Source organism: Hibiscus syriacus, unplaced genomic scaffold, assembly GCF_006381635.1.
Source record: "Hibiscus syriacus cultivar Baekdansim isolate YM2019G1 unplaced genomic scaffold, ASM638163v2 tig00110213_pilon, whole genome shotgun sequence".
Taxonomy (NCBI): Eukaryota; Viridiplantae; Streptophyta; class Magnoliopsida; order Malvales; family Malvaceae; genus Hibiscus; species Hibiscus syriacus.
The window spans coordinates 877,370-1,008,836 of NW_024062630.1; the positions used below are offsets into that span (position 1 = coordinate 877,370).

The 131,467-nt window shown below is 34.9% G+C and overlaps 10 protein-coding genes, 1 long non-coding RNA gene and 3 pseudogenes across 12 annotated transcripts; 7 read left to right on the top strand and 7 right to left on the bottom strand.

Annotated features, from left to right (window-relative positions):
- The first annotated feature begins 12,991 nt into the window (after nt 1–12,991).
- Nucleotides 12,992–15,432, top strand: LOC120113642 (annotated as a pseudogene).
- A 4,654-nt stretch (nt 15,433–20,086) lies between these two features.
- On the bottom strand, nt 20,087–20,971 carry LOC120113675 (the record flags this gene model as incomplete). The annotated part of the gene is made up of 3 exons (XM_039134747.1): nt 20,087–20,253; nt 20,430–20,756; nt 20,848–20,971. Coding segments are annotated over 3 exons (618 nt in total), but the record flags the coding sequence as incomplete, so codon positions are not given.
- Nucleotides 20,972–26,427: 5,456 nt separating this feature from the next.
- Nucleotides 26,428–28,079, top strand: LOC120113821 (BAHD acyltransferase DCR-like). The gene has a single exon (XM_039134868.1). The coding sequence runs from the start codon at nt 26,471–26,473 to the stop codon at nt 27,842–27,844; it is 1,374 nt and encodes a 457-aa protein (XP_038990799.1). The 5' UTR covers nt 26,428–26,470; the 3' UTR covers nt 27,845–28,079.
- Nucleotides 28,080–28,238: 159 nt separating this feature from the next.
- LOC120113957 lies at nt 28,239–36,266 on the bottom strand. The gene is made up of 6 exons (XM_039135009.1): nt 35,831–36,266; nt 35,542–35,658; nt 35,391–35,472; nt 34,830–34,916; nt 28,820–28,882; nt 28,239–28,391 (listed from the first exon to the last, which is right to left on the bottom strand). The coding sequence occupies exons 1-6, from the start codon at nt 35,884–35,886 to the stop codon at nt 28,317–28,319; spliced, it is 480 nt and encodes a 159-aa protein (XP_038990940.1). The 5' UTR covers nt 35,887–36,266; the 3' UTR covers nt 28,239–28,316.
- A 2,742-nt stretch (nt 36,267–39,008) lies between these two features.
- On the bottom strand, nt 39,009–40,380 carry LOC120113823 (probable 2-oxoglutarate-dependent dioxygenase ANS). The gene is made up of 2 exons (XM_039134872.1): nt 39,828–40,380; nt 39,009–39,745 (listed from the first exon to the last, which is right to left on the bottom strand). The coding sequence occupies exons 1-2, from the start codon at nt 40,316–40,318 to the stop codon at nt 39,088–39,090; spliced, it is 1,149 nt and encodes a 382-aa protein (XP_038990803.1). The 5' UTR covers nt 40,319–40,380; the 3' UTR covers nt 39,009–39,087.
- A 10,630-nt stretch (nt 40,381–51,010) lies between these two features.
- On the top strand, nt 51,011–53,087 carry LOC120113824 (annotated as a pseudogene).
- Nucleotides 53,088–64,790: 11,703 nt separating this feature from the next.
- LOC120113676 (protein trichome birefringence-like 3) lies at nt 64,791–68,900 on the top strand. Its single transcript, XM_039134748.1, has 7 exons — nt 64,791–64,859; nt 67,157–67,370; nt 67,440–67,680; nt 67,764–67,935; nt 68,007–68,203; nt 68,298–68,456; nt 68,531–68,900. The coding sequence occupies exons 1-7, from the start codon at nt 64,791–64,793 to the stop codon at nt 68,859–68,861; spliced, it is 1,383 nt and encodes a 460-aa protein (XP_038990679.1). The 3' UTR covers nt 68,862–68,900.
- A 1,265-nt stretch (nt 68,901–70,165) lies between these two features.
- LOC120113822 (ammonium transporter 2-like) lies at nt 70,166–72,220 on the bottom strand. Its single transcript, XM_039134869.1, has 2 exons — nt 71,185–72,220; nt 70,166–70,726 (listed from the first exon to the last, which is right to left on the bottom strand). Exons 1-2 carry the CDS (start codon nt 72,190–72,192, stop codon nt 70,301–70,303), a joined length of 1,434 nt encoding a protein of 477 aa, XP_038990800.1. The 5' UTR covers nt 72,193–72,220; the 3' UTR covers nt 70,166–70,300.
- A 4,177-nt stretch (nt 72,221–76,397) lies between these two features.
- Nucleotides 76,398–77,255, bottom strand: LOC120113825 (succinate dehydrogenase cytochrome b560 subunit-like). Its single transcript, XM_039134873.1, has 2 exons — nt 77,049–77,255; nt 76,398–76,926 (listed from the first exon to the last, which is right to left on the bottom strand). Exons 1-2 carry the CDS (start codon nt 77,182–77,184, stop codon nt 76,412–76,414), a joined length of 651 nt encoding a protein of 216 aa, XP_038990804.1. The 5' UTR covers nt 77,185–77,255; the 3' UTR covers nt 76,398–76,411.
- Nucleotides 77,256–81,032: 3,777 nt separating this feature from the next.
- LOC120113625 lies at nt 81,033–82,628 on the top strand. The gene is made up of 3 exons (XR_005515329.1): nt 81,033–81,155; nt 81,453–81,538; nt 82,576–82,628. It is a non-coding gene; the product is annotated as an uncharacterized LOC120113625 (long non-coding RNA).
- Nucleotides 82,629–83,868: 1,240 nt separating this feature from the next.
- Nucleotides 83,869–88,094, bottom strand: LOC120113826 (annotated as a pseudogene).
- Nucleotides 88,095–99,399: 11,305 nt separating this feature from the next.
- LOC120113827 (phosphatidylinositol 4-kinase gamma 1-like) lies at nt 99,400–101,984 on the bottom strand. 2 transcript variants are annotated; one of them, XM_039134874.1, is made up of 2 exons: nt 101,903–101,984; nt 99,400–101,436 (listed from the first exon to the last, which is right to left on the bottom strand). In XM_039134874.1, the coding sequence occupies exon 2, from the start codon at nt 101,334–101,336 to the stop codon at nt 99,726–99,728; it is 1,611 nt and encodes a 536-aa protein (XP_038990805.1). In that variant the 5' UTR covers nt 101,337–101,436; nt 101,903–101,984; the 3' UTR covers nt 99,400–99,725. The 2 variants fall into 2 exon arrangements, with proteins under 2 accessions (XP_038990805.1, XP_038990806.1); XM_039134875.1 differs by lacking the exon at nt 101,903–101,984 and adding an exon at nt 101,543–101,564.
- Nucleotides 101,985–106,115: 4,131 nt separating this feature from the next.
- LOC120113828 (bZIP transcription factor 17-like) lies at nt 106,116–109,213 on the top strand. The gene is made up of 2 exons (XM_039134876.1): nt 106,116–107,845; nt 108,605–109,213. Exons 1-2 carry the CDS (start codon nt 106,285–106,287, stop codon nt 109,036–109,038), a joined length of 1,995 nt encoding a protein of 664 aa, XP_038990807.1. The 5' UTR covers nt 106,116–106,284; the 3' UTR covers nt 109,039–109,213.
- Nucleotides 109,214–111,429: 2,216 nt separating this feature from the next.
- On the top strand, nt 111,430–117,531 carry LOC120113830 (protein kinase and PP2C-like domain-containing protein). The gene is made up of 11 exons (XM_039134877.1): nt 111,430–111,650; nt 111,730–112,014; nt 112,568–112,635; nt 112,773–112,996; nt 114,030–114,081; nt 115,431–115,980; nt 116,335–116,404; nt 116,490–116,709; nt 116,792–116,896; nt 117,072–117,167; nt 117,289–117,531. The coding sequence occupies exons 1-11, from the start codon at nt 111,536–111,538 to the stop codon at nt 117,481–117,483; spliced, it is 1,980 nt and encodes a 659-aa protein (XP_038990808.1). The 5' UTR covers nt 111,430–111,535; the 3' UTR covers nt 117,484–117,531.
- Nucleotides 117,532–131,467: the final 13,936 nt, after the last annotated feature.

Consider the following 131,467-nt stretch of genomic DNA (forward strand, 5'->3'; position numbering starts at 1 on the left):
GTCCATAAGACCACATAGAATCCCTTAAGAATCATATACATATACTAAGGATCAAGCATGTCTTTCAAGACTTCACACATGTTCCAAAGAATATACATATGTCCCGAAGGACCGCGTAGACCCTCTACCCTTGGCATGCCAACTATACCTATAGTTCTCATCTACATAACATGGGCTTTTACATTTCACGTAGTCTATATCGCGTAGACATGTAATTTCTTACCTTTTCACATAGCTCATAACTTTTCCCACATTCATGTCATAATGCATTTTATGAACTCATGTCATGTCTCATAATACAGAATAGCTCATGTACCAAGATATAAAATCTAGACTTATCACAAGTCTAGAATGAAGTAAATTTCTATAATCATGCTATGCATATGCACTCACCTATACTTCTTTGCCTTTCCTCGATCGATCCTACTTGTAGATTGTTCCCGAACTCGTGTAGGCTCGGTATCTACATAAACATAATTTCAAGATGATCATCAGATGTCTATGTCTTGAAATTAAGCTTTAATAGCTTACTAATTTAAGAAATTAATAGCTTAGTCTTTCTTTTTTCTCTCTTTTTTTTTTTTATGGGGAATCGATTCCCCCCCCTGGGGGTATCGATTCCCCTCTAGCATTCTGGAAATTCATATTCGTTGAGGGGGTATCGGTTCCCCTTGAATGGGTACCGATTCCCCTAGCCCAAAAATCCTATTTTGAGCTCGAAAATCCTATCCTTTCAGCTCAAATATACATATTTCACTCCCTTTAATACTCTTAGCTTTCATACACTTACTTAAACTAATTATTATCCATTCAATACCTCTAAAACTAAGAAAACTACTCATCCATATAGAATTGAAGAATCTTACTCAATTCCAACTTGTTCTAATTCAATTCTATTACTTCATACTTCTTAATTAACTTATGACAAGTCAAAAATCTTATTCAAACATCAAAAACTCATCCATATCAAAATTTCATCTAAAAACTCATTTTCCAAATCTATCTCTAAAACACTTATCTTGTTGTCTTAATGTCATATAAGCTTTCCTTTAGCTTATATAACATCCAAACTTTCATTTCCAATCTTAAAAATCAAAGAAACTACCAAGGTTCAGATTCTTACCTTTACTTGCAAGCTTCACGTTTGGAGAAGGAAAAGAAGAAGATAAGAAAAAAGGAAGAAGAAATGAGAGAATTCTGGAAACCTAATGCCCCACGTGGGTTCTAATATATCCCCATAACATTTTTTTTAATTATAATTTTTCCTTACAAATGACCATTGGTCCTTACATCTATTTCATATTTACTACCATTCTTTTTAAACTATATAATTATTCTACTTTAATCACCAAATGTTGAAACTTTGCAAATTAATCACTAAACCGACATGGAGGATGTTACAAATCTCTCCCCTTAAGAAAATTCGTCCGGAATTTCATTGCACGAACAAATGAGGGTATTGATGTCACATATCTTCTTCACGCTCCCATGTTGCTTCTCTACTTTGTGATTTCTCCACAACACTTGACCCAAGGAATAGTCTTGTTCCTCAATTGCTTAACTTCATGTGCTAAAATTTGAATCGGTTCTTCCTCATAAGTCAAGTCAGGTCGAACCTCAATCTCTTCTGGTGTCACGATATGAGAGGGATCAGATCTATATCTTTGAAGCATTGAAACGTGAAAGACATCATGTATCTTTTCCATTTCAGGTGGTAAAGCTAGCTGATATGCTACAGGTCCTACTCTCTTTACAATCTCATATGGTCCAATAACCGATGACTCAATTTCCTTTTCGACCAAATCTCAACACCTTCTTCCATGGAGACACTTTTAAAACACTTTATCTCCAACTTGAAATTCAATTTCTTTCCTTTTTAGATCTGCATATGATTTGTCTGCCTGCTGCAGCTTTGAGATTACTCTGAATTATCTGGACCTTTTCTCTACTTCCTGAATCAACTCAGGACCAAGCACTTCTTTATCTTTGAGCTCATACCAGTTCAAAGGCGTACGATATTTCCTTCCATAAAGAGCTTCATAGGGAGCCATTTTAATACTCGACTGATAGCTATTGTTGTAAGCGAACTCTGCCAGCGGTAAATACTTTTCCCATGATCCTTTAAATTCCATTACGCATGCTCTCAACATATCTTCTAATCTGAATAGTTCTCTCTGATTGCCCATCAGTCTGAGGATGAAAAGCCGTACTAAAGTTTAAACGGTCCCCGCTCCATGCAAAGATTTCCAGAATCTAGAAGTGAATCGAGGGTCCGATCAGACTATGGAAACAGGTACTCCATGCAATCTAATAACTTCTTAATATATAGCTCTGCATACTTTCATAGAGAAAATTCGTTCTAACCGGAAGAAAATGCGCTGACTTAGTTAATCGATCATCAATTACCCAGATTGATTCTCTTTTGTTCGGGGTCAGGGTAACTTCTCTAATATATAGCTCTGCATACTTTTCCATAGAGAAATTCGTTCTAACCGGAAGAAAATGCGCTGACTTAGTTAATCGATCATCAATTACCCAGATTGATTCTCTTTTGTTCGGGGTCAAGGGTAACCCCGAAACAAAATCCATCGTAACATTTTCCCATTTCCATTGAGGAATAAAAAGCGGTTGCAATAATCCTGATGGAACTTGATGCTCGGCTTTGACTTGTTGACATATCAAACACTTAGACACAAATTCGGTGATGCTTCGTTTCATCCCTGACCACCAAAATCGATCCTTCAAATCCATATACATCTTGGTTCCACCCGGGTGCATCGTTAACGGACTGCAATGAGCCTCTGATAAAATTTCTTTCTTCAAGTCGTCATTGTCGGGTATTACAATTCTTCCTTTACAATATAGATTTCCATCTGACTTAATCGCAAAGTTTTTAATCTTTTTGTTCTTTACTTGTTCAATTCTTTTCAAACACATTTCATCTTTACTTTGCAATTCTCCTATCCGTTCCAACCATACTGGTTTAAGGGTTAATTCTGCACAAAGACCACCGTCTCTCGTTAAAGATAATCTTGCATCTATAGCTCGTAAAGCTGCAAACGTCTTTCTACTCAAGCATCTGCTACCACATTAGCATTTCCGGGATGATAGTCAATTATCACATCATAATCCTTTAAAAAACTCTACCCATCTACGTTGCCTCAATCAATTCTTTTGAGTCATCAGGTACTTCAGGCTCTTATGATCCGTATATAAGTAACAACGCTCCCCATAAAGATAATGACGCCAAATCCTGAGAGCGAATACTACAGCAGCCATTTCTAAATCATGAGTGGGGTAATTCCTTCATGTGGTTTCAACTGTCTCGATGCATACGCTACCACCTTTCCTTCTGCATTAATACATACCCAACCCGTTATGGGATGTCACTTTATACTACAATTCTTGCCAGATTCCGGTTGAACCAATATCGGAGTTTCCGTCAGAATTCTCTTTAAAGCTTCGAAGCTTTCTTGACATTCAGAAGTCTAAACAAATGGTACGTTCTTTCTCATTAGCTTTGTTAGAGGCAGCACAATCATCGAAAAATTCTTAACGAATCTTCGATAGTAACCGGCAAGTCCCAGAAAACTCCGAACTTCAGACACAGTCTTAGGAACTTCCCAATCCATTATAGCTTTAACCTTATGAGGGTCTACTCTAATCCCAAATGCCGAGATCACATGCCCTAAGAAAATTACTTCGTCTAGCCAAAATTCACATTTAGACAATTTCGCATAGAGATTTTTATCCCTGAGAATTTGCAAAACTAGCCTCAAATGTGTGCTGTGCTCTTCAATGGACTTCGAGTAAACCAATATGTCATCAATAATAAAACAATAAAACTGGTCCAGATAGGGCTGAAAAATCCTGTTCATGAGATCCATGAAAGCAGCAGGTGCATTCGTTACTCCGAATGGCATTACGATGAATTCATAATGACCATATCTCGTTCTGAAAGCTGTCTTCGGAATATCTTTCTCCTGGATCTTCAATTGATGATAACTCGAACGTAGATCGATCTTCGAAAATACGAAGCCTTTTAGTTGATCAAACAAGTCATCAATGCGCGGAAGGGGATACTTGTTCTTAATGGTTACTTATAAGCTGTCGATAATCAATACAGAGACGCATTGATCCATCCCTTTAACAAATAACACCGGAGCTCCCCAAGGTGACACACTTGGTCGAATAAATCTTTTTTCTAACAAATCTCGCAATTGATTCTTTAAATCTTGCAATTCCTTCGGAGCCATCCGATAAGGTGCCATTGCAATTGGAGCGGTTCCTGGCATTACTTCGATTTGAAATTCTACCTCTCTATCCGAAGGTAATCCTGGCAATTCAGCAGGAAAAACATCAGGGAACTCTTGAACTATTAGAATCTCCTCTAACCTTTTCTCTTGAGCTCTTGAATCAATCACATTTGCAAGAAAACCCTGACATCCTTGTAGCAATAATTTTCTTGGCAGACATCACTGATATTACATTTGCTAAAGGATTACACATTTCACTGATCACATTAACTTCTATTCCTTCTGGACTCTTCAGGGTTACTTTTTCAATCTACAGTCGACATTCCCTTACTTGTAATATAAGAATAATTAGAACCCGGATCAATCAACACCAATACTAATTTATCATACAACTGAAAAGTACTGCTATATATCACGGTCTGAGTACTATGCCCTAACGGATTAGTTACTATCATCACATTACTCGTAGCTTCTATAGGAATCCTCAATTCCTTTACTAACTTACTTGTAATATAAGAATAATTAGAACCCGGATCAATCAACACCAATACTAATTTATCATACAACTGAAAAGTACCTGCTATAATATCACGGTCATCCGGTCTTCGCTTGTCTTTAGATTGTATACTCGCAGTGGATCGAACTTCAGGTTGAGCAGAGAATTCAGACGGGTTCCTTCCTCTGCCTCTTCCTCGTCCTCTTTGTGAGGAAGAACCAACTCTTCCAGATGGTGCAGGCTCACCACAATAAAAGGCAATCCCGAATAAAATGTACGGCATCTCCGCATCGAAAACAAGTCCCAGCAGCCATACGACAAGCTCCATAATGGTTTTTCCCACAGTGCTGACACTGTCTCCCTTGACTCGGAGTAGATCTCCCAGCACCAGATTCCACTGACTGCGTCTGTCTAGGTCTTGCCTGACTTGCTCCCCTAGCAGACGATGCAACTGATTCTGATCTAGTTTGATCGAATCCCGAGTCTCTTCCCCTTTTTGTGGTTGACTAGAGAGAAGTAGTAGTCCTCTTGGATGTCTGAACTCTTGAGTCCCCAAATCTTTCATTTTGAGCCCTTTCAAGAGCTTTTGCACGATTGATCACCTCCTGGAACGGACAAGTTTAATACTATCAATATTTCTGAAGTCTAGGGCGCAAGCCCTCCACGAACCACTCGCAAGCATCTTTTTCAGTAGGCACAAGCTCAGCTGCAAACCTGCTCAGCTTATTAAACTCACATCGTACTCATACACAGAGCGGCTCATCTGCTTCAAATTCATAAACTCCTGCTTCATTTGTCGGATAAACTGATCTCCAATATACTGTTTTTAAATTCTTCTAAAAATAAAGACCAAGTCAACTGGTCGGTTGACATCTCATGGTGACGTTCGTCCACCATATCCTCGCCTGACCCCTCAATAAAGATACAGCTCCATCTAATTTCTCCACTTCGGAACAGTGGAGACCATCTAAACATGATTTCAAATCATTCAACCAAAGATCCGCTGACACTGGACCTTCCTCGCTTCTCCCTAAATTCGGAAGCTCCTAAACCTCTAAACTCTTTGCTACATTATTCTTTGAGTTAGTGGAGCAGGCACTCCTTGAGATGCCTGTTCTTCACCTTGCCTGGCCAGGGCAGGTGAATTACTGCTTTCAGCATGCCTATCTTCTCCTGCTTCACTTCGGAAGCTATTATGTCCGGACATCTAATAAGAATAAACACATTGTTCTATTAGCAAAACAACATACTCATACTATACCAGATCAGAAGTTCTCACTATTTGTTGGCATGTATTCCATTTAAAGACTCTATAGACTCTGGTTTATGCCTAGAATCGGCTAAACCATAGCTCTGATACCATTAAATGTAACACCCCCAACCCGTACCCGACCCGGATACGAGTCAGAGATACTACATTGACTTTAAAATTCAACTTTTGACAAATAATAGCAAAATATTTGAACTTATATTAAGAAAATACAATAATATACATATTGTAATATAAGTTTATCAAAATGTTCAGAGCATACACAACTTAACCCTTTAATTACATGCCAACTGCCATTTACATAACAAAATGACCTACTGATTAAGTTGCTTCTGATCTGGTGGTTACAGGAGTAATGTTGTCAAGCTGCTTCACTTGTCTCGTCTATTTTCTCGGATCCTACGTGTGAAACACTCACACGCTAAGTCATCGACTTAGTGAGGCAATAATAATAACAAGGCACTGTAATGAAAATGTCATGATCATATGAGATGATATGCAAACATGTACTTAATCAATGTAGTATACATCATCAATATCCATACCTGTAAGCGTATGACTGTAACATTCATGAATCTGTATTAATAAGTTTATGGCCCATGATAGCATATTGAGAACCTAAGGTATCTGAGTAATGTGAGGTGTGCACTATGCTGTCACCACAGCTCGTATAAATGCACCGAAGTGCCGCGTAGAATTGCACCGTAGTGCCATATAATGATGTCCATAAGGACCACATATAATTCCTTAAGAATCATATACATATACTAGGGATCAAGTATGTGTCTTTCCAAGACTTCACACATGTTCCACAGAATATATATATATCCTGAAGGACCGCGTAGAATTGCACCGTAGTGCCATATAATGATGTCCATAAGGACCACATAGAATTCCTTAAGAATCATATACATATACTAAGGATCAAGCATGTGTCTTTCAAGACTTCACACATGTTCCAAAGAATATACATATGTCCCGAAGGACCGCGTAGACCCTCTACCCTTGGCATGCCAACTATACCTATAGTTCTCATCTACATAACATGGGCTTTACATTTCACGTAGTCTATATCGCGTAGACATGTAATTTCTTACCTTTTCACATAGCTCATAACTTTTCCCACATATTCATGTCATATAATGCATTTTATATGAACTCATGTCATGTCTCATAATACAGAATATGCTCATGTACCAAGATATAAAATCTAGACTTATCACAAGTCTAGAATGAAGTAAATTTCTATAATCATGCTATGCATATGCACTCACCTATACTTCTTGCCTTTTCCTCGATCGATCCTACTGTAGATTGTTCCCGAACTCGTGTAGGCTCGGTATCTACATAAACATAATTTTCAAGATGATCATCAGATGTCTATGTCTTGAAATTAAGCTTTAATAGCTTACTAATTTAAGAAATTAATAGCTTAGTCTTTCTTTCCTTTCTTCTTTTTTTTTTCTTATGGGGGAATCGGTTCCCCCCCTGGGGGTATCGATTCCCCTCTAGCATTCTGGAAATTCATATTCGTTGAGGGGGTATCGGTTCCCCTTGAATGGGTACCGATTCCCCTAGCCCAAAAATCCTATTTTGAGCTCGAAAATCCTATCTTTTCAGCTCAAATATACATATTTCACTCCCTTTAATACTCTTAGCTTTCATACACTTACTTAAACTAATTATTATCCATTCAATACCTCTAAAACTAAGAAAACTACTCATCCATATAGAATTGAAGAATCTTACTCCAATTCCAACTTGTTCTAATTTCAATTCTATTACTTCATACTTCTTAATTAACTTATTGACAAGTCAAAAATCTTATTCAAACATCAAAAACTCATCCATATCAAAATTTCATCTAAAAACTCATTTTCCAAATCTATCTCTAAAACACTTATCTTGTTGTCTTAATGTCATATAAGCTTTCCTTTAGCTTATATAACATCCAAACTTTCATTTCCAATCTTAAAAATCAAAGAAACTACCAAGGTTCAGATTCTTACCTTTACTTGCAAGCTTCACGTTTGGAGAAGGAAAAGAAGAAGATAAGAAAAAAGGAAGAAGAAATGAGAGAATTCTGGAAACCTAATACTCCACGTGGGTTCTAATATATCCCCATAACATTTTTTTAATTATAATTTTTCCTTACAAATGACCATTTGGTCCTTACATCTATTTCATATTTACTAACCATTCTTTTTAAACTATATAATTATTCTACTTTAATCACCAAATGTTGAAACTTTGCAAATTAATCACTAACCCGACATGGAGGATGTTACAATGCAGGGGAAAACTCTCAAGTCGATAGCTTATATGTCAAGGGTAATCGAGACCGTGGACGAAAGCCAGAGAAGGCAGGGTCTGGCAAGCCGAATTCCATATCCAAATTCTAGGGATAAGAAGACAATTCACTGTTACAAGTGCAAGGAGGTGGGACATATGAAGCGAGACTGTCCGAAGTTGAAAAAGTAAACTGATGAGAAGCGTGATGTTTCATCCAAGTCTGTGAACGTGGTCGAGGGTGACAATTCTGATTGCAGTGAGGGTGATATGCTTTCTATTTCAACGACTCAATTGACGGATGCGTGGATTCTTGATTCTGGATGTTCTTATCACATCACGCCAAATAGGGAATGGTTTTCGACATACAGGTCGGTTAATTCTGGTTCTGTTTATTTGGGTGATGATCGATGTTGCAATATTGTTGGTATTGATGATGTCAGAATTAAGATGTATGATGGCTCTGTTCGGACGTTGAGTGGTGTTCGACATATCCCAGATTTAAAGAAGAATTTGATTTCTTTGGGCACTTTGCACAAGAATGGTTTTATCCCTAAGGCTGATGAGGATAGGGAAACCATTCGGATTGTTAAAGGTGCTTTGACTGTGATGAAAGGAAAGATGACTGCAGGAAATATTTATAGATTGTTAGGGAGTACCGTTGCAGGTGGAGTTCATTTTGTTGAGTCCTGTGATGATACTAAAAAACTGTGGCATATGCGTCTTGCTCATCTTAGTGAAAGTGGTATGACAGAATTACACAAAAAAAATTTGTTGCATGGTGTCAAAAGCTGTAAGCTCGATTTTTGCAAGTATTGTGTTCTTGGTAAACAGACTAAAGTCCGTTTCAAGACTGCGAGGCACAAACTCAAGATTTGATTATGCATTCTGATGTATGGGGGCCTTCCACGACATCGTCTTTGGTGGATCTAGGTATGTTACTTTATTGATGATTTTTCACGGAAAGTTTGGGTGTATTTTTGAAACAGAAATCTGAAGTTTTGAGAAGTTCAAGCTGTGGAAAGCTGAGGTAGAAAACCAAACAAGACGAAAAATCAAGTGTTTGCGGTCTGAAAATGGTACGGAGTACACAGATTCACAGTTCTTACACTTCTGTAAGGAGCACGGGATTAAGAGACATTTTACAATGCGCAAGACACCACAACAGAATGGTATTGCGGAACGGATGAACAAGTCGTTGAATGAAAGAGCTAGATGTTTGCGGTTGAATGCGGGGCTTCCCAAACACTTCTGGGCCGAGGCTATTAACATGGCGTGTTATCTTATCAACAGATCGCCAAGGGCATCATTGGCTGGGAAAGTTGCAGAAGAGGTATGGACTGGTCATGATGTTAGTTTTGATAACTTACAGATTTTTGGTTGTCTGCTTATGCATGTACCTGCTGATGAGAGATCCAAACTTGATGCAAAATCGAAGGAGTGCATTTTTCTGGGTTACAAGAAAGGTGTCAAAGGATTCAAGTTCTGGGATCCAGTTGCGAAGAAAATTGTGATCAGTAGAGATGTTGTTTTTGATGAACAATCCATGTTGCAACAGAAGAAAGACACGACAATGGTGGATTTCGAGCAGTTTCCAGTTGAGAAACCAGAAACTTCTAAACCGACTTCTGGTGGTTCCACTACGGATGATTTGCAGGATTATAGTCTCGCCAGAGATAGGGTGAGACAGACGAATATAAAGCCTCCGAGTAGATTAGGTTTTGAAGACTTGGTCTCTTTTGCACTTATTGTTAGCAGTGATGATCCGGTTAATTTTCATGGTGCTGTTTACTAGTCAGGAAAACGACAAGTGGATGGCAGCCATGGTTGAGGAGATGGAGTCTTTGAATCACAATCGTACATGGGAGTTGGTTCGCCTTCTTGAGGGTAAAAAGTCGATTGGTTGCAAATGGGTGTATAAGAAGAAACCAGCAGTAACAGAAAAAGAGGGGGAGAAGTTCAAGTTCAAGGCTCGTTTGGTAGCAAAGGGTTTTTCACAGCAGAAAGGAGTTGATTATGATGAAATTTTTTCTCCTGTGGTCAGGCACACTTCAATTCGAGCAGTACTTGCATTGGTTGCCAGTTGGGATTTGCATTTAGAGCAGATGGATGTTAAAACTGCTTTTTTGCATGGTGATTTAGAGGAGCAGATCTACATACGGCAACCTGAAGGTTTCACTCAACCTAGAAACGAGCATTTAGGTTACAGATTGAAGAAATCTTTGTACGGGTTGAAACAGTCTCCGAGACAGTGGTATAAACGATTTGACTTCTATATGATTAAGATTGGCTACAACCGATGTGAGTATGATTGTTGTGTCTATGTTAAGAGCCTTGATGATGGTTCTTTTATTTTTCTATTACTGTATGTTGATGATATGTTGATTGCTGCGAAGAACATGGATGATGTTATCGGTTTGAAAACTTTATTGAGTCAGGAATTTAATATGAAAGATTTAGGTGCTGCAAAGAAAATTCTTGGAATGGAAATTTGCAGGGACAGAGACTCAAGGAGACTGTGGCTATCTCAACGGGGTTATGTTGAAAAAATGCTAGAAAGGTTTGCGATGAGCAGCGCAAAACCAGTTAGCACTCCATTGGCGAACCACTTTAAGCTCTCATCAGAACAGTGCCCTAAGACAGATAAGGAAGCTGAAGATATGGCAAAGGTTCCGTATTCTAATGTTGTTGGCTGCTGCTTGATGTATGCGATGGTATGTACTCATCCTGATTTAGCTCATGCTGTTAGTCAAGTTTGTAAGTACATGTCTAAACCTGGTAAGCAACATTGGGAAGCAGTCAAGTGGATCTTTCGGTACTTAAAGGGTACTGCGGGACATGGAATTGTTTTTGGGAGTCAGCGGGATAATCCTTTGGTTGTAGGATATGTGGATTCAGACTATGCAGGTGACTTGGATAATAGAAGATCTACGACAGGGTATGTTTTTATTCTTGGTGGAGGACCTATTTGTTGGAAGTCTACTGTTCAATCTGTAGTGGCACTATCTACAACTGAAGCTGAGTACATGGCAGCGGTTGAAGCTGCAAAAGAAGCTTTATGGCTCACTGGTTTAGTGAAGGAGTTGGGTATTCAGCAAGGTGGAGTTCAGCTGCTTTACGACAATCAAAGTGCTATTCACTTAGCTAAGAATCAGGTATATCGTGCTAGAACTAAGCACATTGATGTACGTTTTCACAAGATCAGAGAGTTGGTTGCGTCTGAAGAGATTTTGTTTCAGAAGGTACACACTGATGAGAATGCCGCTGATATGTTCACCAAGCCAGTTACGACAGACAAGTTCAAGCATTGCTTGGACTTGTTGAATGTTTCAAGTTGTTAAAGAACTAAGGTAACCCAAACCACATTGAATGTTTTCTATTATAAATAGAGATGTAACCTAAACCTATGAGAATATAATAAAATTTTGTAGCACCGCATAGGCACCGAGGACGTAAGCACATTGCCGAACCTCGTTAAAATTCTTGTGTTCTTTCGTTTACTTTACCCGATTTATCAACAGTAATTAAGTTTAAAAACGAATTGATTACTTAGCAGTCTAGTGATGGGGAGAATGTTGCTCCGGCAATGCTAATTACTCTATGGTTATATCGTAATTAATTATTGTTGACTATGTTTTGATTAGAGTTCAAGCGAATTGGGTAACTCTACCTCTCAAAGATATCTCCATTTGTCATGTAATTTCAACCATAAGGTGTCTTGTTAAAAGAACCAACAATATTCATTGTCATACGGTAGTAGGTTTCGTGCCAGAATATTTTGATTCAATGTCAGGGCGGCACCAGGGTTTTTTTATTTATTTATAAGAATTCAATTTAATTTTTATAGAAGTTAGAAAATTTCAAATTAATATAATTGAAAATTGACATTTTGAACTTTCAAAACTTTATAATTTAATTTCACTCTGGCAGAAAATTTATAAAAATAATTATTCGATACATTAACAATGAAGTTTTCTTTTACAAGAAACTTTAATCCATTGTCACTTATTCCTAACTATTTATTTAACTATTATTTAAGGATATGATGATAGGTTAAGGTTGTTTGTAATGAAATAAAACCTCGTCTATTATCTCCAAACCCCATTTTTATTAATTGGTCAACGCCGATAACTAAGTGCCCAATGGATGAGGCTTCGGGACTTGGACATGTAACAGTTTCTGAAGATGACTCATTAGGGCAATTCTATATCATTAGACTCACTAAAAGAATATAACATACATATAACCTCCGGCGTTTATTTATAAAGCCATGTACATCATGACTATTCAACACTATGTTATCCAACCCCAACACGCTTGCAATTTTGCACAATAGGATATTGAGCTATTTACAAAATATTAATCTAATCTAGGGGCAGTTGTTTACATCGCTTTCTCCAGTTATATATTGCCAAAATCCATTATTTTTGAGATTGCACTGTTAATCCATTGATTAATGTACATTGAAATACATTATTTTTTTTGCTTCACCAACCGAAATTCTATCATAATAAATGCGTCAAATTTCTAAAAGCATAAAATAGTTAGCTAGTTTTGTTACGCAATTGGTTTGCCAAAGCTCAGTCCTTTTTATTTATTATTTTGGATGTAGTTTACATATATATTGAGAGAGAAGACTCGTTTTTCCTATCGTTCTCCAGCTCTCCTCCTCTTTCTTTCCTCACCCATTAAGATGGGGCGCCATGTTTTCTTGTTTGCCTGCACTTTGCTTCTTTTTGCTGCTTCCGCTGCTTCAGCTACGGGAATAGTGGAGCACACATTCTACGTAATCTCTTTACATAATTTAACCCATGTTTTTTTAAGCAAAAATGAGTGTGTAAATGGCACGTTAATATGCTTTTTACGGTGACCCTAACATTAGTTATTACTTTAAATTTGTTGGCAGGTGAAAAATATGACTATTAGTAGGCTATGCAAAAGGCAGGTGATTACTGCAGTAAATGGTAGCTATCCTGGTCCAACAATTCGAGTTCAAGAGGGGGATACCCTAATTGTTCATGTCATTAATCTTTCACCTTACAACATGACTATTCACTGGTAAATTAATTTCTTATGAACAAAGTATTAGACGTTTATTTTGGGTGTATTTTATTCAACGCGGTCCATTTTAGTTTGATTGTTAGAATATAAATGATTGCACAACTCCCCAGCTGCTACTGATGTGTAACAATTAATTTTATAGTTCATTATTTTGTTTAGTTATTTGTATAATATTCATAGTCATTTTCTTAGGTTTTCAATACAACTGCTAATACACAAAATAATTATATTATATCTTGGTGATTATTGCTTGAACAGGCATGGAGTGTTTCAGATTCTAAGCAACTGGGCAGATGGACCTAGCATGATCACTCAATGTCCGATCCAACCAGGAAGCAAATACACATATAAATTCACAGTGACTAAACAAGAGGGAACCCTTTGGTGGCATGCTCACGTCTCGTTTCTCCGGGCCACCGTCTACGGTGCACTCATCATCCGCCCCCGAGACGGCCACTCCTATCCGTTCCCTAAGCCCTACAGGGAAGTTCCCCATCCTTTTAGGTGAGTTGTGGAACGCTAATGTCGTTGATGTGCAGAGACTGGCGGCTGCTACGGGCGCTTCCCCTAACCTTTCTGACGCTTTTACCATAAATGGATGGCCTGGCGATCTCTATCCATGCTCTAAACATCGTAAGTCAACGATGATTATATATAGTTGCTTTTAGTAAAGGTGTTCTTATTTTAGTATGATTTAATCATTGTTTTTCGATCAGAAATGTACGAGCTTACGGCGTTACCAGGGAAGACCTATCTATTACGAATTATCAATGCTGCAGTCAATAGCCAGCTCTTCTACAAGGTAGCCAATCATAAGCTGACGGTCGTTGCCATTGACTCCAGCTACACTGAGCCTTACATAACTGATGTTGTGGTAGCCGCCCCCGGCCAGACGGTCGATGTTCTGTTAACCGCAGATCAGCCGGTCGGTTCGTATTACATGGCTGCTAGACCATATGCAAATGCACTTGTAGCCGGTGCACTTGTAACATTTGCTAATACCACCACAAGGGGTGTCCTCGTCTATGACGGCAGTCCGTCACAAGCGACACCCTTGATGCCGGCCCTCCCGGCATTCAACAACACACCCATGGCGAACAAGTTTTACACCGGCCTTAAAGCGTTAGTCGGTGCGCCTTTCTGGGAGCCGGTCCCTCTTAAGGTGGATCACAAAATGTTCGTCACCATCGGGTTGGCGCTCGAGCCCTGCCCCGCGAACACAAGTTGCAATGGTCCAAAACTCTCGGCCAGCATGAACAATGAATCCTTCGTGGAACCTACTAGCATTTCCTTGTTGCAAGCCTTCTACCACAACGTCAAAGGCGTTTACACCGCTGATTTCCCCGTTAAGCCCCCCATCAAATTCGACTACACCAACGACACCGTTAACAACAACCTTCCGATGCAGTTCGCTACGAAAAGTACCAAGGTCACCAAGCTTAAGTTCAACTCCACCGTGGAGATAATATTTCAAAACACGAATATCCTTGGACCGGAGAATCATCCCATGCACCTCCATGGCTTTGATTTCCATATATTGGCTCAAGGATTCGGAAACTACAACCCTATTACTGATCGAAAGAAACTCAATTTGATTAACCCACAGATACGCAACACACAGTTTCTGTGCCAGTAGGAGGATGGGCCGTCATCAGATTCGTTGCTAATAATCCAGGTTAGTTTCGCAATCATTTACTTAATTTCTTAACTTAGATTAGTCGACTCTAATTGTTAATTAATTGTAGGGTAACAGTGGAGATGAAAATGAATGTTCGACCAATCCTCTTTTTTTTTTTAAATAATTAGTTAATATTTACATGTCATCTAAAAAGGATTATATCTCAAATATTAATACAGTGGAAGGTTTCTAATACGTGATCTCAAACTGTGCAGGTGTATGGATACTGCATTGCCACTTAGACGCGCACTTGCCGGTGGGCCTTGCCACTGCGTTCCTGGTTGAGAATGGACCGACGCCGGAAACAATCTTGCCTCCACCGCCGGCGGATCTACCACAATGCTAGAGATAATTAATTAATTGACAACGAAAATCTTTGTTGGAAATGCTATTTTTTATGACAATACATTTTTTTTGTTTCATTTAATTTGGATTTTTTAATTAAAAATTATTTTGGTTTAGGTTTGAAGACAAGATAAGTTATTGTGGATGTAATAATATAAACATTATTCATTAATCTGTTGCCAAACGTCAAAACCTGTATTGTTTATGCTGTAATGTTTGGTAATAAAATTGGTCCGCAATCATGTTGTAATGTTTTCCCCTATTTGCGTGTCTCGGGTTTTTATTTATTTATAAAAGTGATAGTTGATTGATATTGTACTATAGGAGTAAAACTGTTTCGTTTATCCTTGAGAAATGTAAGCAATAGTAGCATGATACTCGTTCCTGTGTTTTTTTAGTCTCAATCAATTAGAAAGACGATTACATTTTATTCTCATTATTACTTTATAAGATAACGATTGAGTATTAAGTCCCTATCATGGGAAACTTCAATAATTTGACAACTTCTCTAAATACAATTTAATTATATAATATTTTGTTAATAATTTCATTATAATTAATGTTAATATTAGTTTTATAGAGATATGAATATTAGTTTCACATACGAAAATAACATAAAAATCTTGTAGTTTAAAGACAATAACATTATATATTTTATCTAATATATTTTTTGGAAAAAACAATAATATGGTGATAAGTAATATCAAAACGATTTGATTATCTGATTCCATCCCAAACATCCTCTCAGAACCGCCTTTCGGTTGGACCCCGGATTTGGATTTCGACTTGAATTAAATGAGTTTGAGTCACCACCGATCATTTATTTTAAAACAAATGGGTTATTCGGATACCCTATTTCTTACCCGATCTGCGTCTTTCCAAAGATGTGTCGGATTCGAGAGTTGGTTACAGTCAAAGAAGGGTTAGCACCCTTGAACTGCCCTTTCGGTACTATGCAATTTCCAGTTGTCTTAAATTAAGAAAATCGTAATTTAAAATTAAAAGGTAAAAATATGATCTCAATTACTTACCTTAGATAATTTTAAAGGTGTACCCTTAAGAGAGCCAAAAAAATGTGTTACATAAAAAGGTAAGAAAGAAATAAATTAAATTAAAATGAAGAAAAAACAAATTAAATAAAAGATAAGATAAGATAAAGAAAGTAAAGATAAAATAGTAAGTAATATAAAAAATATAAAAAAAAAGAAAAAGAAGAAAAAATATATAAATAAAATAGATAAATAAAATAATAATAAAAAAAAACAAAAATAATATATATATATCTATATAAAATAAAAACATAAAAATATATATATATATATATATATATATAAATTAATAAAACGGATAATAAAAAATAACATAAATATATATATGTAATCTAAAAATATAAAAAAAATATAAAAAAGAATGCATAAAATGTAAAAAATATTACATGAAAAAAAAGAAAAGAAAAATAACAAAACAATTAAATAAAATGAGTAATAAGGAAAATGCGTGTATAAATAAAGTTAAATAAATAAAATAATAATAATTAAAACGTAAATGTAAGAGACCGAATCAAAAGGAAAAACAAATTGATGGGCAAATTTTGAAGAAGAAAAAAAATTGATTTAGGGGGGAGAATTGAATATTTAAAAATAAGAACACGCCTCGGGGGTAGATCTAGGTTCGAAACCATGCACATGCGAGAAATGAACGAATCAAGGTAAAAAAGATGCTACATTTTATTTCCTTTTCGAATCGTTTACAATAGCTTTGCCTTTGTATTTTTTCGTGTTGTCCTTTGTATTTTGCATGTAAATCGTGTCTTACAAATAGGGAGGATTACATGTATTTATAGTGAAAAAACTAACTATTTTTAGAATCCTAATGCAACTAGACTCCTTGCTCGGTTGTTGCACGTTTGTTGGTGTGGTTGTTGCTTTAAAAGATATGGTGGTGGAAGAGTCCTCCTAGGAGAGAAACTCTTGCTAGTTCTATCTTTTAACAAAATGGGTGTCTACAGCTACCCCTCTTTGTCCTTTTTCGTGGAACAAAAAATAGGACAAAGATAAAAAGACACAAATTTTCGTTTAGTGGAGTTGAAGAATAACTACTTGTCGAATTGAATTGCGAATGGCTCCTCCGTCGCGAAGTCGAGTCCATCTTGAAATGATTTGAATCAGAATGTGGCTTCTCGTTGTAGTCCACTTTGATCTTCTTCTCAGTTTAAAGACATTAGCTAAAAATTCGACTGGAAAGTAATATCTTGACTCCACAATGTGGTTGATATGTCCTCGAGCTGAATGAAACCGAACTCGAAAAGTCTTTGCTGACATATAGCTTTTCTCGACTTAAGTCATTCTGACGGAAAAAGCTTCTTGCTACTAAGGCACGACTAACCCAAACCTTCTTCTCGGCTTGAAAAACCTCGATTGCAGCCGTACAATAGTGTGATTGAGGTGTCATCGAGCTGAATGGATTCGAACTCGACAATTTTATTGACAGATAGCCCTTCTTACCTTGAGTTATGCTGTAAATGATGTGCCTAAGAGCTGAGCATAGTCGAACTCGAAGGTCTTTTGGTGACAGATAACCCTTCTAGCCTTGAGTTATGATGTAAATGATATGCCCTCGAAGCTGAGTGTAATCAAACTCGAGGGTTTGGTGTTTCAAGAGAAACATTTTCAAAGGTTTTTTGTTTGTGTGTTTCAAGAGAAACAATTTCGAGGGTTTTTTTTGTGTTTCAAGAGAAACTGTCTCAAGAGGAACAAAATTTGTTTCAAAAGAAACTGTCTCAAGAGAGACAAAACTTAGTTCTAAAAGAAAATGTCTCAAGGGAGACGAAATTTGTTTCAAGGAAAAGATATTCAAAGATTTTGTTTCAAGGGAAACTGTCTCAAGAGAGACAAAATTTTGTTTCAAGGGAAACTGTCTCAAGAGAGACAAAATTTTGTTTCAAGGGAAACTGTCTCAAAACTCGTTTTAAGGAGAACTGATTTAAATATTTTGTGTTTCAAGGGAAACATTTTCAAGGTTTATATTTCAAGAGAAACTATCTCAAGAGAGACAAAATTTTGTTTCAAGGGAAACTATCTCAAGAGAGACAAAATTAATTTCAAAGGAAATGTTTTCAATGTTTATGTTTCAAGAGAAACTGTCTCAAAGGAGACAAAATTTGTTTCAAGGGAAACTACCCCAAGCGAGATAAAATTTATTTCAAGGGAAATGTTTTCAATGTTTATGTTTCAAGGGAGACAAAATTTCGTTTCAAGGGAAACTATCTCAATCGAGATAAAATTCATTTCAAGGGAAATGTTTTCAATATTTATGTTTCAAGAGAAACTGTCTCAAGGGAGACAAAATTTAGTTCCAAAAGAAAATGTCTCAAGGGAGACATAATTAGTTTCAATGAAAACAGATTCAAATATTTTGTTTCAAGGGAAACTTGGAAATTGTCTCAAGAGAGACAATGGTGAGCACGATTCCCTTCGTCGTGAAGTTGAAACCGTGGATGACCCCTTCGTAGTGAAGTTGAGCCTTGGAATTGGATATCTTTCGTCGTGAAGTTGAAATCCAAGTAAGTTGTATTGTTCGGAGTCCAATATCCTCCGCCTTGAAGTTAAAATTTGCTCTGGAACTAAGAATTGTTTGTTGACAGCCAACCGCCCATTCGCTGTGAAGTTGAGCTTGTGCTGTCTCGAGTCCAATGTCCTTCGCTGTGAAGTTGAAATTGGCTCCAAAATTGAGAAATTGTTTGTTGACAACCAGTCGTCCATTCGTTGTGAAGTTATTCATAAAAATACGCATAATCATATTTAAGTGTAGGACGAAACTAAAATCATACTTGTAAAAAAGTATGCAATAAAATGAAAGATGGGAGAATTGGATGTTGTTGGGCTCTTTATTAAGAGAGAATAGTTGTTTTATTTATAATGAATGGAACGGAAGACATGAAAATGTGTATGTTGTCTAAAAAATCTATCTGGAAAACAATACGCAACAGCCCTGTGATCAAACTCCACTCCTATAAACAAACCCCGAATTCTCTCTTTTCTCTACAGTTATTCCTAAATCAATTTACATCCCCAACCAATGTAATTATGATAAAACTGATTATTAAATGATAACAAAAAACAACAAATGATTTTGATCATTCCATGGAATCTGGAGCTGGGGCTGGAGCTGAAGCTAAAGCATTACCCTCGTAGTGAAGTTGAGCCTTGGAATTGGATATCCTTCGTCGTGAAGTTGAAATCCAAGTAAGTTGTATTGTTCGGAGTCCAATATCTTCCGCCGTGAAGTTAAAATTGGCTCTGGAACTAAGAAATTGTTTGTTGACAGCCAACCGCCCCTTCGTTGTGAAGTTGAGCTTGTGCTGTCTCGAGTTCAATATCCTTCGCTGTGAAGTTGAAATTGGCTCCAAAATTGGGAAATTGTTTGTTGAAAAAAGCATGCAATTAAAGATGGGAATTGGATGTTGTTGGGCTTTATTAAGAGACGGAAGACATGAAAATGTGTATGTTGTCTAAAAAATCTATCTGGAAAACAATACGCAGCAGCCCTGTGATCAAACTCCACTCCTATAAACAAACCCCGAATTCTCTCTTTTCTCTACAGTTATTCCTAAATCAATTTACATCTCCAACCAATGTAATTTTGATAAAATTGATTATTAAATGATAACAAAAAACAACAAATGATTTTGATCATTCCATGGAATCTGGAGCTGGAGCTGAAGCTAAAGCATTATCTTCCAATAACTCTGCTTCAATGGGACCAGGGCCAGCGGCAGCCCCGGAGCTTGACATGAACTCCGCCATGGACCGCCGGGGGTTGATGCGAACAACCTCACACAGATCTGGCAAAAACACTCCTGCAACCAACCATTGGGATATACCATTCATTTCTATTCCATTGACTGAATACAACATAGCTCCCACTGTATTCGATTTTAATAGAAAGCGTAGGGACTAAATCTCATATTAAAGCATAGCAGAGGGACCTAAACCAAAATTTGACCTATAAAGAAAAGCTTGGCAAATGCAATACCTTCACCGGCGGCCAAATTGAAAAAAAGATCGACAATGTTGGGGCAGTTGTAGGAGCAGGCAGGGGCACAAAGCTTGTTGGTGAATTGTGGCTCCAGAAGGGAATCAGATGAAATGCCAATGGCGTTTCTATCAACCCCACAAGCACGCACACATTGGTCGCTCTCGATATGCTCCGCCATTCGCTCCACCACCACCTCCGACGTCCGGCATTGGTACACTACCTTAACATCTTCATCCACCGCCGTTTCCAACAAACATCTCTTCCCCGAAGACGATATCGAAAACGCACAGTTATCGTGGGGCAAATCTCCGCAAACAATCTCAGCTGCAGGAATTCACAACATGAATATGATATAAAAAACGCTCATTACATGAACATATATGTAAAAGTGATGTTTCCGTTTACAATTACGTACCCAGAGAAACATGGAGGAAGAGAGATGAAAGGAAGAGAAAGAAAGGAAATTTGAAAGAAGGCAAAGTTAAATTAGAGAAGAAGTAAGTTTGTAGGTTAATTTTCTTTGGGATTTGAGTATGGAGATAGTTGAGAATGTTTTGGTTGAGGGAATGTCAAATGTATTGTATGAATACAAGAGGGAATGTTACAGTTTCTATATATAGAGGAAAGTAAAAACACAGGCTTTGTTTAGGCCCCTAGTTTGCCTTTGAACACACGTTTGGCCTTTTATCGGTCTCATGGTTTGTTCGCTTCTTTCGTTTAGTTTAAGAGTCCATTTGTTTGATACACGTGTTCCTTCGTTTTTGCATGGCTAAGTAATTCCCCAGTTTCAACCACTAGAAGCTTCTAGTTTTCCATTAATCTAGAATATTTTATTTGTATTTGAACAAGTAGGCTCAAGGTACAAAGCTACTCGGCTTTCTCCATGGCTGATATCGGGACATTTTGATTTTGACATAAATGGAAAGGCATAAGACAAGGTAAAGTTTGGTTTTTTAATGGTGTTAGAGAATGGGATTTGGCATTTGCAGCTGGAGTTATGGAGTTGATCGAGCCGGGAAGATGCAGCAGCTGGTTTGTGATTGAAGTTTGATTTTGATGGGTCAACTTCTTTTAACTAAGCTCTAAGTCACCTATTAGCTGTTGGTTCTCTTGTTCACATCGACAGCCTCCCTGCGGGCTCTGCGTCTCTCATCTTTGAACTCTCATGTTGACACTGAACCTGAAAGGTTCATTAAAAAACAAAAGCTCTACTAATAAATAATATTATAAGAAGAAGGAAACCAAATTATGTAAAATTAAAATATATGGATTAAATCCGAAATTAAACCGAAAAAGCCTTCATGGAACTAGGCCTGTGTTGCAGGCTAAAAGAAGCTTGGTTTTTTTTTTTTCCTTTCAATTTTGGAGTCTTTTCACGCGAACATATGACAAGCTTTTGAACCTTTCAAAGAAATTCTTCGAATAATTAATGTTGGATTGCTAAATGGTTTTCATTTTGATTTTTCAGAAAATCCAATACTACGAAAAATAAAGTGGCATATATTTCATCGTAGAAGTTGCAGGTAATATCTAATGTAAACAGCTGTTACGAGTTACAACATCACTGCCTCTGAAATTAGCTTACAATAAAGGCAGTTGAAAGAACAATTGCATAGCAAAGAAGAGCACAAACTGTTATAATACAAGAATTATTCTGTCCATCGGTTCTGAAAACTTAAGATTCTAATCTTCCTTGGGTTTTTTTATATTTTCATGTCACAATTATGCTTAAAATATAATGCAAAAATGTCACTCTTAATTAGTTGATGAAACAATCTCCTTCAAGTTGGAAAATGAATATGCCTAGTTACAACTACAACTTCAACCATTCCACTATTCCAGGCAAGGACACAAGCCCCAACAAAACCTCCTTCAAGTACACTTCCCGGCTTAATCCAACGATGTAAAAGCCGAAAGATTTACGATGATGAGACATGTCACAGGTGACATCAGAAGAGAACGAGTTGAGGAAGAAAGATTCGGCAAAGAATGCCGGAGTGTACCTACGCGTTGCTCAATTGAATCCCTTTGGCCCTACGGAAATTCTCGTTCAGAACCGATGCTGCTCCACTTCTTATGCTTACTTTTCGAGTTATAAGTGTCTTCCTAACAATAAAAAGGGTCATTCCATAATCAAAGATGCTCCAAGCACATACCAGTCTAAACATGAAGATGGAAGAGTTTTGTATGTTGTGTCATATAGCATCTGATTTTGCCTATAATTGCCCATTGGGTCCACTGCAACACTCGGGAGCAAAGAGAAAAGGTTAAATTGTGTTCTAGGTTCAAACTTAGTTGATTTTCATTAGAAATGTAACGTATTGTATCACCGTACGAACCAAACAATTGATGGTTAACTACTAAAATTATAAAAATAAAGAAATAATGTCATGTTAAATTAAAGTTTTAACATAATAAAGGGATCAAAACTCAAATGTAACCGAAGAAAAACCATTTCTGGGGTGAACACAGATCATTGGGTCAGGCTTGGCCTAAAAATGGGTACTCAAAAGGCCCAATGGTGAAAAGCCTATAATAATAAACATTTTTGCTCCATTCTAGGAAGCGAATGGCATACATTTACAAGGCGAAAGTGAAGAAGAACAGGTCTCATTATCGTTGTATTTGGGGAAAAGTAACAAGGCCTCATGGCAACAGTGGCGTTGTTCGTGCCAAGTTCAAGTCTGACCTCCCTCCTAAATCCATGGTAATTATACCAGTTTCAATCAACTTCACTCTTTTTTTTTATAACAATTTTGATTGGTTTTGGTGATTTGAGTTTCTTTGGTTGAATAGGGTGATAAAGTGAGAGTTTTCATGTATCCCAGCAACAGTTGAGGTAATTCTCACACTTCATGGAGTGCTGTAACACTGGAGGCCTTAGTAGGATGGAAACCAATGTCATTTTTGGGTCTTCTTTTTACATAAATTTTGCTGTTCTGTATTTGAGAGCTGTAACAACTGATGTTTATTCAACTTCGATTATTTCTTATGATAATGGGTATGGTTTATTTGTAGCAACGGTGTTTTTGATATTGGTCTAATTGTTGCTTCAAGAGGGTTTCGAGTGTGTTTCTCTTGTCAAGTATGCATACATAAATGTAATTTATTAGAAAAGTTTGAACAGTGATAGCAACGAGATAGATGGCAAACAATTATCAATATGGTAATTATCAATTGAACGGCTGTGGGCTGGGCTGGATGAAATTGAAATTTTATTATTTTTTGATAAATCACCCTATAGTCTTCCCTATTACACGAATGGATCTCTCACAAAGAATATTTAAAAGTTTCCTTCAATTTCAGAGATTAAAGATGTGCCAGCAATTCAATATGACATAAGTTAATTGATAATTAGCAAATGATAATCTCAAAAAAGGCTAATGATTGTACCATACCCTGATGGAATTAAAAAGGAAGATTAAAAATATGAGTCAACTCATTAGAATTTAAGGTGACAAAGATATATGTAAATAGAATATCAAACAAAATTAAAACAATGTCATGTAATCGTTGTCCATAATATCAGATGCAATGTACAAGAGATTATATGAATTATTCGCTTACGGGTTGATGTGACGTCTTAATTACTTATTTAACACATAATCTATATTGAATTGGAAAGTTAATTAAACGACAAATGGGTAATTATTTTAATTAAATTTTATCTATATACGCTGACAACCGAAGAGTGACAACAAATTTTAAATAGGTGATTGAAGTAATGGTAATATCTAAATGTGTGGGTCAAGATTTTGTCCAAAGTAAATTATAGACCCATCATAAATTTCATAATTGTATCAAGCAGTATGTCTTTTGATCAAAAGCTATCTTAGTGTCGGTCTATGTTTGGAATGGACTCATCCATTTCCTTAATTGCTTATATTTATCTTATCATGATTATATAAAACTCAACCCATTAATAGAGATTAGTCCACTAACCACGCTTGTATCCATAAATATAAGTAGGGATCGACTAGAATAATCTCCCCCAATAATCTCGTTGTTGATGATTCGAGCCTATATACCTGAAGAGTTGAGCCCTATCACGACCGTCCTTAGAAATGAGAATTTCGTAAAAATAACACATGGGACAAATGTGTTCTCTTATTCTACCTTTGGTGCAGAGACGAAGATGATTCTTTGAACTTTGTTATATGACTTAAAGGTGAATCCATCAAATAAAGATTTATTATTTTAATTTGGTATGAGTATTTAAAAGGTGCAGCACCCACCAGATTCATGAGCAGTTAAAAAAACATCATTGGGTACATGAACCACAAATCAAATTATCAGCAATGATTAGGTCTCCAATAATTAAGTTGTTACTGCCTGAACGATGGTGGAGTGAGAGTTAGCATCAACCAAGCACAGTGTCTTTTTCCCTTTCTTTGCATTTTCTGGCCAAGAAAATGGGGTACAATAACAAATATATGCAGAAATAAAAAAAAGTAAAACAGAGATTTTATTCAATAATCGTGTGAAGATTTCTTGAAGAGGTAGAGGTAGAGATTACTTGTACTGAGAAGAGTGGTAGAGATGATGGACAAATATTCAATGCAAAATGGCTTGCTGGTGATTAACAAGTAAATTTGTTGTCAACGCCTGATTTGACATTTGTTTCTCAAATGCATGAATGTGCTGACCCATTTCATGCCGTAATAAAATATCAATTTTTTTAATTATTTACATCACATATACATATCGTAAACGAGGTTATTTATATTTAGGAATTTCAAGAAAAACGTTCGCACCCTTGATTAATTCAGATCGATTTATGTTGCGTATATGATTTTAGTGTATGAGCCTCTCTGTAAATGTTTTTTATATATATATAAAACCTCAAATTCAAAATATACTTATTTTTTTTTTGTTTATATTAACATATAAATTTATATTTTAAGCATTTTGATAACATAACATTTTAAAAGTGCGTCGTATGACATAAAATTAAAATGTTTTATCATTAACATAATTTGAAATAAAAAATTATCAATTTTAAGATTAATATTGACCAAAATAATTTTAAAGATTAAATCAAAGTATCATATTTACCCTTGACAAAATACCGATAGCATATAGAAAAGAAAATAAACACACAAATGATATAAATATTCACCTCTTTGTTTAGGAAAGAGATTTCGGGTTTGAATATCATATATGTTAGGGGTGTTCAATATCAAATGGTTGAAAGTTATATTTAAACATAAACTACATTGTACTTATCCTAAAATAATAATAATAAAATGATTTGAGCTAAATAAAATTTGATTTAATTAAATATTATTTTTTTAATTTTAAATTAGTGATTCAAATTTTAAATTTGAGTCAAAATTATATTTTAAAAATTCAAATGATAAAAAAATTGAATATTAAAACTACATTGTTTATAGACTTTCGTAGCTAAATAATTTAATTATTATATAATTTGATCTCTAGTTTATTGCTTCTTTGATTCGTTCTTTGTTTGAAAGTTATTTTTATTAAATTTGAACTACATGCACCTCAATAATAGAATATACATAAATTTCAAAATATCTTTTTGTTAATATTTTTTAATTTAATCTTTCAAATTTATATTTTATTCAATTTGATCATCTAACAACAACTATTTTATATTCACATCAATACTTCATCCTAAAAATATTTTATTTTAAAAAATAATATTATAAATATATAATATAATTTAAATGGTATTTAGTTTATTAATGGCATTATAAATCTTACACATGTCATATATATATATGATTAAAAAATTCATTTAAATTGAAACCAATTAGAACATAACATTATAAATGATTATAATTAAATTTAAATACAAATATATACTATTTGTCTCTACTCAAATTTTAAAATATTGATTATCATCAATTTTTTTTCATTCAGCCTTACTCGATCAAATTAATTCAACTGTAACTTTTTTAACTGAATTTAAGTCGACCGGATGAAGCCACTGACTTGTATATAAACACTTACCCTTTGCCTCCATCTTGAGAGTCCAACAAAGCAATCAAAGGAAGGAAATTGAAAGCTTCAGCATGCCTTCTTCTTCAACTACTCTTGTTTCTAAGTGCACCATTTTCCCAGACCGAAAATCCGACATCAATACCTTAAAGCTCTCAGTTTCAGACATCCCCATGCTCTCCTGTCACTATATCCAAAAAGGGGTCCTCTTTAATTCCCCTCCTTTCTCCTTCCACGACCTCCTAATTTTCCTCAAGCAATCTCTTTCCGCCACCCTCTCCTACTTCCCTCCGTTATCCGGTCGTCTTACCACCGACTCCGACGGTCACGTCCACATCGCCTGCAACGATGCCGGCATAGACTTTCTGGAGGCCAAAGCTCCTCAACTTTCCATCAAACACATTTTGCCTCCCGGAGAAGATGTCCCCGATTTTGTCAAGGAGTTCTTCACCTACGACAACACGATTAGTTACTTGGGTCATTCCATGCCGTTGGCGGCGGTTCAGGTGACGGAGTTAATGGACGGGGTTTTTATTGGGTGCACGGTGAACCATGCCGTGACTGACGGGACTTCGTTGTGGCACTTTTTCAACACCTTCGCTGAGATTACTAAAGGAGCTTCAAAAATATCAAAATCCCCCGATTTCTGCCGGAACACTGTGTTTAATTCTCAAGCCGTGTTGAAATTCCCTCCCGGCGGACCCACGGTTACTTTCGCCACCGACGAGCCGTTGAGGGAAAGGATTATCCATTTTAGCAGAGAAGCCATTTTAAAACTTAAATACAGAGCTAATTATGGTTGCTTATTAACTAAACAAACCAATAATAATACCCAGGTTTTAGGGAACCTCGGTAACAACAAGGTGAATAACAGTAACTCAGAGATTTCGTCTTTCCAGTCGCTTTGTGCTCAGCTATGGAGGTCGGTGACGCGCGCCAGGAAATTGGAGCCGACCAAGACGACGACGTTCAGGATGGCGGTGAACTGTCGACACAGGCTGGACCCAAAGTTGGAGCCGTTCTACTTCGGGAATGCGATTCAGAGTATCCCGACATATGCTGAAGCCGGTGAGCTCCTGGCTAAGGACTTGAGCTGGGGCGCCCATCTGCTACACAAAAACGTGATAGCGCACGACGACGGCACGGTGCGTAGAGGAGTAGCGGATTGGGAGGAGCAACCACGGCTGTTTCCTTTGGGTAACTTGGACGGTGCGTCGATCACGATGGGAAGTTCTCCTAGGTTTCCAATGTACAATAATGATTTTGGGTGGGGGCAGCCTTTGGCGGTGAGGAGTGGTAGGGCCAACAAGTTCGACGGCAAGATTTCGGCGTTTCCGGGGAGAGAAGGGAATGGGAGCGTTGACTTGGAGGTTGTTTTGGCGCCGGAAACAATGGCGGGGCTTGAGAATGACGTCGAGATTATGCAGTACGTATCCGAGGTCGAGTGAGTGCGTACGGTGTATTTGAAGAGGGAAACAAATTGTCTCCTAGCCTGGGTGGCCGTATGATTACATATCTTGGGGTGATCTTTGGACAGTTTTGATTTCATTTACCACGTGAAAAAAAAATCACATTTCAGTTTATATTTCTTTTTTCAGTCACGTCAATTTAGTTAAATATCTTTTGTTAATTTCATCTTTAATTGTTTCATGGATTAAATTACCATGACCATGTTTTCCGAAAGCTTATTTCAAGTTTATTTTCTCTTCTCCTATGGATTTTCAATAGGATGAAATTGTGATCTTAATTATTTTCATATGTTCATGTGTAAAACCCAATAAGAACTTAATCAAACTATTTAGTAATAATATCCATTCTGAAACAAACAGGCCAAATTTGTGCATGTGATCCAGCAGTGTTTATGCTCATCATCATCACCATGAATGAGCAAAGATATCGAGACATGTCACCCAGTCTTTACTATGGATCTGATGTCTGAATCCCGTGACGCTTGAACAACTCTCTAAATCCATAACCACTGAGATCATAATTGAACTGGATACAATAGATGTAACAACAGAAATAGATGAGAATTTCATATGATAACAATAATAAACACACGCGAATAAATAACACTGCTTCCGAAAAACATAGTCAACTTCATTTTTACCAACAATTAAATACAACCATGGTTATGAAATTCTACATCTTTCATTTTCCAGAAATAACACCCATATTGCTATGAATCCATCCGACTGATAAATGAAGTGAACGATGATCCTATATAAGCAGCATGAAACTACTACAACATATGGATCTTTGCTTGCAGTATCTATAGGTATACATAAGCAGCATGAATATTTGGAAGTTATCAAAACTAAAATTGCAGAGGGAAGCATATTGAGCAGAGCAAAAAATTCAAGAGCAGGTGAAGGCACTGATGATGCTAATGAATTATAGGGGAAAAGGGCTCCAAAACTCACAGGTACAACTTTTACGGAATATCTTGCGACATTTAGATCAGCAACCTTTCCTTTGGTTGCTGCCTGCAATAGAATTTCTTATTAAATAATAACACAGAAAATTGGCCATTAAATAACAAGATTTTTCAACATCAATATCTCCATGAGTTGAACAATATACAACATCCGCAAACTTTCATGCATAAACACTAATGTTATTACAAATAATATACTCCAACATATACTGCAATAAAAGCTATGGCCTAAAACATATTCTATGCATTGTAGATTAACTTATGGTATAACAACGTTAAGACAGAGAAATATATAGGAACTACTTTTTCCGTTCACTTGGAAAACAGGAACAGTACTTGTTTATCTAATTCTTTCCCTTGATTTTTTTTTCTTCTATATTTTATTTCACCCGATAAGTTATTTGTGTCGATCATGATTTGCAAGGCTGCGAAGCTGGCAAATTTTCATGCAAAACCTTCATAAGCAATGATCTTTGGAGGAGCAAACCAAAATGATTTGACTATGTGCTCTGATTCTAAAAGAGCCTACAGTTTAAGAAATCATAACTGAATCAAAAGTAGCAAGAAGCAAACATTCTTCAGGTGTTCACAGTTTTAGCAACTGTTAGGTTATACACGCTATACAAAAAACATGCCATCCTTGAACAACTCCAAACTAGTCAAACATTAACTTCTGTATGGCAGTGTATGCTTTAACCGTTTAATGGCAAATGTTTACTGTTGCGGAAGACGGCTATCGGATAGAGCAAAATCGCAACTGATAATTTGAGAAAATAAAAATGAAGATAAAGAAGACACAAAATTTACGTGGAAAACCCCTAAATAATATAGGGTAAAAAACCACGGGCAACGGTAGAAGAATTTCACTATGAGAAAATAGGAATTACAACTTCTCTCGATCGACCAAGGAGAAAACAATGACAATTCTCTCTTGATAAAAAGGAGAAAACAACTATCAATAAACTCTCTAAATTTTCTATAGTATTGGAAGAAAGCTATAATACTTTGGGATGATTTTGAAGCTAAATGAGCTAGGGTATTTATAGTAGAAACTTAAGGACTAATCTTATAAATACCATAAAGTCTAGGGACTAAAAGATTTTATCATTTTTGTTTTCAACAAAAACTGCCATAATAATTTTGTTTGACAATTGCACCATAATTTTTCAACAATTTGGCAGCAAACTTTGAATCAAATTCAGCCGCCCCATGCGGCCCCATTTAATGCTTTGACTTTTCAACAATCTCTCACTTGAAGATTTGATTTGAACAATCATATCTTCACACCATTCTTTCTACCTTGTACCTTCATGTTGCTTACGTTTCTGACAGGCCACATGAGGATCGACACCACATAAATTTATCAGCGTTGATCGCTTTCGTCATGAAATCTGCTATGTTGTCTTTGGTATGGATCTTCTGCATATCTACTGTCCCTTCTTCCACCTTTTCACGAATGAAGTGGTACTGAACTCGTATGTGCTTTGTCCTTGAATGAAATGCTGGATTCCTTGCTAGATGCATGGCGCTTTGACTGTCACAAAACAGAGAGACATACTCTTGATTGTGCCCAAGCTCCTCCAATAGCATCTTCAACCAAATTGCTTCTTTACTGGCTTGTGTAGCTGCTACATATTCTGCTTATGTTGTGGATGTAACTACAACTGACTGCAATTTTGAAACCCAGCTTACAGCTCCACCAGCAACTTTGAACACATATCATGTAGTAGATTTGCTTTTATCCAAATCCCCTGCATAGTCAGAATCAACATACCCATTGATAAGTAAGTTTGATCCTCCGTAACATAATACAACATTTGAGGTCCCTTTGATGTATCTCATGATCCTCTTTATTATATTCCAATGCTCTTTTCTTGGATTCTCCATGTACCGACTAACCACTCTCACTGCTTGTGTAATGTCTGGTCTTGTGCATATCATAGCGAACATTAAACTTCCCACTGCTAATGCATACGGTACTCGAGACATCTCCATCCTCTCTTCTTCACTGCTAGGACTCATACTGGAGGATAATTTGAAGTTAATAGGAAGAGGGGTAGAAATTGGCTTACAATCTTGCATGTTGAATCGTGATAATATCTTCTTCAAGTAATTCTTTTGTGAAAGCCAAATCTTCCTATTCCTTCTGTCTCGGTGAATTTGCATCCCTAGAATCTTGTTTGCTGATCCCAAGTCCTTCATTTCAAATTCCCTAGCCAGTTGTGCCTTCAATTCTTCAATATGATCTTTGTTGGGTCCTGCAACCAACATGTCATCCACACACAACATCAATATAACAAAATCGTTATCACCAGACCTCTTGAAATAAGCACAAGGGTCTGCATTAAGTCTGTTGTATCCAATGCACATAATGAAGGAATCAAATCTCTTATACCAACACCTCGGTGCCTGCTTTAGACCGTACAGAGATTTGTTCAACCTGCAAACCAAGTTCTTCTTTTCTTTTTCTTCAAAACCTTCAGGCTGGAGCATATAAATCTCTTCTTCAAGATTTCCATGAAGAAAAGTTGTTTTAACATCTAGTTGCTCTAGATGTAAGTTCAATGTAGCACACATTGCCAAAACTACTCGAACTGTTGTTAGTCGAACCACAGGAGAAAAAATTTCATTAAAATCAATACCTTATTTTTGAGCATATCCTTTGACCACCAGTCTTGCACGATACCTCTCAACTTGATCATCACCATTTTACTTGATTTTGAAGACCCATTTGTTACCAATTGGCTTCCTTCCTTGTGGTAGTGGCACAAGGTCCCATGTATTATTTTTATAAAGGGCTTCGATTTCTTCTTGCATCGCCATCATTCACAGTGAAGCATCTGAGCTGTTTATTGCCTCCTGGTATGTTGATGGATCACCGTCCTCTGTTAAAAGGCAGTATGCAATATTACCTTCTATAACATAATCTGAGTGCCAATTGGGATGCCTTCTCACACGATCTGATTGACGAGTTGTTGGAGCTTCAGAACTCTCTGGTTCTTGTTCATCATGTGCTGGTTCTGCTTCAGAAGAATCTCCTTGTTTAACCTCATTTTCCACATATATCTGTGTAGTCTCTGACTTTTCAGTGCTATCATTGTCTTCTTTTTTTTGTAGTTTATCTTCTACAAATATATCATCCCTGTTGATGATCACTTTGCGGGCAGTGGGATCCCACAAACGATACCCCTTGACTCCATCAGCATACCCTAAGAATTTGCATTTCCTGGATTTTGGATCCAGCTTTGAGATTTCTTGGGAGTTGTACATCACGTACACAATACTTCCAAATACATAGAGGTTTGAATAATCAGCTGGTTTACCAGTCCACGTCTCCATTGTTGTCTTCAACTCTATTGCAGTTGATGGAGCTCGATTCACCAAATAACAAGTGGTATTGACTGCTTCTACCCAGAATAATTTTTCTAGGTCTGTATCCTTCAACATTGCTCTTGTTCTTTCTAACAAGGTTTTGTTCATCCGCTCTGCCACTCCATTTTGTTGAGGAGTGTTCGCCACTGTGAACTGTCTTTTGATGCCTTCTTTCCTGCAAAAGTCATCAAATTATTCGCTTGTGTATTCTCCTCCATTATCTGTTCTGAAACACTTGATCTTATTTTCAGAATCAAGTTCCACCCGCGCTTTGAAGTTTTTGAAAGTGGAAAACACATCTGACTTCTTCTTAATAGGATACATCAAACATCTCCTGGAGTAGTCATCAATAAATGAGACAAAGTATTTTGCTCCGCCTAGGGATGTAACTGGTGCTTGCCATACGTCAGAGTGAACCAATTCTAGAACACTTTTGCCTCTAGAATTTGATGTGTTGAATTTCAACGTGTGCTGCTTACTTGTTATGCAATGCTCACACAAAGGAAGTGATACCTTTGTTAAGCTTGGAAGTAGCTTTTGCTCCACAAGGACTTTCATTCCTTGTTCTGACATTTGTCCAAGTTTCTGATGCCATAGCATTGTCGAATCTGAACTACATGAGGCAACAGAGGTTTCTGCTTCTACCAAAGTCTCTCTCTTCAGCATGTACAAGTTTGCAGCTATTTTTTGCCTTTCAGCACCACAAGCGCTCCACGGAACACCTTCATGATTCATTTCCGTGTTTCAATCTTGCTTGCATTATTATCCAACAATCCGTAGGATAATAAATTTTTCTTCAGGCATTTCACGTGCCGCACATCTCGAACAACTTTAATTGTTCTGTCATACATCTTTAATTTGATGGTTCCCACGCCAACGATCTCTAAGGCATGATCATTGCAACTATAAACAGATCCTCCTGAGACAGGTTCATAATGATGGAACCATTCTCTTCTTGAGGTCATGTGATATGTTGCTCCCGAATCAATGAGCTATATATATGCAAATCGTTTTCTTCCTTTCACGGTGGTTGACGCTTCACAGCATAGAGCATCTCCATCATCTGAAGTGTTTGCGGCATTGCCTTGTGGATTGGAGTTTTTATTTAGACTCCAACAATCATTCTTCAAGTGACCCTTCTTTCCACAGTTGTAACACTTTAAATTCTTCTTGCTCCTCAACTTCGATCTACCATGTTTGTGATTGCTGCTTTGGCCACGTTTCGTTGATCTCCCTCTCATCGTTGTCATCGTTGTCAATGCTTCTGCTTGTTGCAGATTTACTTGTCTGTCTTCCTTGTTCTTGCACCGATTTTCTTCTTGTAGAACAACAGCTGCAACGTCATCGAAGACTATACTGGTGACATTACTATTTGTCAAGTTGATGATGAGTTGATCATACGAATCCGGTAGACTTTGAAGTAAAAGTTCAGCACGTTCTTGTTCTCCTATTTTACAGCTTAAGGATGTAAGTTTAGAAAATAAAGTGTTCAGCGTGTTTAAGTGCTCTGTCACTGAAGTAGATTCTGGCATCTGGAGAGTGTACAATTTCCTCTTAAGGAAAATTTTATTGTGCAGCGATGTGGCCTCATACAATTTGGTGAGATGATCCCATATCTCCTTAGCTGTCTTCTTCTCCTCGATGCTTGACAATACTTCATCTGCTAATATTAGATGAAAGTTTGCCATAGCATTCCCGTCCATTTCGATCCATTTGTTGTCATATGTGAAATCCACCGTCCTTTCACTGATAGCTGCTAGACAACCGTCTTTCCTCAGGATGGCCTTCATCTTCAATTTCCACAATGAGAAATTTCTCCCTTTGAATTTTTCAATATCAAATTTCGTTGTCATAGCTTCTTTTACGGATAGCTCCCACTATTTCACTATCGTGAATAGTTCTTTGGAACCTTCAAAGAATGAGTAATAACTTCTTATTTTCTTATGTTGGAGGATCCACCTTTTGGTGGCAACCACAAAGACAATAAGCAGATATTACACACTCTAATCTAGCTCTAATACCAATTGTTGTGGAAGACGGCTATTGGATAGAGCAAAATCGCAACTGATAATTTGAGAAAATAAAAATGAAGATAAAGAAGACACAAAATTTACGTGGAAAACCCCTAAATAATATAGGGTAAAAAACCACGGGCAACGGTAGAAGAATTTCACTATGAAAAAATAGGAATTACAACTTCTCTCGATCGACCAAGGAGAAAACAATGATAATTCTCTCTTGATAAAAAAGAGAAAACAACTCTCAAGAAACTCTCTAAATTCTCTCTAGTATTACAAGAAAGCTAGAATGCTTTGGGATGATTTTGAAGCTAAATGAGCTAGGGTATTTATAGTTGAAACTTAAGGACTAATCTTATAAATACCCTAAAGTCTAGGGACTAAAGTTTGTGATTTTATCATTTTTGTTTTCAACAAAAACTGCCGTAATAATTTTGTTTCACAATTGCACCATAATTTTTCAACAATTTGACAGCAAACTTTGAATCAAATTGAACCGCCCCATGCCGCCCCATTTAATGCTTTGACTTTTCAACATTTACAACACAATAAAGCAAGCAAATAGCAAGGCAAAGGAGAAAAAGGAAATAAAGAGGAGTAGCATACTTGCTCTGAACTATGAAATATTTCAATGAATGGGTATTCATTTGTCTGCCGTGTTATACAAAATCCTGGATATTTTGGGCACTCAACCTGGAAGAGAATAACACAAGAAATTAGGATGTGAGTGTAAGAAAAGAACAAAGAAACTAAGCTTATAGTAAGTTAGCACAAATACGATCACCATATCAGAGACACCACTACACAAATTAGGGCTGTCCTATGGTGCAATGGTAGTTTGCATAAAAGCTTTATAGGTATGGGAACGATAAGGCGACATAAGAACCTCCCATGTCATCATCCCATCCCCTGTTCCCCAAGGTTGAGATTCAAGGGCTAAAATTTGAAAGTAGCAGGATATCCGCATTGGTCAGACAAGTGTTCAGCCACTTTTAAAACTAGAAATGCTGAAAGAATAGAAGCGTATACTCTCTCATACTAGAAAAAATCCACTCTACAACTATGCTATGTTGAGACTGTAAAATGTAATGAGTAATGACCCTTTTTGTTTAGACATTATCAGAAGAAGAAGAAGAAGAAGAAGAAGAAGAAGAAGAAGAAAATTACTCGCATAAATTTAACATTTTGATAGAACTCTACAGCAGCTTCCTCTAGTACTTTGTCAAGATGCTTTGTGTAGTTTCCCCTGCATTGTCAAAATAAAGACATAAAGGGTGAGCTAGAATAAGAGGAGTATACATATAAGGGAAGTATAAATATAGTGAATGCAACAACAACTGGATGACCTTGATGAAGCAGCTGCACGAATTCACGCTCGGATGTGAAATGAATAACCCGTGATGGCCCAAGATCTTTGGGATAACCATTATAATACCTTCAAGTTTAACATATAAAAAAGATAAACACAAATGCTTTAACAGGCAACATTCATATCAATACAAAAATATTTGATAGAAAAGAAAGGAAAAAGAGGAAGTGTTATTTGAAGAAATGTAAAATTTAATTAGAATTTGCAAGAACAAAAGATGAACGAAAAATGATCTTACTTGCAAGTTGAACGGAGATGACTGATCAGTCTATAAAAAAAAGATTGCTCCTCCATTTTTGAACACAGCAGGGTGAATCTGAATCAATAAACCAAGTATTAAAATGCTAGAAATGAGGGTTTCAGATAGCAGGGCGTAGCAGTGTATCGGCCGCTATTTCACGGTAATGGTGCCATCCATTGCCTCTAAAGATCTCAATAGAAGTGTGAACAAATTTCACATCAATAGCAGTGGATCTTGGATGTAGGTAGCAGTGTAACAAAAAATAGCAGTGATAATGGTGTTGCTATTTCCGCTAACAGATAGCTTTGGGAAAAAATGGATGAGTCAGAGTAACAAGCAATAGAATCGAAAACAGCAAAAAAAAAATATAACAGAGTGATGCAGAGGTGGAGAGCAGATAACTCAATATCTCTCTCATGACTCAAGTAGACACATTCAAGTTAAATGCAGGGATTAAAAAAATACCGTATGTAATTATCATCATCCTGCAGCCGCATGCAAAAGATGTATCAATGTCCCAAGTTCTAAATAAAAACAATTTTTGACTGGAAACCTCTTGAGTTTATGTAATAGGAACGACATGGACTTTTGAAATATACAGCATCTCAGGCACTTCTATAAGCCGTAATCTATCAAACAAGGGTATCTTTATTACCTAACAGATACTCGAGAATATCTTCGTCTTGATATTTTGGATATAGTAGTTATTTGGTAGGAGTCTTTCAACAATTGAACCCCAATCATTTTGAAAATGGAGAGGCTTTTTAGCTTCAACTTCCTTTTTTACAAGTGTTGATGCTTTGCTTTGTTTATAGTGAAATAGTTTAGTTTATTCAACTTTTGAATAATAAAATGTTGGTAAGAGAATGCTGCTATTAAAGCTAAAGTGACGAGTTATTGAGAGATACATGGCTTATCTGTTCTTTTATCTTGGTTTAAGCACTCATTTCTTTGCATCCTACTGTAATTTTCAATTGTCAATTGGACTCTATGTTACTCGGGCTTGGATGTGAGTGTCAGGTATGGTATGAATCCGACATGGCATGATTAGATTTTTCCTAGGTTCTTTATGTATTTGGAGGATTCTTGAAGGTCTTATCCCTATATTCAGGTGTCCAATACGAATGTCATACATGGATATAAAATGTAAAATGAAAAGTCCGAGCAGCATAGATTGGATAGCATATATTAAGATGTTGACCTGTCCGCGTATGTTATACTTTGATGCTGTATTGCCATATTCTTTTGTTTTAATTTTCAAGAAGGTTCCCAGGTAGTTAATTGATAATGATGTTACTGCATTTTGCATAAGTTATATTACCACAACATGACATGTGAATCTTATGTTCAGTTCCCTAAAGTTTTTACCTTGATTATCCCACAATAGTATATTTCATTCCTTTTATGCCTCTTATACATTTTAAACACCAGTAGAGTTAATCTGTTACTATGTGTGGCGATTGAATTTCAAGCTTGAGCTATCTTTTGAAGCATTGATTGAACTCAGTGTGGAAAATTTTGATAGTCTTTGCAGGAATCCTGTGGTGATGCAAAAGCATTGCAATGGCAGCAATGATATGTGCAAAAGATGATCCAAGTCAAATCCAGTCCTTCCATGCAGTGGGGATGTAGTTTTATATGCCTAAACTGTTCACCATCTGAATGTTTCATAATCTACAGTTGGAACTTTTAAGATTGCTCTGCATTCTGCAACCATGGTAAGTGTAATATTTCATTGATCAGTCTCTTCTCAAACTTCACCTGCATTTTCAGGTGGAATATATTGGTCTTATGCTTTCAAGTGCCTTTTGTGGGGTTCACTTCATCTTTTGCATTTTGAATATATTGCTTCTCCACCTCTTGTACACAGCAATCGCATACTCAATGCATAGGTGGTTTCAATCACATTAAATTATTGGCATATATACTTTCATTAAGAAATTAAAAAATTTTACAAAGTAATATTATTTCACTAAAACTAATTCGTTTATTCTACCGATTCAAGAATTTGATATTTTTATTGATGCCTTCATGTCAGAAATTTATACTCTAATAAAAATAATTAAGCTATACGTAAGATTATTAATATTAATTTAACAGTTAAAATAAAAACATCTATTTAATTGGTTAAAAAGTAATATTAATGAATATGGTTAGACGAAAAGTATTATCAAATTTGTAATGGATCGAATTTGGAAAACTGGAAGAGTAAACACCAATATCCCTTTTCTAAATATACTTTAGGATAAATTATATAAATGATTACTAAAGTATGAGTAAATTTTTGTTTTCAACACTAAAGTTTCAAAAGTAATAAAACTGTCACTAACATTATCTTTTTGTAACAAATTAGTCTCTTAGTCTTTAATAGTCGTTATCATAGTTACAAAAGTTTGTTGTGACACGTTTAGACGTCAGCGTTGGCACAATTAGACTACGTTGGCACCTTTTGACCATCTCTTCTGATAATTACTTGAAAATCACAAATCCCTTAAGAAAAAAGAAAAGTTAGATAAGTCACGGACGAGGAGGATGATAGCTAGAGAAGTGATAGTCAGGGATGTCAGAGAAAAGGTGCTTCAAAAGTGTCGGAGGATGGTCAAAAGGTGTCAACATGGTCAGATAGTGCCAACTCAACAACTCAAACATGCCACAACATATTTTTCTGAATGCAGTGACCGCTATTAATAATCGAATGATCGATTTTTTATAAAACAATAACGTTAGTGATTGTTTTATTACATTTAAAATTTTGATATTGAAAATATATACTTACTATACGTTAATGACCATTTATATAGTTTACCCTATACTTTAAGATAACTTAAGGGGCTAAACACAAACATGCCCTTCACATGACCCTTCGGTCCTGTCATTGTTACGTAAGTACCATCAAGAGTTGTATTGTCTGGGTATATCAAATAAAGCTATATTCATATAGTGCCCAAATAACAGACTAAATAACGTCGAGGAACACGTGAAACTCGCTTGTACTTAAATGTTTCACCTAAATTCAACTACTGTCTATTTCATTAGCGGTTGCATTTTTACTTCGAAGATAACAAGTAGAAGAAGAAAAAAACATAGAGGCAATTTCAATTAACAAGAGCAACCCATACATATATCGATCTGCTGGTTTATTTATTTTTCACATAAATATATAACATTTAGAACATCAAATAAGCTGATCAAAAGCATCTGGGACCGGAGAGAATGATTAATTATTTAAATGCAAGTGTTTAATCTCACACTTACTATGGGGTATTGAATTTCAAGGACTCGAGGCGTTTTTTGCCACAAGGACCCTTCATCCTCATATGAACCCTGTAGTGATCAAATGTCATGGCTTCATACAGCGCCGGTCGCTCCTCACTCACCAGCTCCTCCGCTGCTTCTATCACTAAATCACTCTTGGGATTAAAGAACATGGCCAGGGAGACCCCATCTTTTGCCGAGTTCACCGTCACACGGTGATCCACGCTCTTGTATATTGCATTGCTCATCACCTGTATTAAATATACATGTATACAATGAATTGAATACCAATAGTTATAGAAAGAAAAAGAAACAACTAGAGGAACCTGGATCTGATCTCCAATGATGACAATCAAAGAATCAGGAACAGGATTCACGGTGATCCAATCACCATCGTTGAGCACTTGGAGTCGAGCAACGTCGCGATCGGGTAGGAGAATGGTGATGCCGCCGGGGTCGGAGTGTGAAGAAAGACCTAGAGTAAGCTCCGGCTGAGGACACTTTGGATAGAAATTCGCTCTAAAACAAGCCCCCATGTTATCTCCACCAAACGCATTCTCTATATACTCTTCCTTGAGTCCGAGATCTGTCGACATTGCTTTCAGAAGCGTTTTGCATAGTTTCACAACTTGACAACCATATTCCGCCACCACTTCCCTGAATCAAGATTCAACGGCTAAATTAATTCCATTCATTATAAGACATGGACCGTATGAAACATGTTGAACAAATAAAACACCTGCAACATGACGGCTGGTCGGGCCACTTGCTCTGGTTCCTCAAAGAAATCGGCAAGTAATGTAGGAAAAAGTAATCGCTCCAGTCGAGAACCGCTCCTTTCTCGACTCCCAGTCGACTACCGTACCCTTCGTAGGTGGTCGGCGCGTTGGCGTACTCTTGCTTCGCTTCGAGCGGCAAATTAAAGAAATCACGCCAGACCTGGCGCGCTCGACTCATCAGCTCGTGGCTAACACCGTGGTTCACCGCCTGGAAGAAACCCCAGTCTCGGCACGCGGCGGAGATACGATTCAGGGTGTCGAGGTGGAGGACTGGGTCTTTGCCGAACAGGTTGTGGAGATCAATGAGGGGAATATCGACATGTCGGTGAAACTGAGAACGTAGTTTTAAGACAGGCCTCTCGGTCAGAGGTTTAATATATTGGTTTGGAATTGCATGTATGCCACTTTCTGACAGAGACTGAACTCTAACCACTTGCTCGGGCCAACTCATCACTGCCGAAACAAAATGTCGAGGAAGACAGATTAATCCAGGATTAGATGCACGGCTAAATAGAGTTTGAGTGACAGGATTATATAGAGCAACTTAGGAGGGGAGCAATTTCCGCGCACATTAAAATTAATAATATGCAACAGTCAAACTACTTTAATGATCAAAAGAATTATTATTATTTTTTAAAATTTTAAATTAGAGTATCAAAAATTATAAGATTGTTAATTTTTTATTGTCAAATAATTAAAATTTTTAGAACATATAATATCTTGTAATCATCTTATATTAATAAAAAATTAATAATATGACATAAATTATAAAAATAAATAAATATATTTTAAAAATAAATTTTAAAATACAATACAAAAACAAAAATACTCATTCCATTTTACTAAACGTGTCTCTTTTAATTTTTAAATTATTTCATTCAAAATATATTTTTAGAAAAACTAACAAACAACAAAGTTTATATTTCCTTTTTTATTATCGTATGTCGTATTCTTTTATATTTTTCAAGATAAATCAATCAATCAATTTTCAAAGATAATTTTATCATTTATCTTAGTCAAATATATATATAATTTAATATATCTTTTAAAATTATGTATATAATTAATATAAGAGAAGTATAATCTAAAAGAGAAATAGTTGATTAAGGAAAGTTCTATAGTGCGACACCCTTAATATACAGTTTAAAAAAGGTGTTACCAGTTTTATTATTATTTAAATAATAAAATTAATAAAAAATTACTTAAAATATTTTTATTTATATCTAAAACATCAATATTTTTTAACCTAAAACACCTAATAATAACTAAACCGATAAAATAATAACAAAATTAATAACAATTTTTTAATCTTATATTAATTCTGCAGTGTGATTATTTCCCGTTTATTAAACTTTAGAGAAAGACGACAATTTTGGGGCGACAACTTTATCTGACGGCGTTGGCTAACTAATATATTGATTGGACAGCTATTGTACAAGTTTTTGTTCAATTTGTTTTGTCCCGCAGTTTCTTTGCATTATTTGATTTGATTGATTATACACAAATTCATGAATTGTATGTGCAAAGAGTTTATGCGTATCGGTTTGGATAGCTATGCCGACATCAGCCTCTAATATTTCACATTTTTGTGTGGCAAATTCCACGTTCTCAATGTCACATGCAACACTTTATTGTCCATTCCAACTGACATTTTTATAGGATAATTTATAAGTTTAGTCTCTTTTGTTTCAACTTTATCAAGTTTTAATTATATTTTTATAAATTAAATTTTAGTCACTTATATTATTAATTTATTATATTTTATTTATTTATTCATTAACTCTCGCTACTTTAATGATGTGATGCGTTAAAAATTATTTATTTTTAATTTAACTTATAAACTTTAAATAAAATTTAATTTAACCTTTAATTTTAGATAAAATATCAATTTAATTCAAAAGCCGACCATAGTCTTCCATACCTACCACCTCTTACCATCACAAATCTATTTATAACGAGATTTAATTTGTATTGAACCCATAATCTAAGAGAGTAAAAAATATATCGATTGAGAGTTTTTAACTACTTGTTATAGAGATATTTTTTTAATTTAACTAAATAGACAAGTTATTTAAATATTTTTATATTTAATATTTTTTTAATAATATAAGGTGATTGCAATATGGTATCTAATCGAACACACACCATATAGATGTAGTTGTTCGAACCCAAAACTTTTAGGGAATAACACTCCCTCTAACTACCAAGACGAGTATATATATTATAACATCACACATGAGAAAATATTAAATCAAAATCAAATTATTATAAATAATTATATAAAATATTAATTAAATTAAAATAAAACACACAAATATTTCTGAAAAAAACAGAGCACAGTTTACAACAAAAAAATAATATAAACACATTACAACTATACATATATGTCATACATACAAAAAAATTATATTAATTTTAAAAAGAAATATTATTAAAAAAACAAAAAAATAAACTAAAACATGTTTTTCCTTTATTTTTTTCTTTCACATATCTTTTTCTCCACTTTATTTCCAAAATTAACATTTAAACTTTAAATCATGAAAACAATATGAAATCAAACCTAAATATTTCTTTTAATTATTTTTTCATGCTTCAAAGTCGGGGTTGGTATTCCGGTCGTGATAATTCATGAGCTTATCAAGTTTAAAAATAAATGTTGGGAGGGAAATTGAAAAGTGGGGACTAAATCACAAAGATACAGAAGTTTGAGATCAAAAGTGAAAATTTTAAGAAGTTGATGCTAAAATGAAAACACCAATAAGGTTTGATGGCTTGCTAGGAGATTTAACCATGGTTTGATTGGAAATCGGTTATGTACCCTACTCGAGCCTCCCCCGGGGGCACCCCAGCTCTCCATCTGCCTTCTGGTCGACATGGAGCCGTGCACGCCTTTGCCGGAAATACATAGAACTTGTCCCCAAATAATAATTACTATTATTTCAAAAGATTGTCCATAATAATACTATTTAGATATCAATATTTATTTTTGTTATAACTTCAAGCGACTTCAAAATTGATCGATCTCGGTGAGTGCCTGTTAGGGGTTAGGGAGGTTTATGGCTTGGGTCTTGAGGTTTTGCAGTGGTTTTAAGAGGAGTTAAAGTAGATTTTGTTTTGGGGATTTCCAGCATGATTTGTGCATCTTTCATCCGATGGTTTTAGGTTGACGTTACATGCTTACTTAAGGGTTCTTAGATACATCTCCATAATTTATCAACCTTTGTTGTGCACGTATTTTATATTTAATTATGTTTGACGGTGGAAAGGTTCAATTGTGTATTAACACTAAATGTAAGCTTTCTGGGTTAATAAATGATGAATCATTTTTAAAATCACACCAAATAATTTATATAATATTGATATTTAATCGTGTTATCCAAACATGTCATAATCTTTATTCATTGGTATATAAAACAAAAGAAAGGTCAGCGCTGCAGTCCAAATGATTGGGGTTTCATGGTAATGAAATTCACGAGGGAATTGGCCACCTGTTGCCGCAAACAAACACCAATGGGTGTGATGTAGATTTAGGCCGACATGAACTACGTCCTAATTAACAACTAATGATTTTCCATTTATTGGACTGCTCATCTTTCATCAATTAAATTAATAACACAGTTTTTAGAATCCATTTGACGCTCAAACCAATCAGATTAGGAATCGTGTTCGGATAATCTATTCGCTAGTAAAAGTTGAATGTCATGTTTCAAGTTGTATCTTCACGTTTTGATCTCAAAATTAGTGCAGGAAGAAACTTCTGTGTATTTTGATTTTGATTTTTCTTCTGATAAATAATTAATGACACAATATTTTTTATATTAGTGTTTGAATTACTATCGTCTAGAAATTCTGAATTTATATGTCCCTTATCTTTGATCTAAAAGATTGAAATTACCACATCGTTAAGTTAAAAAGTGGATTTTTATTTGATTTGTTATGATAAATTTTAGATTTGATTATCGTAATGAAAATATTTGCACATCTTAGTTTTAACTTGTTTTTTATGTATAAGAAATTAGATTTTTAAAAATAAAAAAGGTAATATACGTAAAAAATAATATAACTACAACATAAAAATTCAAATCTTCTCTTAAATAGATGTTTCATATTATTAAAAAAATATAGTAATTAGTTATAATTCACTATCTCTATTTAAAATTAGATGCAATTTTGATGTAGACGTGTAGATTGTTTCGAAAATGATTCAGGGTACATCGACAAACTGTAGTAAAAATAGATCTAATTATAAGATACTGTCGATCTGCCATGAGGTGTTTGTTTTATCTTTTCAAAACCCATCAAATGGTTATGTTGTCCTACATAAGACTTAATCTGCCATGAGGTGTTTGTTTCTTCTTTTCAATCAACCCTTGATGCCCAAATATACCACGTACACCCTTCTTTGCAAACAACTTGCACGCTAACATTGTCATTTCTTTTGAATATGATATCAACCCTATTCTTAATCCAATACTGTCTGACAGCCTCTTTGAACTTCAACTGATCAGCAAAAATCATTCCAACTTTAAAATGTGGGTTTTCCATATCAGTTTCATGGTTAAACTCAGGGCATCTATGTTTTCCTCGATCATCAGAGTCAGACTCAGAATCAGATTCAGATTTATTTTCAGTATGCAATGACTCTACTCCATCAGTTTCATTTTCATCATTCAAAGATGCATCAATATTTCTCTCATCTCTATTGTTTAACCCATTAAAACCTCTTTCAAAATCTACTCCCACATGTACCTCATGTACAAACCCCTCTTCCTCACTCACATCGTTTCCACTGTATTCAAAACCACTAACAGAAGAATCGGTGTCATCAACAACATATTATGTATCTTCTTCAGAGTTTAACTCAGTCCTGAATGTTTCATGAGTTTCATGCATTTCAGTTATAACAATTTAATGAGTTTCAGGTGCATTCTGATATATGGTTTCAGTGGTTTCGTTCGAAAAGTTTGCTTCATTTTCTTCTAAGTACAAATGAATGTGCCTATTTATGGGCTTATCTTCTAACATGATAATGATATCACAATCTGTTCTTAATGACTTAACAGTAAATTTTGGCCTAGATTGTTTCCAAAATAAATGCCACAAACCAGAATAACATAACTCTTCCACAATATCATACATTTCAAGCATTGACATATTGTCCACATGGCACATATCAATAAAAATTGCATCCTTTCTAGTGTATTTAAAACCAAATGAATTTACCATAAAGCCATCATGGTGCATAACAATTAATCATACAAGAAGCAAATTTGATGCAACAACCACCGACCATAAAAAGGTTTAAAAATAGTCAACATCTATCAATATACATTTATATGGATAAACTATTAATTCAATACAGTCATATGCAACAACTTTACATTCATGTGGGAAAACAACAACAATCATATTTAGATCGTATAAAACGCTAAAAACCCAACAAAAAACCCGGAATACCAAAAATCATCCCAACAAAAAAACCCCATAATTATCATATTTTATTACAAACCTATAAGAAAACCTAAGAAAGAAAACCCTATTTAAGTTACATAATTAACGAAGAAAACAAAAAAATACTTAGAGATAGAGTGTTTTCATAAAAAAAACCTAAAATTATTTCGAAAAAAATCTTAAAAAAACATTTGCTTTTCAAACACCATTACCATATTTCATGCTCGCCATTCCTTTAGATCGCATGAATCGTTTCTCCATTTTGCTTTTGCAGTGAAAGATGAAATGAATGAAATATTTTTCAGTGATAGAAAATTTTTAGACTCTTTTAACTTTTGGTTCCTTCATTTGATGGGTGGTATTTGGGAAACCATTTCAACGTTTTAATTAAAGTTTTGAAATACTAAAGAATTGTTTAATAGGTTTCGGGAATAATAAAATTATAAACTATAAAACTACACCGTTTTAGGAATATAAATAGTCATTTAAAAAACTACGTCGTTTTAATAAAAACCGTCAATGTCATCACCGTCACGACATTGAAATGTCATGTCATCGTCCCGTTAATGGATTAACAGCAGAGTGGAAAAATTGGAGTTAAACATAAACAACGTCAATAACATTTTTGAGCCCAAACTTAAATATGAATGATATTTGCCGTAATTTACCCTTATTATTATTGTCCGAAAGGTGTTAACCAATTTTTTAAGTAAAGTGACCCAGTTCATGAATTAACAATTTAATAAAAATACACACAGTTTGTTTCATTCTATCACAGTTTGCGATATTTCCAAGAGAATTTAACGTGACGTCTCGAGTGACGTATTAAGTTCCTGACGTCACTTTTATTTTGAAATTTCATTATTGTTGTTATTATTATTTCTGGAAGGGTCTTTCGTGTGCAAGTTAAAGACGCACACAAGACAAGGCCAATGCTCTGTTTGAGTCGAGTTGATGCAGAAAACAGAGACTTAATTTGTACATGTGGATATGAAGCTCTTTGCTCGACATTGTCACGCAAGAATTAATGCATTGCCTTGCTTCATAAAGACCATCTCTCTCCAACTGTGCAATTATTGTACAACAAAGCCTCATAACTTAAAAATGCTGTAATAGCGACACTTGTTTTTTTTTTCATGTCTCAATTTTCCTTCCATTTCCCTTATTTTAAATTCAGTAGTTCATAAGAAGAAGAATAACAGTTAAACTTGCCCCAGACAGCAACAAGAAGAGTAAGTCCTCTGTCTCTCACGCTATGCAAGAAGAGTAAACTTACCCAGGCTTATGCAACAATGGGCTAAAATCCCTCCTTCCAAACAATTATTGGGCTGGAAACACAAAATATTAGATAGATATCTTATTTCTTTGTACAAGAGTATACTCAAAATTCAGCCACTTTGTCGACTAGAAACAATAATCAAACGGTTCATTGTGGTAAGAGGGGAGAGTAGGGCTGTAAATGAGACGAAACAGATCGCGAGCTACTCGAGATCGACTCGATCAAGACTCGACAAATACTCGGATCGAATGGACTCGAGCCCGACTCGAGTTCTTAACGAGCCGAAACGAGCTACTCGATATTCGACTCGAAAAGCTCGTGAGCATATCGAAAATATAATATATTAAGATTTTATTTTTTAAAAATAAATTATTGATAATATTTATATTTATATATTGTTTTTTTTTTAAATACAGTAAGATTTCATGTATTTAAGGTTCATGTATTTAAGGTTTATGTTTGAGTTTGAGGCTTCAATTGAGTTAAGTTTAATATTTTTTTTTCATTTCGAGCCTTTTCGAGCTACTCACGAGCTTCAGTTCAGGATTTTGAGTTCGAGTCGAGCTTAAAAATTTTAAACTCGCGAGTTTTCAAGTCGAGCTCCATTTCAGAGTTTTCGAGTCGAGTGGAGCTCAACAATAGTCGAGCTCCACTCGGCTCGTTTACACCCCTAGGAGAGAGAATCGCAATTACTAACTATGTGTTGGAAATGAGGGATATATACATATATCCATTATTTTCCGACACTAATGTCCTATAGAGCTCCACGTCGGAATGAGGCCCCTAGAGATACAATTATCCTTTAAGAGAGGAATTGGGGTATCAGATGATAAGCAGAACCGGCGTTCAGAGCATATGCCGCTAAAATGTCGTATCTCCTTAGCGAGCATACATTCAATTAAATCACGATAAAAATCTTCTCCAGACCACGTTTAGAGCAAAGCTTCGGCAGCTCCCCTATTTTCTCGGAAAGATGGGACTTGGTCGGCGTAGGCACCACCACCACAAGTCCTTTTAACTTTTGGAGGAAACTTGATGTTCCATAGCTGGTGCTAAGGTCCATCAAGAAACAATGCTGACAAATTCAAATTTAGGGAGTGTCGGTCCATATCTTAATTTAATTGTATATCTTCTTTCATTGTTAAAGTCCCGCAACAAACAATGAGGCTGTTAATAAAAATGAATTGGGATACCCAAAAATCTTGAAGCATCGCTAAGAGTTGACACTCCTTGTGAGAAAGCTGCCATGGTGAAAAGAGAGGATGGGATTGAGTTTAGATTATATGGATAAAAGATACTGAGAATGAAAACACACTCAGAATAGTATTGAGAATGATTATAAGAACGGTTCTCAACCCATTACAATCAGTGAGTTTATATGCTCACATTACTAACTGAAATAGAAACGGCCCAATAAACTTAGTCTTACCTAACTAACAACTAATTTATTTTTAACATTATCCATGCTTCTTCAATTTCTTGATCATCTTGAAAAAAAAAGGATAAATTATGCATTTAGTACCTAAACTATTAGTTTTGGTCCATCCGTTTTAGTATCTAAACTTTTAATTTTTTTTCAAAATTATACATAATGTTATGCTTTTGTACTCTGCCGTTAAAAAATTAAGGAGACAGCGGACTTGATTTTTTTTTATTTTTTAAATCATTGTTTATATTATTATTTAATTAGTTTTAGTCAACTAATAAGGTGATAACAACAAAACCAAGAAAAATGTACCCAAGAGATATCTTCGCTTGGATTCAAACCCAGCTCACTTGAACAAAAGTCAAGTGCTAAATCTCCTAAGCTAGACAAATTATTGGTCTTACATTTAACCACTAAATTAGATTAAGAATTAATTTAATACATACTAAAATTATTATTTAACTTATATAAATATTAAATTAAAATTAAATAATTTCTCATTTTATTTATAATTAAGAAAATAATTATTTATATTTATTTAATTAATTAAAAAATTAGTTAACAATTTCAAATTAATATTAATATTCTATAATTATTGAAATAATTTTTAATATAAAATTTTATTTATTTTCATAAATAATTATAAATTATAAATGTATATTTAAATTTTAATAATTAAATATATATAAATAATTTTAAATTATATTTTTTTAAATTTAAAATAATTACAAATAATCATAAATAAATATAAAAAATTTAAAAATATTTATTTAAAATTTGAATAATTAAATAAATATAATATAAACCTACTTAAAACTATAAGGTATATATAGACTTTGGCAAATAAAATTAAATGATTTGCCTAACTCAGATGATTGAGCGTCTTATCTTCTTCCTAGGAGAACAAGGTTCGAGTCCGTGAAGGCCTTTCTTGAGGCGAATTTGCCTTTGTGTTATTACTAACTCTGTGTAGACACGTGTCATCACTCTATTAACCGAATAATATCAATCAAATAACAATATAAACAGTAATTTAAGAATAAAATAATAAAAAAAATTACCACGTCAGTTGTGTCATTATTTATTTATGACAGGGTATTAAAATAAAATCAAAACGTAATGTTAGATATAATTTTAAAAAAATTAAAAGTTTAAGTGCTAAATACGTAGTTTACCCAAAAAAATATTGTGATCCAGCAAAAGGAAAATGTTTTCTTCCTTCTTTCACACTACAACACTTCTTGCAAGTATTTCATGACATTTCTTTCATCTTTACCGTCATCAATTTATTTCATAACTCGGCCATCAATCGAATACAAGTCTTTCGCCTTTATTTCTTCAAATACCAATTACGTGGTTGTATCGTTGAAAAACTTATTATAACCACGTAACCAAGGGTTGATGCAAATAACAAACGCCAACTCGTTAACACACTCAACAAAACAAAATTAATAATACAAAAATATTAAACTCATTCTTATTTTAGCTCTTACATTAACTATAAACAATAATTAATTTTATTTCAGTAGTTTAAATGCACCCATATTCCTCCATTTGTCTATGTTTGAGTCTTTTTATTGTAATATTTGTTTTCATTTTTCCTGTCATTACCTATAATATGAGATATAAAATATATATTATAATTTTTTAATAAAATATCGCTGTTGGCTCAGTGGTAAAGATTCACCAAACCTTTTTTCAAGGTGCAAGTTTGATTCATCACAACTCCTTCATTTTCTAAATTGCTTTAAATTGTTGTAAGAAAAAGTATTAAATTAAATATGATTAAAATTAAGAAAATATTCTTCACTTATGTCTTGCACGTGTCATGACACATATCACCATTTTATTATTGAATTAATTTAAAATTATGAATAATTTTGTAAAATATGTAAATAATGAGAACTAAGTGTATAATTATACCAATTTTATTAATTGTTAAAATAGTTACTTCGTTAAATGTTATCAATGGTGATTTGATTGACATTATTTAAATAATTATATGGCTTGATTAATAAAACAAAAAAATGTTCAAATTAAAATTTTCTAATAGTTATGTGGCCATGGGTATAATTTATCCAAATTCTTAATATATGTATTTTTATTAATGTAGAGTGGTTAAAAATAATATTATTTATTTTAAACTCTCGACATGTTATCTTTAATGCTCGAACTTAGTATTTATAAGAATAAAAATACATTTGAATAACCATAAATTATAAATATTTGAAAGATAAAAACAACCGCCATCCCCTAGATAAATAGGGACAATTTTTTAATATTGTAGGTAATTGTTATTAATTAATTAATTAGGGTTGATCCCATTCACACATGGTGCCATCACTTGGATCGTTACTTGCTTTACCAAACAAGCTGTCCGTGCGTGCAATATCCATCTTCTTCAAATGTCAAAGAAGACCCATCAATCCAACAGCATTAACTGACGTTTCCATTCCATCTCTATCTTCTTTCACTTTTCAGGACCCAACACCCTAAACTTACGTGCCAACTCTATCCCTTTCCTTCTTCATTTTGTTTCTATCACAAATATCTCTCGTTTCTTCTCAGAAAAAAATCTCACTTGATTACCATGGCACTTCACTCCAACTTTCAAGGTTTGTTTTTTTTCTCTACCAGTTAAGCTTCTTTTTCTATTTCTTTTATGCTGTTTGATCTTAAATTTTCTTATGTTGTTTAAGCTTTTGGTCAAATAAATTTGATATCTCCACAGATGGAACTGACAAAAATGACAAGCCTTCTTATTTCAACTCACCTCCTTTGGATGTCTCCGTTGCATTCCCTCAAGCAACTCCGGCTTCTGTTTTCCCTCCCTCTGGTATTAATTTCCCATTCATTATTTTCTGTTTTTAGCTCTTCTGCGTACAACAAGCTTTTCAACACATGATAAATTATAGAATCACTAGAGATATTTGAGAAAGAGTTTTCAACATATGATAAATTATAGAACTCTAGAGATATTTGAGAAAGAGATGGAAGATCTCCTATAATGGCGGAGGTATAGATCACAGCTGAGTTCACTGATTTTTAGGGCTAATTGTTTTTTATCTTCTTTTACTTGTTTACCAACAAATCAACTGATTTGATCAATCTCCTCAGTACTGGGAGAAGGCTGAGTTTCCATTCGAAATTGTTCCAAAACTTGCTCATCTTGGAATTGCTGGATATAATACCAAGGTTGGCCCTATTCTATTTTTTTGGTTCTTTAACTTATTACCCTCATTATTGAAATGCAAATCAAGTGAGCATGATGTTTGGTTATTTGTAACATGCAGGGTCCTGGATGTCCTGGTCTCTCTCACTACTAGTGCTATTGCAAATGCAGAGGTTGCTAGAGTTGATGCAAGTGTCTCTACCTTTTTATTGGTGCATTCTGTATTCATGCTTACCATTGGTGCATAAATTGCCTGAACGTCACGAATAGCATTATTCGGGTCGGAGGAACAGCTGCAGAAATATTTACTTCCTTTGGCACAGTTAAAGACAATAGCTTGTTGTGTACGTATTTCTTTCTGGCATTAACATTTTTGAGTTTAGGGTTTCGTATCATTCTTCGGCTTTAACTCTAAATCTTTTACCATTTTCTATTTAGGCTTTGACTGAGCCTGATTATGGAAGTGATGTTAGTCATGTGAATACTACAGCAAGAATGGTCTGCCCCTGACCTTGTTTGTTGGTTTTCGCTCGTCATTTTAGTATATCAGATTATAATCACTGTGAAACATTCTTAATTTTCTGATATATCATGTATCATGTTTGTTGTTGTATCGAAACTTCAGGTAGGGGGAGGTTGGATACTTGATGGACAAAAACGCTGGATAGGAAACAATACTTTTGCAGATGTACTGGTCGTTTTTGCCAGGAATACCACAACTAATCAGATAAACGGGTAAGTGAAATAACACTTGACGTGGAAAATAATTTAGCATTTGCACACAAGAGTCATCTAATGGAAAGCTTGCAAGTCACTGCATGCTCTTTTTCCTTCAAATTGGATGCTTCTGCATTCTGTTTCAGATATATTGTTAAGAAGGATTCCCCTGGACTGACAGCTACCAAAATAGCAAACAAGATCGGAGTGCGAATGGTTCAAAATGGTGATATTCTCTTAAAGAATGTCTTTGTTCCCGATGAGGATAGATTACCTGGTCTGAACTCATTTCTAGATACAAGCAAGGTTCGTCCAAATAACCTCTGAGATGATGGTAATCTCTCATCTAATCTTTCTGCTTGCCAGTCAGTGGATTACATGCATTATTCATGCAAATTATATGATCCGCCTCCCTGCACAAGCAGGTACTGGATGTTTCATGAGTAATGGTTGCGTGGCAGCCTATCGGCATATCGATGGGTGTCTATGACATGTGTCTGAGGTATTGCAATGGTGCTGTCATCCGCAATTGAAGCAGTGATGTGTTGAGCTTATGAGATGACATTATTCATTTCGTATGATGTAGGTATCTGAAGGAGAGGAATCAGTTTGGAGCACCATTGGCAGCATTTCAAATCAACCAGCAGAAACTTGCTCAAATGCTAGGTAAAATTCAAGCGATGACCCTTGTTGGTTGGCGCCTTTGCAAATTGTATGACAAGGGTACAATGACTCCCGGTCATGCCAGCTTGGGAAAGGTATAAACATTTAAGATTTAGAAACCTGCAATTTCATACGAGGCTTCAATCTGAATTGCTTAGCCATGACAAGAATCTTATGGTCTTCAGTCATGGATCACATTGAGGGCAAGAGAGACGGTCGCTCTTGGTCTGGAATTGCTCGGTGGCAGTGGAATGCTGGCTGATTTTCTTGTTGCAAAGGTTCTCATTCTATGCTCTCAAAACAAAAACACTTTTGTCAATTCCTTCAAGAAACATATTTGAGTTTTCCTTTTCTGGTGTCATGCATTCTGTGATTTGGAACCCATTTATACATGAAGGCACGTATGACATCAACTCCCTGGTAACTGGTAGGGAAATCACTGGTATTGCCAGCTTTAAGGCATCCGCAACAAGCAAGCAAAGCCAACTGTGATCATCGGCTCTCTTCTCTATTGGGTAGACTGTATATTTGGGATTTGTATGAATTTTATGTAGGTTGTAAAATTGTAATAAGCTTCGTTAGATATTAGCGAAGGCTTGTGTTGAGTGTAATGGAAATTTGAAGCATTAATTGATAAGTTTAATTTACTTATAGTTATTAGTTCAAGTGAGGCTAGTAATAACTCTCACTGCTATCAATGGCAATGGCAACTTGGTGGATTGGTGAGAATTGAAGCATGCTCTTTGACTTCCCATTCAGGTTAGTCGCTGTCTAATTGATTATTCATTTAAAATCAGTTTTGAAACATCGAGAAAGAGAATACAAAGATGAGTTTTCTATCGGGGAGAGTATAAAAAGAACAATCTACCAAGAGAAAAGGAGGTGGAAACTTCAAAGTAGACAGATCATTGATTATATGTATATTAGATGTGTACATAAATATACTTTTATCATGTTTATATACAAATGAAAAATTTAAAATTATTCAAAATTTAATGATTATATATTTTTTTATGTAACTAAAAAAATAAAATGTTTAGACAAATAATATATTAAAATTTTGTATCAAGTTTAGATCTTAAACAAATCAAATGTATTAATTTTTTTTATTAAAGATAAATTTAAATTATTTAATATCGGTTAAAGATAACAATAGTTACATATATATGGCTGCAAAAGCATGATTTAGAAGTTGGATCTCCAAAGACAATGTAAGATTGATTTTTTATGGGTAAACTATGCGAATATTCTCCTATGTTTTCCGCCTAATCAATTTTGCTCACTAATTTAAAAATTAATAGAAAATGGTCCCTAATGTTATTGATCCGTTCGAATTTAGTCTCTAATTTTATCAATCTGTTTGATTTTAGTCTCTCAGTCGTTAATTCCCATTCAATTTTAGTCCCTCAACTATATTAGGGACTTAAACAAAAGAGACTTAAACAAAAGGGGTCAACAAAAGTTAATAGCAGAGGGACTTAAATCAGACGAACCAATAATGTGAGGAACTATTTACCCTTAATTTTTAAATTAGTGGTCGAAGTATGTCAGACCCTAAACAAAAGGGACTATTCACATAGTTTACCCTTTTTTTCTCTATCTTTTTGCTCTAAATGGTAATAGAGTGATTTTGGGCTTGACTTGGATTCAGAACTTGGCTCAACTCAGCTGGCTTAGATACAAAGTATCAATTCCTTAAATAAATAAATAAATAAATAAATAAATAAATGGTTAAATACATATTTGTCCCTCAAGATTACCAACTCTAATCAGTTCTATACTTAATTTTGTTCATGAGGCGTTTAAAATTTTTGTAAAAAATCAATGTGGTTCTTATAATATTTTTTTACACCCAATTAAGTTCTTAATTTAAAAGAATTAATTAATACGATCCTTTAAATGATAAAATCGTCATTAACCATTACAATGATGATGTAGTGGTTCACAGTGCTAAAAGTGGTGGTCCACTGTGAATAATGAAATGACAAACGAACTTAATTGATTCTTTTAAAAAAATTGAGGACTAAATTAATCTTTTTAGAAAGTTTGAAAGCATATTTATACCTTATGCATATGCGAACCAAAAAATCATCTGTATTGATTGGTGAAAATTTTATCGAGACATGTGATAAATGATTCCCCCATCTGTGCATATATTTGCATACAAAAATATTGAGGTTAGAGACTCAATATATATATTCATGCCTAGACCCTTAGTTACAGGCCAGGGAAAGCATGATACTTATATCTTTGTGCTTATTGTCATATATGCTAGCATACCTACATTTATGGGATTTATGTTATTTCTTTAGATTAACAATATACTACTGAGCTTTTTACAGCTCAACATTCAGAGTATTGTACTATTACTTGTCTAAGGAGTACCATTTTTCAATAGCTTCCTTCAGAGCATTGTACTATTACTTTTAGTGGATAAATTTATTCATACTACCCTTATTATTATGTTAAAATTTGTAAATTTTGAGATTGTATAATTTTTTATTTAAACTATGAGTCATGAAACTTCACTTTATAAACATATTTTTACAATTATTATGAATGTCTATTTTGATAAACATATAGTTTTTTTAAATATATGAAAAAAGTTTTAAATTTTAGCTATTGCTTAGATAATACAATGTAATACTTTAGGCTCATACGAACGTATAATATTAGATAAATGTTTTTCAGATAATAATAACAATAAGTGCTTGCAACCAAAAGAAATCACTAAAATATTATGCTTAGCAGGACTATGGGGGGCGTGATCCGTGGGGCAAATTGCAGCACCACGGCATCATTGCCTTCCAACTATTTGAGCAAATTGCGACATTTCCTTAACAACGTTAATTATTTCCTTTAACAACTCACGAACACACCAACCTTGGTTTTCAAACAAATGATTAAAAATGGAATGGTGATCGAGAAAATATCAGCCTCCCACACATAGCATCTTTTTTCTTTCTTTCTAGGACTGCTGTCTCTCGTGATTTGATATAATTATGTGACACAATTGACCTAAATTGGTTTATTATTTCATTTTCAAGCCACACGAAATGACCCAATGGTGATTATTTTTATTTTCGGTACAAGGACCTTCCATCTGTGCAAATATATATATATATATATATATTTTGCATTTGGATTGACGATCTTGCTTTGTTTTTCATTTCGCGTAGGTTCTTGTTTCGAAATCAACTATTGGGGCCTCCTGAGTTTGAAAATGGTAGCATTTGAAGATGCATCGGTAGCTATCAAGATGGGCAAATTTGTGTAATGTTTCCTACGATACCATTGCCTTTTCCAAATTGTTAAGCATTTTTACCAGCTCATGAACTCTGCATGTGGGTTAGTGGATTACAATTAATGATAGCTAGGGACATGGGATTTGTTGTTGGACCAATATTAATTGTATAAATTAGTAGTGGGAGAGCTTATAAAGTATCAGCTTTGTGTTGTGGAATTCGGGTTAATTTCCACCAATAATAACAAATTGACCTTGAAAATTATTATCTAGGTGACTAGTGTGAAAACGATTGTACTAAAAATCACCCCAAGGTAGATTCTCAGGAAAGAGTGGAGGGGTCACAATGGTCCCTCTTAAAACCCACTCTCCTTAGACATAACTACCAAGACAAGTAGTTTTAATAGGACAATAATTAACAACAACTATACCCGACAATAGATATTAAATAGATATAAAAGAGAATACCAAAATTTAACGAGGTTAGGCCAAAATTATGCATACGTCCTCGAACACTACTAAAATAATATTTCACTAGTAGAGGAAATATTACAAAGATAGAGAAAGAGTACAAATAGCCTTTATTATAGAAGAAGACTTATATTTGTGGGATGTTAAACTAAGGAGGACGAGGACTTTATTTATAACAAAAGAATTTCCCATCCTCCTTATACAAAACCAATGTGGGATTCAAAATTTGCCAAAAAACCAACAAATCTCCACCTTGGCAAATTCCACACACATCTCTAAAAATGCAATCTTTAGTACTGTCTGCAAATTCATCTTTCAATTTGTAACAATATTGATCAAGTCTAAACAATGTTTAAACTTGACTGCAATTACCACTTTTATCAACATATCAGCAGGATTCTCAGTGGTCCGAATCTTCTGGATTATGACTCCACCTTCTTCTAGAATCTCTTGTACAAAGTGATATCGAACATCGATTTGCTTCATCCTTGCATGGTTAACCTAGTTCTTTGCTAAATGAATAGCACTCTGACTGTCACAGTGCACTTTGATGTGCTTCTGTTCCATTCTCAATTCACCAAGCAACCCTTGAAGCCAAATTTCCTCCTTCACAGCCTCTGTAACTGCCATATACTCTGCCTCTGTAGTAGACAAAGCCACTTTTGACTGTAAGGTAGACTTCCAACTGACTGGTGCTTTTGCAAATGTAAACACATAACCAGTAGTTAATCGACGCTTGTCCAAATCACCTGCATAGTCTGAATCACAATACCCAACTACACACTGACTGTAACATCCTCAATATCGGGTTAGTGACCAAATTGTAAAGTTTTAGAAATTGGTGATTAAAGTAGGATAGTTGAATAGTTCAATGATTTATTAGAAATATGATGAAAGTTATTTAGTAATTATTGAATGAATTAAAGGGTAAAATGGTCAATTGACAAGTAAGATTTTTATATTCCTTTTATAAGATAAGGAACCACGTGGGAAAAAAGAGAATTATCCAGAGTTTTCTTTCTTCTTCTTCCTCCTCCCGTATCTACAAGCTCAAAGGTGAGTTTCTTTGTTTATGGATTAATTGTTGATTTTAAGGTTGAGTTTTAATTATTAGATGATAACTAAGCTTAAGGAAAGCTTAAGTTATCTTAAAATCAAAGTATGATGGAGTTAGGAGGGATTAAAGATTTGAGGTTCTTGGATTAAATCTTGAAATAGAATTCATAACTAGAGTTAAAAGTTAAATTTGACTTGTCAAGGTCTAATTAAGAAGTTAGAAGCCATATAATTGGAATTAAAACATATTGTAAAGTTGGTTTAATTCTTGAGTTACATATGAGGAATAGAATTTTGAAGTTAAAGATGGTTTATATGGATATAAATTGGTTTAAGCATGTGTATATGAGTTGAGAACATGAAAGGGGATGAAAGATGAAGCATTTGAGTTGATTTGAGTGGATTTTCTGGCTTAAAAATGAATTTTAGGCTATGTGCATCGATGCATCAAGGGTAAATTTCCATAAATTGTTCAGTGTGTATCGATGCACCCCTTAAAAATGGAAACATCGAATGCAATTAATGCATCGATGCATAAGGAGTGCATCGATGCATAAGGAGTGCATCGATGCACATGTTAAGGGATGCATCGATGCACTTCAAGGGGAAATTGAAATATACATTTCTTTTGGTCTAATAAATGATAGATTAGAGTATATCAATTAAATACTGATATGTATCAATGTATGATTATGTAGATATCGAACATGAACAAGTTCCAGAACGATTAACAAGTTAAGATTCGATCGAAAGAGAGGAAATCATAAAAGTGGATTAGAACTTAGTGAGGCCAAGGTGAGTGCATATTGTTAGATTGTGCATATTATTATATGAAAATTAGACTTGTGATAAGTCTGTTTCCAATATTTTATGTTTGCATGAATAGAAGCATGATTAAGTTTGTATTATGTGTATATGCTTTGTTCATATTATATGTTATGAGATGTGAATTTATATGATATGGGTTATATGGGAACAAAATATGTAACTATATGTGAACCTTATGAGCTGTATGAATATGTGAAATAAGTTATAAGGGCACGATCATGTATAATAGTAAATGTTGTATGTGATAACCATAAAAAGAAAATAAGTTAAGTAATCATGAACATGTAAATATATGTTTAGATGAAGATATAATAGCAAAACATAAATTACATGAGTCAAGTTTATGGAAACTATTATAATTTACTTATAGTATTAAATGAAAAGTGAGATAAACTAACTAGCATTGATTTATAGGACAATATGAAAATAGAATATCAATTAGGAGATCTGTACATAAATAATGATAATCATATGAGAGATAAGTTGTATGAGAAAGATTGATGTGCTTAGATGAGCTATGATATAGAAATTACATGGTAAAGATCTATAAAGTCATAGGAAAATGTTATAAGAGTAATGTAAACTTGAATTAAGAGAATATAAGAAATTTATATATAAATGAATTTATATAAGTGATATATGTTAGTATGCTACAATATATGTTATAGGATCTATGTAAGCATAAGAGAACAAAATATGAGCTAGGGCTTATGAATATAAATAATGATATGATTATGTACAATAAATTAGGAAATTATGATCTAGGTGTTTATATGTTTATAAAAAGATATAAGAACAATATATAAGCTACGAAATAGGAACCGTGGGATTTTAATGCTATCTAACATTATCTATGTGATTAAGTACAAATGTGATATCCATATATGACAATGATTTGTGAAATTGTATGAAAATGTGATATGATCTACGAGATAATAAATCATGTGAATTATATGGAAGTGATTTATGTGTACATGTGTGATATGTCTTACATGATATGTATGATTTCACAAGAAATGACATGAGCTATGTGATTATATGATTATAAGATATCAGACATGCAATAAGAGATAAGTGTGATGAATGTGTGAATATGAAATGACATAGATAATAATGCCCATATTATGTGTCATGAGAGCTAGGGGTATAGTTGGCATGCCAAGAGTCGAGGGTCTACGCGGTCCTTCGGGACATATATGTATTCCTTGGAACATGTGTGATGTCTTTTGAGACACATACTTGATCATTTGTATATGTATATGATTCTTAAGGAATTTTCTATGTGGTCCTTAGGGACATTTGATATGGCACTTCGGTGCAATTCTACGCGGCACTTCGGTGCAATTATACATGGCACTTAGGTGCATTTATACGAGCTGTGGTGATAGTATTTGTGTACAACCTCTATAGACTCACATATCTATAGTTCTCACATGTGTACATGGGCTAATAAAGAAATAACAACAAACATATTACATGTGACTTGTATGCTTTTATGCTATGAATTGTATTATATAATTTATACGATTAAATATGGATTGTATGATTAAATGAGTAAAATATTGGTTAAAATGCTAGGTATAAGAGGATATGTACGAAGTGAGATAAATAATAATTATATTGATAATGAAATGAGGCTAATGATGGAAATAATGAGTATATATGTGTGTATATGTTCTTACATGTAATGATATATTGCATATATGTTATAGGGATTTGTTACATGAATAAGGGTATGAGTGATAGCAGTAATAGTTCATGCATGATTACAAGTTATAGTTTACATTATATGTTTAATTTCCTCACTAAGTAATAGACTTAGCGTGTGATTGTTTCACACGTAGGTTATAGAAGTGAGAAGAAAAGTGAAGAAGAACAAAATAGGCCAGCATCTCCCTTACAAAGATTTCAGATCAGAAAATAGATGATTAAATGTGTTTGGTTAATTTGAATATAGTTGACATGTACTAATTGATTGAGTTGAATATGCTCTGATCGATTTTGGTTATTTTGGTCAATTTATGTAAATAAACCGCTTTTATTTTAATGAAAATTTTAAATTTTCTTTGAATTTTGTCCATAGTCAAAGTTTGAAAAGACAATGTGACACCTCAGACTCGTATTCGGGTCGGGTACGGGTTGGGGGTGTTACACTGACCATCTTGTTTGTCCTGCTGAAAGACCAAACCAACATCTACGGTGTTCAGAATATACCGCAAAATCCATTTTACAGCTTGCCAATGCTCTTTTTCAGGATCATGCATATACATGCTCACAACCCCAACTGCCAGTGAAATATCGGGTCTCGTACACACCATTGCATACATCAAGCTACCAACATCACTTGCATATGGAACCTTTGACATGTATTCCCGTTCTGCATCATCCTTAGGTGACATGGATGCACCGAGCTTGAAATGAGGAACAAGAGGTGTACTAACTGGTTTTGACTTCTCATTCATGCCAAAACGTTTTAGTACATTCCTCATATATTCTTTCTGAGACAAACAAAGCCTCCCCAATTTCTTATCCCTTAATATCTCCATGCCTAGAATCTTCTTCGCTTCACCAAGATCCTTCATCTCAAACTCCTTGTTTAATTGAGTTTTTAGTTTCGTAATTTCTGTCTGACTCTTGGAAACTATCAACATATCATCAACATAAAGAAGAAGATATATATATGATCCGTCTTATAACTTGTGTAAATACATACAATGATCATATTTGCTTCTTGTGTACTTCTGCCCTATCATAAACTTATCAAATCGCTTGTACCACTGTCTTGGAGATTGCTTCAATCCGTACAACGATTTTTCTAATTTGCACACCATCTCTTCTTTTTTAGCAACTTTGAATTCATCTAGCTGAGTCATGTAGATTTCCTCATCCAAGTCTCCATGTAAAAATACAGTTTTTATATCACTCTGAACTAGTTCCAAATCCAACTGCGCTACCAAAGCCAACAAAATTCTGATGGAGGAATGTTTTACAACTGAAGAAAATAGTTCATTGTAATCAACTCCCTCCGTTTGAGCGTATCCTTTAGCCACCAATCTTGCTTTGTAGCGGATGTTATTCTTGTCAGGAAATCCATCTTTCTTTGCATATACCCACTTGCACCCAATTGCCTTCTTTCCCTTCGGAAGACTAGTTAGTTTCCACGTCTGATTATTTTGAAGGGATTGCGTTTCTTCATTCATGGCGATCCTCGACTTTTTATGTTATGAACTTTGGGATGATTCATTAAAAGTGGCAGGAACGTCATCAATTGTAATTGGTGATGCAAAAGAGACCATATCGGTATAACGAACATGTTGTCTAATGGTCCTCTTTCCCTTTATGAGTGTAATTAATTCATGTTGTTGTGGAGGTTCTTGGGTCTGAACCTCTTCTTCATATAACTCTTCTTCTACCATATGAGAGTCAACATCAGTTTCTTTACCGGCTGGGACAATTCTGCTTCCTTCAAACTCCACCTGTTTGGGAGTTCCATCTGTCTGCTCCAATTTTTCTGAAGTCACCTTTCTCAACATGGTAGTTTCATCAAAGGTAACATCCCTACTGAAGATTATTTTCTTTGTTTCTAGACACCAAAGACGATAGCCTTTCACACCAGAGGTGATCCCCATAAAGATCACCTTCTTTGCTTTTGGATCCAGCTTTGACTCCTTAACATGGTAGTATATAGTGGAGCCAAACACATGTAAGGAATCATAATCTGTAGCAGGTTCTCCAAACCATTTCTCTAATGGTGTTTTACCACCAATAACAATCGATGGTAAGCGGTTGATAAGGTGACAAGCATAGACCAAAGCCTCAGCTCAGAATTCTTTGCCTAACCCAACATTAGACAACATACACCGAACCTTCTCCACTAATGTCCGGTTCATACGTTCTGCCGCCACATTCTGTTGTGGTGTATATCTGATAGTGAAGTGCCTGACAATACCTTCTTCTTCACAGACTTTCAGAAATTGATCATTTTTGTACTCTCCACCATTGTTTGTACGGAGACGTTTGATTTTTCTGCCTGTTTGAGTCTCCACCATCTTTTTCCATTTAAGGAAAAATCATAGCACCTCATCCTTTGTCTTCATTGTATACACCCAAACTCTTCGAGAAAAATCATCAACAAATGTGACATAATAGTGTGTTCATCCTAAAGAAGTCTTGGAAGGCCCCCATACATCTGAATGAACATAATCCAAAATACCTTTAGTATCATGGATAGTTGTTCCAAATTTCACCCTCGTCTTCTTCCCTTAGATGCAATGCTTACAAAAAGCTAATTTGCAAGCCCGAGCACACTTCAATAATTCTTGATCTATCAGCAATTTCAAGGATTTTTCACCAACATGCCCCAAGCGCATATGCCATAACCTGGTTGCTTCTGATTTCTGTTCATCAGTAGAAGTTGACACTGCTGCTGTCCCAACAATTATACTACCCAGAAAGTAATACACATTGTTTCTTTTCCGGATTCCCTTCATTATCACCAGTGCACCAGAGATAATCCTTATAATCCCATCTTTTGCCCTCATTTCTAAACCTTTTGACTCTAAGGTTCCCACATAGATGAGATTTCTCATTAAATCTGGTACATAATGGACACATGTTAAGGTTCTGATTGATCCATCCTGATTCCTCAAGCGAATTGAACCAATCCCAAGTGTGTCAAGAGGGGAATTATTTGTTGTGTAGACAATTCCACCTTTTAGTTCTTTAAAATCAAAGAACCATTCTCTATTAGGGGTCATATGGTGGCTACAAGCTGAATCTAACAGTCATGAACTGGAACAGCTGGTTGATGGCGTAGCAGCGAATGCGAAATCTGAATCTGCATCATTATACTCGTCCACATTTGACTATGAGACAACCTTTCCCCTTTCAGGTTTGCCTTTATTCTTTAGCCTGTGACATTCTTTCTTCCAATGCCCTTTTTCTCGACAAAAGACACATTCATCTATGCTCAATCTGGACTTTGACTTCGATCTCCCTCTCATTCCTTTATTATGACTCTTCGAATGACCTCTAATAATAAGAGCATCTGCTTCGACACTTGTATTTTCTTGTTTCTCTTTCTTTCTCAATTCATAACTATACAAGGCAGCAGTTACTTCACTGAGAGATACATCAACCTTCCCATGAAGTAGAGTAGTTTCAAGATACTCAAACTCATCAGGAAGTGATCCCATCAACATCAGAGCCAGATCTTCGTCTTCAAAAATCATGTCAATATTCATCATATCAGTCACCAGCTGATTAAAGCTAGTAATGTGATCATTCATAGTGGTACTTGGTACATAGTTGAAGTGGAACAATCCCTTTTTCATGTAGAGCTTGTTCTGTCCGCTTTTCTTCAAAAATTTCTCCTCCAATGTCTTCCACAATTTACTTGCAGAAGTTTCCTTAGAAAATGCATACTTATGCTCTCTAGAAAGACGCGATCGAATAGTACCACATGTCAATCTATTGATCATCTTCCATCTTTCTCCTCAACATCATCTGGTTTCTCTCCCTCAATAGCAATGTCTAGACCCTGCTGAAATAAGGCATCTAGAACCTCACTTTGCCACATGCCGAAATGACCAGTGCCATCAAAAATCTCCACAGCAAATCTAACATTTGTCACAACATTTCTTGCCAAAATTGAAGATGAAGAAGCTGTTGACGATGATGTGGTTGTTTTTATGTCGTCTATCATTTGTGCTACAAATTCTATTTAACAGCTGTGCGGAATGTCAATTAGCCAAATGAAATTTTTTTCTGATGTGGAAGATCAGCCTAAGCCGCAACCACAGAGCATACAAAAATAAACCAAGAGCTCTGATATCAATTGTTGTGGAATTCGGGTTAATTTCCACCAATAATAACAAATTCACCTTGAAAACTATTATCTATGTGACTATTGTGAAAACAATTGTACTAAAAATCACCACAATGTAGATTCCCAGGAAAGTGTGGAAGGGTCACAATGATCCCTCTTAAAACCCACTCTCCTTAGACAGAACTACCAAGACATGTAATTTTAATAGGATAATAATTAACAACAACTATACCCGACAATAGATATTAAATAGATATAAAAGAGAACACCAAAATTTAACGAGGTTAGGCCAAATCAGCAATTTCAAGGATTTTTCACCAACATGCCCCAAGCGCATATGCCATAACCTGGTTGCTTCTGATTTCTGTTCATCAGTAGAAGCTGACACTGCTGCTGTCCCAACAATTATACTACCCAGAAAGTAATACACATTGTTTCTTTTCCGGATTCCCTTCATTATCACCAGTGCACCAGAGATAATCCTTATAATCCCATCTTTTGCCCTCATTTCTAAACCTTTTGACTCTAAGGTTCCCACATAGATGAGATTTCTCATTAAATCTGGTACATAATGGACACATGTTAAGGTTCTGATTGATCCATCCTGATTCCTCAAGCGAATTGAACCAATCCCAAGTGTGTCAAGAGGGGAATTATTTGTTGTGTAGACAATTCCACCTTTTAGTTCTTTAAAATCAAAGAACCATTCTCTATTAGGGGTCATATGGTGGCTACAAGCTGAATCTAACAGTCATGAACTGGAACAGCTGGTTGATGGCGTAGCAGCGAATGCGAAATCTGAATCTGCATCATTATACTCGTCCACATTTGACTATGAGACAACCTTTCCCCTTTCAGGTTTGCCTTTATTCTTTAGCCTGTGACATTCTTTCTTCCAATGCCCTTTTTCTCGACAAAAGACACATTCATCTATGCTCAATCTGGACTTTGACTTCGATCTCCCTCTCATTCCTTTATTATGACTCTTCGAATGACCTCTAATAATAAGAGCATCTGCTTCGACACTTGTATTTTCTTGTTTCTCTTTCTTTCTCAATTCATAACTATACAAGGCAGCAGTTACTTCACTGAGAGATACATCAACCTTCCCATGAAGTAGAGTAGTTTCAAGATACTCAAACTCATCAGGAAGTGATCCCATCAACATCAGAGCCAGATCTTCGTCTTCAAAAATCATGTCAATATTCATCATATCAGTCACCAGCTGATTAAAGCTAGTAATGTGATCATTCATAGTGGTACTTGGTACATAGTTGAAGTGGAACAATCCCTTTTTCATGTAGAGCTTGTTCTGTCCGCTTTTCTTCAAAAATTTCTCCTCCAATGTCTTCCACAATTTACTTGCAGAAGTTTCCTTAGAAAATGCATACTTATGCTCTCTAGAAAGACGCGATCGAATAGTACCACATGTCAATCTATTGATCATCTTCCATCTTTCTCCTCAACATCATCTGGTTTCTCTCCCTCAATAGCAATGTCTAGACCCTGCTGAAATAAGGCATCTAGAACCTCACTTTGCCACATGCCGAAATGACCAGTGCCATCAAAAATCTCCACAGCAAATCTAACATTTGTCACAACATTTCTTGCCAAAATTGAAGATGAAGAAGCTGTTGACGATGATGTGGTTGTTTTTATGTCGTCTATCATTTGTGCTACAAATTCTATTTAACAGCTGTGCGGAATGTCAATTAGCCAAATGAAATTTTTTTCTGATGTGGAAGATCAGCCTAAGCCGCAACCACAAAGCATACAAAAATAAACCAAGAGCTCTGATATCAATTGTTGTGGAATTCGGGTTAATTTCCACCAATAATAACAAATTCACCTTGAAAACTATTATCTATGTGACTATTGTGAAAACAATTGTACTAAAAATCACCACAATGTAGATTCCCAGGAAAGTGTGGAAGGGTCACAATGATCCCTCTTAAAACCCACTCTCCTTAGACAGAACTACCAAGACATGTAATTTTAATAGGATAATAATTAACAACAACTATACCCGACAATAGATATTAAATAGATATAAAAGAGAACACCAAAATTTAACGAGGTTAGGCCAAAATTATGTCTACGTCCTCGAACACTACTAAAATAATGTCACTAATAGAGGAAATATTACAAAGAGAGAGAAAGAGTACAAATAGCCTTTAATATAGAAGAAGACTTATATTTGTGGGATGCTAAACTAAGGAGGAGGAGGACTCTATCTATAACAAAAGAATTTCCCCTCCTCCTTATACAAAACCGATGTTGAATTCAAAATTTGCCAAAAAAACCAACACTTTGGACCATAAGTTAATGTATACCCAATTTGGTCAGTATGAACTTACCAAAGCGATTGCTTTAGTAGCTATCAACAGGTATAGTAATACAAAGCGAATTACAAAAGAAAAAGAAGAAATGAGGTGGGGAAATGGGAGCGAGATTGAGATGTTTTCTCTCTAAAAAAATAAAAAACGAGGATATCATGCCAAAATTCTACAATGGATTGTCGAGTTATTATATTATGAACTTGACACTGTACCTTCACACCACGTCATTTCCAACTGTTGGGATTTTCTCCTCTCAGCTTCATTATGTAACAGCTTGATATTATGATATATATATATCGGTACATGTGTATATATATAATATTTTGGGACCTTGAAAGATACACTGAGCTGACATGTGAAACTATACCATATCAAACTTTCACCTGCTCAAAACTGATACATTCATCATTGATGTGCATAGGAATATAGGCACAACATAAGATAGTGAATATTAAAAAAACCCAACACCAACGTTCCTAGAAATAACATTCTAGCAACAATTTTCATTTATAATTCCCTACCCGTACAATCTGTAGCTCATACATAATGAAAATACACTAAACTTGATGCAACTCCACGGAATTAGTTAATATAATGGATATTGAGATGATGTAGATTCCGGCAAAGATGTTAGCCTTTGAGCTTACTCTCTAACCACCCACTATTTTTTTTTTTAAAAAGGATGTCAAAGCCCCCCCAACCCCAACCATACTTGCCTCTAGCTTTAGCTTTACTCCTACTCAACACACCTTGTAAAATTTATAAAATAAAATAAATACCACCTCATCATACACCGTTGAGTTCAATTCCTCTAAGCTTAATTTCCCTCCAAACCTGAGCATTACGGCTTCTCCTTCAACCATCATGATGAAAGCTTACAGAGGAAAGCTACCTCTTTCTGTTATCACAGTTATAGTCTGCGCTTTTGCATTCCTTGCTCTTTTATTCACTGAAAGACTAACTTTTCTTTCTTCCAATCCGATTCTCAAATCCAAGCCCTGTGCTAGAAGAGCTGCTGTTGTAAAACCTAGTAAGTAAATTCAACAGGGCTTTGTTTATTGTACTGAACTTGTAATATTGAACTGTCTTTGTCCCACAGGTTATCATAAAACTGCAGAGGAGAACCTACAAAACACCGAAATCGACGACAGGTTCGAGTTCGACCCTGAAGAGTGTGATATTACTCGAGGCAAGTGGGTGTTCAACAGCTCTATCAAGACACTGTACAATGATAGTAGTTGTCCGTACCTGGACAGGCAATACGCTTGCGTCAAAAATGGTCGCCTTGATTTCGACTACCATCACTGGGAGTGGCAGCCCCACGACTGCAACTCGCCTAGGTAACAAAGTTTTTACTTAAAAAATCGTCGACTTGATTCTTGCATGGAATTGAAACCAGTTCTTTTGTGTTTTTTCCGTTTAGATTTGATCCAGAACGTACACTTAAAAAGCTTCGAGGCAAAAGGCTTCTCTTTGCAGGTGATTCTTTGCAAAGAAATCAATGGGAATCTTTCGTTTGCATGGTTGAGTGGACTATACCTCCAGGAAAGAAGTCTATGAAACTAGGCAATGTTCGTTCAGTCTTCAAAGCTAAGGTATTGAATTTTATTGATAGGCCTTGTAAGCACTTGAAAACAAAGCTAACGTTTTTTTTTACCTATTTCAGGAATATAATGCAACTATCGAATTTTATTGGGCCCCGTTTCTTGTTGAATCGAATTCGGATATCGACGTTTTGGATCCGAAGAAGAGAATACTGAAAGTTGATTCAGTCGCCAAGCACTCCAAACACTGGGAAGGAGCTGATATCCTTGCGTTTAATTCTTACGTTTGGTGGATGATTGGTCTTAGACTTAAAACACTGTAAGTTGTCTGTCGAAAACCCTTTTTATCTGCTTCAACGAAGCGGTTCCTTGTGAGTTAAGGTACTAATTTCGTACCTATGGGGTAAGAACAGATGGGGTTCATTCGCAAACGGTGAAGAAGGTTATTCGGAGCTGGATACACCGGTTGCCTACCGAATAGGTTTGAAAACATGGGCCAACTGGATCGATTCGACCATAAATCCCAACAAGACTCGCGTTTTTTTCACAACTATATCCCCTGTACATACAAGGTTAGCATCTGAACAGAAAACAAGATGAATTTCCACTCGAATTTGCTAAAAGGAATAATCTGTTGTGTCCGCAGAAGCCAGGATTGGGGCAAGAATAATGGGCTGAAATGTTTCAACGAAACGAAGCCGGTGATGAAGAAGATGTGGGGAAGTGGTTTGGACAAGACGATGATGGGCGTGGTGGCGGATGTGGTGAAGAAAATGAAAGTTGCGGTAACGATTGTTAATATAACGCAGCTGTCGGAGTACCGGGTAGATGCACATTCGTCGATTTATACGGAGACTGGAGGAAGACTGTTAACCGATGAGGAAAAAGCCGACCCCAGACGCCATGCAGATTGCATACATTGGTGCCTGCCTGGAGTTCCAGATACTTGGAATCAAATATTTTCAGCACTTTTGTAAAAAGTTTCGCCTGTTGCAAATTGTCAAGTCATTTCATAATTTGTTTCAATGAAATGGCGGTTAATTTGTTATTAAAACTCAAAGGAATCAAATGTTGAACCAACATTTAAGAATGGGATAATATCAAAACCTTAAATTTTATTTCAGGAAAACAAAATATTAAATTACAATAAATTTTAGTTTTTTTAATTAAAAAACAGATTTTTTAAAATTATACAATCTTTTAAAGTTGGTCTAGTGGGATGAGCTATTAAATCTCTAGGTTGAGAGAGTTGTCGTTGCTTTTACACTAACCGATCTAGATTAGTTGATCAATAGACCGGATACCAGTGATTATAAAAAAATGGAAGTTTTATTAGTTTATATTATTACCGAATACAAAAGTCCAATTTAGGAAGCAATTTATAAGTTTAGAAGTAACTTGTAAGTTTTATTAAAAATGATACTATAATTTGCTTAACAAGTAAATTTATCTTTAAAAAACAAATAAATTTAAAGTTTTCATATTTAAGAGATATTATTTCAATATTTTAATATATTTTCAGAGCTCTCTTCGGTGGTTTTGGTCATAATTCAAATTCTTTGTTCTAATATTCTAATAGTAGTTTCAGTTTTTTATGTTATGTTATTCTACCTCAGATGATAATACGTTATGAATGGCAGGCTGGCTGAACATTTTTTCCCCAGAAACCTACAGCTAATTTCTAGTGGTTTCCGTCTTGTTTCATCCTGGAGTAATGTCTGCATAGTTCAATATAGTTTTAAATTTGATTTAATTTCGTTGCTGTGTATATATAACAACTTGATTATTCTAGTAACTATTAATATTCTGCTAAAAGGACTTGATTATAAAAGGAAGCTGGATCTTAAGACTTAAAAAAAAGAAATACTTTTGGTATGAAAAGAAAAGCAAATTTGAATAATATAATACAGCTTTTGCTTTAAAGCTTAAGCGCAATCAAAATTAAGGTAGTGACTACCTTATCGGTTATTGTTCTGTCTTGCATTTGGTTGCCTAGACCGGTCTTAATCTCATCGGATGCTGCAACGAGCTTAACAGTGGATAAGCGACAAACGGATACGCCAGGGCTCGTGGCATTGCTGCTTGCGTTGTCACATTTACAGTTGGGGGTTCAGCGGTTTGAACGCCATTGCCGGTGCTTATAGTGACAACATGCTTCTTATCTGCATTGTCCAATGACTATGGAACTAGCAGTATGGATGCAAAGGCTTTTCTTTCTTTTTTGGGTAGCGAGACAAGCTTCAAAAGCATGAGAGTAAACTAGTAAGCCTAATATATAATTTGTATTCTACAGGCGATAAATAAAATTTTGGTTCAACATTTGGCACGATAAAAGTAGTTGAACTAATTAATCACATAATACAAAACGGTATAGCGGAAACTCGAAACCAATGCATATGTATATATGCGCAGCTAATTACAAGTTGATGGTTACTCCTCTTGCACCATTGACGTAAGGTGAAGGTGAAGTCATCTCCGACGCATGCCAACCATGCTTTCTTTGGTCATATTGTTCTCCGTCACCCCAAAGGGCATACGCTTCTTCTCCGTGGACGGCATCATCTCCGATCTCGAGCTGGTTATCCGGCATTCTCAATGGTATAAATAGCCTTATTACTAGTAGAATCAAAGTCGTGGACATTACATTCCAAGCAATAACAAACAAGGCCGCTACTATTTGCTTAGCGAATTGAACCCCTCCATTCCCTCCATAAAATGCACCCCTCGTGTTACTCGAAAGTATCAGCTTGCAGAGGTTTGGCTCCGCTAATAGCCCCGTGACGAGACCGCCCATCAGACCGGCCACCGCGTGCGTGTGAAACACACCCAGAGCATCATCTACCTGTGGCCATAAGTGTGAAAATATCACAATCAAATAACTATGATGGCTTCAACAGTAGTGTGCTCAATAATGGTTAACAATTAACTGCTATGCTAATGATATGGTATAAATAAAAGTGCTCACAATTCCACCACCGAAAGAGACTGGAAAGTTAATTAAGGTAGGGCGAAGCTGATGATTTGCGAGTTGAGGTGATGATTTAACATTTATGGCATTTGGTCCTTGTGGTGGGATCAAAAATCAAATGTGAACCTTTGGGTTGGGACCAGGACTCCCCTAAATTCAATGGCCTTGGACAATTCTCAGTTCCCACTTGTTGTCAAAGTCAAAACAGGCTACCTAATTTTAATCTTTCTAGTTTCTAGACATTAATGTAAATACATTTCAATGTGGAAAAAGAAGATGAAACCAACAGCTGGTCAAACTAGATGAGTAGGAATATTGTACGGTCGACATACCTTTTGTAACCAGCTGCTTTTTTTGTGAATAATCATCATGGATACCCATGGAACACTGCCGGCGAGCATTCCCATGACTATAGCAGCCCATGATTGCACCAAGCCTGCTCCCGGTGTGATGCAGGCGAGCCCTGTTATCATTCCTTGAACGGCGCCGATAACGGAAGGTTTCCCGAAGAATATGACGTCGAGACATGTCCAGACGAGAATGCTAGTTGCTGCGGAAACATTTGTGTTGAGTACTGCTATTGAAGAGTCGATGTTAGCGGCATACGGGGCTCCTCCGTTGAACCCAGACCATCCCATCCATAGCAACCCGGCACCCGCGAGCATCAGCAGAACGTTGTTGGGAGGAAACCGATCTCTGTCGCTTTTGATCCTGGGGCCTACCCAGTATGCAGCTGTGAGACCGGAGATCCCGGAGGAGAGGTGAATCACGTATCCGCCGGAGTAATCGATGGCACCCCATCGATAGAGAAAGCCTCCACCCCAGAGGCTATAAGCTCCGACGGTATACGAGAATATAAGCCAAAGTGGCACAAACGCCATCCACGCTCTGATATCCATGCGACCAAGAACCGAACCAGCGAGCAGAATAAGAGTAATAGCAGCAAAAGTGAATTGGAAATACACAAGCGTTGCCATGGGATACAAAGGCTCCGTGGCGACCCTCTCGGGAACTTTGGCTCGGCCAACGAGATAGCCTTGGCTAAGAGCCGGTGCTCCCTTCCCCCAAAAAGGGAGGAGCTCGTCACCAAAGGCCATACGGTAACATAAAAGGACCCAGCAAATCAGAACCGCCGCAAAGGCATAAAGTGCCATAAAAGCCGAGTTTACTGCCCATTTTTTCTTCACAATACTCGCATAGAGGATAACAAGTCCAGGCATACTCTGAATTCCCACCAGAGTCGATGCCGTCATTTGCCATGCGTTGTCTCCTTTGTTTAGCCACAGGGGCACCGCCGGAGCGATTTCTTGTCCTGTGTAGGCTATCTGACCGGCGGCCATGGCAGCTGCAAAGGGTTGACAAAGAATCACTCTCTGGGACAAAATATTGTGTCATATGTGGTGCTCAACAAGTCCTATGTCATATATATATAATATTATAATTTAGGTGGGTTGTTGATAGAAGAAAGAATGCATTGTTGACTAATATTCGTTTACTTGCTTCCACACGATACTAATAATTCCTGGTAAATTCTTCGGAAGGTTCGTATAAATAATGAGATTTTGTTTTATGTGATCATTCTCTTAATTAAATTAGAGTTTCCAAGTTGAAAATATTGATTTGGTACATGGGCTCTGTCTTTTGACCCACATGGAACCGTTGCCAACTTGCTAAGCAAAGAGATGGGTCAATGGCTCAATGCATGTGATATTAGAAAACACCGCTTGTTCGAAAATCTTTAAACCTCGTATGATTGCAACTGCAATCTAATCAGACGGATGAAATTAGGTCTACGTGGTCTATATATATTTCAAGCTCTAGACACTGCTAAACATTTTTTTTGTTAATAATGTTAATTTCATTTCATATGTTAATGGCATCGAGAAGTATATTTTTTTTTGATACAATCTGATTTGTCGAAATAAAATAAATACAGTTGGTTCATGACAAATCCCAATGAGCAAGGGTTATGTGAACCTATTCAACATCATATTCATCCTTGCATCTGCATCCTTTCACAAGATTCAAAAGGGGACTTTCTCTAACTTATTCTTTTTCTATATTATGTTTATGATCATTATATTCATAATATATGATTCATATTTCATTTGCTATGACATGGATATATTTATTTATATATTTTACATTTATAGTTGTAATAATAATATTTATTCATTATCATATGATGCAGAAATTATTATTATAACCTATAATCCACATCTTTATATTATATATATTGATACTTTATATTAGTTCATATACTTAACTTAAACTCTATCTCTTTGATGAAGGTACATACAACTACACCTATGGGAGTTGAATTGAGCTAAAGGATGAAGTCTAAGGCAAGGAAACTTACATAGGAGCACTCAGGAGAGCATAAGGATCAAGTGGTGAAAAGTTGTCCGGTGACAAGTGAGCTCATAGCTGGATTGAGCTGAAGATTTGAGCTAGAAAAAGACTTAAATTCGGCTAGGGAGCTGCACCAACATCATCTATTACCAAAAGACATCATATTTGTGAAAAATTACTTTTTCTCAATTCATACCTTTTTGCGAATAGGTGCTTTTTTCGGGTTATACCTTTTCATGAGGAGCTGCCAAATGAATCAACACATTAAGGAACATCAACGATTAGCTCATCATCATCTCACTCACCTTGCAACCTGCCTATTCATGAAGAGGTTTCATCCATACGTCATGACCATTCATAAAGGTGCTGCCATGGAAGGATGTCATTGAAGAGAGGTGTGCATTGGTGAAGTCAATTCGATCAAAAGATTCTTAAAATGAGAAGAGACATGAAGAAGCCAAGGGAGAAGTTTGGCGCCAAAGTGAAAGAGCACAAGTCTATTCGGCCAAACAAGATGTAACCACTCTTAGTCGAATCATCATGCCTCCTTTTGAAGAGTTAGTCGAACCATCTCCATGTCAAAGGATTTATTCAATCATTTAAAGCATTATGTACATTTATTTAAACACATTCATTGGCCGAAACATTACATGCCTATTCGGTCATGGCCTTTCTTTCCTATAAATAGGAAGGCGTTTCATTTGTAAAAGATATCTCATTTTTTAATCAAATCTCTCTATCAAGTTCTTTAAGAACTATATCGATTAAGCAAATATATTTTTAGACTTGTGGTGTCGTTCTATTCAATTTGATTCTTATAATTCATAGATTCAATATCTAGTGGGTTTAAAACACTTCTACCATCCCTCAAGCAAGTTTACAAAGAACGGGGCTTTGCTTCTTAGCATTGTTTCCTCTTCGGCAAGTTTGAGATACTTTCTTCACCATAGCCGTCCATCTTTATCACTACATCAACCATCTTCATCAACACCATTAAAGGCCACAATCATCATCACATATCTTCCGCTACCAACTCTTTCATTACTTTATTTTCTATTTCATTTTACTTAAGTTTATTTCATTTCAATTTCTAATATTTTCCTTTAACTTTCCTTTATTGCAGCCATACTTAAAATTTAAGGGCATCATTTGATGTCTCTCCTAGATCGGGAACACAATAAGACTCTCTATTCCCTTCTTCTTGAAGAGTGTAGATTCACCTTACATCAAAGGGAGTGTACAACTCTATTGGCCTCCCGATTAACATAATACACTTTAATGTTCAAGTAGTGTTTAACGACGTCACGAGCCTTGTTAAGCATCAATTCGATCACTAAAATGTCTTCTTAGTTGTTTGCTAATCGATTCACAATAATTATGGCATCACCTTCAATAATTGCTTCATTCCATCCATTTTCGAGTGCAAATTTTATGCCCTATGTAAAAGCTTCAGCTTCGACTGATTTTGGGATGCGACAGCCTTGCAATCTACGTGCAACCCCACCTATGATCATTCCATGATGGTCCCTTGCAACCACTCCAATGGCTGCAGCTCCGGAGCTGGGCAACCATGCACCGTCCACATTAATTTTAACACCTCTCTCTGCTGGCTTGATCCAAACATGCTTGGTTCTGCTAAACATATCTTCACTTTAGAAGTAAAGGGCATGCTTGGTTCTGCCGGCCAACCAAGGTTCTTTTTATTTATCTAAATGGTGATTTGGTCGATTATTTAGAAAATCAATAATTGCATTTTTCTTTGTATTTATTGTTTTCCTTAACATAATCTAGTCTCAGCTCACTTACAAATAAAATAGAATCTATATATCTTTTTATACATGAAACGTACATACAATTCTACTAACAGCACTTATTATATCTTTAATACATTATTTGTGAATTATGAGCTATGTTTCAGTTTCTTTCTTATATCATTTGCAAATCCTTTTAAAAAAAAAGTTTAAAAACACTTCATAAGGATTAAATTAATGCATTTCAATTATTAAAGCAACTTACGGGTAAAGAAAACTAGTTTAATCTGTTAATTTACGCTTGGAATATAAGAAAGAAACAAATCGAAGCCATGCAATTATTATTCTGCATGATACACCACAAAGCCCCGACTAAGCTTTTTGGAAAATGGTATTAATTTTCTGCCAAGGCGATTGCTACTTGACCTTCAAAAAACAATGCAGTTTGTGATAGAACAAGAAAATAAGACTGTTATTAATACCTGGAGTATCTTGGACATTTACCACCTAATGTCCGAGTAGTGATCCCTCCTCTTGTATATCGGTTCGAATTTAGAAAATCATGCAAGATTGAGAGAGAAAAAAAGATATTATGAGGGAGCAGGAGAAGATCAGTCCCAGCTAAAGAAAGCCACCTTCACAATAGCTATATACAAACCTGATAACAATTAACATTTACCACAATTCAGAATTCAAGACAAATGAACCAGCTAGGCTCTTGAGAATTCAAGACAAATCCTAACTTTGGTGAATCAAATTTCAAAGACTATGAGCCATAATGTTTCATCTCCAATTAAATTAAAACTAATTCAGAGGAAAAATTAAAGAGGTTAAGTTCTGTTAAACTATCTCATGTTGGCATCATCGAGTGTCATAAATACAGAGCTCTTCTAAGCAATTTCACATATATTATGGGAAAGGATTACTGAAGACTTTCAGGGAAGAAAATCATGAACACAATTCAGAGGATATGAAGAATCGAAGTCTTCAAAGATCTGACAAGTCAGAGAAGATAAGGAATGTGTTATTTGACTCCAAATTTCAAATCCAATGCACTAGTTTAAAAAGTAGTGAATTTTCTTCTACCTTTATCCAGAGTATCAAGTGATAGGGGAAATAAATCTAGTAACCTTAAAGCTTTGAATCAAAGCTCTCAATACATTCCTACCATGTATCAAACAATCTAACATATGAGTTATGACTAGATCAACTAATTACTGGTCGAAGCTAGAAAATGCCTAAATGCCTTACCGATAGCAATCGTCCATCCTTTTATTTAGGACCCATTTTGATATGATCAGAAAAGATCTAAAGTGAAAAACAAAACTGTATAATATAAGAAGATATGGATTCGAGACATACTCGGTTGCTGTACACAGTACATAGCAATTCATAAACCGTGTCTGTCTGCAATAAAAACAGAGTTAACAAAAGGAAATGTCATGAAAAGAAAACCTCAAAACTTACAAAAGATAAACAGAATGCTAAAAACCATGTTCATTGAGATCACTAAATTAACAAGTTCAAAGAAGCTTTTAGCATTAACAGGCGAACACACATAATACGTATGATAGGACAGGGCTAAGGCAGAAACTGAGGCTGAAACTAAGAAAAGCTTTGCTGAATAAAAGAAGAATTGGTAGAAACTCGAATAGGTTAAGCAAACAGAACCCATTTTTAGAGAAAGAGGATAAGAAAACAAAAATACAGTGGTTAGGAAAGCCCCGGAGATTCTATTGGTGATTGAAAGTGTTGAATTAAGCTGTGGCTCGTAAATAGGAAGATGAGGAGATAACGGGCGAAGGATAATTTTTTGCTCGCCGGTTCCCCTCTTATTTGATTCTTTGACTTCGCCTTTCGCAATCGTTGCCATACCACGGGAAGTAGAGAAAAATGGGTTCTTCATTAACTGATCTCTCGTGTTCACGACTTGGCTCGGGCTCCTTGTTGGAGAGAGAGGATCAAACACGTCTGCAACACGAAAAATGGAAGAGCCAAAATAAGCATCAATTTTAGATAATCAGAAGAAAGAAAGGGAAAAAACGAAAGAACTCTCGATGAGAAACAGATCCGTGGACGACTGAAACCGTTACCCTCGCGCATGGCGTTTGTGCCGGAGACTCTGGAGATGGACGGAGCGGTGACAATTGAGCGGACCATGCGGAAGGAGCTTGGGAGGATGTTCGATGACGATGAGACGAGCCTCTTGAGAGCTAGAGAAGAAGCCATAGCTGCTGATAGCTAGACAGAAAGTTCCCAAAATTTGGTTGGAGGTTTTGCCTATTAAGGATGGGTAAAATAATATACATGATAGGAAGCGGGTATTAATGGGCCGAATTTAGTCCCCATTTATATGCATTACATTAATTCTATAAAATCTCTTGTTTTGAAGTATGAATTTTAAATCTTATTTATTTATTTAAATAATGAATTTTAAATCTTATTTATTTAAATAACTAATTTCAATTTATTTTTATTGATCTAAATTAGTTCCATTCTATATTAGTTCAAAGAAGCTTTTAGCTTTAACGTGGTTTTGAAGGTTCAACGGCAACACACATTCGTTTATTCAATAAGAAAAAAAAAAGCATTAACAGGCGAAACACAAAGAATATTTTTAAAATAAATAAAAATAAATTCGTATACTCTAATTTGTGTTTTTGGCATCTCAAGGAAGCAAAAAAAAAAATTATTTAGTAGTTGATTGAGTTTACATTCTTTAGTGTGATTATTCAAACTCTTATAAGATAATTATATTGTGCATATATCATTTAAGTCAAGATTAAAAATTTAAAACTCAAAGAATATAAAGATTGAAATTAATTAAATTAAAGCTAATCACAAATTAAATAGCATTGTCCTATTTCTTTCCGTTCTTATACCTAGTTTAAAGATTATATCATTAGTCCAAACATAATCGTAGGGGATTATTGTAGGTTTAAAATTTATATGTGCAAAATAGATGTTGGTGCAATTAGGATTTCCTACTGTGTTCAGTTATAGGTTTTAGTGAGAAATGGAGACAATTGATTCATTCATCACCACTGTTTGGTACCAAGTAATTATGAATGGCAGTCCTTTTGAATCCTTTATGTCCAAGCATGGGTTACATCATTGTATTTCTTTCTAATGTGTCAGAATGTGCTTCTGTTCATGATACTCAAAGCTGGAAGGGAACAATCAATGCAAGCTGTTGGTGTTGCCCGTAAGAATCCACCGCTTTCTCATTTGCTATTCGCAGATCAAACAGCTCCTGACCATAGTTACAGGAAGCTGCATATGTGTAATTGGACGAAACTGTGTGAGCCTGTCGATAAAAGTGGTTTAGGCACTAAGAAGAAGCACGGAGGCTGCTCGGCGCTCGCAGCCCCTGAAAATTGAACTTAACCCACTTTGCATTCTAAATACTGCAACAAAAGTGAGATGATTCTTGGATCCGGAAAGGTATATTGATCTGCAAATAAGGAATGGATATCCTGGTTGGGGTTGGTCCAACATGTCAGAAATCAACTGGCTGAACATTGGCTTCAGGAGCTGCAATCCAGAGGGTTCTCCTTCTCCACTACTGGTGGTAAGGATAGATTGATTTGGAAACTCAATCCTAATGGTAAATTTTCAGTTAAATCTGCAGGATGAAGGATGACAGTGATTAACTGGAAGGCTCTTTGGAGGTTCAAAATCCTTCACAATTATCAGACTCCATATGAATATCACTGTGCATGAAGGGATCCTGCAGGCAAGTTGCTGGCAAGATTGTCATACATTGGGAACTGGAACCTGTTATGGTTGATATTCATCAACTTCAATCCAGTTGTGCGTTAGGTTTCGGTAGCTTCATCGTTATATTTCTTTTTCTTTTTCAATTTCATTATTTTAACCAATTCTTTGATTCTTTCGTTATGTTGACCGATTTACCTTCCTAAATGTATAATTTCAAATAGGTTTCGGAGATAATCATTTATTCCCATGACAACTCTGGCCTTTATCTTCTTATTTTTCCTCTATAGCTTTTAGAATACGATAAATTACGTGTTTAGTAATTATACTATTAGTTTTGGTCGTTTTAGTATTTAAAATTTCAATTTTTTCAAAATCATACCTAACATTTAGTTTTTATTTCATTTTAGTACCCGTTATTAAAAACTTAACGTGTTTGCTACCTAAATGATCAGTTTGGGTCTGCTTTAGTACTTAAACTTTCGTTTTTTTTTTCAAAACTTAAGTATGGTTTAGGTACTAAATGATTTTGGTATCTAAACTTTCAATTTTTTCAATACTTAAGTTTTGGTACTAAAAATGAAACAAAACTAAACTTTAGGTATGATTTTGAAAAATTTAAAAGTTTAAGTACTAAAATTAATCAAAATTAATAGTTTAGATACTAAATGTATAATTTTCTCTTTAAAATATTATTTTACCCATTTTTTAAGGTGAAAACTGATAATTTTATCCTAAAAATATATGAACAACTCGCCTTATAGTAAGGCGAAAGCACGTCACATAAGAATTAAGAAGTCCTTTCGAAGGTGTGTCATACAAAACACGTCTTCTGTGTACGTGGCGACGATTTAGGTCCAAATGAAAAAAAAAGTAAAAAACATTAAAAAAAGTTTTAAAGTAGAACATCTATAAATTAATTCTCGATAAATTAATAATCTCTAAAATAATATTTTTTTTTTGGTCCCAACTTGAACCTAAGGTCTAAATTAATAATTTTGATAAATTAATAAGATAATAATTTTTTTAAAGACCCTTATATAAATTTATGATTATTCAAAATTATAAATTAATAACTCTATAAAATTACAAATATAACTATGATAACTTAGTGAAATATGATTTTATTGTTGTTTGATTCTTCTTAAAATTCAAATCTAATTGTATTTCATATTTAGTTTTCCTTACTGCATTCAAAAGTTTCGGTGTTGTTTTCTCATACTGCAACAAAAATTGTGAAGAGTTGTTGTTATGAGTACTTCTTTCCATGTAATTGGTTGCAAAGGCATTGTATCATCTTCAATTTCATCCTTAATAGGATGTTCAATAACACTAACTACGATTTCTTCTAAACTTTGGTTGCAAACGCATTGTATCATCTTCAGTTGTTACCGAAAGGGATTCATATGATCGCTTGAGTGTGTTTAATATTGAACCTTGAGTAACTTTTAAATGAAAATTTTCATCAATCCATTGTTGAAAATCTTTTTGAGTCCATGTAGGATGATCTCTCTTATACTCACATAGTGCTTTACGTATTTGATCTGTCATGGTTTTTTTTGGACTTTTTTAGATGTGAAGCCATGGTTTGTTGGTTTTGATTTATATTGACTAATTAGGAATAATTAACTATATAAAGGACCATCTAGCTCAGTTGATAGAGCACAAGATTCTTAACCTTGAGGTCGTGGGATCGAGTCCCATGGAGGGCATTTTATAATTTGGAGGTCTCCTACGGAAGCTGCTCTCAACCTAGTGTTGGGGGCATCCTACTATCTTACCTCCCCCCTTACCCCATTATATATGGGAACAATGGACAACCATTTATATAGTTATTGATTTTATTACCATACATCATATATGAACTTACATTAAGTTTTAATTAGTACTACGTACTACAATGAACTTTATTTTTGTAGGAATGTGTATTATATTTAAATAGTCACATTGTATATGAACATTATTCAATTTGTCAGTACAATGTAGATGTTTTATTCAGGAAGAATAATATAGAATCATTAGTCAATACATTGTAGTTCCTTTTCTCAACTGCCTTTATTTTTTCTCTTTCATTTTATACTCTGAAAGTATTATTCTTAAGGGTTATCGTGAGTGTCGATAAACCCATGCCAATCCCTTTTTCTCCTCTTGTTTACTCTTTTTCATTTTGAAATATTTTCTTCTCTATTTTTTGTTTAGATAAATTTGTAATTATATTTTCGTTTTCTTGAAGGAAGTTACTTATCTCGACATCTGTTCAACCCTTCTCGAAGATTCGTTTACGTTGAGGGATATAATACTCTTTACGTCGGTAAGATTTAAAAGGGGTCAAAAGTATGATATGCGATTGTTTTCTTTTCCCCTTTTCCCATCGAGTCATTCGCTAGACTAATTTCTCTTGTTCATTTTTATTTTGCAGGTTCAAAGGCTCTTCTCCTCAGTTAATAATACATCGACTTCTCTCGAATGATCTGGTGACTCTGGTAAATCCTTATTCGATTTCTTAAAACAATATTTTTTAGATTTTGTAATTTCTCATCGGAGTCGTCGTTGAAGATTTTGACGTGATTTTTATTATCACTCGGTGACTAGTTCATAACATTTTATTGATATTTTTTGATGTATACGGTGTTGTTTCTTAATTAGCATGAAGGTTTTAAACAAATCTGATATCTTTTTTGGGGGAAAATTATCTTCCATAAATTAAATTGATTTTAAGTTTATTTTTTTAGTTCTCTTTAATTAATGATCTTACTATGATTAAATCTTATTCCTTACAGATGAAAAAATCTCTTTTGATCTTGGAGCTCTCTCAAAAAAAGGAACTACTACCTAAAGGACTAAGAAAAAACAAGATGATCTTGCGGTAACTTTTGTCTTTACTTTGAATGTGTTTTCTTTATAAATATATTGTTTATGTCTAATTTTTCAGAAATGTTAAAATATAATTAAAAAATAATTAAAATTAGTTGTAACTGAAAATCTTATTAAGATTGTAACTTTTTAAATTAAATAGAATAATATTTTTATAATAAAAAATATTATTCTATTTAATTTTATTTTCAATTATAAACCCTAAATCAAATTAGACATAATTTTTAGTTAGATATGTGCAGTAAGGTTGTGTTGATTTTTTTTGGGGGGTTACAAAGGTTGTATTGTTTTTAGTTATTCTATTGATGACGTATCGACCCCAAATTGTGTTGTGGGACCATAATCTGATTTTTCTGATATTTGTGTGTAGTGAATATTATTTTCATGATACAAAATTAAGTCAAGATAGAGTAATTAAAGAAAAGGTTAATGGTGGTTTCTATGTTCAAAATAACATAAATGTGAATATATTGAGTAATATTACAATGATGGTTATATTAAATAATAGTTTACGTTTTTATTTGAATAACAATAATAATGAAATTTAATTTCAAAAAGCAAGAAAACAAATTGATTAAAACAAGACGTCTGTAAAAGGAAAAAAATAATAAATAAAAAAAGGAAAGTTGAAATTGTGTGGAAATAAATAAATTATGTGGGCAAAAAGGAAAAAGGGAATAAAAAAGAATACAAGGCAAGGGGTGAAGAACCTTGGAACACACAACACTCCTTCATATTTCCAAAACCGGCAACTTGCAAAAATGCATGTTCCGTTTCTGATCTCTCTCTCTCTCATCCCATTCATTCACTGAACCCAACCCCTTCTTCTCTCCTTTTTTTCATTCGGTATATATCGTTGTTTTTGAATTGAGTTTTGCTTCTTACCTACAAAGCAACATAAATTGTGAGATACAAAACAGAAAGATGATGGATTGCTGACATAACCCAAATCCCTTCCTTTTTTTCACTTTTCGTAATACCATCCTTATCTTCCGTACTCATTTTGTTTAAAATTTGTTGCTGCTGTAGAGATTGAGATCAGATACACCCTCTTTGTTTGCTCCTTTCTGCTGTTTAAGGTGCGCCTGTGTTCTCTCATCTTTTCCGTTGAATGTAGATGAATGAAAAAAATCCCATCTTTTCTTCTTCTTGTTGTTGATTCTCTCCAAGTAGCTAGATCTTATTTCTGGATACTTGTTTTCTTTTCTGGATCTCATTTCTTTGTTTTTGTTTTTGCCCAAATTACGGGACCCCGATGTAATAGTTGTTTCTAATTCACTTAAATTGTTCATTTTTATTTACTTAATTCGGATCAAGATGATTTGTAGAATGGTTCAATTACCTTAACGATGTTCATCACGTCATTCCCATAGCTTCTGTTTGAATTTTGACTGGTGCATTGTCTTGAATCGCATTGTGCGATAAAGCATCCTACCCAGTGGTTTAAAAGTTGGATTTTCGCCGCTACTTTTTGTCATTTCCGATTCTACATCGAGATCTTGTATATAATTGGGTTTCAAAGAGGGAACATTACAATATTTGGGGATTGCGTGCAGGTGTCTGAAATGAAAACGAGAGCAGCGGGGAAAGTTCCAGTGACGGTGGTTGAGAGAAGAAAGGGTGAATATGATGGTGGGAGAAAATCAATACAGGAGAGATACTTCGGGTTGGAATCACTGCTGCTGCTGATATGTCTAACAGCATCTTTGCTCATCCTTCCCTTGATACTGCCGCCGTTGCCTCCTCCACCTTTCATGCTCTTACTGCTTCCCATTGCCATTCTAACCGTCTTAATGCTACTGGCTTTCATGCCTTCCAACGTCAGGGATATAACTCTGTAAATCCTCCTTTTTATCTTATAATTTTCTTCTTTTATTTTTAGAAGTTCTCAATAAAATTTAGAAAATATGAGAGAATTCTCACTTGCCTAGTTACATTCTTGTGAGACCAAGTCCAACTACTTCACTTCTTACATCATAATGCTCATTGCCCCACACCACTGTCAATAATGAAACATGGTTTAAATTATATTTTGATTTTGACAACGGAATTGGACACTTTAAAAATATAACTTACAATTTACTCCGGTTTTTGTACAAGTTAAAGCCATACCAAATGGAATTAGGCAAGAAATATTTTATTTAGAAAATAATATTTGAAGAAATTAAATCAAATGGAGTGGATAATAAAGTGTGAATTTGCTTTGTGTTCAAATCTGGATTTATAATAATATAAAAATATCTTATAGAAATATTTTCCTAAAAATAATAAAAGGGAAAAGTGAAAATTTTCCTAGAATTACAGAAAATATATGTATATATATCGAAAATGGGTCTTACATTATAGATGAACAACATACAGCCCCACGAGATTATGATATGGGTGCCATAGAAGAAGCGCAGCTGGGCAACTTCGTACATTAAACCAAATCACACGATGTATGGAAATTTGACAAACTCATAAACTTTGTGACGTACCAATTGCTAAAACAGTAATTATTAGATGCACGTGGCACAGGGATGGATGCTATAGGGTAAAGATCTAGCAGATAAAATTTACTTGTAGCTAACCCACACTGGCAGCACGAACCAAAAATGAAGGGAGGTGATGCTCCAAAATACCTAAAAGCTCTCTGCATTGATTTACCTCTTCTGATGCACCACCTTCGAGTATTCGAACAGCTTCAACAAGCTGCCCCCTCAGTCTTTGTGATAACAGACGACCTCAATACACTCCCTGTACAGTGGCATGTATGCAATTCCCACCCTCAAAGGGCCTGGTAGATCCCTTAAGCATATTGGAGATTCCCCCCTCTTCAAAATCAGCATTAGCTTCGTATAATGTTTTTGCCCTTGCTTTAATCCATCAAAGAAAGCTGCCTCTGACCAGTGCTCCTGAACAAATGCCCTCAGATCGGGAGCAACAGCCTCATCATCGGACTTAGCAATGCTGTCTGCAACAGCGTAAGTAGCAGCAGGATCACCTAAGAAGTCAGATTGGAGAAGAAATGCAACACCATCAAGAGACCCACCACTTCTTTCACCCGCTGCCTTGAGAATTTCGATGCTCAGTGCCGTTAGGACATGCTTAGGAACATGGGGGAGGAGATATGCAGCTACACCAACTTGGCTGCTGGAAGTAGCAGCAGTAAGGGCCAGACATAGCTCCATGTCTCGACAACCTCTTTTAACAAACCACTGGACAACCTGCATGCAGCCTCTTTCAGCTGCTCTCATTAAAGGTCCCAAAAACGCCATGGCATTACCCTCTTCCACTAGACACTCCATTGTTCCAATCTTGCAGTAATGTGAAGCAAAACCCAAGGCAAGATCAACATCAACATCCAAGCTATTCAGTTGGGCGATCTAGGCCAGACAAATACCACATAGCCCAACAAAGATAATTAAGGAACTGTTAGTGTACAGTACAATAATAATAACAATAATAATATTTCTCCTCTTAAAAAAGAAAAAACAAAAAAGCCCCTTTCTTATAGCAAAAGAAGTGAAAACACACGCGACTTTCCATGGTTACAAGAAAAGGTAAAAATCAGATTAGGGTGTGATTCTAGCTTTGGTTTCTCAATTTGAGTTTTCCACGCAATCTGTCAGCCTTACTCATGTCTAAACAGGAAAAGTCAATACATTTTAACACAGGAGCATTCCCATTCACTTGCATGTTTTTTCAATCTAAATGCTTGGGATTCCCTCACCACATTTAGCAGGAAGAGAGAAAAAATAGCAAACCTTACACAGTTTAACAATAAAAAGGAACGCTATGACATAACTAGATCAGACTATATTTAAGGGATTTAGACTACCATTTCATTACCCTGATATCTCCCAAATGAAATTACCTTACATGCAAGAACCCTGAATAATTCTATAACTACATGTAACTAGGGTTGTAAATGAGACGAGAGAGATCGTGAGCTACTTGAGCTTGACTTGATCAAAGTTAGATAAATACTCGACTCGAATAGACTCAACTCAAGCTCGTACTCAACTCAAGTTCTTAACGAGCCTAAACGAACTACTTGATATTTGACTCAAAAAGCTCATGAGCAATTCAAAAAAATTAATATATTAATTTTTTTTTTTAAATTAAATTATTAATAATATTAACATTTGTGTTGATTTTTTTTAAATGCAGTATTAGATTTTTATGTACTTAAGGTCCAAGTTTGAGTTCGAATTTGAGCTTCAACCGAGTTAAGTTTAAAAAATTTCATTGATTTCAAGCTTTTTTGAGCTTCAATTCGTGGTTGAGTTTGAGTCGAACTCGAAAATTTTAGGCTTGCAAGCTTTCGAGCCGAATCGAGCTCCATTTTAAATTTTTTGAGTCGAGTCGAGCTCAACAGTACTCCTTTACAGCCCTACATGTAACCATATCTAAAGTGTGTAGAGTGATATTTTCTTCAAAAAGAAGCAAGAAACTTGTACTTTATAATGGATAAGATAAATTGTGAAAATCAAACACCAAGTAGAATGAGATTTTATTCACTTCAAAGACTGGAGGACAAATTTCCCAACATATCAATGCTATGTGTACAGCATGCACTATTTTTTTCACCCAACCTCTCACATAACAGCACCTTGGTAAATGTCAATGCATTTTCAACAAATAATGAAGAAATTGCACATAAGTATCTTGAAAATGTTGGCAGTAAATGAGTAAAAGTACAAATTCAACTCCAAAGAAATAATACCCACCTGCAATAAAATGCGGACAAGTTCTGTACTGCCAAACCGAGAGGCTTCAAGGAAACACTGGTTAACATTGTCCGCACCCCCCTCCACCAACATATCCAACAATCCTTGGATAACTGTGGCTGAGATCCCAGAAGCCCAACCAGCATCAAATGAGCTAGAGAACAGAGTAAGAGGAAAGCAAGCTGCATCAAATGCTTCTGTAAAATCCTTTCCTGTAAGTTGGTTACCAGCAAGATCTAGGAATGTCTTAAATGCAGTTAACTGAAGTTGGATTTCAATAGCTGAGCAATGATTCACTCTATCGTTGTTCCCCTGAAGCCGGGAATGGGAACCTATACATTTCAAAGCCCATTCAGTGAACTTTTGGACCTTGGCACCAGCTTCTGCCTTCAAGATCTCATCCCCATGGCATTCTTGGAGTCTCTCATGCAACCTAATGAGAACCAAAACAAAAAATTAGCACATACACAAGAATAACCAGTTAGGCAAGGTCTTCTACAAAAATGTGGAAAAAGCAACAGTAAACTCCATTTTTGACATGTCCCATGCATTTCTTACAGAAGGCACTCACAAAGTGTGTCATATGGCATGAGGAAATAATTCAAGCAGTAACTTTTACAAATTTCACTTCTTTCCAGAAATTGCGAAATCAATGACAAGGAATGATAGCCTGACACCAACAGGGTTTTTCCTCGTGACAACGCTGTGTTTCAAGATGAATTAAAAGAAGCAATTATTATCCATCCACAAATCAAAAGAAACAGCTTGTTTACCTCTGAGCCATCACAGTTACAGTGTCTGCAAGACTCATCATGCGACTCTGGCAAGCTGAGACACAAGAAGCAAGAAATGAAGTCCGGAGAGCGGCTCTAGTAAAGTCATAAGCACCATTAGCAATGATCTTCTTAATCAACTCGGTAATCCCATACAACTCCTGCTGGGTGCCCAAAAACCAGATAGCATCCAATGTGACACACAATGCATCATTTAGAGTCTGTGGATCTGTTGACAAGATTAAACTCTCAGCAAACTCCCAATCATGGGAACTCACGGCTCCCTGAAATAATTGACCCAACTCAATCCTGTATTGTCGGCTGACTTTCTTGTCATGCACGGATTTCTCCTTCTGACAGAACTCTGTGTCTTTTGTAGCTACCCTAGATTTGTTTTTCTTCAGACTACAACTACAACTACCAGACGTTGATGGCTCTTTACTTACAAGGGGTGTCTCGGCTGAGAAAACCACACTACTTGCCTCGCCTTTTTCCAGTCGAAAGCCTTGAATTCCACTGTTTGATTGTCCCGTTTCAGTTTCCTCAGTATCCATTCCAGTAAACCAAGGGTCCTCTAAGTGCACGTTTCCACTCCCCACAACAATTTCTCTCCTTTTTTCCATTATATACACTATCAGTTCAGCAAATCCTCATCAACAAAAAAAAGTCAGAAATGAAGCTAATGCTTAAGTTTCAACCCTCAAGACAAAAGAAAGGGATCCGTCCTCAAAAGGCATCAAACTGTCAGAAAAAAGTTGAAGAGAATGTATCCTCAAAAACCTAGATGAGTGCCTCTTGCAGCAAAATAAATTGAAATTTCGTATGCATAATGACAATAATTTTGTAGTGGCCAGTCCCTTAATCCGATGGAAAAAGCAAGCTCAAATACCAGAATTATTCAAAGATCAAACCCCAATTCCCAAAACACTAAAAAGGAAAAAAAGGAAACCCATAAGACATAAAAGGGAGAGAATGCCCAAAGCAACAGCAACACTTCCCAAAAAGATCAAAAGGATTCAATATCAAAAGAAAGGAACAGAAAAAAAAAATCATAAAAGTAGCAACATATACGGGGAAGACCAAATCTAGCGCAGAGGAGTATCAAAAATCATAAAATGGGTGCACGTGTTCCAGCCGTAGAAAACCCTAAAAACCTTGTTCGTCTCAAACTATCCCAGCGAAATATGAGAGATCCAAGGCCAAGCCTAGAACAAGAAAATCCAAATTCGATAAATATAATCCGATCTAATCAGAGAAAGAAGAAGAAGGATCACGATGAAAAGGAAATTCAGATAATTTAAGCATACAAAAGGATGAGTTTGATCGGTAGGGAAAAAAAACTAGAAATGAAAGAAAAAAGAAAAAGAAAATAAGAAAGGGAACCTGAGTTATAGAATGAGAGACGGAGAGAACCCTCTCCGGCGCTGGAGGTGTATGGTTTGGAAGATTATTATTAGATATCAAAAATGGAAGAAATTAAAATTAAGATTGGTGAGTGAGTAAATATAGAACTTAAAGACGGACAAGCCCCCCGCTCCGCCGCTGTTATATGGCTTTCAGAATCTTAGATACCAACTTCAATTTGCTGCCTCTGCTTGTCCTCTCTCTCTCTCTCTCTCTCTCTTTCTCTCTCTCGTATTCTCTTCAGCTACCACGTATAAAAGGAAAAAGGTAATTATTTTTTAAATAAAGTTTAAGTAATAACATACTAACAATACCGGCGTTTTTTTGAAAAATTATTTTTTTAATTTAATATTTTTGATCAGGTACCGATAAGGTTATGTTTTTTGATCTAACACCCTTTGCAGTAAGGAGTGCTCCTACATGGCGCTATACGCTGATTTGGTATAAAAGGAAAAATGTAATTATTTTTTAAATAAAGTTTAAGTAATAATAGACTAATAATATCGACGTTTTTTCGAAAAATTATTTTTTTAATTTAATATTTTTGATCAGGTACCGGTAATATTATATTTCTTGATCTAACACCCTTTGCAGTAAGGCGTACCCCTACATGGCGCTATACGCTGATTTGACACTACGTGGGGTAAGACGCGTCCTCTGAGGCGTGTCTTATGCTGACATGAATACACGTGTGTATGACGCAGGGCAGGGGCCGCGCTATTCAATTATCTCAATTATCAAACATACATAATGCAAGGCGCGATGGCGCGGTGCAAGGACCGCGCCTTTCATTATTTTTCCAAACTTCTCGGCTTTAAGGCATCCTCTCTCGACTATAAATAGTCGTTTCCCGTAAACTCTCTCACCAATAATCATTTGAATCAGTAAATAAAATCCAAAAATCATCTTATATTTGATTCAGAAGTTTGCTCGATCTTTCGTTATAAGGTAATTTGGTTATAATATTTATTTTATAATTATATATGATTATTTGAAAAAATATTACACTAATTGTTTTCAATTAATTTCTGTGTTTGTAGAATTATAAAGTAGGAGAATACATCGACATATTTTTGCGGTGCAGGTAATAATATAAAATTATATTATTTAAATTATTTACGTTTATGTGTAAAAAAAAATTATTCTATTATATTTTTTTGGCATATATTATTTATTTAATTAGGTTTTTTTCAGTTGTTGTTTTTTTTTGCATTGTTGCACTTTTAAACTCTAAGAATGACGCGACTTTCAGCTATTGTTTATTATGATGGAGAAATTCGAGAAGATGAAACTGACGTTGTTTTCGTATCAAATGAGCGTGTTAAAATATCATTCAAGAGAAACATAACTCTTGAGGAGCTGATAACAAAGATTTCGAGGAAGGTTCATGTTGAAAGTAGTAGAAGAATGTCGTCGTTACAGTACAGATTTCCAACATCATTGTTGTCATTAATTTATACAACGTTCAAACTATCGAACAATGATGATGTTGAAATGATGGATGATTCTCAAAGTAATTATTCAGACGGCGATATTGAGATGTATGCAAAGTTTGTTCAAGTGCGTGTTGTTCGGGGTCAGCCATTAAGCTCACACTATGGGCTGGCTGAACAAGTTGATCAAGTTGACAGCCCGACTATAGTAATGTGTAATGATTTTAATGTCATAATGGGAAATCCACATCATGGTGTCGGCACATCAACTTCAATGGGGAGACATTAATCCGCAACTCTTTACGATATGTACCGAGATGGGTCCACGAATAATCCGTATGGCAATATCGCGTCCAGTTCAAGGGGAATGCATTCATCTGCAAATTTCTTTGACCTTAATATGGAGATGCCATCGACGCAACAATCTGTGCAGTTTCCATTTGACACGATGACTTCAAGCTCCAGGGGAGGTATTCGTCTGTGAGCTTTTTCAATCTCAATCCAGATATGCCTTCTAGTTCAAGGGGAAAGCGTGCCAGTAGTAGGTTCTTCGATCTAAATGTGGAGAGCATGGAGGAACTATCATCTCCACCAGAAGAACCGCTTCGTGAGCCTGGTGCGGATGGTGCTGAGACTGGACTATTCATTCACCCATAATCACTGTAATTCAACTCCGATGGTGATGATGATGTAGATGAAGTTCCAGCAAATGTGGCATAAACTGACCCTCCAGCACACATGTATGAAGCTGATTATGATGCAATGTATGGGGCCAGAATTTGCGGATATGTCTCATCTCGGTGACTATGGATATTATTCATCAATAAATAATGGTGAGTTATCTTTCGGTATGGAGTTTTCAAGCAAGGAAGAAGCGATGATGGATATAAAAAATAACAATATCCGTAATTCTGTTCAGTCCAAAGTCGACCGCTCCACGACCGAAAAATATGTATACTATTGTGCCCGACGCGAAAACGGATGCAATTGGATGGTTCGCGTATCGAAGAGGAAGAGGAAAAACAACATATGGGAACTAACAGTATATAACGGTCCTCACACATGTTGTGCTGGAGGGGTCAACCAACCCAAGATCATCCCAACTTGGATTCTAATTGATATGCCAAGCCATCATGCCCATAGTAAAAGCAAGCTCTCATATAGCTGTTGCAGTGTTGATTTTAGCTATACAATCGCAGTATGGGTACAATGTCTCATATAAAAAAGCTTGGTTGGCAAAACAAAATGCCATTGTTAAACTTCATGGCAAATGGGATGCATCTTACAGCGAACTTCCATGTTGGTTTAGGCTGGTGCGGACATTGAATCCTAGGACAATTGTGGACTTCGAAACCTCCTATGCATACCATAATGATCGAGTTCTACGCAATCGATGCCAATTCTATCGGGTTTTTTGGACTTACCCACAGTGCGTTAGTGCTATCAAATACTGCAAGCATGTGGTCCAGATCGACGAGACTTTCTTATCAACGGGACTTTCTTGTATGGAAAATACAAGAAAGTTTTATTATTGGCAGTTGTCCAAGATGGCAATCGCAACATTCTTCCAGTTGCTTTTGCTCTTGTCGAAGGAGAAGATACAGATTCTTGGGCTTTTTTCCTCCGAAACTTACGTGCACATGTTATCACAAGGGAGAAAATCTGTGTCATTTCAGATCACGGAGCTGGGATCAAAGCATCAATGGAGTCTTTGGGTCCAATGTGGCAACCACCCTTTGTCCAACATATGTATTATCTCCGACACATTGTTGCGAACTACCATGGAAGGTACAAGAAGAATGATGAGTGTCAATTAATTGTGCGCATGGTAAGTGAAAGCAAGTTAGTAAGTTATACATTTTTTATCATTTTAATTTTGCAAAGAAATCAAGTTATTAAGTTATACATTTTTGATCAGGTTACGAACTACTTCCTCGAACGTTTGAATCAATGCTTTAAGATTTGCAGGCGAAGAACGAGGAAGGATACGATTACATCAGCCTCATCGATAAAGAAATGTGGATGAAAGCATATGATGGTGGATATCGATATGGACACATAACGACCAACTTGGCTGAGGCAATCAATTCAACCTTAAAGGGTGCACGCCACTTACCTGTAGCGGATTTTGTAAAAATTATATATTTTCGTTTGGGGATGCTTTTTGCAAAGCTCGGGTGGCAAGCTGAAACTTGGATGCAATACGGTCATGTCTATCACCCTAGATTAGTTGCAGATATACAGAAAAAATTACTACATCAAATGGAATGTCTGTAACAAGCTTCTCTAGAAGTCATGAAATGTTTCGTGTCACATAGTTGTCGCAACCTCTTCAAGGGATTGAAGCTGTGTCATTAAGAGAAAATATAAGGGACAGAACGTGCGACTGCAGGTTTTTTCAAGCTCTGAAGTATACATGCTCTCATGTGATAGCAGCTTGCTCGCATACACGTCAAGACTATAACCGTTTTGTGGATCCCGTATACCTACTATATGAAGTTTTTAAGGTATACGAATTTGAGTTTCCCCCATAGGTAATGACAAAGACCCTGATGAGGTTCAAGATTGGCTTCCGATTGTACCAAATATGAGTTTATTGAGGGAGCGTGGTCATTCAAAATCCAATTGAATTCATTGCGATATGGATATTCGAGAAAGATCTAGACAAGACAGAAGATGTGGGCATTGTAGAAACCTAGGACACACTAGAAAAACATGTCCACTTCTGTTGTCATCAAGTAACAATTGATGAGGAAATAATGTAGTTGTTTATCAAATAATAATTCTTGTACTTTACTTTGCATTTACTTCAAGTTAATGTTATTCGATAATCGCTGATGAAGATTAAAAAAACGATACAATTATACGAGATTAGACGTTGGCGTTATATTAATGAATAATTGATATTAACGATAAAATAAGTATTAAATGATAAATGATAACCAAATCACAATAACTTATATTAAATGATAAATTAACAAAGTAAGTATTAAATGATAAATAAAAAAATTACAATAAAAAAGTCCAATAAACAACTACAATAAAAAAGTACTAAATACAAGTATAAAAAAATAAAATCTATTGATGTCTGTGACGCGAATGTGTTCCGCAGGGCGGTGGCTGTCGGTCTCGAGGAGGATTTCTTCGTATCACTGGTTGTGACTCCTCGCTTTCATCATCATCACCATCATCGTCTCCGTCATCGTCGTCCTTAGCAGCTACATTTTGTTGATGAGGAGCTGATAACGATGAAGCACCTCCATAGAATAAGGACCCTCGAGGTGTATGACTGACTATCTGACCGGCCTGCGAAAACTGGGAAAACTCATAAAACCCAGACATCGCTAAGTGTGAAAACTGTACAGGAGGTGTCTGTGCTGCGGCCATTGGTGATGAGGCTGAACCCGCCAATGTGAGCATATAAACCCTAAGTTAGATCTGCAAACATAGACCCATAATAGCCTCTAGGATGGGTCATATAACTCTGTGACGGTGGCGACGACGGGGTCATAAAACCAGGTGAAGGCGGCGGTGGCAACATCTGGTAATGGAAAGGCGGTGGAGGCATCATATATAGCTGCGGTATGTAAGCTGGTGGATATGGTAGATGTTGTGAATGTCATGCTGGTGCAGTTGAGGATGAACCGGAAGTATCTGCTCTCCGTCCACGAGTCGGGGGACGATGGTGCTGTGTCGGTGAACGTCTCTGTCGACGTCGCAGAAAGGTCTGCCATCGTGCATCCACGGGAAGTAGAAACAATTTCCCGTTACTGTTGAACCACTCGTAATAACCATCAGCAACCATCAAGAGGTCAAGTAAAATGGGCTATCTACGGGGAAGGCGCCGATGTCGATCCTCCCACAACACGACCCACGCATGATACCTCACCAGCCAATCTGTATCTGTCTTGCTGCGTCTATCTGTGCTATACAACTCGTCCATATTGCGAGGTGCTTCCAGAATTGGTTGAAAACAACCAAATTGCCAGAGCACACTATCAGTGGAGTGTCACTCGACGGTCGCATAACATATCAAAGGGACTATCGCCATCCAAGCATCTGATGGTCCCCTCAACTCAGGTGGGATCACCGCCCTCACATCATCAGTAGAATATGACACTCATTCAAACTAAAACAAATATATATAATTTTTATCAAAATAATAATCTAATTATATAACTATAATCTAAAATTGATTTTTAAACATTAAAATTCATACTTGTGTGCCAGCCTTCTGATCGATTAACACCCTAATTTTTTTCTAAATCATCATGTGGCTCCTGATGATTTTTCCTATCAGTAGACCACCCATTAAAGAAAAATAATTTCTTATTCACTTTATAAAATTATTAATATACAAAATCAGTTTTATAATTACCTTAGGAGTAGCGGAAATACGAATGGGTTCTTGACAACGGGACATAAAAAGGGCAATCGATACCATGCTCAAGACTGCAGCAGCAGGAGACATCCGCCGATAGCATTACGCCTGTAATCAATGGCTCGACACATCTCCCTGTACAGGCAAGCCAAAACTGCCAAGCCCCAACTGAGTGATCCGACAAGATGAAAGTCGCCAAGATATTGCAACCACATACAGTGAACTTGGTTACGCGATTTGTCCGGCATCAGTAACCCTCCTATCATCTGCAGTATGCATACTCGTGTATACTGTTTAACTTCATCGTCAGACGCGTCCTCGCTCAACTCCCGGAAATTGGCATATAACCAATTTAACGGTATCCGTCCACCGTTAAAATTTTTCGGGACACGTCCTAGACTAACCCTACACAAAGTAGTCCAAGAACCGGAAGCTATCACTGATATCACACCTCCATCCACCGGAAGCCCCAGATGCATAGAAATATCCTCAAGCGTGATCGTGCACTCTCCACACAGAAGATGGAATGTGTAGGTCTCCGGCCTCCACCGCTCTACTAAGACAGAAATAAGGTCTGGTTCTATCTTACAATGACCCTGATATCTACCTAGGTGATCAAATCCAGCCTATATTAAATACGGCATTACACGAGTAGGTATAACTAACTTAAGATTCCTAATAAAAGGATATAATATACGGTCTCTCTCCTAAAATATAAATAATTGCACAAATTAATTTTTAAACTAATAATCATGCATTAAATTAATTAATTAATTAAATTAAAACATTAAAATGTTACCGTATCAGCAAAGTGTCGAGATATATGATTTCCATCCAACCAAAGTAGACCACCTTCCATTTTATATCTGCAAAAAAAAATTAATTAAATAAAATATTAAACAATTAAAATAATTAAATAAATTACTAAAAAATACTAAATATAATAAAATATACCTTAATAAGAGAATATAAGAGTATTTGAGAGAAGTTGAGAGGATTTGGTGTGATGAAAGTAATTGAGAATGGGGGTATTTATAGGGAGGGATGGGTGTGAACAGGCGGAGGTAGGTTGGTAATTAAGGGTATAGCGCGGGACAGGGGCTGCGCCTTTCTGACGCGTGTCAGAATCACAGGTAAGGCGCGACCCCTTACTGCAAAAGGTGTTAGATCGAAAAATATACTCTGACCGGTGCCTGATCAGGAATATTAAATTAAAAAGATGATTTTTCGGAAAAAACGCCAACAATACATATATATCTTTATTTTTTTTAATTCTGAGATAAGAAAATTCAATTATTTTTATTCTTTATAAAATTAAATTATATTTTAATTTATGTAAATTAAAAATATTTTTATTTAATTCAATTATTATTTACTTTGAGATTAAGTATTTAATTTTTTTTTGTTAAAAATTAAGTAATTTTAAAAAGATTTTGTTAATAAAAGTATAATAGCAAATAAAAATACAACATTATTAATGAGAGTCTTTGCAACAAAAAAAAATATTTTATATATTTTTTCTTGTTTTTTAATTTTTAAAAACTATACATTTATACCACGTTTTCCTCTGTCTTTTATGACATGTTTTCTATGTCTTTTGGCATAACTGATCAAGATGGTGCTCATTGTTATGATGTTGAATATTATATGCTTTGGATCTTCGAATTGGATTTAGATACATGATTTGTGATCGTAGATAGTTTTCTCACATCACTTGATTCTGATTTGCGATTTTTCGATTATCTTTCAATAACTTGATTCCCTCTTGTGGTTTATTTGTCGATACAATCAGATTTGATCGTATCTACCTTTTATTCGAGTCTATTTGATTAGGTTTTTAACCTTTTCCTCATATAGTTCTTGTGATAGTTTCTTGTGTTCATAGTTATAAGAAAATGTTCTTATTATGTGTTTTAGTTTACGATTACGATTGTAAACTTTCATTGTAATTTGAATATTTTTCTAATTTTAATGAAACAAGTGGCTTCTATCTTATAAGAAAACTTGTATGCTAGTGTAAGTCATAGATCCGATAACTCTTTAAGAAATACATTTAAAATTTGTAATATCCAAACCATCGATTTGATTAAAGAAGTAATTTTATTAAATTAATAAAAATACATAAAAATTAATTATTGAATGTATCATTATATCAATTTTATTAATTGTCACGTTAATTCTTTACCAAATATTAAATATAAACGACTTAATTGATATTATTAAAATAACTAAGTACTTTGATTGACAAAATTAAAATATGAATAGTCATATTAAAATCACCCATAATTAAATGAGCATAGGTATAATTTACCCGTAAAAATTATAACTAGCTATTTTGAGAATGACACCTTTTCTTGAAAAGGTAAAACTATGAAAAATTAATTATTGTTCTACTTTAAATTTTATTATATGTGAAATATATTTAGGTTTATTTCAATTTAAGTCCGAAGACATTCTTTATAAGTGGTTGTTATAATTCTGTTTTTTTAAATGATATAAAATAAAATTTTAATAAATTTTAAAGAATGAAATGAAAACTTGAATTGAATTCTGGCCAAAAGATTATTACTTTGGAAAACCAAACAACTTGCGAAACCACCCTATAGTACTTCCCTACAGGCATATACTAAAACAGCAAATATTGTTCTCTGTAAAGGTGAAAACGTAGGAGTTGTTGGAGGATCGAATAAAAATCCATGTCAATTGAAACTTTTGATATTAAAACATGTCATTCCACCCACTTTCACCCATAGTTTAGTATACATATAAGAAAACAACATTTGCACTCTGATCTATTCACGAAATTATCTAGCCATTTTATTAGAAGCGTCCATTATGTAAGTGGTATAAAAATGAGCAGAATGACTTCTTTCACAATTGGGAATCATCACTACAAGTCATTCAACACATTATATTTATTGCTTATAGCAAGAACCTGGCTCTAAGGGGGCAGCTTGGCCGCTTCCGGCTAAGGGAGCAGCAGCAACTCCTCTTTTATTCAGTAAACACCTGAAGTGTGCCAAGCTTCCAGTTACGTCTCTTGGATTCTTAGCCAGCTTGTCATAAGGTGTCCATAGTCGCTCTGCAATTCAGATCGAGACGAGAAGGAGAAAGAAGAATGTGGTCGCTAATGGGATGAAAACTCAAAATCAAGAAAATACTTCAGTTTTTAATTTAGGTCACCATATCATTTAGATCAACGTAGGTTCATGCTTATGCTTCTGTCTATATTTAGCTTAATATCAGCAGCACTTAAGTTAAAGCCAGATCAAAATGGCATATCAAAGATTTTGCTGCTCGGGTTATCTTTCATACTAAGAGCCAAGGATGACAGTTACTGTTAAATATTAGGCATCAATTAACAATTCCTTCTAAACTGGAAGCTAATAATGCCATCAGTGAGGATGAAACACAGTTAGATATTCATGCAAACCTTAATGTTATCTGGTAAACTTCATAACCTGTTTCTGGACCAACAAAAATAGCATGTTGAAGGTGTTTCATGATTTTACTTTCTATAACGAGACACTCATGATACTTTGCATCATATATGGCATAACATGCATGTAATCTAATATTAATATACTATATTTCTGCCCTTTCTAAGATAAAACACAGAAATGCACAAAATCAATGCACTTTGAATTGTAAGAATTATAAAAAAAATGACGGTTTTTATCCCATTAAACAATTGTTTCAAGAAGGAAAATTGGACATGATTTCTAAAAGACCCTTCGAGCTTAGAAACAAGCAGCCAACACAGTACTTAAAATTGAAAGTATAAAAATGATCAGCACCTTATTGTCTTCATACACCACTGTAGCTGGGATTTCTTTGTTCATGATTTTGTCGAATCTGAAATAAGAAAGAAAAATTGGAAGAGGAAGATGGGAAGGAGAATTAGAAGGGGAAAAGTAAGGTTGGACTGACATGGTAGGAGAATCAGAGAGAGCAGCGGCGAGCGCTGTTTCTTTCTCAAAAGCCACGAGTGAAAATCCCGGAGTCAAATGAGAACTCAATACTAACAGTCGGCTCTTCTTTATATCATCACTCATTTATTAATACAATCTCTAACTCTAGTCTCTTCCATTTTTGGGCATATGCCGTTCTCTTTTTTTTCCCTCGCGCTTTCTCCTCATCATTCTTGCATTTTTAGGTTAACTGCATATTTAACCCCCAAAGTTACTCATTCTCTCGTTTTGATATTGATTAGAGAACGTTGGTAGGTGCTTTACTAAAAAAAAAAGAGAGAGAACATGGCATACAATAAAGCTTAAAAGACCTAAAACAAAATAATTTAACCTATTAAAAATAAAATTAAAAATAAAACCTTTTTCTTCGTCGTAGATAAGCTTAATAAAAAAATTCCCTTTAAATTACTTTGATATCTTTTTATTGATTAAAAGATTATTATATATCAAGACTTTTTTTTATGAAAAATGATGAAGTGGTTTTCAGTCATGGAAAGAGTTAAGCTTTTCGTGATTATTAAATGCATCTGCTATCGAAAGTTGTTAGTTCCAGCACTGTATTAGGAGTGCCATCCATCTAGGATCGATCTGTGTAATTTTATAGTCATTTCATCGTTATCATATAAGTCATTCCACTTACCCCTCTCACTCTGAACCAAAATCAACACACAACAAAGTTTTGAGTTAATATCTTTAATAATCAACCTCTTTTTTAGTACTCTTCGCTTGTGTATGTAATTTAGTGAAAATTAATCTTGAGTTATTTTTTAATATCATCTTCTTTGAGGAGGGGACAAGCAATGGTGAAGGAATAGAGTGTGGGGGAGAATATTAAATGTTTCAAGAGTGAATTAGTAGGTAATGAGTCTGTCTAGATATACTACAAGATTGATTTATAAGTTTTTTAGCATAAAAAATACGCCTCGTCTATAAAAGGTGTGCGCTTTCACTTTATGTCTTAGGCCTAGACTTCAAGAACCCTTTGTATCTCAGTACTTCTTACGCCTTTTAAAATTAAGATATTTGCAACATTCGGCTTGATAAAAGCATGCCTTTTTACTGTCCTTTAACTAGTTTCCTTTAAGACTTGGTCATTTGGTTAATGCCTTCTTTCCAAACTTCTTAAGTTGAGAGAAGAAAGCGTTTATAAGTGAACAAAAATAATAAAATAAATGCAAGAAATAGAAAATGTTTTGCGTCTGCATTGCAACACAACAAGGGTCTGTTCAAGGGAAATTGACCCTCTACAAATTATGTACAGTGCGAAAGGGGGAGAAAATAACAAGGCAAATAAATTAAAGTTTAAAGGACGGCTGTCTGCCAATCACTTTGTTTTACGATCCATATGTACCCTAATTAACTATATGTAACACACGTACAAATGCAAGGTGTAGTTATATTCCTACACTACGACTCATTTATAAGAGCAAATATCAATTTAATGTACAATAATTTGTTCATATTAGTTAGTAGGATACTCTTTCGTACTACCTTTCAGACATCGTTCAGAAATTGCAAGAAGTTCCCAATTTTAGTTTGTTGGAGTCCTCAAATGCTTGAGGCAAGAGCTTCTCAAAACACTTCAGGAACATCTCCCATTCAGCTTCACTCATATCCCCCAAATACGTACCTCCATTTTCATGGTTATTCTTTTGCACTACGAAACTCATGCTGTCATTGTAGCTATAAGTGTTTCCTGCAGAGTATTCTGTATTAAATCTGCTGTTGTAATTGTCATTTAACGAAGCCACACCACGCAATGCTGGCATCGATCTTGTGGTCAAAAGTTCCAAAGGTTTTGGTGACTTAGCCAAATTCAAAGGGCGTCGGAAGAGCTTGGGAAGATCGGCGACTTCATTGAAGATGTCTTCGATTTCGTTGTCGAATAGAAAAATTCCAGTGTCAACCTCAAATTTATCATAGCTGTTGTCTATATCATCCTCAACTTCCGAAGTTTTAATGAATACATTTGTCTTAGCTTTTGTGCAAATTGCCTCTATCATACTTGGTCTTTCTTCACCACCCCGAATCTCCCGAGTCACCATTGCACCTATGTCCGCAAGACAAAGGCCAGCACTAGCAGCTTGCTTCAAGAAAACGGTGCAAAGGATCATGACTCGTATGGAGGACTCCCTCAACGATGGAAGCTCCGTCCGCAAAAGTTCTGCATCTTTATTTGGATTGAGATTCAGAATGTACTTGGTCTCTGAATCCGAAAAAGGAACCAATGCTTGAGGCCAATGCAACCATTCAAAGTATGGATCATCGAGGAACTCTGGTAGGCAAAGACCGTGATCTATGGGCACAAGCTCAGCTGCCCCGGCAGCATAATTTTTACGTTGGTCCTTTTTCTTGACAAGAATATTTCCTGCATGCCGGTCTAGATTCAGGATTCTTAAGTCAAATATCCCAATTCTATGAACTGAAGCCACTGAGAAACCAGCAGGCCCCAACTCTCCTGCATCAAAGTCATGAGAGACGAAATTTTGTATGGAGGCAATCTTATAAGGTGTGGCAGAGATAGCGGTTGCTTCATTGACATGAAATGCAACATGAGAGATTTTCACAAGAGCTGTTGCAGGAACACCAGCAAACTCATCATGGTCGAGGAGATAAGCTGCCAACTCACGAATGCCAGTTTCATCTACACGTATTGTACGTTGTGTACCTGGCTGTCCCAACATCGATCCCGCACAACCATTCAGGTTATTGGAACCCAAGGGTTCTTCATCAATGGGCTTTACAACAGCTATAGTTTCACCACTACGATTATGTAAGAAGTAGGCACCACCGAGCCCGTTGGAGGCAGGTATAGGTACTTCCCCAGAGGCCATGGCCATGGCCACCTCAACAACAAGGGCACTGATCCTCGGGGCTCTTTGGCCCCTTATAATCTCAACCCTGGGATGATGGGTGTCAAACTCTTCCTTCACATTAGTAGCAAAGGAAAGGCAAGGCGTGGAGAAACTACGATGGAGAAACTTCAAAGAGTGAGCAAGGTCTTTGTGGCCATGTTCAAGAATGTTGTACTCAAGTTGGGTGAAGGATTGGAGTTTGCATCTTTGAGACCTACTGAACGGTTTGAATCCATGATGTCGATCAACGACTACCGCCATTCTGAAGAAACTGGTACACGGCAGTTAATCATACCAAGGTCAGAGCTAGCTATTCCCAGAAAGGATTATTAGTCTTTCCTATGAGACCGGTCATCATGATCTGCAAATTCAAAGTTTTTTTTGTTAGTATATAAACATGAATTTTGATATCGGAAGTGAAATATCAAAATGGAATTTAGACTTGATTAGATTATATTGCATCCGACCAACAAGGGGCGGCTTCATTTGGACTAGCTGCCACAACTGTTGCAACTTCATTTTTAACCATAGTTCGCTTTGTTCTAAAATTCATTCAAAACAATTTCCACAAACGTTTATAATTAACCCATTCTTAAACCTTAAAACTGTAGGCATAAACTAAAGTGTCCTTCGGTCTAGACATATTGGATCATAACAACAAAAAAAAATATGATTATTATATATATACACATGTTACATAGAAGAAAAAATATTTTATTCATATTTTTAAATTTCATAGATAAGATTAAAAAATTCTTAATCCGGTTTTTTTAATGTAACCAATGTATAGAAGACGAACACTAAAAAGAATTTATAACAATACACGCTCCCTAATCAAATTCATGTGGTGTATGATTCATTTGCATACTACCGCAGAAACCAGATTCGCATTTATATTCATATTTCTTGTTTACCGTAATGACTTAAAAACAATGATCCAGTAAAATCAAACTTGAAATTGAGAGTAAAAAAAGGCGGCAAGTCAGGAATCGAAACATAGAATCAGACCTGTAAATCAGCCCCTCGCTCCTCCACTCATAAATCGCCGCAACGCTCTGTACAAATTTAGAGAGAGAAAAAGGATCACAGATAATCCCTCCGTAAAAAGAGTCGAAAACTTTTGGATTAAAATCATTTAATTCAATGAAATGAACAAAAAAGGAGAGAAAGAGAGACCCCGAACACTGATTAAGGCATTCAGGGAAGAATAGCAGCAGGAGCGGGAGAGAACCTAACAGTCACCGGGAAATAGTATTTCCTGAAGACCTCACTGCCACTCCCCTCTTTGTTTGTTTCTTGATTTTTTCCTTCTTGATCTGATGCGTCCTGTGTGTATATATACATATAAGTTACAACAATTGTTTGACCATTGCTTTGTTTTCTTAACTTGATTTTCCCTCCTATTTTGTTGCCAACTTCCTCCATTATGAGTTGCCTTCAGGTTATTTTTAATGCATTGGGCTTAAGATCCGGTCTTAATTTCCCCAATATTATTATTATTATTATTATTATTATTATTATTATTATATGAAGATTTCCCCAATATTATTATAACTGTTGTTTGGATCACAAACTAATTATTGTGATGTTATAATAAATATTAAAAATGTGGTAAATTTAATAATTATTTTATAACGATTCAAAATTTTAATAACAATTTTATAATAGTTTAATAAATTTAATGATTGTTTTATATGGCTAAAATAATAATTTGAACATATTTCAATGACCTTTAGTGTTTTTATCCTTATTTTTAGGAGAAACTACATATTTAGTCATCTAATTATCATACCTAAAATTATATTTTGATTTCCTTTTGATCACCTATCGTTAAAAAACTAACAGTGATGTTAATGTATCAATATAAGGTAATGTCACATCATCATTAAAAAAATAAAAAATATCACGTCAATATTTTTTTTAATGATGGATGATTAAAACATAACATTATGTATGCTTTTTGATAAAAAAAAATATATAATTGAATTACCAAAACATAACTAAAGTGATACTTAAATGACTAAATAATTTACCTTATTTTTTAATTCATGATGTTCCATGGTCACAACTTGTGAATGCATGTATTTAATTAAATGTTGTATAAGGGTACGTTTGTTTTATTGTAATTGAAATTCTTAAAAAATATTTTCATTATTTTTTGGTGTTTGATTGTGGAAAACAAATAGTTATTGTAATTCATTTTTCTGATCAACTAATTTACTTTGCATTTCCTAGAAAAAGAAAAAAAATCACTTCAAAGCATAAATGATCAAAATAATATTATTTTATGTAATATTAATATACTATTTTAGTACTATTTTAATAAAAATATTAATTTTTAGAATATATTTTTGTAATAATTTTAATAATATAATTTTCATTTCCATAATAATAAATATAATTTTTACCTAAAAATAATATATTTAATAATATTACATTCTTATATTCTTATTTTAATAATGTATAATAAATTATATTATTTATTGTAGAAATAATATTTAATAATATTATTAACATAAATAATATTAAATGTCATTCTAATATTTTAAAAATAATAATATTAATTTTTTAATAAATAGTATTATTTATTATATTCCCTATTTAGAATAAATAACTTTTTAAAAATTTACTAATTAGTAGAAAATGATTTACACAAAATCACCAAAATATCGTAAAATAATTTTTATAAATTTTTCTTTAAGAAATGTAATTCATTTTACATCGATTATTTTTTGGAATCTATTTTTCATAAAACAAACCAACTCTAAATGTGTTTTAAATTGCCTGTGTGATGAAATGATGGTTACTGCATGTTGGTATGATTAACTGTTATTCTAATTGTATCCTCGTTGGATTGGATTTTGGAAAGGAATTGTTTTACAGAGTGCTTTAAAAGTATGTTAAAGTCAGTTATAAACCCGCTTCTAGTGATTGAATGATTTTGCAGACTGTTTGATTTATCGTTTTCTATTTTCTTCTATGCTCGATGGCACAGATTGTTAACTCCCCTACTTTTATGGGTGTGCAAAATTATCCGACCTAGTTGATTCAACCCGTTGACCCGTCGATCTGGACCTAAAAAATATGGTAAATTTCTAAAAAAATTGTCCGGCAGGATCTGGTATCCGACCCGACATTTCCCGAGTTAGGCCCGGTCACAAAATTAAAGTTTTCTAGGTACCCGGTTACCCGAGTATCGGGTTAGTTTTTATATATAATATAATGGATTAATTATATTATGAATTATTAGATTTTGTATTTCGAACTTTTAAATTTTATGTTCGGATGTTGGAGTATGTAATTCGAAGTTTCAAACATTTAAATTTGTGTATATATATTTTTTAAATTAATAATTTGAAAATGGAAAAAACTGGATACCCGACAACATCCAAGTCGGGACTCGGGCCGAGAAATCACTAATCAGGATGTTGCAGGTACTCGGATTTGCACACCCCTGCTCATAAGGGCTTACTTAGGAATTAATGGAATTAGTTGTGAATCTAAAAATATTTTTTAAGATGAGCATAATATGCATTATTAATATAAAAACATTTATATATAATAAAATAAATAATAACTTAAAATAATGTTTAAATTTCATGGTAGACACTTGTACATCTGCATTAAGACGATCATTTTTAATTAAAGAGATAAATCTTTTAAAAATTACGAGCATTTTCATATTGAAGAGATAAATAATTACCAACATCTTCATTCACAATTTTGTATTTTAATTTTTCTTCTTCTATTTTTGTTGTTGTTGATGTTTATATGGGGCTTTGCTCTTGTTTATGCTTTGATGGAATAAGGTTTTGTTGCTAAAAAAAAACCGAAAATTAGTTTATAAGGTGTTTACTCCTTCGGTTATTTCTATGAGATGTTTCTATTTAACTTTGTTAAATTGTTATTGACATATTTTGTTTATATTAAATTAAATTATTTGTTTTTGGAGGATCTATTTTTTAACGATTATTATATAGCGAGCGAAATAATGAATTTTATTCGTAATAAGAATTAAACTCATAACTTAAAGCAGATAATATATGTGAACCGAAAGTTTTTAACCATATATTATAGAGATTATTGATTGAAAGAATTTATTTTTATCTTAGATATAAATAAAAAATAAAAAGAAAATGATTTAATTGAAGTTCTCATCTAATTAATAACCAAAAGATAAAACACGAGATTCATCTTTTTAGTGTTTGGATTGCATAAGAATTCTTCATAGTTTCGATTTATATTAGATTTGGGTTGCTAAAATTTATCTCATGAATTTTGATTAAATTAATATTTATCTTATGTTAATAATTCAAAATATATTTAAATTTTTTTATTGAATTTCACTTGATATATTCTTTCGAGAGTTTCACTTGATTTAAATTTCATCCTAGCACCCGAATGAATGAAATCTTTTATAATATTCTCTTTGAATTTTTAAAATTATCTTATGACAATAATTATAAATAAAAAATTGATCAAGACAAATTATATTCTTAATTTCTCTAGATTACCGTTCACTATAAATATTAGTCTAAGTTGAATTGAATTATTTATGATGTACTTTTAAGTGAAATTATTTTACATTTATTTGTTTATTTTTAAAAAGTAATTTTTTAGTGAATGAGATATTTGTATTTATTACTACTTCATAAGCGTTGTAATAAAATATTAAGACGTTATAATAATAACAATTTAAAAGTATTAATACCAATACATATTCAGATCTAGATAATCCTTAATATTATACTATTAATAATAATAATTAAATTAAGATTTACTTTATAAATTTTTACAGATATTATGAACGTAAAAAATGTTGATTAAAAAAATATGTATTTGGTAAGTTGAATATCGGATCTTTAGATATATTAAACAACACGCATGTAGTGTGCATGATCCAAAATGTACGACATCTCAGATACATAAGATTCTCCTTAATCATTTCAACCCCCCTCTAATGGTTGATAAGACCCGATTAGCTAAACACGAACAACAAAAGTAACTAGAAAAGACGGAAAAAGGTTACCAACGCCCACGCGGCAAAGCCCAAACGTAGAAGGAAAGTCCGGGGACATCTCCAGAAAGAAGACCAAAAGCTCTTGTTTTCCCAATTCTACCCACGACTTGGTCCGAAGTCTTGGTATTTTCTCGTTCATTCACGTTATAAAACTTTCTTAATTGGTCCGTCTCCCCAAAACCAAAACTCATGGCGGAACTGCCGATAGAACCCCATCTGAGCTTCGAATTGGAATCGCTGGCCATTCCCCCGATGGATCCCTTGTATCTCTCATCAGATCTAGGGTTTCCTCTGGACGACAATGATGATTTCCAGCTTACCTTCGACGAATTCGACGAATTGTACTTTCCCGACGTGATCGTACCCGATTCGTCCGGAGCAACACCCGAATCTTATGTGGGAGGGTACCTGAATTCGTCCTCCCCGGAATTTGACAGTTTATGCGGCCAGGCCGGTAATTCTCACTCTCCTATCTCCCCTTTAGGATCCGGAAATTGCGGTTCGGCCGTTTGCGTGGACGCGAATGTTACCTCGACGGATTCCGGAACCGACGTTGATCAGAAGATTGATGTTAAAGAATTCGGTAAAAGGCGAGCGTCTAAAAGGAAGATAGACCAGGAAGAGACTGATTCCGTCAAGTGTATAAAATCATCGCTGCTGACTGTGAACAATTCTAAATCCAGTTCTGATAATAAGTCAAATGCTCTGAGCGAAGAGGACGAGAAAAGGAGAGCGAGGCTTATGAGGAACAGAGATAGTGCGCAGCTGTCAAGGCAGCGGAAGAAGCATTACGTGGAAGAGCTGGAGGATAAGGTTAGGACAATGCATTCCACGATTGCTGATTTGAATAATAAGATAGCTTATTTTTTGGCTGAGAATTCTACCTTGAGACAGCAATTAAGTACCGGTGGTGGAGGTGCTGGAATGTGCCCTCCACAGCCAATGCCTATGCCAATGTATCCACCAACGGCATACCCTTGGATGCCATGTGCTCCGCCGTATATGATGAAGCCTCAAGGGTCTCAGGTGCCACTAGTACCTATCCCTAGGCTGAAACCACAGAAGCAATCGAAACCGGCTTCCAAAGCTAAAAAGAATGAGAGCAAAACTAAGAAGGTTGCTAGTGTTAGTTTACTGGGAATGTTGTTTTTCATATTATTGTTCAGTGGTTTGGTCCCAATTGTGAATATAAGATATGATAATACGCCTGTTGGATCTGGTTTCGTTGGAGATGGGTTTTACAAGGTGCATGGTGGGACAGTTTTGAGAGTTGATAGCCATTTAAATGGGTCTAATCATGCTAGGGATGCAGCAATTTCATATGGGAATTTTGAGGTTGGCAATAGAGTTATTCGTAGAGGCTCCGAGTCCAGTGTTGAGAAAAAAGAGACTGGAGTGCAAAATGCCAGTGAGCCTCTCACTGCTTCCCTCTATGTACCGAGAAACGATAAGCTTGTGAAAATTGATGGCAACCTGATAATTCATTCCGTTTTGGCCAGTGAGAAAACTATGGCCTCTCATAAGGCTTCTGAAAGAAAGAATAAAGAGACAGGTTTGGCCATCCTAAAGAATTTCCCTCAGGCACTTGCCATTCCTGATGAGCATGGAGGAAAGCATTCACATGAATATAGAAACCATGCAGAAAGACACATGGCTCTTTCTTCAGGTTCTGCCGATGCTTTGAAGGACCATTTCAAGTCAACTGCTGCTGATGGGAAGATGCAGCAGTGGTTCCGGGAAGGAGTGGCAGGTAATTATCTCGCCCTTACATTTTCTTAATATGTAAATTGGGTGCTTTTCTGGATGTCAATGCTCTAGAACTGGATTTAACTTGTCGGTTTTCGGGATTTCAGGTTAAGGTTAGGTAGGTTTACTGCAAGCACTAGTATGGATTGGTATCGTTATATAGTTGTGGCACAAAATTTGTCTATACTATCTTTTTCTGTGAATTTGACAGTTTGGGGCTGCTGAGTAGATTCTTTTGAATTCAAACATTCTTTTAGCCTTAACTATTTACTATATCTGATATATAATTTAGTATTTAAATCATAGAAAGTAATGTTTAATTTTGTTTTCAATTGAACCTTTCGATTCATTTCGTTTGATTGATGATTACAACTTAGAAGTCTCGCTGATTTGACCTTCGGTCTGGTTTAGTGCTCATTGGTTCTCACAGCATGGATTTGAAAGTTAGTTTACCATGTCATTTTAAGGGTGTCATTATTCTTTTAGCTTTCTTGCCTTAAACTTGAAGTAAAATAAATTGCACAAAGATGCAATGGATGGAGTATGTTATTGGGCTACAACTCATGATTGTGTAAGCTGTAAGGTTCATCAGAATATTGTATCTAGTCCACACTTAATGAGACACTCTGAATATTATTCTTCATCATGGTTAAAATATTGCAGGATTATAACAAAATCAATCGTAGGCATAATACCCACAACTCTATTCTTGGCGCATGCTTCATATACTAATTTGATTGTTTCTTGCCCTTCTTTATTGTAGGACCAATGTTGAGTTCAGGCATGTGCACAGAAGTGTTCCAGTTTGACATCTCTGCCCCAGGAGCCATTGTTCCAGCTTCCTCGGTTACCAAGGAATCTGCCAAACGTCAGAATGCTACCCAGCTTAACAAGGGAAGAAACAGAAGGATTCTCCATGCTCATCCTGTTCCTCTCGCTAGTTCTGATCTGAACATAACCCAACAGCATGTTGGAAGAAATTCAGGAAAGCAAGATTTTCAAGGTAACAGAACTAATTCTTCTGTGGTAGTTTCTGTGCTTATTGATCCCAGAGAGGCTGGTGATGGGGATATGGATGACATGATTGTATCGAAATCTCTTTCTCGGATCTTTGTTGTTGTTCTTTTAGATAGTGTCAAGTATGTTACGTATTCTTGCGGACTTCCAAGATCTGGTCCGCATCTTGTGACCGCTTAAGGGATAAACGAATGGTTGCGACTTTGGCTTCTAGTTTATATATTTATGTATATACTCACAATAACATAGTAACTATTAGGTGTCACGGCTAGTTGAAACTTCTATAACATTTTAACCTCTCTATGTACTTTGGATTTGCCTTCTAAAATAACCTTGGCTTTTTGGCTTTACTGCACACGGTGCTAATATGGTAATATTTTCTGTGCTTTTTATATCATGTTTGTAGCTGAACTTTTCTATCATGTACCGGCAAGTGATGCTTTTAGTTGAAGCTAAAGGCTTTGTTTGGTAGGTAGAAGGAATTATGAAAGGTTGAAAAACAAGAAACATAAATAATTATCTCATTAGTCAGAGTCGCGAATCATCTTGCATACCCTTATGGAGGCATCATGGTTATCTCATTACTCTCGATATATAAATGTTTGTAGTGTTGTGTAGTCAATTATCAAACTTAGAATAATAATAATAAATAATAAAATTAAACAATAATAGAGGTTATAACATGCAACGAAGCCGTCTAATATTTTTGATGAAACAGATTCACAGCGGAAGAAACACAAAAGACTCCTTTTTATGTATTGAACATTCGGACCGACTAAAGTTATTCGAAGTGTTTAATTTTTTAATAATTTATAAATAACCTTTTTACAATTTATAATTTAACATTCTATAATTTGTGATATTTTTAAAATTTTATGTAATTTTAATAGTATTTTTAAATTCTAAATAATTTCTTACTTTTTTTCTTAAAAGAATTAATAAATCTTAAAAAAGATAAAAAATTTAGTATACTCTGAAACTTTCTAAAAGAATCAATTAAGTTTATTTGTCACATTATCATCTATAATTGATTATTATAGTAATATCGTATATTGTCATGTCAGTAAAGTGAACTATCATACCAATACTTTAAATTATCACATCAATATCTTAATAATTATCATCAATTTTTATTAGGTAAAAATCCACATTAATATTTCTTATTTGAATGAAAATAAATTCATAGACTCCATTACTCTTTTTAAATAAAAGGAAATGACTTTAAAAAGGAACTTAAAAGTCATTGGACAAATTATTTTTCTAAAAAGTTGATAAACAAATTATTTTTCCCACCACACAACTACCGTTGATACTTTTCTTCAATTTCTGACCCTGAATCACTCCACCTCCAAATGAGTCGTATATTATCGAACCTAACACAATCCTTCTGAATCCCACAACTCGTGACTGCAATTCCTGTAAGAGGACGTCGATACGAAGGGTCATGATTTTCGATTTATCGATTGCTTCCATTTGGAGGGTATGCGTCGGTGCACAACTTGGAATCAAACTGGTCGCATCACATCCATGTTGAGTTACTTATTGCACCATTTTTGTTGGACTCCAGCCGAGGGAGTCAAGGTTGAGGAAATTGACATGCTTGAAAAATCCTGGACTGATTACTTATACGCGGACTCCACTGCAGGCTATTACTACTCCTAGACTGCCTTCTCATATTACACTTCGAATATCTAAATTTTCTCCTTAATTCCTCTTTCTTCTTGCGATTGTCCTTTACATTTTGAACTCTTTTTACAAGCTTTGTTGTATTATCAATTATGTCTTATGTGATTTGTGATCCACCTCGTGTCAGAGATCCAAATGAAAAAAATGTAAAAATATAATGAATTATACTGTGAATTTTCTTTCGGCAGACTTCTTTTATTACTTGTACACAGTTTAATGGAAGTTAACACATTTTTCTTCTTAGTTGTATAAATGTTTTCTTTTATTTAAATCTAATTGGATATCTAACAACTTTACCCTTTTAATTATCCCCTTTTTATCTGAAAAAACTACTATAAATCTTTTATCTTACATTATGTTTGAATTAAAAGTAGTAAAAGAACAGAGAATAAAAGAAAAGAAAGTAAACAATTATATATTATCCTATTTTGATAAAACTATGACATTTTAGTAAATTACTTATAAAAAAGTTACAAAAAATATAAACTAAGTGATTGAAATTATTTAGAACAGATACTACCATTTGTAATCATCTTAAATTAATAAAAAATTACAAAAAGAGTTTAAAAAGAAAAAAAAACTCAATTTCTCTTGTTTTCTCTCTCATAGGGGAAAATATGACCTGACATATTTCATCGTTATTATTATTAAGTTATTAACTACATTTGTATGAGTTTGATCAAAATTTTAAAATTGAAATTTTAACTTTTAAAATTATAAGATTATGTATATTAAATTAAATCTATAAATTTTAAAAGTTGACCTAGTATTTTATGTTAAACGTTAAAACAATAGGATCTAATTAAAAAAGTGACGGCAGAAGCTCTCCCCGTGCAAACAGCAGCAAGAAAAGACAAACAGAGAAGTGTCTGACAATTAAGGTGTTGCCACACAGATTTGGGAAATTTCCATAGAAGCCTGTTGCCGGGAAACTTCCCAAATCACATCCCTCTTATTGGGGGTTGCCCGCTGGAAAATTAGTGGACGGAAAATGGGGTTAGACATAGTGGAGCCAAACACTTGCGTTAGAGGTTGCTGCTCCAGCAACTCCATCCCTCTTCACCTTCCTCCTTCTTCCTTCACTCTTCTTTCCCCTATTGCCAGGGGTAACTTCCTCTTCTCTTGTCTTCCTTGCCCTTCCTTTCTACCCAGAATTTGCTCATCCGTTGTGTTTTTGGGTGATAGGGGCTGAAAGCGTTGTTTACGAAGCAATTTTGGATGGAAAGAGAGTTGCTGCAAGGAAGCCAACCCTGTCTACCTCGGAGGAGTTGGATAAATTTCACAAGGAATTGCAGCTCCTTTGCCAGCTAGACCATCCTAGCGTTGCTACCCTCATTGCCGCGCATGCCAAGCCTCCCAATTATATGTTCTTCTTCGAATTCTATGAACAAACCAATCTGGCTCACAAGTTACATGTGCAAGAATGGATTCCCGGTCTTGATCAGGCGCTCTCGATCATGCTCCAATTAGGTATATCTTCATTCTCCATTATTAAAAAAAACTTGATAATAACGCTTGCTGCTTCTACTGTTGAACTTTGAATTCAATTATCAATTCAGCTGAGTCCTGATCATAAGCTTGGACATATTAAGATTATGTTTGCATAGCTTGTACAGTAGTGAATAGCTTTAGGTGCTAGGATGTGTCATTGAAATGGGCGGTAAATGAAAGTTTGTGTTGTTTCATGCTTTTAGTTTTACCTTAAACTTTGGTTTTTCTGTGTAGTTTTTGTGGGGTGTTCAGGGGCCTATTAAAAGTATTTTTGTCAGTTAATAGGGAGAAATGGCTATTTGGCTTTCGATCTGAAACAATGCTAGAAATATAAATGTTTGGCTTAAGAAAACATAAATTAAATTTTTTAGGTGGTGACAGTTTCTTCAAACAATCTCATAATAACAGTTGATGCTTTAAGTTTTATCTTGCATATCCCCCTTTTTTTGCCCTTAATTGGGCCAAAATTTACTAAAATTTCCTTTTTAATGATGTTACATCTTGTGCTCTTTCTGTTGTTTTCTTATTCCAGGGAAGGCTTTGCAATATCTGCATAACAAAGGAATCATACATAGAGATGTGAAGCCAGCAAATGTTCTTGTAATTTTCTTTTTATAATCTTATGATCTCTTTAGTTGTCCTTATTATCTGGTTGGTGATAGATACTTTTAGAAAAATGGTTTTAATTGAGTGGCTTTTGAGCTTAAAGTTATATTACACCGCTAATGCATATGCAGCTTGACAGAAACTTTTCTGCACACCTAGCTGACTTTGGTTTGGCGGAGTATAAGAAGGATCTCAGAAGAGTCTCTATTGAGAATTGGAGATCATCAGGTAAGCCAACAGGTGGTTTTCACAAAAAAAATATGGTTGGAACTCTTATTTACATGGCCCCTGAGATATTGACGAAGGAGATACATACTGAAAAATCAGATGTCTACAGCTTTGGAGTGTCCATCAAGTAAGAATAAGGGTTCTTGAAGCTTCTGTTAACAATGTATTGTTTATATAGTCTATGAATAAGGATTCTTGCTATGCTAACATACAATATAGATTGCACAGTTACCTAATTTCATAATATGCTCATAGGCTAGTTAGCTGTTAATCTAAAATGCTAAGATTTTCTTTTTATGGTGCAATGGAAGTATCTAGAATATTTCAGATTGGGTTAAAAAACATTTTGGTCTTTTGCATTGTGGTAAAGATTTATTTCAGTACTAATCTCTTAATGTTTCTATTGAAGTGCCAGAATTGTTAGAATTTAATGTTGCATTGTAGTAAACATTTTAGTGTCTTTGCTAGGTTTTTGTGTGAAAATTTAAATCTCGTGAAATCAATGTTGAATATGTTGCTTGGAATGGGGGGTGAGTTGAATAGAGAAATGTGTTTAACACATAATGTCCATTTTTCTAAGTTTCTGTCATATATTTAGGTGTACCTTGATACCCATGTCCAGTGGATATGTTTTCAACATAGGTACTCCATGGGAACTGAAGAGTCGGATCAAGATAGTGAAAACATATCCTAATCACTGCCCTTAGAAATTGAATCTATTTTTTTTTTATCATTTTTCTTTCATCTCTACTTTTATGGTATGCACATTGTCTCTATCTGTGTGTTTGTTCTGTTTTTACTGTCATTGCCTCCAGTAGGCACTGGACACATAAATGTCTCATATGCAGAGACATCAGACATCCCTGCTTCCCAAAGCCCTAAAACAATAGCATATTAGGTGAATCACTGGATCTGGTTTTGCCTGGGTGCTAGCATTAGCTCTTACAGTAACTGTTAAGTGATACCACCTTGAGCTAGATTTCTATGCTCTAGCATGGTTAATCATGTTTTGCTTATGCATTATGGAGTAATGTTTCCCTGTTTGTCATTTGAATTCAATAGTCGATAAATTGCAGTGAAACATTAGGCTATGGTTAATCTAGTTCTTTTGCAGCTCTGTAGGGCTATAACCATGAAACTTGATTTCCATTTAATTGCAGTGAACTGCTAACCGGCATTGTCCCATACACTGATATCCGTGCTGAAGCTCAGGTCAGTCTTTTCTTGACTATGCTTAGCTTTTTTTTTTGATAAGTGATATTGTTCAGTACCAGACTAAGTTGCATTTGCATATGCTTATCAAGAAAAAGTTCAATCTCCAAGACATAGCTTATTATTTGATGCTTAGATTACGTATTTCTGTTGGGACTTAAAAACAAAAACATTGACAAAAACTCAAGGTTGGATATATTTTCTACATAATATAGGCCTTACTGACCTCAAATGGGTAACTTATATAGTTGAATCTGACCAATACGAACGGTGAATTACAGTCTGGTTGAGTTCATACCTCCCTGATTTGTATTTAACTTGCTCAAATCTGGTAATCTTGCTGGATTTTGTTGAACCCAAATGGTTTGTTCATTCCAACTGACCTGCATATGTTATTTGTTAGTATTATACTGAAGTGATCTCAGATTAGGTTGCATATTATTATCTTAATAAATCTGTCAGTCACCTTGCCGGGATTGATCTGTGTGGCCCAAGTAACAAGGAAAATTGTTCGGTCATTAGCCTTTACAGAGAATATCTAGGTTGTGCTCAAGGAAGCTCATTTCAACATAAGTTCTGTTCCTGCGTTTGTTTACTTGGAGATTAATGGGGAAAGGGGCAAATAAAATTTGTTCTATTAATGTTGGAGTTTCTGGTTCCTGAAGAAATATCCTCATTGGCCAATCCAATATAATCATCTACTTGTTTAGGATTATTTTACTGTCATTTAGTGCTTTCAAAGGATAAATTGCTTCCTCTTTTCTTCCTACAATTCTTACACTGTGCTAGGCAGCAAAACCAAATATAAGCTGCTTCCAACTCAGCTACCTGCTCCAGGTAGCAGTCTAAATTAATTAGCGGGTTGAACAAACTTTAAAAGACAGTTTGAGGAATTTTGAACAAGTTGTGCCAGTATATTAATCAAGTAGAATTATATCTTTTGATCTTCTTCCTTCCATATTATTTTATGCTAACTGAATTTTAATGATTTTGGCATCTGATTTAACTTCGTATGAATGGTAAGTTATAGAACAAAATGCAGCCAAATATTTTTTGCAATCTCATTCCTCACTGCAATTTCTCTTCCAACAAATCATGTTAAAAAGCAAATCTTAGTTTTTTGCACTTGCTATAAGTTTCATGCTGGTCATTTAATGTCTAGACTTGAAGAGAGAAACAAATTGTGTCCACACACTTTAGATTTATATTTTCTGCTTGGTTTTTTTAACATGGAGCGTGGCCATTGGATTACCCAAAGCTAATTGCTTTTACATTTCTGACCATCGCTATTGACAACTCTTCGTTGTTAAAAATTTAGTAGTTATTTGTAATTTATTTGCTACTGGCAGGCCCACACTGTTCTGGAGATGAACTATACTGAGCAGCAACTTACTGCATCTGTGAGCTCTGGTGGACTGCGACCAGTTCTCGCTGATATTGACTCTGGAGTGCCAGCCAGTATGCTGTCACTAATTCAAAAGTGTTGGGATGCAAATCCTCAAAATAGGCCTTCGTTTGATGATATAGTTTTAGAACTAGATGGTATTCTGCAACAAAGAAAGAAAATGGGGAAAGAAGATTTTTCACTTCAGCTACCTTCCATTTCCCATGGTCATCAAGTCATTGATAGCGTTAAGAACCTTCATACCTATCAGGAAAAGATAAACTGGTCTACTCAGGGTGAATATTTATCCAAAGGAGCTTCATTTGGCGTAAATTTTGGTTTGAGAATGTGGCTGGATTCTTTCGATGATTCTTTGGCATACCATCCTGTGCTTTCTTGGGGATCCTTTGCTACATGTGGGAGACGGGAGAGTATGGAGGACACACATTTTCTTATGCCTTTTCTATGCAACGAGAAGGATGTTCACGCCTTTGGTGTCTTTGATGGCCATAGAGGTATGCAAAACAATGACACAATACTGAAGATGTAGTAAGGACTAGATATGAGGATAAATGCTTGTAATGGCCACCAGAAACTTCTAGACAACTAATATTTTGACTCTAAAGCCATTTTAAATAAAAACATCGAAATAAATGGAGGCCAGGTTAAGTTTTTGAATTTCTTGAAATAGAATCATTTCTGAAAAGGCAATCTTGTCTTAGAAGAAATCAACCCAAGTACTTCTCTCCCCCCACCTATGGAAGCTGTCTCTACTTTGAAGTTACTAAAATTGTCTTTGTTCAGGTTGAGTCTAGTTTTCCTGTTCCTTTACCATGTATATAAGTTTATGTACTTTATAACATTTGCAGGTGGTGCAGCAGCTGAGTTTTCAGTTCAAGCATTGCCAGAATTTCTGAAAACCTTAGGTTCTACATGCAGGTGTGTGTCACTTTGACTGCTTTGGCTGCCTCAGTCAAATTATTATCCATATTATTGGACTAAATAAGTGTATACATGAGTGCAGTCCTGCTGATGCACTGGTGGAAGCATTTGTTAAGACAGATGTTGCATTTAGAGATGAACTTGATTCTCATCGAAAATCCAGGAGGGTTATTCAGAAAGATTGGCATCCTGGCTGCACGGCAGTGGCTGCTCTAATAATTAGAAACAAGCTTTTTGTTGCTAATGCAGGTGATTGCAGGACAATTTTATGTCGGAGAGGATGCCCCTTAGCTCTAAGTAGGGTAAGTTATGTTAATTTATTAGTCATATATTGTACAACTAGTGCATGTTACTATTCTAAACCATTTGAATCTGACATGTTAGGATCATGTTGCAAGCTGTCCTGAGGAGAGAAACCGTGTTTTTAGTTCAGGGGGGGAAGTAAAATGGCAAGTTGATACTTGGAGGGTTGGTCGCGCTGCACTTCAGGTTTGCCCCTTCGTAAATCTTTGCAATATTAACTGAGTTTGAAGTTAACTCCTTGTCATTAGTTTCATCATTAGACAATCTTTGATGGTTCTGCATGCTAATGCTTGATAGAATAAAGAGCACAGAAGTCTTTAAACATGCCAAATACTATCTCTATTGATGTGTCTTTTAATAGGTAACTCGCTCCATCGGTGATGATGATCTGAAGCCTGCTGTAACTGCAGAACCTGAGATAACTGAAACTGTACTTTCGGCGGAAGACGAGTTCCTGGTAAGGCTCATTTTCGTTGTAAAAAAATGAACATTTTGGATGACTGATTACAACTGGACTTCTAATCTTTAGAATAGATGAGTTTTAAAAACTATATCTCAAAATATGGTTTGATTGGCAGGTAATGGCTAGTGATGGACTTTGGGATGTTTTGGGCGACATGGAGGTGATAACCATCATCAGGGATACAGTTAAAGAGCCTGCAATGTGTTCGAAAAGATTGGCGACGGAAGCTGTAGAACGTGGCAGTAAAGATAATGTAACAGTCATTGTTGTCTTCCTTCGTCCAGTATCCACGGCGGAGAGAGTTTACTAGGGGCTTACCTCCGGATCTGTTAAACGTTGAAGGTTGACTTTGATATCATTATGTGCATTTAATTCAATTACTTATTTTCAATGGAAAACACAACGCTGCCAAACTATTAAATAAGATGAAATTGATCATCCATGTTCAAAGCAAGAGAATCCTCCAAATAAATTCTTTTACAAGAAAAGTAGAGATTTAGATATTTGTAACTTATATTGTATACGTTTTTGTTTCTTTGTCATTGTAATCTCTCTCTCTTAACTAAACTGCTAAGCTGGAAGGCAAAATTATTGAATAGTGGCTCAAAATAATACCTCGGCTTTGCCCTTCGCCATTCCTTCTACAAAATCTGTGAGTGGAGGAAAAACCAAAAAAAAGAAAACCACTTTTCAAAATAATAATTACGAAGTTAATAAAGTTTTATCAGTATTTTACATTTTCTAAAAATAATTTAAAAAATTTATCCTACGATATATTTTTTTTATAATTGGCAATTAAAAATATATAATTTACTGTTTTATGATTATTATTTACATTATATAAATTGTAGGTTTAATTCTTGTAATTTTATTTGGTTATTTTTAATTTTTGTACTATTCAGATTTTGAAGTTTTGATTCTTATCCAAACGAGAAAATAACCTCAGTGACAAAAAATGCCTTATAATATACGAATTTAACTAACTTTTTTTGGATTTGCCAAAATGACCAACAAATTCTCAACGCGAATTCCAATTTCGCAACCCAGTTTTCAATTTTGCAACGGGAATATGTAAATCGCATTGCGATTTTCCAAATTCGCGATGCGATTTTTTAAATTCGCGATGCGATTTTCCAAATTCGAAACGCGATAGTCAAATTCTCAACGCGAAAGTCAAATTCGCAACGCGATAGTCAAATTCGCAACTGAATTTCAAATTCGCAACGCGAATTTAATTTCGCAACAGGTTTTAGTTTCGCAACACAAATGTTTTTGGTATATAACAACGCAGCAGCAACAACTCATAACCTAAATCCCTAAATCGCAACTCATTCCATCTCCATCCATCACTCTCTCCGGCGACATCCGTTCCTATATCAAACGACATCCTTCCTCATCTCTATTTTTTTTACATAATTTTATTTCTATATAATTTTTCAATGATTTCTCTCCCAAATTATCAACTATCAACTTAATAAAGGTATGTTTTTCTCTAAGTTAGTGATGATATCTAGTTTATAGCTCGTTTGTTTAGTAAATTAATTTACAATTTTTAGAATGAAATCATCTAATGTTGATCATGTTTGGATAGATTTGTGTTTTGGAGGGTCATGGGAGAATGTTCATGGTGTTTTACAATATGTGTCTTTACCCATGAATCTACAACTAAAACTGTCATTAAAAAAGTTAACTTATGAAACTCTAATGTTACGTGTTACAAAGAAATTGAATTTAGAGCCTCTAAGTGGATTTAGGCTATCTTATCTGAGAAAAGGTAAAGTTTATTTGTTAACCGACAATGAAGATGTTGAACGATTCATTGCTTACATTAGTGTTTCGCAAGAAGATGATGTTACATTATATGTTGTTGAACCTAGAAGTAGTGAAGTTGGGTCAGTAGCGGGTAGTAATCAACTAAGTTCTTCAACCCAAAATTTAATGGTTCCACCACAATTTCATCACCAATCAAATTTTGTTTCACCACATTTCCAATACCAAACACTATCAAACACAATCTCAAAACCCACAACCTTTTCCTAATCCAAATCCCAATCCCAATCAACTTTTAGCACCAAATTCCGGTTTTCGTATTGACCAGTTAGACGATTATGAGCCAACAAAAAAAATTGTGAGTACTAGTCAGTATTCGAAATTTGATCTTGGTCAATACCCGGACTTTGATATTGGTCAATACTCGGATTTTGATGATGTGATGGAAGAAGAAACATACCATGCATGTAATGATTTTGATATTGGTCAAAATCTGAATTTTGATGATGAAACAGCCGCTGCCGAGGAAGATGTTGTTGATGATAATGAGGAGGAAGTTACGACTGTGAATGACATATTGAACATCCATTCTGTAATTCATATAACCCTGGAAAAAAAAAGAAAAAGAAGAAGAAGAAGTCCATAAGAAAGGAAAAAGAAGAAAATGCCACGGGAGTATAGCTGGAATATGCCAGGATTACTTCATATACCGAAAGAAGAGTTGGTAAAGATATCAGTTGATTGTTATACAAAAGTTATTCGTATCAAGAAAGATGATTGTTTTGATACAAAGAAAGACTTGAAGATAGCTTTGTATACGAAATGTGTGGAAGATGGTTATCAACTAAGAGTTAACAAATCAAGCAAAGATCGTTTCGAAACAAGGTGTATGATTGACAAAAACTGTACGTGGCGTATGATTGCTAAGAGGATAAAAGATTGCGAAATGTTTCAAGTTAGGACTTTTATTGATAAACATACATGTTCAAGAACCCAAGTTTTTCCTCACCATAGACAGGCAAACAAAAAGGTGTTGGGTGGTTTTCTGGCTGAGTTAATGTTTTTGAATGGAAGAGTATATCGGGGACATGAAATTATGACTGACATGAATGCTCGGTTCAAGATTAGTATCTCATATTCTCAAGCTTGGAGAGCCAAATGTTATGCCTTGGAATTGTTAAGGGGGTCGCCAGAAGCATCGTTTGCCCAACTGTCGGCTTATTGTCACAATTTAAAGCTGAAAAATCTTGGGTCGGTAACTCATATCAAAACAGATAGAGATGGACGCTTTGAGTTGCTGTTTATCGCCATTAGTGTTGCGGTTAGTAAATAATTATAATTTTGTTGACTCATTTTTGTTAGTTGCATGCATTTTACATTTAAATGATTATATTTCTTGTGTATATGATTTTGTAGATTCGTTCGTTTATTACTTGCATGTGCCCAGTTATTATAGTTGATGGAGCACATTTGAAAGGTCGATACCTTGGAGTAAACTTATTAGCGCTAGCCATGGATGCTAACAATGGGATACTGCCAATATCTTACGAGGTTGGCAAATCTGAAACCTCTGATTCATGGACATGATTTATGGGGCATCTTAGGGATTTCATAGGTCCTATTAACAATCTGAAAATCATATCCAATAGGGCAAACTCAATTGACAACGCTGTTAGAACGTGTTTCCCATATGCTTTTCATGGATTTTGTGGTGTTCATTTGTACAGAAATCTAAAATCAAGGTTTGCTGGTATAAAAAATCACAAATTGACATACTGGAAGGCTGTAAAAGCTTATCGGGAAGTGGATTTTAATAAGCATATAAATTGTTTAAGACGTGTTTTGCCTCAATGTGCTCAAACACTAGAAGATGTCAGGTTTGAAAGATGGTCAAGAGTACATCAACTTGGAGCAAGATATGGTTTCATGACGTCTAATAGTGCAGAATCAATCAACGCTCTAAGTCGTCATTCCCGGAAATTACCCATTACTATGTTAATGGAGTTTTTTCGAGCCTCTATTCAACAATGGTACTACAAGAAAAGAAACCATGCAAGTATTATTTCTTTAAATTCATAACTTATCATCTATTTTACTAAGTATTATTTATTTAAATTTACATGAACATTGGAACGTTGGGTTACACCATGGACTGAAAAAAAGATAACGAAACGTGTTGTGAAGTCAACGTCCTGGAGAGTTGAACCATGTTCAAACACTTTGTTTGAAGTATTAGATAATAATTTAAATGGGCTTGTCGATCTAAATGCAAAGACGTGTAGTTGTAAGAAATGGCAAACATCTGGTTATCCGTGTGGCCATGTTATAAAAGTTGCTCTTCATCTAAACCCAGATGATTCAAGCGCATACGCTATGGATTGCTACACTACAGAAGTATATCGACAGACTTATACCGAGATTGTCTACCCATGTCCACATCCTTCTGAGTGGGACATACCAGATGACTTACAAACAGTTTTGCCACCAGTCATGGACATCAGGCTACCTGGCCGACCAAAAAATCACGATCGTATATCGTCTAAGGGTGAAGAGAAGAGGATATCGACATGTAGTCGGTGCAAGAAGAGTGGTCATACAAGGTTGACCTGTGGATCACCAGTGCCATCACAATCATCTTTTCCTCTACCAAAAAATGGATCCTCATCAAAATCCAAAGCTCATATGGTGCCAACCAAAAGGAAATCAAAATCGTAATCAAAATCAAAATCCCAATCAAAACTGGCTTCACCTTTTGGGACTTATTAACTTAGTTGATTTTTAAATGCAAATGTTGTATTATGTGTATTTTATGTGTGAATGCATACATTTTCAGTTAGACATTCATTAGTAACTTGAGTTTGAACATTGATATGATATGTTCAGTTGTTATCATGTTGGGATTTTTCTCGTGTTTGATTGCTTGGATAATTGTTCTCTTACTTCTTCAAGTGTCCTTAGCTTGTATTTATAGCTTGGAATGTGTTTGATGTTGTATGTTGTGATCAACGTGAAAGTCAAATTCGCAACGCGAAAGTCAAATTCGCAAACCGAAAATCGCATTGCGAATTTGACTTTCGCGTTGCGAATTTGTACCTTCAACAGGTCTTTTTTGCCTTCAAACATAATGCAGATTGAATTTTTTAGAAACAACAAATCAACTTTTACAAATAAATTAAATAAGCAAAAAAATAATTCTTATTTACAAATCAAATTAAACAAATCAACTTTTACAAATCAATTAATCAAAAAATAAATCTTATTTCCTCATCAATTGTAACAAATCAACTTTCAATGTAAAATTCAATTAAACAAAGAAAAAAAGTGTACCCCGAACTGTTGTTTATGCACAAATACATTTCACGCAGCTCACTTCAGGATTAACCTGCAGAAACCAAACATTTGCTCAATCAACACTTTCTACACATCTAAAACCAACAAACATCAAATTACTGAATTCTAGGTACTTAACCAAATATTTTCAAACCAATTAAAGAGTATATATGTTAACAACACTTGCTCAAACTTACCACTTGTTTATGTACAACTTTCAGCACGCGGATGCATGTAGGCAACGTCTCGAATATATCGATCTGGCCATATAATGGCGAAACCACAAGCCTACTGCAGCTCTATCTCTATCTGTGGGAGGTAGATATTGTATATTTCCTGCCGTCAAACGTTCCAAGCACAAGCATAAGAGAGAACCACAATCCCCTCCGGCTCCCTGCGTTTGTTGTGGTGCAGTCTCGTATCTGATCATTGTAATTTTGAACTTCTTTGGCTTCTTGTTTCTAGATTTTGTCCAATAATCAATCGCATTCAAGAATTTAGCCAAATGATCGCTCCATCTCTTTGTAATAATATCTCTCAAATCAGACAATGGTATGTAATTCAACATGTTGTCATATACCACTGTCTTCAGGGATGGGAGCTGAAGCTCGACGAGAAGCCAATGACGCTTTTCCAAAATAGGGATAAACACCTGCAATCATAAATAGTTGCGCACATCAAATAAAATTTATGAAAACCTTTAAAATATTCAAAAAATAAATACTAACCTTATCGACCTCCCACCACGCAGGATAAAGTTTAGCTTTTCCATTAGCCAACTTATATGAAGCATCTCTCTGATCCTTTAAGTGAGCTGCGTGAAAAGACGTCGGCATAATAGTCCATCGAATACCTCTTTTCTTCAATTTCCTTATTATTAGAAGACGTGTCACCTATGCATAAATTTGTTGTTTTATAAAAAAAATATTAGTGAATTTATTAATAATTTAAAAAAATTAATCAAAATGGAATATAAGAAGAATATAATACTTACCCCCCTTCGAGGTAGCCATTATCTTCAACCCCTAATAAAATACCCCACCAAAACCAATCAAGAAACAAATGAATAGCATCGTCGATTTGGCATAGGTCAGAATAACACCACTTGCTCCGCTCATGTAGATAAAAATCAACTGCGGTCTTAGCCCAAAGGGTATTATCCGTAATTGTGTCCGGTAGTGTTTCCATATTCTACTGAGGAATGGTACTGGTCGGTAACTCATACGAAAGCCAACACGCATCCATCATATCGGGTACGGGAGGTGGTTTATCAATATGTCGACATATGAAGCCAAATGAATCGGGCTCTTGAACGGCGGGCAGGACCACTTGAACGATGACAGTGGCCTCTTGAACGGTGGGAGGGGCTTCTTCGATGATGATAGGGGCCTCTTGAACGATAAGAGGCGCCTCTTGAATGATTATAGGTGCATCGGGATTATTCTTACGGAGTCTTAGCACTAGTGGGGTGAACGGAGATGTAATGGCACGTGCACAACGTCTGATGTGTTAACCCCGTCGTGCAAGAAAAACCCGACGTAAAGCGTCTACCTTAACGGGCCACTGAAAATAAATTAATATATAAATCAGTAAATAAATAAATAATGCCGAAAAAAAGTTATTTGCATTTTTAGTATAGTATTAAACAAATTTACCTCATTGCATAGAATATTAACCTCATTCTGTAACAATGAAACAATCTCGCGTAGAGCGGCAACCTCATCACGTAAGGTAGATACCTCACCGTGTAGTGCACCATTGTCATCGCGTAAAAAATCCACCTCACCACGTAAAGATCGAACCTCATCACGCCATGCACTATTATCTTCACGTAAAGTACCGACCTCTTGACGCAAAGCACCGACCTCATCACGTAATTCCCCTAACTCATCCCGTGGAGGTGGAGAATAGGGAGATGGAGATAGACGGAGCCTCTTTGCCGGTCGCCTATCATGAGGTGATGGTGGAGAAGAGGCTCGATGATGTGATGGAATAGGTGATTGTGGAGGTGGAGAAGAGGCTCGACCAGGTGATGACTCCGTCGAGCTATAGAATCGGCCCGATGGGGTGATGGCTCTCGAAGTGGGGGGTGCTCATCATCCGTCCCATCAAAAAACCGCTTACTAGCTTGCCACCAATCAGTGGAAAGCTCAGTATCTGATGGTGTCAGCCTCTGTAATAGGTAGTTGGCCTCCTAACAATATAAAAGCTCAAACAAAGTTAAACGTGTACTAGTAATAACTTGTTTATATATGGTAGTATTTGTGTGTTAACTTACATCATTAATCGTCGTATATAGGAGTAAGTCTTCCCAATCCAACATGCGTTTCCTCTTCCAGGTAATAGCCTTAGGAATATCATTTGATCTTTTTATCGCATATGTCTGCATGCTGGGGAAAGCCTCAAATATCTAAATCTAAAAACAATATAATACACAAACATTAGTAATTGTTAAATAATTAATTATAATTTTTTAAACATTATATAGAAATTCCTACCTTAAAGGCCCAAGTAAAGCCTATCAAAGTGTATTTAGAACCATCGCCCCGTAAACTTTTTCGGGCCTCGAAGGCAGACGACAACTTCTTCCAGGTAGCTTTCCATATATATGAACCCCACGGAAACAAGTTCCATGTATTTAGGTCATCTACCAATAATATTAGGTCATCGGAGATTGGTTGTCTGCCCTCTTTGCCTAAAAAACCGGTATACAAAAGTAGTAAATGGCATACTCGGACAACATCAATGTCATCCATCCGAGTAAAACCATCTTTATCAAATAATCTCTTCAATTCGTCGACATGTATACTCGGCTTCGACTTTGCCAGCCTAGGAAAAACTCGATATAACCATGATGGGCGGGCGATATGACTAGTGTACCGACCTACATCATCTTGTCCGAAGCGTAAACAAGTGATTAAGCAAAACTCCTCCCGTCCAAAACAAGTATACGCCGGTGCCGGAGGAAAATTAAACCATATCTCTTCATCACCACGTTGTACCCCCTTGGGTAGATCGTTAGTCATGGTCTGAAGAAACAAATGTGTCAACATAGCATCTCCACCCGGATGTTGTACTTTTAGCCATGACCCGAAGTAAGTATCCTCAAATAATTTTCTTTGTAGAGGTGTAAGCATCGACGCAATTTTAGTGGCTATGCTTAATTTATTCCTTAAGGTCAATTGAGCCAAAAAAATTTCTACAAAAACAATAAACATACCAAGTTAGATATACCAAAAACTACAAATTATACACTACAAACAGACATGATATTAAACAGTGAAAACAAAGCCAAATATGTTTCAAACTAGCACGGTATTCACCCAAGTCATTATTCCATCATAGTTCATAAAATGCATCAGATAACATTCCAGAAGTAAACACTTATATAAACATTTAAAACGACAACATATAGGTTTAGTGCAAGTTCAAGGACAACATAAAGAGTATAGTTTATTCTTCAAACTTAAATTAGTAACACTGTGAAGTTAGTATTTGTCTTTGTTTTTTGGTTGAAGTAATACAATTCATTCAAGTTTCAATTTGGCGAATAAATACTAACTTGACAGGGTTAAAGACTAAACAGTTTAGTAGTATTGGCAGCAACCGAATGAATTTAGCAATCTCAGTGAAATGGTTAATCTAATAATAATACAAAAATTTCAAAATAAAAATAAGAGATTAAAAAAACTAACCCTCGGTGGTTGATTTTCTATTTCTGATCGTGAATGGATGTGAGGGTTGATCTGAGAGATGGAGATAGACGGATTTCGTCGGAAATGGGGATGGATTTCATCGGAGATGGGGACGGATGTCACCGTAGAGAGTGAGAGATGAAGATGAGACTGAGTTGTGCTTTAGGGTTTTAGGTTAGAGATGATTTGCGATAATACTGTTTACATTTATGTTGCGAAATTAATATTGTGTTTCGCGTAAAAACATTTGACTTTCGCGTTGAGAATTTGACTATCGCGTTGCGAATTTGGAAAATCGTAATGCGATTTACATATCCGTGTTGCGAAATTGGAAACTGGGTTGCGAATTTGAGATCACGTTGCGAATTTGTTGGTCATTTTGGCAAATCCAAAAAAAGTTGGTTAAATTCGTATATTATAAGGGATTTTTGGTCACTGAGGTTATTTTCTGTATCCAAACTGTAGTTGTAAAATTTATTAAATTAAATTTTGTCATTAACCTTTGTATTTTACATTAGTTGTATATGTAGTTAAGTTTTAAAATTGATGGTTTAAGGTCTTATAATTTATTTAGATTATCTTTATATTATTTAAATTAAGATTAAAATTTAAATTTTAAAAATACAAAGACCAAATTTAAATATATAAATTAAATATATAACTTATATATAGTACAAGTATTAATTAGTTCTAGAGTTTTTCTTTGGAATAAAATTAAAATAATGTTGAAAAGAATTGACACTCAAATGACTTTAAAAATAAATTTTGAAATTTTAGTGATTAATTTAAGAATTTTTATAATTGGATGATCAAAATAAAAATACATTAAAATTAGTGACTTAAACATGTTTTTTAATTATTTAAAATTGGAAAAAATATATAAAAACACAAAAATACTATTATAATATATTTATTATGATTTAGAGAAATGGTTTTGTGTTATTCTACGGCACATATCGCATACCACAACGTAGTATTAAAACGATATACCGAAACACACCACAAGTGAATTTGTCTTTATGTAAATATTAAAAAGTATAAGGATTTATTTAAAATTAATCATTTATTAAAAATTAATTATAACTATAATTTAATTATAATTTTTAGGGTAAACTACATGCTTAGTACCTAAACTATTACTTCTGTTTCAATTTAGTACCTCAACTTTCATTTTTTTTCAAAAATCATACTTAACATTTATTTTTTTTATTTCATTTTAGTACCCCATCGTTAAAAAGTTAACGACACAGTTGACGTGGTATTTTTTATTTAGGTAAATTACTCAATTATCTTCTCACTTCTATTTTGCTCACTAAAATTTAAAAAAAAAATCAATTTAATCATTAAACTTTCAAATTACATGTATTTTGATCTCTCTTGATGATGTGGATTATTTTATTATTATTTTTAGTATGGCATGGCAATTTTATTATTATTAATGTCAAATAAAATTTAAAATTAAAATTAAAATCCTTAATCTTAATCTTATATCTCCAAACTCTAACGCCAATCTAAACTCATCCTTAAGTTCATATTCACGAAACAAAGAATACCCAAAAACCTAGACTAGCCCTTGTTTTTTCTTTCATTCCCTTCTCTTCCCTTGCATGAGACAATGATACGATTGAGTGAAACTACACAAAAAATAAAAAATAACCTTGCAATCCATACCTATCTTCATCAAGTTCTTGTTCTTCTTTTTTTATTCATTTCATTTTGATTTTATGATTTGGCACGACAAATTAAAAAGGGGATAATGTTTCTTTTGTTTGGTTGATGATCTAGTGAAATGAGTTATCTTTATTTTGCTTGGAAAATGAGAGATAGTGCAAGAAAATAAGTATAAATAGAAACCTAGATTTTTTGTTTTGTTTTTGTTTCATACTCTTTATCTCTTCTTTATTTTAGTTTTACTTTTCTTTTCTGGAATTGTAACATTTTAAGAGGAAATGAGGAAGCATGGATGACAACTTCCTTCTCATCCACTTCACGCGCTTTCCCTTTTATTATTGTTGTTTTTGTTTTTATATAAAAAAATTCTGAGCTTTTTGTTGTTCCAATTATAGGTATTGAGCAAAGTTTACATTTTTCTTATATTGTCTTTGTGAAGGTGGTTGTCATATTCTTGACACTTAAATTTGTTTCTCTTTGTTCATTTGTTTTCGGTTTGCAAACGATTTTCAAGGGATTTTATGTGGTGATCAGTGGGTGATGTCAGTGGGGTTGGGGGTTGGATTGATGATTAGGAATTGGGGATTAGGGTTGGATTAAATTTATAATTTTGTTTTATTTTAAATCTTATTTGATATTAAATATTAATTAATTTATCATGTAACACTAATAATAATAATAATAATAATATAATCCAAATGATCAAAATAGAAACAATTCAAAAGTTTAATGATTAAATTAAATTTTTTTAAACTTTTGTGATCAAAATAGGAGTGAGAAGATAATTGAGTGATAAACTATGTAGTTTACCAAATAAAAAATACCACATCAAATGTGACATTAACTTTTTAACAACGGTGTACTAAAATGAGACAAAAAGTAAATGTTAGGTATGGTTTTGAAAAATTGAAAGTTGATGTACTAAAACATAATAAAGTAATAATTTAGGTACTAAACATGTAATTTACATATTTTTTTATTAAAAATAATAAGAATTTTTTGACGAACTAAAGCGCTAAATGTTATAGCAGTTGGTTTTTTGACGAGTGAAGGTAATCTCCGACGGTAACTGATGTTAATGGACAATTCTAACTTGTATAACTTAAAAATATTAATTCTATACAAATTAAATTACTTAAATTAATTATCATTTTTAATAAAAAAATATAATTTAATTATAATATAATAAATTATTAATTTTAAATAAATCCTTAAACTTTTTAATATTTACATAATAAGAATAAATTTTCTTATGGTGTATTTTGATACATCGCTTTAGTGATACATTGTCATATGCGACGTACGCTATAGACGTATCCTCTTACAATAATGTCACCTGCTTAGTTTACGATACCACCAATTCAAGCAATAATTTAAACAATAAACTATACAAACAATAATTGAAGTATGAATAAATTTATATTTTAACACTGACGTTTTAAAAGTACGAAATGATCATTAATATTATTATTTTGTAATAATTCAATTATTTGACCGTTAACAATTATTATCGCAGTCACATAAGTTTATGCGGCACGTTTGGACACTTAGTTGACATTATTTGGTTATGTTGACTTCTTTTGACCAACCACTTTGACTCCTATATAAAGAAACATAAATTTCAGTAGTAATCTTCTCAATCTTCACCGAACACTGAATCTACATGACTGCTTATTATATTAACCTCAATTTCAGTTGTACCTGATTTGCTTTCTACGTTGACTTCCTCGCCACTGTTCCCATCTCCGTAATCTGGTTCCATGGCGGGATTAGGCGATGAACTATCACTAGTATTGTTGCTTTCAAATTTTCTCATTCTCTAAAGTGCTTATAGGGATTTTGCTGCTCTAGCTCCTTGGCGAAGTCAATTGCACTCCCATAATTGAAGCTTGGTCTCCTTGTAAAAAAAAAACATGGCTTTCGTTAAACAAAGTGAATCGTGTGTTCATTCGGCGTCTACGATTGTGTTCGACAAAAATGTGGGTTATGAGTTGGCTCTCAATTTCTTTGTTCGTTTTCACTTCCTTCGTTCTATTGTACCGGGAAGGTATTTTGGGAAGTTTTTCAAAGGTGAGCGCTAGTGACGAATCTAGAAATATTTATTTTAAGGTGCAAACATATGCATTAATAACACAATTTTATTGTCTTGTTATAGTTCACCATTTTCATCACATGTCTACATAATGTTGGTTTTGTGCGTCTCCTTTGAGATATTCTTCTTATATTTAACTTTTAGGGTCATAAGGTAGTATTTATTTAGAATTTTCTTAATCTATTGACAATACACGCACGCTCTAGAGACAACTTCTCGAATCTAAGATCTCTAACGAGAATAATAGTCGTTTTTATCACTGAGAACACTTGTTAAATTATATATATGTTAATAAATAATATGTATGTGTGTTGAACTACATAACTCATGTCTTATGTTTACGTGATTGTGTCTAATAATATTTATAATACATGTACACAAACATATACTACTTATTGCTGGTTATGTGGTGATTGGGGCCAACTGTTTGTCAACAGGTTTAGTCAGAGTTATTTATCAACTAAATTGACTTAACTACATCTTTGTTGGCTTTTTAAGGCTTCTAAATAGTTATAACTTGAACTGTTGCAATATTGTGAGTTTGTATGTGATGGGATCGAAAGTAAAACACATTGATGTTTATGCTCTCACTCTATCAAAGGGCTGAACTCAAAATTGCATTGGCAATAATGCTATAATTTGGATCTATAACTTGTATGATCCTACTAGTTGTTGAATCATAATATGCCGGGAGATTAAGTTTGTGATAGCTAGATGCAAGAATGTTCTTCCATAACTTGGTTCTTTTATCTCCATTCTCTTGTCTTCTTGCAGCCGTAGATTTTTTTTTTACTATTGTTACTGAGAAATCACTTCAGTTTGACGGACTTTTCTTCAATATTTGTATCTTTAACTGAATCTTCTGAAGACGATAACTTGGGAAGGTACAGCTTGATTGTACCAAATCAATAGATGTTCATGTAACTAGTATTAGCCAGAGGATAGAGAAAGGAACCACTTGAGCTTGAAATTTTCTCCGACGCGTTGTGTGTGCACCGTCAAAAATCTTATTCCGTCGTTGGAGATGCATGACTTTGGACTTCCTTTTTCGTCTTTGAGGTTGGTGACGACGCTCTCGAATGATTGTTCTAAGTTTTGTTTAAATAAGATGAGTGGCCATTTTTAAGGTTAAGGGTGTGTTTGGTTCACGGAATGTAAAATTATCGGTGGGAATAAAATATTACCAGGGAATAGAATTACTGAGAATGTTGTATTTTGTGTTTGGTTGGTTTAGCAGGAATGTAAGATTACCGTGTTTAGTTAAAGGAATAAAAAATTATTGGAATGTATATTTTACCAAATTGTCCTTATTATATATTTGTTTTTTTAACAAGTTGAAAAATATTTATATATTTTTAAAAAAAATTAAATTCATAAAATTTATACATATTTTTTACAAAATTAAAAATATAAAAAGGTTTAATGAAAGGGTAAAATTTTATTTTAACCCCTGAACTTCATATAAAATTTTAATTATAGTTTTTTTTTTTGTAAATCTAAAATAGTTTAAGGATAAATTTGTAATTTAACATTCGTAGAATTTTTATTATTCAATGACAGAATAAGAATATTTTTGAAAGAAAAAAAATTAAGGGAATTTTAGTCCAAAACGTCGGTAATCCAACCAAACACACTCTAAAATTCACTATTGGTAATGACATTCCCGGTAATATACCCAAAAAATTCACTATTGGTAATATAAGATTACCGGAAATAATATTCTCTGCTAATCAAAC

Bases quoted from the DNA above. Each gene is read 5' to 3' on its own strand.
- LOC120113821 (XM_039134868.1), top strand. From the start codon at position 26,471: ATGCCTTCTTCTTCAACTACTCTTGTTTCTAAGTGCACCATTTTCCCA.
- LOC120113957 (XM_039135009.1), bottom strand. From the start codon at position 35,886: ATGGAGGAGCAATCTTTTTTTTATAGACTGATCAGTCATCTCCGTTCA. The intron at 35,473-35,541 runs ATTTATACTTCC...ATTTTGACAATG, and splicing joins GTTGTTGTTGCATTCACTAT to CAGGGGAAACTACACAAAGC. The intron at 28,883-34,829 runs GTATGCTACTCC...ATTCTATTGCAG, and splicing joins TATTTCATAGTTCAGAGCAA to GCAGCAACCAAAGGAAAGGT.
- LOC120113823 (XM_039134872.1), bottom strand. From the start codon at position 40,318: ATGAGTTGGCCCGAGCAAGTGGTTAGAGTTCAGTCTCTGTCAGAAAGT. The intron at 39,746-39,827 runs GTGTTTTATTTG...ATCTTGATTCAG, and splicing joins GACCAGCCGTCATGTTGCAG to GGAAGTGGTGGCGGAATATG.
- LOC120113676 (XM_039134748.1), top strand. From the start codon at position 64,791: ATGCGAAATCTGAATCTGCATCATTATACTCGTCCACATTTGACTATG. The intron at 67,371-67,439 runs GTAAGTAAATTC...TTTGTCCCACAG, and splicing joins AGCTGCTGTTGTAAAACCTA to GTTATCATAAAACTGCAGAG. The intron at 67,936-68,006 runs GTATTGAATTTT...TACCTATTTCAG, and splicing joins GTTCAGTCTTCAAAGCTAAG to GAATATAATGCAACTATCGA.
- LOC120113822 (XM_039134869.1), bottom strand. From the start codon at position 72,192: ATGGCCGCCGGTCAGATAGCCTACACAGGACAAGAAATCGCTCCGGCG. The intron at 70,727-71,184 runs GTATGTCGACCG...TTATGGCCACAG, and splicing joins AAAGCAGCTGGTTACAAAAG to GTAGATGATGCTCTGGGTGT.
- LOC120113825 (XM_039134873.1), bottom strand. From the start codon at position 77,184: ATGGCTTCTTCTCTAGCTCTCAAGAGGCTCGTCTCATCGTCATCGAAC. The intron at 76,927-77,048 runs GTAACGGTTTCA...TTCGTGTTGCAG, and splicing joins CACAAACGCCATGCGCGAGG to ACGTGTTTGATCCTCTCTCT.
- LOC120113827 (XM_039134874.1), bottom strand. From the start codon at position 101,336: ATGGCGGTAGTCGTTGATCGACATCATGGATTCAAACCGTTCAGTAGG.
- LOC120113828 (XM_039134876.1), top strand. From the start codon at position 106,285: ATGGCGGAACTGCCGATAGAACCCCATCTGAGCTTCGAATTGGAATCG. The intron at 107,846-108,604 runs GTAATTATCTCG...TCTTTATTGTAG, and splicing joins GTTCCGGGAAGGAGTGGCAG to GACCAATGTTGAGTTCAGGC.
- LOC120113830 (XM_039134877.1), top strand. From the start codon at position 111,536: ATGGGGTTAGACATAGTGGAGCCAAACACTTGCGTTAGAGGTTGCTGC. The intron at 112,636-112,772 runs GTAATTTTCTTT...ATGCATATGCAG, and splicing joins TGAAGCCAGCAAATGTTCTT to CTTGACAGAAACTTTTCTGC. The intron at 116,405-116,489 runs GTGTGTGTCACT...ACATGAGTGCAG, and splicing joins ACCTTAGGTTCTACATGCAG to TCCTGCTGATGCACTGGTGG.